Source organism: Fopius arisanus, unplaced genomic scaffold (genome assembly GCF_000806365.1).
Source record: "Fopius arisanus strain USDA-PBARC FA_bdor unplaced genomic scaffold, ASM80636v1 scaffold00180, whole genome shotgun sequence".
Classification (NCBI taxonomy): Eukaryota; Metazoa; Arthropoda; class Insecta; order Hymenoptera; family Braconidae; genus Fopius; species Fopius arisanus.
This window is the reverse complement of record NW_011887919.1, coordinates 14944-159122: the sequence shown is the minus strand read 5'-3', so window position 1 is coordinate 159122 and position 144179 is coordinate 14944. Positions and strand designations below refer to the sequence as shown.

The 144179-nt window shown below is 40.4% G+C and overlaps 4 protein-coding genes and 1 non-coding gene across 7 annotated transcripts; 2 read left to right on the top strand and 3 right to left on the bottom strand.

The window, feature by feature from the left end:
* Window positions 1-42004: 42004 nt before the first annotated feature.
* Syn1 (Syntrophin-like 1) lies at window positions 42005-84011 on the top strand. Its single transcript, XM_011314615.1, has 7 exons — window positions 42005-42008; window positions 43129-43317; window positions 67255-67463; window positions 73616-73827; window positions 79966-80174; window positions 80288-80499; window positions 81126-84011. The coding sequence occupies exons 1-7, from the start codon at window positions 42005-42007 to the stop codon at window positions 81216-81218; spliced, it is 1128 nt and encodes a 375-aa protein (XP_011312917.1). The 3' UTR covers window positions 81219-84011.
* A 5773-nt stretch (window positions 84012-89784) lies between these two features.
* dachs (unconventional myosin-IXb-like dachs) lies at window positions 89785-104537 on the bottom strand. 2 transcript variants are annotated; one of them, XM_011314612.1, is made up of 17 exons: window positions 103721-104537; window positions 97475-97834; window positions 96470-96744; window positions 94397-94568; window positions 94099-94271; window positions 93842-94001; window positions 93411-93527; window positions 93065-93300; window positions 92763-92952; window positions 92406-92683; window positions 92057-92246; window positions 91733-91919; window positions 91435-91646; window positions 91087-91349; window positions 90719-90976; window positions 90535-90634; window positions 89785-90434 (listed from the first exon to the last, which is right to left on the bottom strand). In XM_011314612.1, exons 1-17 carry the CDS (start codon window positions 103809-103811, stop codon window positions 90277-90279), a joined length of 3420 nt encoding a protein of 1139 aa, XP_011312914.1. In that variant the 5' UTR covers window positions 103812-104537; the 3' UTR covers window positions 89785-90276. The 2 variants fall into 2 exon arrangements, with proteins under 2 accessions (XP_011312914.1, XP_011312916.1); XM_011314614.1 differs by having other exon boundaries at window positions 91748-91919.
* Window positions 104538-112683: 8146 nt separating this feature from the next.
* Window positions 112684-112754, bottom strand: TRNAG-CCC (transfer RNA glycine (anticodon CCC)). The gene has a single exon. It is a non-coding gene; the product is annotated as a tRNA-Gly (tRNA).
* Window positions 112755-137365: 24611 nt separating this feature from the next.
* Window positions 137366-140201, top strand: LOC105272459 (17-beta-hydroxysteroid dehydrogenase 13). 2 transcript variants are annotated; one of them, XM_011314610.1, is made up of 7 exons: window positions 137366-137631; window positions 138093-138262; window positions 138341-138517; window positions 138864-139013; window positions 139111-139367; window positions 139724-139849; window positions 139921-140201. In XM_011314610.1, exons 2-7 carry the CDS (start codon window positions 138119-138121, stop codon window positions 139985-139987), a joined length of 921 nt encoding a protein of 306 aa, XP_011312912.1. In that variant the 5' UTR covers window positions 137366-137631; window positions 138093-138118; the 3' UTR covers window positions 139988-140201. The 2 variants fall into 2 exon arrangements, with proteins under 2 accessions (XP_011312912.1, XP_011312913.1); XM_011314611.1 differs by lacking the exon at window positions 137366-137631 and adding an exon at window positions 137658-137833.
* Window positions 140202-140220: 19 nt separating this feature from the next.
* On the bottom strand, window positions 140221-143948 carry Sym (symplekin). Its single transcript, XM_011314609.1, has 3 exons — window positions 143720-143948; window positions 140526-143645; window positions 140221-140408 (listed from the first exon to the last, which is right to left on the bottom strand). Exons 1-3 carry the CDS (start codon window positions 143798-143800, stop codon window positions 140244-140246), a joined length of 3366 nt encoding a protein of 1121 aa, XP_011312911.1. The 5' UTR covers window positions 143801-143948; the 3' UTR covers window positions 140221-140243.
* Window positions 143949-144179: the final 231 nt, after the last annotated feature.

The window sequence follows — 144179 nt, the reverse complement described above, 5'->3', positions numbered from 1 at the left end:
CTTCCTGCGCCGAGTTGTTACTCCACCAGAAAGGGGGAATGACAATTCCGTTGGTACTATTTACTGCAACAATCCGTCCCAGTGCAGCTGCCCTGCCTCCATTGTTTCACCACAGCGCTAATTTCCGTTTCCGATGGCCTGTGACTTCCTGCTACAGTGCGGAACTCAAGCCCGTACTGGCTTATCCACCTGATCCGTCGTGGAGATGCTCTCCAGGGAAATGGTTGGTCAGAAGAGGAATAGAGCATCTGCACCAAGACAGTTTATCCCCGCTTGACAAATTTTCCACACCACTTAAACAGCATTTTCTGCATTCAATCGAAACCCATAATAACTTGATACTTTTGAGAACATTGAGAGTCTGCATGCAGCTCTATCGACTTTCAAAGTGCATGCAGCACGGATTATAATTGAGGAAATGTCCGTTCGTTTCGAGATGTGCGCACGTTAGGATCAGGATAAATGACCGAGTTGCTATTCGATTAACGAACTAACGGTCTGTGACGAGGGTGACGTAATAGGGGTTTGGAGTACTGAATCGTTGCATGAATTCACCGATAATTACGTCGCCGATGGTGTGCCTTACCTGTGTCTTGTCACACGCAATTGACGCTATTGAAATGCACGAAAAGTTAAAAGCCCAAATGTGTGGATTTATTATTGATGTCAATAACAATTTGGCAGTTGAAGCATGGAAAGTTTTGCAGGCAAAGTACGTACATAGTTTAATGTAATGTCCATGAATTACACATCAGACGACCACTGGATGATACCCACAAGGTTTCGACGGTGCAAATTCCGTCACTTCGAAATGAACCCCTTTGAGTTATTATTCAAAGCAAATCATGGTCATGCCACCAGGATTAAACCGTCCACCCTTGTCCTCACTCCACCTCTCTCTTGAGCCTTTCATATCCGTATTTTCCCTCAATTCAACGCCTCGTGTCCAACAACGTCCGACTTTGTCACACGTTCATTATATTTCATCACCACCTCAATTCTCACCTCATTAATTCACCCAACACTAAGTCCACACTGGTAATTTCGGAGGGACAAGTTGGGAGAATTATTTTGACTGAAATTATTTATTCACGTGGGTATAAGTCGAGGAGTTGCGGTGATTGTGGTCTTTTTGGAAAAGGTCTTTGATCCTACCAAAGGCGAATCTTTGCCAGTCTTGTGTCTTTCTCTATCTCAGAGGTCTTACATTTTGTTGGAGATAAAATTCAGGTACTCGGAATGTTTATGAATGAGCGACGATGCGATTTCCAAGGAGCCCACCGGTGTCTTTCAATCGTTCCACTCGATTGACGAAATCTTTTCAGTCTTTCCTCCTCTTTCGAGGTGATGGGGGAAATTCTTTCGGTTCGTTCTATTCAGCTTTCCACTGCATTCTATACATATTAAAATCGACACGGAAATAAAGAGAAATATATTTAATCTGTGCTTTTCACCGCGTTTCTGGGAGAGCGCTGGCATGTATTCGGTAAAAATTCCTGGAACAAAAAAACCATCTCCATTCAATCCTTTTTTCTCGTTCTATTAATCCTCCAGTGGTGCTAGTGATGCAGATCGATATCTTATCAGACTGGTGATGATTAAATTGAATTAGAGGATTTTTCTGCTCCGGACGAATTCGACGACTGCGATTGGAAAGTATGTGCTTCCATCAACGTGACCCATATATATGTATATTTGCTCTGGGGATAAATACATGGGCACATGGTGACGGTATATAGGTTGGCACATGGAGGGCTTGGGATAGTAGTTCCTGTTCTCTGCAGAATCCGTACAACGAACACAGCGGCATTGTGCTGGCAACGCTATGAGTTATTACCCCTCTAGTCTTCGGAATAACCCCTTCTACCATTCCTCTTTACCACCTAGTTCTCTCTCTTTTACTCGTTTACTCTCTGCCTTTCTTCCTCTGCTTTCAACATAATTCAACACTCTTGTGCCTCGACCCGGGCCCATCGCTTTTTTATCGAACTGCCCGATAGCATTTCGTACGATCCACTCGGTTAATACCTACGGAGAATCTTTACACCCGCTGACCCCCATCTTCTCCGAGGGCTATCTCACTGGCATTGAAATTAATGTTTCTTTTTTTTTTTTTTTCGGGGACTCTTCTTCATTTTTTCCTGCCATGACAATTGGAAATTTATTGTTCATTTGGACTTGAGGAGATGATAGGGAATTTTTTCACTCAAACTCTCACTCGCTTTATTCCTTCAATTGAAAAATGAAGACGTGTTAAATTAATTCATCGAAAGGTCGTGAAAATTTATCGGAATAAAAGTGGAATAGGGGGAAGGGAGAAAGGGGTCATGGATGAAGGTAAGATCGAAGGTGGTTACTCGAAAATTGTTATAGGAATTATATGGTCCTAATCTAAATTCATCGTTATCTTTTTATAGCTGAGGCTGAGGGCTCGATGGATTTTCACCCATCCGAAGTTTTTTTTACGATGCGTTTATCGTTCAATGCGCCACACCATTTTCATGGTTCTCTTTGTTTTGCGACGAGGAGGTGGGGAGGGTGGAGAGGGAAGGGAAGTGGAAAGGGGAGTAGGAGTGGGAGGATTGATAAGACCAACAGTTGGGAAACGAGGGGAGGGGATTCCCAGGATTTGATTTGACCCGAGCTTTTCCCACGAAAATTCAGAGGGGGAGGTTTGTTTCGTTGGTATCAGGGGGTGGCAGCGGGTGGAAACGAGGGACAGTGACATCGGCAAGACGCGAAGATAAAGGTCTACAGAGTGTTGCAGAGGCCAATGCGCCCCATACTTTGCCCTACCTGGGGGTTTGGGTTGAGCTGACCGTACGTTAAAACTCCCGTGGGATGTTGGACACCTCTTTCTACCCTTTTCTTTTCTGACCCTCATTCCTCGCCACCAGCTCGCCCTCTACATCTTGGATGGCCGTTGCCATCCGCAAAAGTTGTACCGTTACCCTGTATAGATATACCAACAGTTTTTTTAATATCCTTTGTCCTCTTTTCAAGGACCTCCAGCCTCTGAAAATTTCTAATTTTATTTAAATTCCTCTGACGCCATCAGTCATAACTTACGGATAGAATTTTTCGGTAATTTATGAGAACATGGATGGGAACTGTCAATTTCTTTATAATTGTCCACTGTGAATTCCAAAAATTCTCTGGTGTCAAATGACCATTTTTTCGATGGTATTCAATCGATTCAGTTCTCGATTTTATCTGCTATTGGCTCTCTCTGAAGGCTCGAAAACTTTGTAAAGCATTTCTCCATGTCTGACCCCACACTGAGTATCACCACTTGCAGCTCACCTCAAAACAATGTATTCAAAGACGAGCGTGTAAAGTTTGAAATTTTATAAAGTGTATTTTCCGATTGAATTCGTTCAAGTAGGAATTGCAATGGGGGGAGCGATTGCATTGGCAGTGGTACGAAAATAGATGGGGGTCTCAGGGGGTTGGATGGGGAGAAAAGGAGGAGGCGGATGCGGCACGTATCCGATCGGTCGGCTGAAGTTTCCCGGTAACTACCAGAATTTGCGCCGCAGGACGCTTCCTCGTTATCCGACCGGAAACTATTTCCTGAATTCCCGTTTCTAACGGTAGGATAGACGATTGGGTAAAGACGGGGGTGGGTAGGGGGTGAGTGGTGATCCCTTAACCCAAACTTATAGGCGATTAATACAAGTTCTTCCGAGTTTGTGAGGCTACCTACGTCTTTGTACGATGTGAGGATAGCCCAGGATGGTTAGTTCTCCAAGATTTTGAGACAATGCCGTTTGCCTACGCGAAAATCCTGCCAGACTACCTATTTATGATGGTTGATCAATTGATTTTACCTTCAACTCGGCAAGAACTGTTGAATAAACTTTCCGATAAAAATTATTTCAATCGCGATGGTGATTTATTTTTATTAGCAAATTGACGTTCTTTCGTCGGCTTTGACTTTTTCAGTTTTGAGGGCTTCCTGTAAAAAGGATCGTATTCGGCAATTGTGAAATATTAAACGAGAGTTTTTCACAAGCCCCACGTTGAATACCACGGGGAGTATTCGAAAATGTCCCCAAAGATTCACAACCCACCCAGTTTACCTTCTCCCAGTGGTGGACAATAATACCAACCGGATTTTCTGATAAAATATGCAAATGTGTATGGAGATAATTATGGACTACCATAAATTTTCCACACCTAATCCCATTCTGGTTGTTAGGTTGTTGGCATTATCATTTAACGTACAACTGACAATTGATTGATGATTATTTCGGTATGAGTTTGACGACAGGCGCCCATTTTCCGAATGAAATCTTCAGGAGTAACGAAAATGGCGCTTCTTTTAATTCTTCCCGACTGCATCTTGCACTGTATCTCTTATTTTCATCTGACGAAGTAACGAGCGTGCATTAAGATTGAATCACTTGGCTGCCTCGTTAAGGCTCTCACGGCCTATTATAGCAATTCCACAGGCCCTTTAGAAAATTTAGCCCCAGCTCACCATCCCCTGCACCACTGAATTCTCATCTCTGGCACCCCTTCACATTCTCTTCGAACATCGCCAGCCATTGTGTACCGTAAACAATGATTAACCGTTTGGAGAAATCCTTCCGCGCTGGGCGCTCTTAATTACCCATTAATCCGAGTGAGGTCGTGATAAGGGCCGAGGGAGCCATAAGGAGTCAAGTAATATTGCACTGGGAAAATCTTCTTTTTTTTCTCCCCCTGCCGGCTGTTTATCAAGTGATCGCTGATCCGTTACTTGGTGATTCCAATTGATATGACTCTCCCTCGGCTCTAATATGGCCCTTGAGCCGATGTTGACGTGTACGGATTTGAGGGATCAATAGAGCATCCAGGAGCTCCAGTTGGAGTAGCGGCTCTGGGATGGCAGATTGAAAAGTTACGAGGCTTGGGTAAAATAATCGTTTTACCGAGGGTTAAAAAAAAAGGGGTGCAGTGGACGGATCGAGTGAGAGAGAAGAATTTCCAGGCGTTAGTCTCGTGGTATACGATTAGTCAGCGTTGACGTGCCTCGTAATGGCTACTGGTGTCGGGAGGTTGTTCATACTCGTATTTCATAGTGCCCCCCACTTCGTCCTCAGGATTTCCCTCACTTTTCTGTACCCACACCCGTTACCAATGTTGGTTGAGTTCGTTTCATGGTCGAGCACCGTGCGCCTCGTTAGAAACTTGAGTGTTCTTGGATGCCCGCGGTACTCTGAAAAGAGCCAAGAGCAAGACTAACCTCTGTCCAGGCCAGCGTGTCCAAACGTTTGAGTCTCATTGGGAGAGATGGCTAACTTTGGACCGCGGTGGTAACCTCCTGACAACCAGCCCTTTCACCCACCTCCATTTCTCATACCAGACACCACAACCCTTCACTCCTTGCCATTGGCGCTCTTTTCATTCCTGAACACTTGGAAACTCCATCAACCTCCCAGTCCTGTCAAGATCATATTCTTCACTGGACTCTCATCCCTACCCTCTATAACTCTTTTTTTTTCTCACTCGCTTGATCCTTCAGCCCTAATATTCCACCATTTGCTGTATTTTTCGCTTGGATCTTTCTCCTTTTACCTTCATAGTCCCTCATTCGGCACCTTTTTCCAACTTCTATACCGTTCTAGTTGACTGTATGCGCACAATGCGACAATCAAGACGTGCCCCGAATGATGAACTTGAGCGGATCTCTAGATTAACCCTGACTTTTTCATGGGACGTCCTCCTTCGACCAATTTTCTTCTGACATCCTTTGTTCATCTTCCAGGGCCATTTAATTTTTCACCTCTGGGTTAACGAGTTTCGACTATGAGGGAGTGGCTTTTTTCAGGATGATTGGATTAACTGGGAATGAATTAGACTCACGCAGTTGATTATCATTTCATTGAACGCGTGATTTTGATGGAAATTATGAGTCACACTGGATTTGAAGGTTGTGGAGCTGCAAATTATACAAATGAGATCGTTGGAGAAACAGGATAGATTAGATTATGCTGTTAATATTGCATCACTAGTTTGTTAGTCCCCAGAGCCCGATTATCCTCAGTTAATTTGTCAATCAATTCCTGGAAATTACGCCTACTGCTACGCAATAATCGTGTATGAGGAATCCTCTATAATGCGTGAGCAAAGCCCTAGTTTACCATGGAGGATTAACTGAATGGCATAAGTTCATTTCTATTTTTGCAAAGAAATCGATATCCACCAGAGTACTGGGTGTGACTCTCGATTCCCAGTGGGTATGGCCCAGCCATATTGACAGAATTATATCAAAAGCATCATCTCCATCATTCAGGTATATCGGTTTTTGCAGCTCTTGCGAATTATGTTCATCTGAAAAGATGGGATAACTTGGAAATAAATTAGGGTTTTTATCTGCCCAGTTAGAGATGATCTAGGCTTCCATGTTGCTCCGATAAATCGTCAAGATTTCGTGGAGTTTGGAGCCGAGACTGCAGCTGGTTATCAGGTACTTTTTCAATAATTGGGGTCAACTGAGCTCAGCGTCTTGCAGACGAGAGTCTTATATTTGTTCGTTTCTCTTCCATCTCAGACACATGGCACAGTTGATTCAATTACGTTGGCTGTGACGCGCATTTTCCGGGTCGTACCTGGAACCGACAGAGAGTCGAGATTGAATGGACGGGAATTTTCCTCATTAGCCAAATGCATCATCCTGGTTAAGCTGGGGAGGGTACTACATTTTTTTTACTGCAAGGTTAACCTTCCGCTTGCTCTCACTTTATTTTTCTCCTTTGAAATCTCTTGGAAATCAACTACACTTCTGATTGAATGGAGCTGAAGGCAATCCACTTCTCCAGATGACATTTGATCTCTTTGATTGTTACTGTTAATTAATGTTAATTAATGTTGCAATGTCTTTTAACTCGGATAGCTTTCTTTTGAGATGACGGGGGTGGTAATGGTGGAACCACAGGCGAGCTACTGCTATTCTGTTTTAATGCCTGAATGAGAATGGATCATGTTTCTAAAGCTGACTAAAGAGGGTTACCCTGAGCAGCTTTGCCGAGTGGTAAGAGCTCTTCGTCGGAAAATTCTCCGTAACTCCTGGAAATAGTTCTCTCTAGGTTGAGGATTGCCAACACAACTCTGATGTATTGATTACGTATAGGTTGAAAAGCTTTTTCATGTTTACCTGCGGGGAATGGAGTCGCTGATATTTGGTTGTCGAGCCAAGGAAGAGGGAATGAATTCGAGTCGTTTATGACGGTTTTTCAATGTCGGTGTGGATTCTTGAAGGTTCACTCAGGAAAAAAATTTCTCCATGTTAGAAAAAAATAATATTTCAACACTGACAACCAACTTTTAACATTCGAGAATACAGCTTTTTTCGATCTAAAAGCTTTCTATTTTTATTTCCATTCAAATGGATATTCAGGTATTTACAATTTATTACGTAACCGCGTGATAATTGAGTTGTTGAGTTATAAAATTGCTGTGGTAAATTGAAAAACAAAATATAGCGAAGTATACTGGGCTCGTGGTTTGAAAGTTAAAGTTTCTGAAATTTTAATAAATAAATGTAAATAGGATCGAACAATGAATACAGAAATGAAACATAGTGATGTTTGGAAAACTACTAATGCCCGTCCGTCGCACTGATGGCTGAAACATCAAAAAGTTATAGCAACTCAAATAGCGACATATTAAAGCGCCCAGAGATATGAAATTTTCAGATCCAATGGGAGCTATAATGCAAGCGACATGCACAATGTAATCTACATGAGATGACAGATTTACCTTGGAGCATAAAAGAGTATTCGTTCGTTGTTAAGTGGAGCCTAGAGATGGAGAAGAGATTAAAACGTTTCATATTATGCTTGAGGAAAGTGGAGCAGATGCCTTCCGGAATACATAACACATATTCGAGGGAATATGCATTCTCTCCGGTGCAATATTCGCTGAAAAAAAAACACCCCCTGATTTTATTGAATACAACTTGAGAGAGGTATCAGCTGAAGAATCTTTATAAATTATGTACTACATCTCCACTTGTCCGTCTCCTAATCCCACAAGTTTTCACATCAGTTGAGCTGCGTAAACACTGACAAATGGCCCTTTTTCTCCTGAAGTCGACACTCATTCGATGATAATCAAGAGAAAAATGTAACTTTATTATTTTCTTTTCCGCCCATCCATTCAATACTGCGGGCTTTGCAGAAATAATGATGTGGATTTATCAGGGAAACCTTATTCTGTCACCAGATGAATCCTCCTGTGTAAGGATTTTCCTGAAAACATCTTGATCATCTCGATTTTCACTGGCCGATGAATGGAACACTCTTTTTCTTTTTCCTTCATTAACGAGACTGGTGTGTCCCCTCATAATGACATCGTAATTGTCGGCGAATAAATCGGAGGGTACAGCATATCACGTTTTACCCTTGATTTATTGGTACAATGAGAATAGCGATCGTCAGCATTTGGAGATTGCGCATAGAACTATAAGGCGCCTGATACTTTCTTTATCTCGAAAGTTGTATGACGGAAAATTGCGGGTAAAACCGGGAAAACCGTAGGTGGTCATAAATTCCAAACAGTTAATATACCGTCGCAATGCGCAGAGTCTCCCGGGGGGTGGTTTTGTACTTTGCTACGTTGTTGAAGCTTCGGAGAGGGTGGATTACGAGGACGTTGCGTTATATTTCGAGACCGAATTAAATTTCCTCGGTAGTGAGAAGGGGAATTGTAACCACGCTGACCGAAATGTTTTGGTGTAGCAGTACTTACAAGAGCAAATAAACCCCCTGGCAAAATGCTTTCACAGGGTGTGAGAAAATAAAACAATTGGTACCGACATTACGGTCGAGAGGGGGGTGGTATTTCATGTTTATCGTTCGACTTTCCTTGGAGTTACATTTATTTTTTTTTCTGCCATATTTCATTTGGGCTTTGGAGATATTTCATTGTCGCAATTTTGCGCAATGCAAAAGGTCATTTCTGAACCATGAAATTTCAGTCAATAACAGTCAAGTAATCCTCAAGGGAGGAGAGAAGTGAATTGTTGGTTTTTTGTTGTAGCGTGAAGCTTATTAGCTCGTTCAGCAATTGGGTAATTAAAATTAATTTTCCGAGTTGATAAACGACACTCTCTTGGGGTGAGATGTTGGGAAAATGAGCGGTTGGGTCCTTGACAATTGAAAAGCGACGATTGTGACTGGAAATAAGACGCCACTGGGTGAGATTTAATAACAAAGTTTTGAGGATGAAGAAAACCAAGAAACGTAAAGCCTGTGCGAGCAACAGCTCGGTTCATTAGAGTGAACAAGGGGATGCGGTGACCGCGTTGGTTTTACACCGTTCCCTTCAAAGTCTGGTAATATCCTGCCAGTCGACCTCTCGTCCTAAATTCCAGAAAAGGGTATTCTTCTCGTAAATTCCGTAGCTGGCATTTAATATCATACTACCGTTGTTAATGACTTTGGCAACGAATAGAGCCCAAAAATTCCGAAATACAAATTTCCCGGATCTTGATACCCGCAGTAATTCGGAAAGGGAATTTCCATCGGTGAAGGAATCAGTGTGTATCTTCGTGATGAGGATTTCACCAGGAGGGAGTTAACCGGAAGAGAAAAAAAAAACGGAGAAAGTGAAAAAAAAAAAAAAACCAAGGGAATGCGGGTATTTCGCTGAAGGTAATCCGGCAAGGAGATATCCGTGCACTTGGAAAGAAAAACACAAGTCAAATGCCATTAGAGAGGAAGAGATGTACCTGCGGAGCTTTTCTACATATTTTATGACTCGGTATTCTGGCAGCCGTGGGATTTTCATTGGCAGAATTAAATGTACACGCGTGTTGAATGGATGAGTTCGTAAACACCAGGTGTTTGAAACATTGAAATCCTCTCGAAAGAAATCGAAATGGGGATAAAAGTTGTGTGTGAAGTACGATTTGTTGTCTAACGACAGGTAGAGGATGACGAGAATCTCCCATTTAGTCGGGGTCTCAATGACAAGACTCTGCAATTATGCCCCCAGCTGAACTAGATGAGTTTATAGAAGTTGGGAGTTGAGTGAGAAGTACCCACCAACAAGCGGACTCAACAATTGGATACATCTTAAACGAACAGCCCTATTTGCCTGGTGCTATTTAGCATAAAATGCACAATAAATCATTGCACTTGGTATGCACTTTTATCTTGACGGGATGAGGGAGAAGAATTCATCGGTACAGAGATGGGGAATGGTACTTGGGATATTTTCCGTTTGAGATATACTGATGGGACGGAAATGGCTGGATATACTTAGCCAAAGCTCGGACCCATTACCGTATCCCTTCCCCATATTCCCTCGCAGGTTCAATAATCCATTTGCTACTAGCAGATGTAGACAAAGACAAGGATAAGTTGAATGCACACTTTTCCCGGCGGTGGCCAGGTGATTACGAAATTATCCAACTAAAAGTTTTTGATGAATAGCGAAAAACCACAGGCCCGAATTAACGAATTTTTAATTGGATAGGGGAGAGAGCATCAGTAAATTCACGGGAATTGTTAATAATGGAAAATTTTTGTTGAATTTGAAATGTCGCAACGTGTCACCTTTATCACAGGGGAAAACCTCTCGATACACTAATGGTAAAATGTCCAACTTTTCTCTGAGAAATTGCTTCGAGTTTATGGTTTATCCTGGGGAGGGGGATGGGGCGGGTTAAGGGATGATGTTCAGGGGCAAATGTAGAGCTTCTTCCTTTTCTACGGTTCAAACATTTCAGACACATACTGCTCTGACGCTCCCAATTTTGTAAAGTAACCAATACTTTTTGCGACTGGATCCTTCCATTAGTCGGCGAATGCTTTGGTGATGTATCAGCAATATAGTCAATAATGTAGGAGACGAGGGGGCAAAATGGGCACTTGGAAGTTTTTCTTTTGAGTGTTCAAATCTCATTCAATGGATTCAATGGTTGGTGGATCGGAGCGACTATTTCTTTTACTTTAAAAATCGGAAAATCGATTTGGATTGTATCCCGGTTTTGATGGAAGTGATACGCTGTAATTGTTTGCAAGGTTTCAATGAAATTCTAATGAGACTGATTAATCGATTAGGAGTCCTCGGTTTTTCTTCAAGAAGTTGGGATACACCAACTCATCTGAGAAAAGTTATTATGCTCCCTGCGGTTCTCCGCTTCTCTTCGTCATTGGTTTTATCGAATTTCCAATTAAAAAGTTTCTCCACTAATTTCAATTGAACTATGCAGCTTGGTTTGGAAAATATTTTCATTCGGTGGGAATAATCTATAACCCGGTAACCTCCAAACTTTGCTTGAGAATATATTTCAATAAATTATTCAATTATAATTATTAGATTATAATGCGTCCATTAATAGCCACCGAATGGACTCATAAATACAATCATGTCTCACAGAGTTCTTGACACCAGGCAGCTCTTGATCATTTGGAATAATTCAATTGAGGAACTGGTGAACGGATAATTTTCCCGGTAATTAAACTTTTTGTCTTAAATTGACGTCACATTGAGCAGCCATACAATTTTCATCATTAACAACGGTGTAATTAAGCGATCCAAGTCTCAGTGCTGGATTTAGTGGATGAATTCGCACTGAATCACTCTTAGTCTTAATTACTAATGATCTTCCAGTGGATTATCGGTATCTTCTGTTGAATAAGAACGACAATTTAGGGTGCAATGCATTCGCCATTACTTATTCATTTGCACCAGCTGTCATTCATTGTGATGAGTTCCATGATTCAATGGGCCGTCAACTAATGATTATCTTCACAGTTGACGGTTCTTATTTGTCCGCAAATTCTAAATTTCATTTATCACAATTCGTTTATCAAATATGGGAAAACGAGAAATTTGAAGAGTGCCTCGAATTGAATTTACTCCCGCTCCAGCTAAACTGTCCGAGAAATTTCAATTTCTCTGAGCGCAGTAACGACATGCAGCAGACGCTGAGCATATGATCCTCGACAATTGCGGTTTTATAGGAACAATTGCTATAAATTTCAGTCATAAAAGCCACAGATAACGCATCATTACACCAACTCGAGAGATAGCACATACAGCTGAAAGTTGGGTAAATATCTCCGAATTTAATCTACTCGCAGCAACCGAATTCGGTTATCTTGGACCATCACCTGAGCTTTGATGAATTGCGGTACCGGATTCATTAGTCATCCTAAGATTCGGGAAGAGATAATGAAGGACTCATCCGCTGACTCACCGAGGGACGCAGAAGTACGCAGGGAGCACGAATTGCCCGGGATTTTCCGTGATTTTCTTCGATGAAGTAAAATGGATCCCCACGAGCTATGTAACTAGGGTGGAGCAATAAGTGAAGAGAACTAGCTTCACCCGGCAAAGTTTCAGGTCAAAGGCGTCTAGTTAGTTTGCAGCCAGGGGCAACGCTGTTAGACGCTATGAATTTTACTCCTGCCACCTTACGCTTAATGGTTTGCCACCCCTTCAAGTATGACGATTTCCTTTCTTATGTCTCAACCCTGTGCCATCCTTCCCCTTTGTGCTGCTCTCCTGTCCTCCTCCAGCATCTTCAGCCTCAACACTTCCAGTTTTGACCAGCAGAATGTATAGAGCTTTGAATTATTGTCAGCATCATACGTTGAAGGGTCACTCATAGGATGTTGAGACACCGAGGGTGGTGGTGCAATTTCAATGGAAATGTCCCTGGAATTTTCCTCTCAAAGGCCATCATCAACGCTCACAAGACGTCCAGTGTACGGTCGAGCTCTTGAAGCTGCCGTAGACGTGTTTTTTTTTGTCACGTCTTTATTTATTCCGTCGTGTCTCAGAGTATAGTGCGAAGAAACTGTACGAAATACAATTGGTTAGCCCACAGAAATTCAAGTATCCAATTCATTCAGACTCCTCATCAGGATGATGACAAAGGAAATGACTGAATTAAAACGAGTAAATCTACTCTATACCTTAATGAGAAAAAAAGGGAACAAAACCTGGAACTAAATGATCTTATTCACGCGGAAAATATTCGATCTTCTCACTTTGCAAAAAACCATTTTACTAAATTCAGCACTCCTTTTCTCAACGTATCCATAATAGGTCAGTAACGAGAATTTCACCGGCAAGCGTTTTTTTTTTTCAACTTTGATCGCCCATAATTAAGGGGTAGATAGTTATGGGGGAAACTCATGGGCATCCCTTAATCGACAATTCGCCTTAGGGTGGATAGTCGAAGAAGTGGGAAATCCTGCTGACTCGACGATCGGGATATTTCCCTTCTGGAGATTATGATCACGGATGGTAGTTACATTGTTGACCAAATTACAACCGAGTAGAGGAAGAATGAAAAATTTTGCTACTAAATAATTCACAATCTTTTTGTAATACTCTCGCTCAATGGTTCCACCGGTTGGTATTCAACCGAGAGTTAATTTTCCCTCGGTCTTTGTTCCATTTATATATCCCCTTTGACATATTCATATCAAGACTATAAATTCTCAACGGTTGAACCAATTCACCGCTTACGCCTTGTGTACAAAAAGTTCAAGTTTATAATTCAACATTTAGTTTCTCTCTCCTTTATGGCAACCACTAACCCCTTCAGTTCTTCCCAGGGGATTGGACTATATTTCCTCCGAGATTATAATCATGGAAAGAAAAGTGTAGGGCCCACCACATTTCTAGTTATTTTATTCATACTTCGTTTATTATAGAGACTCTTTAGAAAGTCGGATTTATTATTTACTTTGCACTCTTGGATTTCGAAAGTGTTGGAAGATTTCTGTTAATTATTCGTACCGATTCATGTCGCATGAGTTATTCAATAGCCATGTAAAACCTAGGTATTATACTTCATGTCAGACAAATTAGCCCAACGTCCAAGAAATTACGTCGTAAAGACTTAACTACTCTTCTCATGGTCTTCTATCTCACCACGACGTTCCCCTGGGTCGTCTCTTGGTTGGATATGCATCTCGAGTTAGGCAATTTTCCGCTGTCGCTCGCTTCGAAAACTAGTTGCTTTGTAAAAACTCTCAGCACATACTTTCACTGTATTTTTACGCCTTGTGATGAGTTATATACTCCAAAACCACTGAGAAATACCTTCGTTTATTTAGTCATCAAATCAATCGAACTCTCACGAATAAAATAATTTATCTCTATTGACTGTGTTGAACCAAATTTCAAATCAATAGATACTTGAACCTAAAAGTTTCTCACATCTAAAATTCAAGAGAAAAAAACGGTGGAATGTTTTTATCTTCTTGTTACTGATGTCGGATGAAATTCCATTTAACCAATATCTGATCGGATTTCAGATTTCGAGAACGGTGCAACATCTTCCACCGGAAATCCGCACCTGATCCACTATCCCCTTGACTCAACTTTCGAGATTATTATCCCTTGAATATTCTATTTCTTTGCAACGGGTAACTAGAGCAAAATTCTATCTAAACCAGAAGCTATGAAAAGGTAGATGATGATAATAGCTTGTAACTCTATTGATTTTCTATTTCCTCCATCAACCAACGCCATAACACGAACACCTTCAGAAATCATTAATGGCCACACAAGAGCGGTTGAATACTCCCCAGATACCCAGAATGTGATTCGGTATTAAGGTATTAAATACTTCTGAAGCATGCCCGATAATTTCCCGATTCATTACTACAATATTCAACTCCCCAAACTTTTGCAACCGACTCCACTCTCAAATGCCTCAACAATGAACTAATTATTATTCAATACCCAGTACATTTTCCGCTTATATGGTGCCATTTGGGCTTTAGAAGAACTCTGAAGAACCCATTCAAGAGTTCCAATTAAAAATTTATGTAGTGCTACTTCCGTTGAACGTTAAAAACGGCCCACGATACTCGAAACTTTGAAAAATTCAATTTTCGCTTTTCGCTTTCAGCAAATGAAATAGTGAAACTTCTTCAGTCGATTTTTTAGTACAAACTATTTTATTCCGGAAAGATTTCGATTAATTAGTCGGCGAAGGAAAGGGAAGGGATGATTATTGAGAAAACAGAAGCAGTGAACCCTGAAATAGCAGTCAATCACTTCCAGTTAATGAAGCCCAATAACCCTGAAGAGTCTTTTCGTCCTGCTATAAGATTCACAGAACTTTATGGGATAGATGTGCCGTGAAGCTCATGTGCTTCTCGAAACTACCTACTCCCAGGTGCCATCACATGAGTCTCAGTCGAGGTATTGTCCCTGCATTCATGTCCAGGGTACCTCTTGACTCGGTACATGAAGACCCCATTGTTACCAATCCTGATGTATGAATATGCTCACTTAGCAGAGCCCAATCATCTATCTGGAACATGAAGTAAAATAAAATCCGAATGGACTCATCCCTAAAGTTATTTCCTGATTGACGATTCTCGTTTCACTGAGAGTGATGTTTGAGTACAGATACATGTCCTCTCCTTAGTTCTAGGAGATCCAGAATGATCTCTATCTGATGGTAGAAATTGTCTCCTAGGTGATTCGTTCCTCTTGGAGGTACTTTGGACGTGCTACGTGGCACTCGGTGCGAGCAATCCGACCTTTCCAATTCTCGTTATTCCACCCTCTGTCTTGGAATTTTCCCTTTATTTTCATCTCCCACACCCTGAAACACCTGCCTCATTCTTCGGCTATCCGACATCCGCCCCCGTTCGATATCCGTTTGGAATATCGACCTCACCTGCTTGCCACTTTCTTTCCCATTGCTTCCTCTAACTCCTTTATGATAACGGTTTGACTACCATGTGAGGATTACGCCCGAGATATTCTCTTGATCTATTTCACGTATTCAATGATGTCCCGGATTCCATGATGATGTCTCTAAACTCTCACACATGAAATTAGCACGAATATTCACTCAACATCATGTACAGAATATTAGGATTTTATTTATAAAATTAGTAGATTCGTTATGCAAGTGATAACGACGTGATAAGCAATTTCGGTGAGGAATCATTTAGTCTCGATAATTCGGATCGAACACAAGTGCGCAGTTGTTGGATAGTTTCTGTGGGAATTGAGTTGATACATTGTTCATAACAGAATTGTCATAATTAAAAGTTTTGAGGGGCTTCAAGATCATTAGAGTAAACGCTGGGAATGATAATGTTTAATGGTAGCTTCATGAGATAAGACAATTTTCCCCAGCTAGATGCTTTTTCATTGTCTCCTCTTTCCTCTGGACTTTTTGTGACCCGACCCCAGGCCTCTTTTTTTTTTCCACCCTTCATTTCAACGATAGGGAACCTACCCCATGCATTTCTCGTGAATTCTTTCTATGTATATTACGCTTTTTTCTCGACGTAATCAGAGAATAGGTTGGAGTTTTGGAACGTAACGCGAAATGGACTTTTTAGGACATCCAACACATTAATTTTTATTACCCACTGTGCCGTTATCTAGTCCTGGTACCAGGATTCATCAGGATGGAAATTGATAATGGGATGAATGGAAAAGTTACAATTCGCTGTTATTATTTTTTCAACTCGATATTCGGGTTGTTTGTAAATTGGAAACTCTTGAGATTTTTATGTGTTCCTCTCAACTTTTAGAGGAAATTCAATATATCTCGGTGGACTGATTTTTTTTTCTGAGAGTGGAGTTGACCTGATAAATCTTAGACAGACCAAATGATTCAAGAGATAAATATCGAGGAGAGCTTCCTCTGTCCACACATAAAACAAAAGCCGGTAAAATAAATTTCTCACTCTCCACACTCTTTTTTTCTCTCCTCATCTTCGAAAAGCAGACATCTTAAATCGTAACTTATCTTCCTTCTTTTTCGTTCTGCGGCGAGAGAAGATGGAGGGTGCAAAACCCCGTTGAAGGCGTTCCGCGAAATGGGGTTGGCAGTGGTGGGGACAAAATGTACCACCCTGGGAAGCAATCATTCAGGATAACTAGGTAGCCGATAACTTTAAACAAGATATATGTCAGTCTTGGGAGAAGCTGAAAATAATGGACGTTCCGCCATGAATGATAGAGTCATTCGGAGTTGAGAATGACATTTGAAAAGCCCCAGAAGAAAAGTTCAAAAAACACGAATAAACACCAGCAGCAAAAATACCGGAATTTAATTTTACTTTGCTGTTTCATTCGCGAATGAAGTTATTTAGTGGTAGAGACTACCTGAAAAGCATTCACCGAGGTAGCCGAGACAGGAAGTGCGGTGGTAAAATATTTCGGCAACAAAAGCAACTTTCCTGCAAAACGCAAAGAATGTTGTCCCATTATTTTCGTAATCTCCGAGCTGGTTGACAAACAATTACAGTTGACATCTTTGGAGATGATGCTGCTGTAATAACACAGCAGCCATCACTCTAAATGAATATGGAACGGTTTTCGTGTAATTGAAAATCGATGCAATAGGGTCTCCATGTCTTTTCAACCAGCATCTCTTTTTATCCAATAATTCACGAAATATCGATATCTCATGAATCATCAGATTATCCGCTCGTCACGTTTTCACTGGCTGCAATAATTCCCCGATATCTCCATGTTAATGACCCTGAAGATCCATGAACTCCAATACACCGTTCAACTCAACAGAAATTCCGTACAAAGATCGGAAACTACTCGGTGGAACAGTGAGAAAACTGGAAGTTGAACAATTGCTCCAGGAGCGTTGATTTCTAGCTCTTGTTAATTAACTTGGAATGAACTTTCAAGGAAAACAAGTGAGTTTAATGGAGTCACATGCGCCATTGTGACTCGTACACTTTTGCCGGCAGCTCTCAGTCGTTGTGTTTTACCACCAAAAGCCGCCTCTAATTGGTTAATACAAATGTATACTAATGTATACGGTTTTTCAAGTGCTACAGGAGCAGCAAATACACAATAGTTAACTAGAGAGTAGGTCAGTGGTGAGGAAAAATTTTTTTTCTCTCCATTGTAATAATGCATAAGGTGAATTTCAATTTCAATTACCTCGATTTTGGTAATTCACTACATACAGCCGGAATTTTCCGTGCTTTTGTTTTCCATTCTCAATGTTTCAATGTTATTCATGATTAAAGAGGTACGAGAAGTTTGGAAATGTATATGTGGTGGCGAAGGGGGCGGCAATGGGGCGGCAATGGGGCGGCAATGGGTGGCAAGGTGAGGCAAGGGGTGAAAAGGGGTAGAAAAAGGTGGAAAGGGGGTGCATGTGCCGAGGCCAGTCGCGCAGTTCTAATTCCAGGAGGTAGGAAATGAGTGAAGAGTTCTAGCTCGGCTTTATAAATGGGAATGAATTATGTTGTGTATGGGGAGACTGAATTATTAGCGCTGCAGTCACCAGTACGTCGGTAGTAGCATGGATCAAAGCCGTAAGTTAGTTGGTTTATTTAGTACTCATACGAATTTTTTTCCACTCGTCAGTCAGAATGCCTAACAGGCCCCTTAATCATAACGTATTTCACCTCCGCGATTTGTTAATTGCTGTAACTAATGAACCTACCCGAGTGATGCAATTAAAATCAAAATTTCGATTTGCCAAGTAGATGCTTGAGACAGTGATGCTGGCAGCCGGACGCTCGAGCTGGAAATTCATCATGGCAAGTGTTTCTTCCACGGTTTCACGAACACGAGCATTTCAATGAGCAAGAGGACAGGGTACACACCCCTCTCTCTATTGTGAATTCACTCCCATTGTCTATTGTTTTAACGGGGTACTAAGGTGCGCCGCTGACTCTTGCGTGTCGACGCCTTGAAATTTAAGAAGTGTTTTTATCATGTACCTCCTCTAGCCCCGGCTTTTACAATGAAGTGAAATTTTTCTGTTGGGATGGAGAATCTCCGAATGGCACTTTCAGAACTTCCTCGTTGTCTTTATTATAATTTTTATCACTGCCGCGGAGTTTCGGGCTTTATTTTTACAGGGGCTGTAACTTTTTAAATCATGGTGTTATATGGAACTCTTTTTGTTGTCACGCGAATTTCAGGGAAATCGCTTTTCTCTATTCCGTGGACATCGTGCGAAAAAATTGACGTTTCGCTCGCAGATGCTAGTTATTTTCAGGAGATTGACGTGGAATGCCATTTAGGAAAAGAATAAAACGTGAAATTGTGAATTTCATTCAAAACTCTATTAAATTCAATTCTCCAGAACAGAGAACATAAGAATTTATTAATTCACTTTTATGTTGAATGAAAACATGATTATTCAGTACCGTATTACACGGAATTTTTAATGAACGCCAAATTTTCCGGACTCCTACTCATTTTCATACAAGATAATTCAACTACAATTCGTAATTTTTTTGTAATTTCCATTTTCTCGGTTTTTACTTTTTACTTTTTACATAAAAAGCCTCCCAAGGCAATTAAATACGTTTTCAAATCTCAATTCTCACATCCGGAATTTTCCTCCCTACGTGAGTCATGAAATAGAGGATAATCACGATTGTCCTTCGGCCTCTGCTATTTTCGTTCAATCTTTATTATCAATATTTCAACATTATGCTGCAGAATCCAATTTAAGAGTAAATGGGGTTGATATTGTTTCTTATTGGGTCCCAGGCGATCACCTAATCACACAGTGAACGACCAAACGATATCGACTATCAGCTCGAGGTCGAATTCCTCTCATGCCCTTAAACCGAGCACTCACCTTGTAATCCATCCCATTGATCTGCACATCCGCCTTCAAACATTGACCACTTTCTTCCCCATCCCGGGAGAATAAATAAGATAGTGACCCCGATATCCGAGATTTCGGCCAGATGTGAAAGCTGCGGGGAACTATTAGAGCTTAGCAATCGATTCCATTTAAATACACTGCATTCCGCACACGTAACATTTCAGTAGGGAGATTACACTATTGCTAAATCATTGCGATAGCGTAATGTCTCAATAGCCAGTGTTCCATTTGAGATGTTCACTATCGGATTATTACGATATTGTCAAGCGCGTAATGAAACTTTTTTTCCCTCGCTATTGACCTATTTCGGGGGTTTTCCACATTGGGAAAAAAAATAGAACGGTGAAATAGTGGTGGTGGTAGATTGATAGGGAAATAAAATGCGTGGAAGATAGGTTCTACAAAGCGTCATGGTGAGCAATGTGGTGGGAACGGTTGGTACTGTCGAGGGCTGAGTAGGACCGAGCATCGGTAAATTGCGTCCAGGGGTGATTCGGCTTTATTAAAACTGTCAGTGCAATTCCCAGAGTTGAAGGCTGGCAAAGCGAGCAGTTGTTGAAAATTCATTGGTGCACCTGATGCATAAATAAATTAATTAAGTTATTCCACTTCATTGGAAAATTCAAAACTGAACTACCAAGTTTTGAATAGCTTATCGGTGGTGGGAGGATATTCGATCTTTGGCTTTTAATTCAATTGAACATCTGGTGGTGATAAAAAATTGGTACTTCCAGTCGAGGGTGGATAGAGAGCATCAAATATCATTTGAGATTATCAAATTATGGACATAATTACGTCCTAGAAATTCAATTTTATGCGATGCGGGGAGAGAAATTCACTCGTAGGGGATCAGATGTACTTTATTTATGTCTACCCACTCATTATTCATTCTTCGTTATGTCATCTTCATCATTCTCATAATTTACCCTTGGTCAGGGTATTTTCTAGCTTATACTTAGTGGAGCATCGAGGACACCGTGTCCTGGACGACGTTAGTCTTGCATTAGGGCTGGTAATACCGCTTCAAAGTCTCACTATCTCGCCTCGCCACTCACTCCTACATATTTATTACATCATTACTGCTTGTCAGGCTTTGCGCAAACACGAATCATACCTATTTCTACGAAAATATATACTTTTTCATCATTCCTGAGGGGCTACCTATTTTTGAGATTCGCCGCGGCAAATATTTCACGGAAAAATCCATCATATAATCATTATAATCATATTTTTACACCTCGACGCATCATCTAACAACTGTAATTAAATATCGAAGATTGGGTAGAAAGAAGAACGAGTAATTGCATCGTTGGCCTTCAAGTGGAAGTTGCTCTCTTCCGCTGTTCATAAATATAATTATCTCTACGTGTTGGCAAACGCTATGAGAAAAAAATAAAAGTCGTTGTTCAGTAGTGAGTACCAATAACCGGTCAGGCGTGCCCATTGAACTCCCTCACTCTCCAAGACGAAGACATTATTCCTCTCAGGCGATTTAATTAAACCATCGATTAAACGGTCAATCACAGTTAACCCGCGGGGTTAAGCCCGTCACGTCGTCGTGGTAATTCCATTATCCACTGGCTTGATAACCCCATCCACCGGGTCCGACCTCTTTCAATTCTCTTCGCCAATGGCTGTTTTATCCCAAGAGGTGTTACTAAAATCGTTCAACCAGTGGTCTTTGTTGATCCACTGAATTCCACGTTTGGATGTTCCAATGGAATCAGAACAAAATGACGAATAAACACAGACTACTCAAGTTAATAGCATTATAAATCATGGATTATTTGCCGAAGGTATGCAGCGCAGGAAGTGCGCCTTTTGGTAATGGCTGCTGGTAGTTACAGCTCCCGAGTACATGATTAAATATTGAAGGATTGCACAGGCTGACTCAAGAGAGTCCTTAACCATCCGACCTATATCAGCTCATTTTGTCATGACCCGATTATACTCAACCGATCAATTATTAGTCATTAATAATAATCTATGTATGCTTTCATTCACATCTCATTGAAAATTGATCAATTCAGAACGATTTTCGTTGAATATTACATTTCAATTTTCAAAAACTTTTATCTACATAGGAATAATTCCGTGTACGATCATTAATATGCGATGGCCTTTTTCCTCAAATATTCAACTTCAAGTGTTTCCATCACATCCCATACCTCTACCAAATCGGATTCCATTGCAATCAGTCAGCCAATCGATCCATCATCTTCGAATATTCAATCAATCCTCATTAAACCTGTTGATAAATCTTTCGGAAAACGGAATTCATCACAACAATGTCACATTTATCTCTCACTTGATCTTCATTACCTTCATTTCATGCACACTTCTTACCATATTCGATCAAATCTCCAATTATATTAATTCGTTATGTAATTGAAAGTATGATTGAATGTGAGTAATTGGGGTGATATTCATTATTATGATTAAATATTTTTATGTCAATGAAAACTCGATCCCACTGAACTTGCCTGTAACACGATGTAACTTTTGCCAGTGATGTAGAACTTTGTAACTTATCCATCTGATCTTACTACAAAGGATGTGTATTTATGGTGAAAGAGGAACAGGTGCCGAGGGGTCTTTGATGTAGTTTACGCTTCTTATTCCCAGTGCTCCTCCTACTGTCTGCACCAACTAAGACATATCTCGTGACAAAACAATATGGACCAAAGAGGGATCTCCATTGACAAGTGATGAGACAGTTACTTGGGAAAATCATTGACGAAGGGCTGAATGACTTGAATGGAATTAACTTAATTTAATACTGGATACAACATTGTCAGCGTATCTCAGGCTTTCCTGCCCACAGAACTGTAAACAATGTGAGTTTTCGTTGGTGCACCAGTGTATCTACATTGCGGTCAGCAGTTCATTCAATGCCCAGTGATTAACAGGCAATTGAGACCTCATTGGAGGTCATCAAGTGTCAATGTCCCTTTAAGACGTTTATTCTTGAAATGAGCTTCAGCAACTCATCTCATATTCCCTATTGATGAATTCCATGTCCCTTCGAATCGACTTCTCATCCAAAAATTGATGAGGTTCACCCCTTATTAATGAGTCTAAATTTAGTTCAATCTTCTTCACCGAATCGTGAAGAAAACCGGCTTAATTGATGATGCATGACGTCCAATTTCGGATGGAATTCTGCACCGAGAGAAGAATATCCAGAAATCGATTGGAATAGTGCTGAATAAATAACAAAGGAAATTGTTCTCTAAGTTGCTATAATCGGCTAGCGGGAACAGTGACGTTTTCAGATGCTCATGCCGATGAATATGTATCAGTTACGGTCGCTGGGATGTCGTTTATTTGGTAAACGATTGAAAAAGGCAAGGCACATAAAAATAGAAAACCCACGTGATCACTTGACATTTATTCTGATGAAAAGAAAATAAAGGAAAAAAAATATATCTATAAGGTACACAAAGGATCAGGATATAGATATCGCGTTGGAGGCTATAAAACTTATCGTTACGTATACGTGACGGATTTACGAAAGCAGAGTGTCACCATTCGTCCTTTTTCTTACTCCAGTAGGTCGTGGGATGCACCCGAGCGCGGTCTCGTTAAAACTTGAATTACCCGATCCAAGCGTTATCAAGAATTCGAAACTGTTCCGACTTGCAATTAGTGATACTTCAAACTTTCAAAAGAACCAACTTGTAAAAATCCAAAGTTCCGAAGAAGCAGGAGAAATTCATGGAGAACGAAGGAAAACAGAAAAATAAATAGGAAATTGAGCTCGTCATCAGAAGTAGAATCCTCCGACTAATGAACAAATTGTCGTAGCTGATTGGTCGTAATTGATTGAAGAAATTTCATGTCACTTATACCACTGTATGTCATGGGAGTAATTATTGTGAGTTTATATAGTGCGTGGGTAGGAAATTCCACAAGGTCTCTGCGCAGATGCTCCCAGAAGGGGCTCTCGAGTGTCAGATTGTATTCACCATCTGGGACACACTCATACCGATGGTAATAATAATAGATTTGGTTATTCAGAGGAGTGCCAGAGGCAATGTCGGGTAAGAAGAATAGTTATATGTAAAGAATGAAAATGAAATAATGGAGAGTACGGGTGAGAGCCAGCTGCATAATGGTTTGTCCAGAGGTTTGCCAGGCTTTGGTCAACCCGTCTAATAGTCGGCGCAATGTGGGCCAGTAGAATGCACCGTTGGAAATAGCTGAGTGCCAATAAAGGCACCTGGCGCTTATGCCTTCCACAACTCATTAATATTACATGTCATTCATTCTTTACACAGCGCAACCCCGCGAAGCGCCACATTCATCAATCCATAACTTTTCCTTTTCAAATTCGCCGCCTCCCAATATGAACATGCGGCAAACATAATTTATGTATTGATCAAAGACCAAAGTTAAGGAATCGGCCGAACTTCATTGATGTTTTAATTTTCGTAAGGGGGACTCTCATTTACTGAGAATTGAGTAAATTTTGATAGATATTTCAACGTATGTAAAATGAATTTGCCGGATTAAAGGTTAATATCAGAGGATATTGAACTATCTAATTAATTGGATACCGTCAAACGTCAGGAATGATTAGGGCTCGTGTTGATAATGATACACCACTTGTATAATGACCACGTAGGAAGATGTTACCACTCCTATATGTGTAAGGCCAGCTGGCGCTTATGGGAGCGCTACGCATACTCTACTATTTATGCCTTCATGCATCTACGTGGTGCTTAGTAGCTTGGGGTAGCTCGGTGGGATACAGAGGAGGTAACATTCGCGTGTTACATTGGCCAGGGTAGAAAAAAAAAGTAGGCTCACCCTAACCTTTAACCACAAGCGCCACCGTTTCATTTATGTACGAGACACGTAAAGTGGAACACTTGAATTTTTTATGAATTTCAATTCTTATATACCTCGGACGTCGTACACCGTCGATTTACTAGCCTTTCCACACTGTGATTATTTTAACTTTACGAGGATAGCTGGAATATTTAAATTCATGACGGCCGTTTGTTGCATGCTCCTACTCCTAAACAATGCACCCTAAGTCACTAGGCAAAACCCTGGCAAATCAATATTTGCTGTGGATTTGAGAACACTAAATTAAATTATCCATGATTTTTTAATATTAAATATGATGGAATTATTCACACAGCTCCACATTTCATGGTGTAACTCTTTTCTGTTGCAGGTGAGCAATGAAAATTGTCGATGAAATATCAGAGAAGTGAAACGAGGTATTTGCCAAGTTGCATGCGTCGTAACAATTGACAGTTTAATTACCAGCCATTTCCTCCAATAGTAATTGGCGTATACCCATAACTCTCCATCAGGATTGCTCGATCGTGCCTTTGTCATCGCAACCCAACAACATTTTGAATTTGTTGGCGATGCTCAGGGCTTCCTTCACCCACCAGTGTAAAATAATTCATAACTTCCGTTAAATTGAACATTTGCCGTGAATATTCTCGGTAGTACCGAAAACTTGTGGATGAGATTTTAGTAGGAGGTTGGATAGTTGGTGGGATGGGCCCTCCCACTTAAAGTATATATCATCCTAATCTTAATTCAACGGGACTCAGATTTGTGCTTCCTCCCAGAGACGTGACAAATAGCTTTTAATTTCTCGAGGCTGTTTACTCAGGCGGCCAACACCACTGGAATTAATTGGCTTGCACCCGCCCATCCAGGTCTCCGCTATCTTATCGACGGCCACTTAAACCATTCACGCGGAGCTCAACCACTGCGATCACCATTACCATGGGCCTGTTGGTTGGTGTAGCCTTACAGCGGTGCGTCACACCACAAAGCTTTGGAGTTGCCCACCTCCATCCTCCCAAGGTACACAGGACGTCAGATCTGAAACGGTGATTATGAATGCAGACGGGCGTGTAAGCCTCTTCGGGCTCTGTTTGCTCAAACTCTCCCCGGTTGCAAGGCGGACACTAGCTGTTATCATCTATCCTCCTCCCCTCCCCTTTTCACCCCTTTGCACCCCTTCGCACCCCTTCGACCACCCCTTTCTATCCCCCGTACTATCGTGATACATTCGGGATTGCTTGTGTCAGCCCACTTCGTCTCTCTGCTCTCTGTCAATTTATCCATCCTTTCTACTCCGTCAGATTCGAGAGATGAACGGCTTGAAATGTGTCGATGGGCTTGAACCAAGCCAATTGGAATACAACTGCGGTGTACTCCACCATGGTGGTACCATTTTGACGTATCCCTCTGATCTTCCATCTCCTGTTTATATCTTGTCGAAGCGGTGTTGCCACAGGCCCAGTGAATCATACCTGGTGGAGAGCATTTCAACGGGTCATTCTCATGACAATTCAATTGAACATGCACATGCATTGAAATATCAAATATTTTTCTCGCAGATGAAAATATTTGTTGGTGTAAAGTTAACTCCAGTGGAAAATTCCACTCGGGTTGTGATAATGGCGATGGTCATTCTGTGAAAGCAACTCCTTACTCCAGAGTCATTTATTTAACGGATACGATAAATAACCCGACGTATCGAGTTTCTCCATCCGAGAGGTTAAAGGTCCATACACCGTCATAATGAAATCCAGAACAGGCCAGCATGTGGCTTTACGACTGTGCCCATTAAATTTGGTACTAACCACAAGTTAGTGATACCTCTCGGTGTTTTTTTTTTACGAGTGCTCGTCGTGATAAGGGCGAAAAGGTCGGGGCGACAATGCGAGGAATTAACCCCGTCGTCCTTTTACTCGAGGAATACGACATGACACGTCACGTAAAGCATTGGCTACGTGTAAACTCCAACTTCTTTCCTCCAGTTTTCTCATTGCCGTGCACTCTAAACTCCCACCTTCTGTTCTTCTCGCCCTCTCACCAAGAACCAAATTATAGAATGCTGTTGATTCCCCACTTTTACGATCCAAGTTTGACTTTTATTTCGTACCGTCGGATGTTGAACAAGTTTTCTCAGTACAAAAGTACAGCCATACGTGAATACTGAAGTAAGTAGCCGTTTGCTAACCCACCTCAAACACCAACTTCTCATTAGCACGTTGTTGAGTAGAAATTTCGTGCTTATCGCGATAGCAAAGACCATGAGAAAAAGTAAAGCAAGTGAGAATGTGCGGGAGATTTACTGTCAAAAAGTCACTGGCTCAGCTAAAAATGATACTGAGAAAGTGTCAGAGCCTCTCCTTGGTCGCTTATAAAAGTTGTTGAGTTAAGATTTTCCATACGCAGCACAACTCCGGTTGCCATTAAATTTCCATCTCTTTGTGAAATCCAAACGTATCTCTTCCATCTTTAATGTGAATTCCGTTGCTCTGTTATTCATTCTTGCTAGTGGGTGAATATCAACTTCTGCAAAGTGAGCTAGAGAAAACATTTAATAAGGGTAAAAATAACGAGAATGTCTCCAGTTATCAGAGAGATTGAAGCATCTCCAGAGAGTTTGAATTTTGTAACCATAACTTTTCAACTACTCGGGAATTCTGTGTAATGGCTTCTTCTCTCAGCCTTCAACATTCAATCTCAATTTGCACACTCATTTTTCTTTTTTTTTTCAACTCTCATCGAAATCGAGGGAACATACTCATCTGAAGGTACGAGGAGGTGGTAACAAGGCAAAATAAACAGCCGAATGTCAATTCCCGGTGGTATTGCAATATTTGCGATACAATAACGTCAAAACTTCAGCATTCGATTCGCACGATGCAGCGTGTATAATCCAAGAATGGATTGCTTTAATAACGTGGAACAAGTATTGACACAACTCCAAAAAAAAAAAAACGGCTAACCCCAAGGCTAATGCTGTGTTATTGCATACAACCTGACGATTCTGAAGCAATTCCATATTTCCTAGATTATCCATATACCCAGGTATTGCCGAAATACCTCTCTCATTTTCCTTCCTATAAAATTGGTTGCTCGTCTCTCGTTGTTTTTTTTCCGTTGCATCCAATACCTGTGTTCCACTTTGTTGCCTCATTTTTTTTTTACTCCACTTTTCGGTTCGTACCTATTTCAGTTTCCAGACGAATGACTCGGTCGAATATACCCACAAACACTCTTGTTATTTATATTCACCGTCCTTTTGTTTTATCTCTGTTTCGGATAAACTGTAAATTCCGGGATTTTATCGTCGGAAAAGTGCTTTAATTTCACTAGCAGTGCGGTTTGAATTTTTGAATTGAATCTGGAAAAGTATTAATACAGAAAGTTCTAATTTGGTTGGAGCCGGGTTCTGGCTCGGGGTAAAAATGGATTCTCTGGTCACATTCACCCGTCTAACAACCCCCTCACCCCATCGGGACGCCTGATAGAATTAACAGAGAAATTCTGCGCGTGGCATGAAAACTTTTTCTTTACCCTTCCAATTTTTTTTCATGACTCAAGAGTTTTTTCTACTACTATCATTAAGGGGGTTGACCTGCGAGAAGAACGTTGAGGTTAAAGAGTTAAGTGGTAACTCGTTGAACCTCGAGTAGTTTGAAGAGGTTAGGAAAGTAGGCAAAACAACAGACGCGACCCATGGAACGTTAAGGAGTTTTGTGGTCTACTCACCACCCGAAACCCCATGCCCTCACCGCTGAGCTTAATGAATTAAGTTAGTACTGTTAATTGCTCCGACTGTTCCGTCAGTTTGAAAGAGGTATCTCATACATAGCTCATACATCACCAGCTTTCCCCTTTGAGTCAATCCCGTCTGCCGGTCCCAATCTGGGTCGTACGTTCGATGACCGATGGTCAATCGATATCCACCCATTTTTTTTTCCTTTATTTTTTCTCTTTTTCCCGCATGTCCAAAACATTCGAGAAAATATCCTGCACATTGTCAATTATCATCATCCGTTATCAATGAGAGGGATGTCTGCATTGACTCAATGAATATTTCTTCATGATTATTTCTGGAATTCTCTGACATTCTGGTGCACGACGTCAACTTCTACACGACGACGTTCATGAATAGATGATCGGTCTCGTGAGTTATCCGTTCGCGGCCAGTTCGTTCGTGATTCATTTAAGCTGGATCCAAGCCAAATTCACCAACGGACGCCGTTGTTTCATTACCGCGGACCCGGAAGGGACGCCAGTCCTTACACCGTCCCACCCCCTCTCGTCCACCCTCTTCCGGATCCCACGTATTCTCTATCCATTTTTCACCCATTCAGTTGCTCTCCCACCCGTTCCTTTCTTCACCACGATATAACCTCGAGAAAAGGAACAAGACTCTTTGGCATTGTCGTTTATCCTATATCGTCAGCATTTGAATAACTCATACGTTGTGAGAAAAAATTGATTCAATTGTTCGGAGGGGCGAATACTTTTTGAGTAGAATATTTTGCGTCGAGTCTTTTTGGGACTGAAAGGACACATTTCATTTGAGAACGCCTCATATTGTTGGCAAATGTTGGTATTTTTGGAATAATTCAGGGAGTGTTATTGAATTGAGTTTCGGGGGAAGAAAATGGGATTTTAGGGATGTATATAAAATTTTTCCCACTTGGTGCGGCGGGTAGTTGATTCGGTAGTACCTGCTGACAAAAATGCACATTCAATGTTAATATTCAATCAGCGAATTTTTTCTGAGTGTAAAGGTTTTATTATCTATCAAAAGATTCATTCAGCGTATAGAAATAATCTCGGACAGTTAAAGTGGATATTTGTGTGGAGAAAATTCGATAGAGATGATTTTTCGGGTTTTCCATGTGAACGAATTGCCGGTGATATCGATGTCTTCATATGTAATTTCCTATGAAGTTGACCATACAAAATGGTGGTCACGGCTCATAGAGTTTTCAATAGCCAGATACTCTCGACAATGCATTCAATTTACTGGATTTAATGCCAGCAGTATAATGTTTCTTTTTCTCTTTTTCCATCCCTCTCCCTATTTATGAATCCAATATTTCCACTCCTGAAGAATGTTTCAACGTCCGCTCTCTCGGCAGCGAATGGTTAAGCGTCCCGTTGGTAAATCGATACTCCACGTCAAGTCTAATGTAATGCAAAAGAATTTTATCGATGCTCTCTCGCACTCCATTTCTTCTCTTTCCTCTTCACTTCTTCATATTTTTTTTTCTCCAGGAAACCCCGCAAGCGTACTTTATTGGTGTTTTATACATTTTCTCCGGCACCTTTAATGCTAATATAATATCACCACCCGTGAAATATCGTTACACGTTACTGAAAAATGTGGCTGCGTCAGTGAGAGAGGAGGTGGCAATGTGGGAAATTTGTTGGAAGGCAGTTTAGCTGCATAAATCATCGACGAGTGTATGCCGAATGGAAAAACTTCATTCGTCACTCTTTCAGCCATTTCGTTTCCACTCCGAGAAACAAATTGCCAGCTTGTACGATTTCTAAAGAAATTTCAAGGATTCGATTCAACCTGATGCAGATGATGCGGAAAAAAAAAATCACGCGCAGATATGAAAATTTTATTGAATTTCCCAGAGCTTTAATTTTTTGTGATAATAACCCAAGAGATTTATTGGGGAAATTTAATGAAAATTGAAAATATGAACTACGATTGTAGCAATCAGCCGTTGACGAGGTTCGACAGAGCTTGTTTGCTCGAGTAAACTCACCCCATCCTCGTTTTCCTTCGATTGATGATGCAATCGATGTCATGCGTCCAACACCTCCAATACCTCCAACACCTCCAACGCCTCCATGTCATACTGGAGGCGAAATAATTGGGCGGTTCGAAGCCCCACGCAAACGTAACCATAACGACAGCGAGAACCGAGTGAGAGAGTGAATAAATTTAAAAGAGACAGTGAGAGCAATTGTCAACTCGTCACTCAGTGCAGCCAGAAAAGTGGACATTGATGGAGGAAAGAAAAAGGGAGGGGTTGCCAGGGGGAAGTAATTAGTCGTCATTATGAAACCGTTGGTCGATATTTACCCCCTATCGTCGAATGCCCATTACTCTAATTAATATGAACGCTTTTCTGTCGCGTTATATCCCAAGGATTCTATAAAAAACGATCCAATGGTACAATCACCGACCCTATCTGTGTGTTATGTCGAAAATAATTAATTCGACAGAAAAAAACTTTTTCTGTCAGTTAGGCGGATTTTTTTTTCACCTCTCATCAATTTCGGAAACTGAATACATGCAGATTGTTTAATCAACAAAATGCTGGGGTTTCAGCCAATTTATTGGGTCATCATTATTTCGAAAACCGGTCACTTAGGGGTTTTTATGTAGACGAGATGAACAGTAATTGTCAGTGATGAAAAACGAATTTTTCAATTAATTAATATCTCAAAAACTGCAAACTGCAATCAATAGTGATGAGAATTTTCTAAATTCCCATAAAGCCCGAACCGAAAATTAATAATTCAGAATTTATCTCATCACGAAAATGAGTGAATATACTAAATATATGGCACGATAAACAACGGCTCCATATAATTTCTGACACCCAGCGAAATTATTTTCACGCTAGCCGGGAATAATAAATTTGCATTTGCTTGACACAACGTTACCGCCCATAAGAGTCGTGAAACCCTTTCATAACTACATTTATTCCCTCCTTTAGCCTCTCTTTTCTCATTTCCCACGAGAGTATACACATCATGAAAATCCGAGTTGTCTCCCCTAGACGCGGACCAAAGAATTCCAAAATGGAATCGGTGGTGAGAAGATAAGTGGTGAATTTCGTTTCTCCAGGACGACTTTAAACTTCTTTGCCATTTCTCCTGTACTTTCTTAGCTTTCACGTGTACATCTGACTCCTCAGTTACTTTCTCCTCACACCCCCTTTCAACCTAGAGCATTCTCTCATCTCCAACACACCCTCAAACCGGACTTTCTCCAGAAATCTGTCGGATAGAGGCATCTGAACTTATAGCGTTACAATCCATGAAACGAGTCTCGAGAAAACTTTGAAACGACCAATTTTATTTTACTTGCTGCATCTACTAGATACACTTTGCCATCTTTTTCATCTGCCACATTACCAGGAACAGTGATTTTTTTTTAGGAAGATTTTTTCAAAATTATCTTTTACCAGATTCTATCCAAAAAAGCCAAATCTAAAAATCTCTGTCCCTTATTGAAGACTCCTCCAATGATGTCGTTAATTTAAAACATCTCTTTTTGAAATTACTCGTTATATACGAACTAGGTTTTCCATTTCGATAATTACCCGCGTTCATCTCATATTCCACTATTTCTCGCTTTGTCATCATTGAATGTTATCCAAAACATGGTAATCACGTAATTAGCCATCAATTATGGAATACTGGAGGCGTGCGTGCTAATAATTACAGACCACTGACCCCTCATCCCAGCTTCTCATCATCTGATCAAGATTCAAGATTCTCAGATGGAAGAGGGAGAGAACATTGGCGAATTCTTTTCTATCACATGTTGAAATTCGATTCTCAAACTCTGTTCTCAATTTCATCGTTTGTTTTTTCATTTATTTATCCATCGTGAATTTTGCATTATTTATTATGATTGGAGTTTTTAAATAATCTTGGTAATTTATGGAGGAAAAGTTTTGTAGTACCTTATCATTTCGGTAGTGAGGCGAGGAAATCGGCTTTGCCAGTAATCATGCTTCGCTAAGTCGTCAGGCGAGAAAAGGTGTATGAACGAAAAATCCTGGTAATGTATTCGAATACATGATATCGCGTGTGAACCAGCGGTTAGGGAAGGCCAAATCTGCATAACTCTACTCTACTCTGGCAAACCCTCAACTTTCCCCTCTTCACCCTCAACCCGTCGGTTGTCTTAACCTTCGCTGTACGTATACAATTTTCCGAGTGGAGCAGCATTTCAGGATCATTAAAATTAAAAATTGCATGGGCACTGAATATTCAGAGGTAATCTTCTCTTTACGATTTACTAAATGAGGGACTAGTTACTCCCCAAATCCCGAGCTAACTGAAGACTTAAAAATGTTAATTTTCAAAATTTCAACACCTATTGGCTACCAGAATTATTTTGGAAAATTGTCCACCAATCAGCGATGGATATTTAATACCATGTTTAATTATTTGAAAATACCAAAATTTTCTTAGTCAATTAATTTTCATCCGTTGTCATGGGAATCAATTGAAATTGGGAAAAATTTCCAAATGTTTAAATTTTAAAGTCAAACTTGGAGGCATCGGGTTAAATAACAGTCTCTAGAAAATTCTAATTCGTCCATGAAGTTCGGGATTACCAAATCACTTTTTATTATGAGAACATAAAAATCACACCATCAGGGAAAATGAACTCAACATTCAATATTCATCACTAACTTCTCTCTCGCTATTAAAAGCATTACTGCAGTTTCAACTCGAGTGGAAGGTGAGGGGAATGTTTAACTGATTCTTAACTACATGATAGAACTGAGTCTCTCTGAGCATCTGGTCGAGCAGATGATGCACTTGGATGCGTAACAATGTCACGTAGGTAACCATCGGCTTCAGAGTGGTCAGAACGTGACCCCTGGAACATGACCATGTTGAGACTTTCCATCGAATCTTCGAGTGAACGCAAAAAGGATAAACCCAGTGGAAAGATTTCAGATAAGTCCAAGTGAAGAATAATGTATTTTTCGTGCCAGTTTCTCAACTTCTCACGTTTCGTTTTCAATTCACGATTTCCTGATCTTCAGTTTTCCATTTTTAATGCATGAAAAATTCTGCCATTTCATCAGTTTCAGAGGGATCTCTATCTGTAAAAAATATTTTCATCCGAGTAAAGTTATCCCGTGAAAGAATGAAAACGCGAATTGATACAGAAATTTTGAATTATTTGGGGAATTTCGAACTGAGAACTTAGAACTCATGAATGATTCATGATTGATCTCGGATATTTTTGAGGAGTTAAATTTGTGGTGTAGGTTTGGCTCGTTCAATCTTCACAGACATATGGGCAAATGCATTTGTGGCTCTTGTACATATGAAAACAGCCGATTGGAGTGGGCGAAGAGGGTGGATATGCCTTTGAAGCACGAACGGAAATCGGTGAAGCATATGTCCCGACTCATTTTGCATGTGGAGGAGGATGCTCTTTGCCATTTTTCCGTTTTATATTTCAATTCATCCATCCGACTGATTTTACCATCGTCTCGACGTTCCCCCAGCCTATTCCATCCCTCGTCGTAGGCCTGTCACTCAACCAACCTGTTTTTTTTTTCATCTGCAGATATGGAATTTTAGATTGAGTTGTTATAACGCTCCTTCCAACCTTTTTTCTCCACATGCTGAGCAATTCCGACTGAATTGAAAAAAAAAAAACACGCGAATTAATTTTACTACGAAAACAATAAATTCCGTCTAATTCACATATTCGCATATAAATCAATAATAGATCAATTTGAAAGAGGAATTATCGTAATTTTATAGAATATTTTCGTAGATTCTAAATTTGAGAGTTGTGGAAGAAAAAAAATGTCTTCTCGTCAAAAATAATTTCCCAGCAAAAAGGTAATTTTGTTGATTGAAAAATGATTTTTCCACTATCCCAGGCTTCTTGAAGTTTCCAAGTGTTTTTCATCGAGTTTCAATAACGGATATGAAGGCAGGCTGACGCATGTCAGTATGATTTTTTGTCAGTGCGATGGCCGCTGGGAGTTTTGTCCCGACGCCCCCGGTTATTCCGCAAAAAACTTACCTCTCTTTGGTAGCGAAGAGGCAATATAAAAAATTGAAGAATGAAGAAAAAAAAAAAAGTAAATAAAGGCGAGCGAGAAAGGGTAGAAGCAACTTGAGAGGTAGAGGAGAAAAAGCCCATGGTGAAAACGTTAATTCCTCCGTGAGCACCAGGACACGGAAATTACGTTGATGCACAGGGAAAACTTTTTCACCGCAGAAAACTTTCACCGAGATTGAGACAAATGCCTTCAATGTTTCCTGCTAATTTCTTTATAAGAGAAAATGCTGAATAGAATAATATCATCAATTTGCATGAAAATAGACAGTGCATTCTGTATGAAATGTAAATCTAACCACTTTTGTTGGTAGTTTTTTTTTTTCAACACTTGAATCTCACTATTTCATTGAATGAATATCATAACATTCACTGAATTTGTGTTAAAGCCCTGTTATTCCAATAAAACATTGGATTAGCACTAGATAACGAGAGGATGCGGATTTAAAGAGTCAATGGGCGCATTTGGTGGGGGCAGAAAATCGGTGGAATGCACGAGTGATTAATTATGAATAATAAATTATCAATGACAGGCCTCTGGTGCCTTCACGTATAACCCGAGAGAATCCAGTGTTCGACTGGATTGCGATATAAATTACTCGATAATTATTCCAATGCGCCAATTCCATCCGTAATACGTACATCCTTCTCGTCCCATCTCTCTCTCTCTCTCTTCCGATAATTCAGGGAATATAGGCTGTTAGGATTTTATGTATGGAGACTCCATCTATTTGCGACGCTCTTTAACCTCGAAATTTATTCATTGAAAATGTTTTCCATTTGGTCCCGGGCATCGCTGAAATATCATGCATTGTATCTGATATATACCGAACTCATGTGCGCCAACTTGGCCGCATTCTCCCTGACAAACAATCGACAGGTTAAAAAAAAAGTAGAATAAACAAAAATATTCTGTCAACTCAGGGAAATTCAGCTTCACCCTTTCAATAGATTCCCGAAGACAGGGTGCATCACAAAGCCCTTCATCATCGACAAGAATATGGATGAAAAATTTACATGAGACTCGAATCAAAAAGGTATAGCCCATCGGAATACAGCTGACGAGGGAAAATATTTTTGTTACTAGATGCCTTTACCCCGGGGGTGGAAACGACGTTTGGTCATCGAATTTACGATCCGGTGTTCGACTAGTCGAAAAGAAATCACCGAGGCGTCTTCGACGGTCCAACGGTTATTCCATAAAGGGGCAAGAGAGATTTTTACGGCGCGTGCAGGAAATGGCTCGAATTTCTTCGGGTGTAAAATTCTTTCTCAATTCAGGGTGTGGGGTGCGGCGAGTTGAAAGGAACAAGTACGATTTTGCGGAGAATGAAGGGTGCAAAAGGGGATGTGGATGAGAGCTGTGGAAAGATGTCGTGGTGTATCTGAAATATTCAATATTACATAACAGAAATCCCGCAAATACGTATATGCATCTTATCTCATCTCCTTTATTTTGGATATATTCACGGTGTTCCGATGCATCCAATGCTCTCTCACTTTTATCTCTTATTTCTGACACACCTTTCTTCATCTTTACCCCGAATCTCCCCCATTCTACTGCTGGGGATGAGACTGGAGTAGTCTGCAGTGTCGTAAGTGCTACGTGATTTATTTACCAACGTGTTCCTGGCCATTTTCCTTTCCTTTTTATTCTCTCTGCATTCACTCCATGCCATTTTTCCCACAAATCTTCCAGTATACCTCCCAGTCATCAATTATTGATACCCCAGAATTACATAATTCTCAGAGTTAGTCTTCCACCGTAATTCCGCTCGCTCCATTTCTCTCATTGCTCCAATACCACAGGAGAAAATTAATTTGCCAACAAAGTCGACTTTTAATCTGTTCCTATGAAAATGATCTCCACTTATCTGCTCATTTCCCCTGATTTTCCCAATATTGGATTGATTGAGGCATAATACAACACTTTTATTAATTTCTCTTTTTATTTTTCTTTACATTGATCGGCTAGACGTAAATTTCATCTGCCTCGTTCTCGCAACCTATAAATATGCACAGCCGCAGTGGGAAACGAGACGCAGAGCTGATTGTATCGTATCCAACCATAATAATCCAATATGTCTACCATAACGTCCTCCATACTATATCAGAAGGTATTACGTGCTCGCTTTTAGCTTTTACCCTGCTTTTGCCTTCTTCTCGTCCTTCACAATCTCCAGCGTCTCCACTTTCCAGCCTGCCTCCCCATTCCATACTCCCCTGTTTTATTTTTTTTTACCTCATTCACTCTCTTTGATGTCATCTTAATTAAGAGAATTGAAGGAGGATTAAAAATATGAAGCACCAGTGTCCAACACTCTTTTAAATACTTAAACTTGAAAGGAGTGGATGAAAAATCATTCTCGCCAGCTTGTTTTATAGTTCAAAAGATCTCATCCCACTTCCCAGCTCATCTGTGAGTTGAAGAAAATAATCATTACAATCAGAAGATGATGGATTGAATATTTAGGGGTGACTGGGGTTGAAATTTCAAATTTTCAATGTGATCTTCAAAATGATTTACAAAATAGAACTTGAATGAATCGGATTCTTCATGATCACATGATACTTCGACATTACCCCGTCTTCTGATTTACATCATGTTATAATCCCACGTACGCTGATTGCACGTTCATCCGACGGGGGTAACCGCATCAGCCCCCTAGAACGGGCGCATGCCAGAGAGGATATCGGATAGAATGGGATAGTGTGAGAGGTTGGGGAAAGTGGAGGTTTACTCACTGGTCACGTATGCCTGCATCATTTGCTATGGATTTCATACTGGACCATAACTCTACGGATTCCCTCACACTCTCATCCTCTGCCCCCCTCCCCCGCACTTTCCATCACCCCCTTCGCCCATTTCCACCCACTTTCCTCCCACGGTAGAACCCTAACCCAGTGCGGGTAAGCTCTTCGGAAACTTTATGGTTTCATGCTTGAGCGAGATACACACCAGGAAATCTTCAGTGAATTCGAGACGCCGACATTGTGATTCTCCTTGCGATCAATTGAATGCATTAAAACGTAGTGATTTCGGAAATAAACCACCGGGAGAGGCAATCGCGTGTGAAATTACTACAATTTTATGACATCCAGCAGTCATGATGCTATTCCAGCACTTTCGGCTATTTTTTCCCCTTCATTTCAATTCCAGTAATTGCCATCTGCTATATTGGGAGGATCGATTATTATTCAATAGTTAATTAAAAATTAAACTGTTCAATAATTCGGAATGATATATTTTTTACAAAATCGAATAATCATTCTTCTTGAAACAAATCCAATCATTAGTTCCGTTGAATTATCGAGTGATTCATGAATCCGAGTGAAATTGCTGGCATTCTGGCATCGTGATGTGCCACGTTCTTCAAGTTTCTGTTTCCCCCGTGGCGGAATGAATTAACTGTTGAAAACATTATTAGCAACAATTCATGCGTGCTGAATACTAATGATATCCCAATGGTATTCAATATTAGGGGCTCTAGTCAATTACTACTGCTTGGGTAAAGGATATTGCTGGAGGCTGTCCATGAGATGGTGTACTGAAGAGGGTATTACGCCTCAATCTCACGATTAATTCAGTCACAAGTCCATTCGTCAATCCTTAACACTCCCTTCAGGCTAGTGAGAAGGGAAATCGGTTATATCCAAGATAGATGAGAACAAGGGTACAAATTGCACCGAGTATTTACCCACAACTCCTTACATACATCCTCACCCAATTACACCACTTCTAATCATCACTTTTTAATTATCAGAAAAAAAAATCCCCAGATTTCCGCTCAGATGCATCAAATTATCGCAAATGTGGAAACTTAATTCCCAGGATACTGACACTTTCATGAAAATCCCACTGGGAGAATTTACCGCCAATGGCACTCGCCACAAATTCCGTGGAAAAACTCGAAAAAAAAAAATCGCCCACTTTTGGAAAACTGCCGAATTGCCCATTTTAACGGGTTCCCTCAAAAATGTCTGGCCACGAAGTCCCCCCTGTATTTCAAAACCCCCAATAACAGCTATCAAAGGGCAAAAAATCCAATTAAAAAAATACTCCCATTAATTCCATCCGCATATGAAACCGTAACAGTTTGCCTAAGATTAAAATATCGATTAAATCCTCTTTGAGCTGCCCGAGAATCGAAACAAAAACCAATATTCATTTCCATGTTAGAAATTAATCGAGCATAGCTCGCCGGGTAAATTGATACTAAACCCTTTTATTTTTCGGGCTGTCTCTGAACTCTCCCCAAAAGTTCTGCCATCATTTATTTTTGTGCTCCTGTCACTCCTAGAGAGCAAAGCGAGATCTCCCCAAATTTTCAATATTCATTCTAATTTTCGGTGTCCTACGCATTCACGTACGCAAAGTACATAACAAATATATAAAACCGCGTGTGTCGGCTGGGTTGAACTCAAAATGTGGTATGCATGATACCGACGATACCGTCGACGTATAAAACAGTCATGTACAAAATATAAAAAAATGAAAAAAAAAGGAGCCGCAACGGCAAAACGTTACGCTCGTCGAATATCAACGTCCACTCTCTCGTCATATACCTTTAAAACGCGTAACACGTCGCACGTAATAGATATTCTCTATCTAGAATGGGTAAATGGCCTTCTCACTTGGAGTTTTGAATCGCCTCACCATATTCCACCCTCAGCAACGATCCGCGAAAAGGGATTATCTACTTCATGCGTATTCTCATGCTGTATTGGGGGACAGTTTGTTAGATCCTCGAAAGGGATCCATTGATCCAACCACAATTCTCCATGCTATGAAGAGCAATACGTGAAACCATTCGAGGTACGTTAACAACCTCTCATCTCGACCACTCCAACGGGGGCTGGAGTGCCCTTTTCATGGACAACTGATGGAGGCTGTAAATGTCTTTGGTATTAATAGGCATCTGGGTTACACCGATGAAGGGCTGATCGTGGAGGGTGTGGGTTGTCCAGGGATTTTCACCGAGAAATCGCTGGCGAGTGCTTGAATCGATATTGGTCCCAAGGCAGCCGACGAAGGTCTTCTTGGAGTATCATTCTCTGTTATCTAAACTACTCTGTGTCGACGGCAAAAGCTACACTGGGGATTACCCGGTTGGCAAATGTGGCTTTCGAATTTTTGGAGGCACTATTTTTGTCGCTTCTTCATGTGATTTCGATGGTTCAGGGTTTTTCAGAAATGGAGGATCATTCTCACTGGGGTTTTTCGTTCACACGCGGAAGTATTTCACCTGTCAGTGGATTATACAGTGGAAATAATCCCTTTTTTTATTCTGCTTATTACATCGAATGAAAAAAAAGTGCATGAAGAATACATTTTTCAGTAAAATCAAAAGACGGTAATGGGAATTTTCTCTTCTACATTTCCATAACTCACTGTTCATTGACGTTTCAATTTTTATTTCCAATTAAAATAATTAATTCAATCGTATTTTACTCCTGACAGACTCTTGAGACTGTCAAAATGATTGAAATATTACAGCTGACGGCATCCGAACGAGCAGAGTCAGGGACGAGGACATGCACATTACCTTGTATAACGTAAATTCCATGAATTTATGGGTGGTATCATTTCTACAATTTTCTGGAGAATTTCTCTTTATTTCAAGTTTACGAATGCTTCATTCCAAAACTTTCCGAAATTTTCCGAAATTTCCCGCAATTTCCTCTCTTATTTTCCTTCAGAATTCGTTCTGCACATTGAAATCCCAAGCACCTATTGAATCGCAATTCCCCTCGGTATCCACCGTAAGTCCCCTCTCCCCCCTCCCCCCCTCATTACAAAAATTGATGCTCCACGTCGATATTAACGTCATAACGCTCGATGCGGGTAATGGCGACATAAAAAACTAATAATGCATAAGTGTTGGAAATAAAAAAGTAATTTTAATCGATTGGGTCCGCGCTATTAGTTGTATTATTCTGTCACGTTGGGGTGGGAGGAGGTGGGAGATTGCTCCGTCGGGACCACAAGGTTGGATTCGAAAGCTTTTGAAATCCAATTGTGGATGGAATCGCGGCGGTAATCGCCGGTAATTTCTCTCGAGAACTGGGGAAACGAGAGGCAGAGTGGAAGGAACAACGGGGTACGACTCAACGGGAGGAGTGAAGAGGGATGGTTGAGCGAGGGGCTGAGGGGTAGAAGTGGGGTAGAAAGGCCTCGTCCTCTTTTACCGAAAGTAAAGAGGAACGAGACTGTAAAAGAGGGAGAAAAAGGGAGGAAGGGGGAAAAAGGGGAGAGAGACTGGGTAAAGCTTGGTGGAAGGATTTTCGATTGCCTTTTAATTTTCTTTTTCCTCCTCAATTTTTTTTTCTTCTCTCCTTTTGCCTGGACTACTGGCGTCGACCTCTCGGGCACAGCGATAAGAAGGTTTCCCTTAACCGATTAAACGTTCCAACCTTTCTCCATTGGATGCGGTTCACTGGAAATGCGCACAGCAACTGCACCCGGAGAAAGAATTTTCTCGAGGGTCGTCGACGGATACCCGGATCACCTTCACCTATACGAGGAGTCGTATCATCATCGTAATTCTTCTGGTAATCCTGGAACATCTTCTGTGGCACTGTTGCTCACAATCATGAAATTCCAGCGGATCTAAGTCCTTGAAATATCGCGGGGGACTTGATGGGTCGCGGAAAGGGAGCGTCTAATTAATGGGGAGGGAGCTCTTCCCGGGGGAATCGACTTTTTCCTTCAGTCCATTGATTAAAACTCTCTTGATTATTTTTTTTTTTTTTTGGACTTCAAGTGTATTGCGTTTCACCGGATGCAAACTCTCGCCGCGGGGGACTTTAATGAATTCCTCGCGCCCTGAGAATCATTCGCGCAAGTTCTTACGGCGGATATTAAGAAAATTTGGTTACTAGAAGGAAGATTTCTGTTTGGAGGATCAATTCTTCTGAATCAATATTATTTCATGATATTTCGCCGAATTTTTATTTGTAATTTTGAATTGAATCCATCAGTCAAAAATCCGAGAGGAAATTGTAATTTTGAGTGAATTTTACAAACAACATTTCCGAATTGGCGAGAAATTACCAAGCTGATATGATCCCTCCCCCAATAATCCCCCGAATCACTGAAAAATTGAATATATAATCTGTTACTTCCACCGATACCAATCTACCGTGTCACCATTAAATCGAAAACACTTATAGCGGAATATTGCCTCCTGGCATTTTTCCAGGCTCGTTGTTATCACTCCCTCAAATCAACGAATTATCTATCCCCTCCATGCTGAACCACATTACCAATTCAACTCTATCCCACACGTACATCACCAATACTCTACCCATTACGATAGAAACCCGACACAGACGCTGAAATATACCGATCGTACATCGAATTCATTTCGCGTGTTCACTCGGATTATTCGACATTGGAAATTTCGTTATCACCAGCGTCGATCGAATCGACAAATTGTCGATGAAGGGAGTGGAAAGAGGGAGGGATAGTGCCTCGGAGGGTTCGATCGCAAAATTATCGAAATTTGCAGTGTGCTCGCGTTTTCCGCTGGTATATACTTTACGTGCCGATTGAATTTTCACTGGTAAAGTCTACCACGCACACTGTACCCCCTAAACCCCCACAACCTCCCCCTTCACCCCCAAATGCATTCAATACCTGACGGAGATTTTTCACTCCCCCTTGCATCCCCTCTCTAGCGAACTCTTTGCAGCGATCAACACACCTGAAAATTAATCGATTAGTTGAATTGAAACGATAATAACAAGAAAATAAATGATAATTACAGGGCGTAACTATGGGTAGGCAGCAAACAATGTGAAATACAATGCGAATATGTAACATGATATATCACTTGTGTGAATATTACACTGGCTACTGCGGCCAATTCAATCCCCAATGGCAAATCACAACGACAAATAGTGTCTCCTCATTTGCGCGTAATACTAGTCTAGGTATGCAAAATATTAATATGAGGACATTGGTGGATGAATAGCTGTTTGCGGGGGATAATTGAATCAGGGATAATTACTCATTACGTAATTTGATGGAGGATTGTAATGCGTCGGTGACCACTCGGTCGGATTCTATTGTCGGGGACGAATCATTTGTCATGTAATCTTTAAAACAGAATTGATGAAGGGTGTAATGCTGTAATGCAATTTTCCTTTTTGTCAAAAAAAATTGACGATTGCGGGGAATTCGGAAAAAAATTCACCTTCATTCTCAACCATTCGTTTTTTTTTTTTTTCAAACGAAAATATGCATAATAAAATGGTCCTGGAATGCCAGATCAAAGCAACGAATTGACTACTGAAGATTTTATTGTGACCATTAACGCATATATAAGCCCCATAGTGAGACTGTAATAAAAGCGCTACTGAAATGACTCGTGGAAGTCATGCATCCATTGCCCTCTCTCACCGGTTTTCTTGGAGGATCACGCGTTTACTGGAAATGGATTTCCAATCGTAAAAGCAAATCATAAAATCGTGATGGTCTCAGAAGTGAGAGCTAATATCGGCTGATCGTAAATATTGATTGATCGTTCCGGTATATCGATTTTGACAATCCCCACGTTCTGCCTGTTTTATTATTCAGAAGAATTCCATTGTTAATCATGCGTATGAATTTCATCAATTGCAAATAACTCCATTGTCGTTTTATCTCTTGCAATAGAGACATATCGCGTCCTCCATTTCACCGATGAATACTTGAATTTCTCGATTAAAAATCGAAGAATATTTCAATTATTTGAATGATGCAAAATTTGAAGAAATAAAATAGAATAAAATAGGATAATAAAAAATGAATAAATTGATGTATATATAGAAGTTTCTGACTCTTGGGATAGGCAACAAATAATCAAGTGAAATAATTGATTGTGAACTATTTGATATGAGAATGAATTTTTTTTTCCAGTGAAATACCTGAGGGAAGTGACACCGTACTTCAGGAAGGCGTCAATCATCCAAGAGGTCGGGTGGGAGTTGCAGAGAGGTTTTTTAAGTGCCACACCACCCCCTCCAAAGTCACCCCCAAGAGCGGACACTCGTTATCTACCCCTTCAGCTATGTAGACTCACGAGAGCTCACCCTTCCTCAGATCCGGGTGAGTAATAGTTATCATTTACATTCACCAGGCACAATTAAATCCCCGAATGCCTCCACCTCCACAATTTCCCGTGAAAAATCCGAGAACTCATTCCAGAAAAATCTGGACAAACTCGTTAATGACGAAAGAAACGTGAAGATTCAATTCGCTGAATCGCCGAGTCAATTTGGTGAAGTTTAGCTCAGTAAATGAGTCAGTTTTCATTGAATTTTTTTAAATTCACCTAGGGCTCTTAATTCCCCACAGTTTTCTCTCCCGTCGCGCTTGAACAAAGGGGGGAAAAAAACGCGAGTCAAGAGAAGTGTGTACTCTACGTAGACTCAAGAAATGAGAAGTAAGAGGGAGTGGAAGCTATGGGGTAAGAAAAGCAATCAGAAACGTGCTGTATCTACTACTTGTATCTACGGTCCTCTAAAAAGTCCTCGCGGGCAACTCAGTTCCACGTTCATCGTCCCCATAAGATGTCTGCATGTGCGTTTGCATAGTAAAATTCTTAAAACGGATATTCTATCGTCAAAGTCCCTCATTTTTATCATTTTATGAAATAGAATCCTTCCATTATCTCCCATTTTTCCCTTCAAATCATGAAGAATCATGTGGGATTGATTAATCTCAATAATCTCAACTGGACAATCAGTGAATGAGGGAATACGTTATGAAGGAACTGGTTTCATTCTAGGACCCATTAATTTCGTCAAGTTTATGTACAAATTGGTGAGCCCCTCCCGCGGTTGTATCACCGCTGAGGGGGGAAATTCCCGCACTAATATAGTGTCACAATGAGCGTGTATCACCCAGCGTAAACATATGAATTTCGTTATCGTTGCAATCACATGGGTAATCGTATAGTACCAGTAATATAAGGCTAACTAGGTTGTTATCGTTCCAACATCGCTGCGGTCATGATTAACGAACAAAGATAATTGCATTTGCCCGATGCTCGAGCATTGGCATATGGTATTTCTGTAACAAATCAATTGTACTCATCATCATACGGTATTTCTGTTAATCCTACATGAAATTCTTCAGCTACACTATCAATCTCGGTTCAATTAATTCTCTCATTGAATTTTCAACTTAATTTATCATTGAAGTAGAGAATTTAAAAACTATTGATTTAATTATTCATCTGTGATGAATTTTCGAAATTCCAAAATCTCATTTTCTAATCTCGTCTAAGGGGAGCCCTTGATGAAAAAATGACTGAACACTGGGAAAAACCCTCTCTCGCGTCATGAATCTTTCATTCGAAAGATGAAGTTCACTATTATTGAACAGGCAACTCTTGAAAAAATGTCCTCCATATTTATAAATAATTTCTAATACAGTTCCATCGAGATTTTCCCCTGCGGCTCCCTGTGGAGGAATTCTACCACAAAGAGCAAGACGCCATCCAATTGATTATTAACAGAGTCTGAAACTTTCGCGTTTCACCAGAAGGAAGAAATCGACATTTCAATGCCTCTCAAGTCTCAACATCTTGTGGCGCACCTATAAATCTGTAATTCCTTGTATCACCATTGAAACGACTATTTATGCATCGCGAAATGCCGCCAAGCCCCAGGTGTAATTGAATTTCGTTAATGAGAGTCGTTGGAACTTTAGTCCTTGCGACTGAGGCTGATTCCCACTGGTAAATGTTGGCACTAGGGTATTCTCGCGCTGTCTCCGCTAGAATTTCTCTACGAGTCACTGGGGATGCAAGTCACCATTTGACATTTCACATTCAAAGCCTGTCAGCACCATGACACATCTTGCTCTATCGATTACCCCTACCTTTATCTTCAATTCATATCTATTTCAATTGTATTCAAATACTTGAAGACTAATCGAATATAATCCTCAAAGCACCTAGAGAATTGTCATTATTTTCGTAAATGGTCAATAATTTTTCGCTATACGAGAAGTTCTGATTATTTTCCATGAAATGTTCCTGGAATTGTTGCAAATGAATTCTCGGGATCACCGAGTTGATGATTAATTCATTCGGAACTCTAGATTGACATTAAACTTCGTTGAACAGTTGAGGATGACAGGGGGTGCATCGGTAGTCAGCCTGAATTGACACTCATTCTGTTGCCCTAGGACTCACTAATGCTGGTAAACTCAGTTGACTGGTCATTCGATCGTTCGACCGTAACGATCGCAACTCTCCCCCATCCCTTCACTATATATCCACTGTACCATCTGAAATGTAATCTAAAGTCGAATGACTATTCAGAAGTTACTGTTAATTAAACGTTAAGTGGAAAACTAAAGTAAAGGCCGAGTACCCAACTTTTTTCTCTTTACAAAACTTGTCACTCCGGCGCTCGAATACGAGGTAAACTATTAAATCTTCCCTCATTTTCCCCACTCAATTCATTATGGCTGAGTATTGTATCTCATTAATTTACATTTGCATTACTTTTTCAAAAATAATTCTGGATTTGATAGATTCAGAACTGAAAGCAATCCCAATCTCTCACTTTTTATAATTCAACTTTGAAATTGAAGATAATGGAATAAATTACAGAACACAGTGAATCATAAATTTCGACATTGACTCCCAATTCTGCCCTTGCTTCACTGATTATACCGTTCATGTAAACAGTTTTACGACTCAATTTGTAACGAACCCCGAGCATGTGGGTTCACAGACAGACGAGGAGGTTGCATTACATTCCAGACTTTATGATCTAGAATTCAATTCGTAATCGGGTATATGTCCATGATCACTCAGTATCCAGCATCTCACCAATATTTCATAAGTCTGAAAATCAGGAAATGCCCTGTGAATCGGGCATACTCTAATCGCTTTGAAAATCTAGCACGTGAAAAATGAGGAAGCAGATGTAGTTTTTTTTAATATAGGGGAAGTTGAAGTGAATTTTTACATGAGTTGAAGACTCCAAAAAAATAAATCGAAAAAATTGTTGGGAAATTTTCGGCCCTTGTAATCCGTATACACAGGATCCTCACAAACTCCCGCCCAGTTAGACCTAACACTAACTAGTTAGTAGTTAGCCAGACAATTCGAAATTTGAAACTGGCGGAGGCGATGGGCAGAGAATGCCGAGTGCGAGGAGGGTCTGAGAAGGGCAGCAGTAACTCCTGATTCACTGAAAATTTCACCAGCGCTTCTGTTCCATTATCCGGGGCCATCTCATCCCCATCTTCCCCATCTTCCCCATCTTCCCCATCTTCCCCGTCGGTCTGCCTATCGACGTTTCCTCTTGGCAAACCCAATTATTGTTTCAACGTTAAAATCTTCATGATACAATGCTCACCAAGCTGGACTACACCGGAGTCCAACAGAACCGAGGAGAACACCAGTGAGAAAACAAAATAAGAGAGCGAACCAACGGGGAGAGGAAACGGGGAGGGAGAAAGTGAGAAAAGTGGCAGAACAACAAAGTTCCCACGAATTCATTCTCGCTCTGGTGCCTGGTGAAATTCATGAAAACTTTTCGAACGTTTCTCGTTGTCGCCTAACGTCCTGTCGTTTCACTGAACTTGGACACTTGCTGGTTGGACTGGTGTGAGAATAAAAAAGATAAAAAATAGAGCCAGAACTACGAGATACAGTAATAGATTCAATTGTTTCATCCAGGGGGTTTCTATCACCTGGAAAATGGGATTTAACTGTCACAGTTGGGAAAATGTGGATAATATTCACGAATGTGTGTCCCAGAGTTTTGAAAAATTTTACCTCTTTTGGTTATTCTACTGAGTCACCACTTGGTCCAGCTCTATGCATCATCTTGAGTGTGTGGTGCATGTATCTCAAATTCATGGGCTGTTGCTAACACCTTTTGCACCAGGACAATGTGGAGGACAGGCGGGTACCAACGGTTAACAAAAGGACTACTCGGCGGGCGTAAAGCGGAAACTTCAATGGTTATTAAACGCGATACATGGAGCGGTTGGGTGGATGGAACCAGAACCAACGTGAGTGGAACGGTGGTTGAGGGGAACCAAAAGAATATCTTTACCGTCGCTCGCTTCAACAATACATCTCTCTCCCTTGTACCCATGAGATCGACCGTCCGTGCTTTTAGCCCTCGTAACGGTGTAAGTGGTGTCTAGCCACTATTGTTCGGGAATTCATTATCCCTGCCAGTCCAGTGTTTTGTACCGTTAAGTGTTGGAAAACATGAATTCGGTGGGGGAATTGATATTCGGGGAATTCCACTGAAATTCCACTGGATTTTACCAATCTACGGAATTAACTCTCGCTTAATATGCCTCCAGCATTTGGAGGATTCCTCAATCATTCATTGAATTCCAATACAATTTACTAATAATATTGATTTTCAGTTGCGCTCTGTATTTTTCGTATATCTGAAAACTCATTATCTCATGACATTTGCAAGTTCCAAATATGTTTAAAAATGCTCTCTTTAGGATTATATCTTTTCACCAGAAAGTGCCTTAGAAATACTGGTACATACCGAAGGCCCTCTGTCCCTTTGATGATTTTTCACTCTAGATACGATTTTAAAGGTTTTCAAACGCCAAGTATACAGATGAAATCTACCCAATTTGCAAGATAATTCCATGTGTGTAAGGACCAGGGGGATGCGGGTGTGACACACTCCCCCAGATATTTTTTCCCTGGAAAAAAAAATGCCAAGGGCCAAGAATAATGAGGAATGGAGGCCAGCCAGGGAAAGTGGGTTGTCCCTGAGTATCCGTAACTTCTACGCAGTTTCTTGCTGCCCTATCGCATTCAGTAATTGTATTTTCCGGGGTTAAAACTCGGAAACCCACAGAGGGCCTACCAACTGACAAGATAAAACGTTTAGAGTCACTGGAAAACCTCTTGTTTTCGCTGAGTCCGGAGCTTCACTCTTTTCCATTTAACCACCTCACAACACTCGCAATTCTTTTACTTTTATTCCCCTATTTCCTTGAGTTTTCTTCTATTTTCATAGCAGCGAGTTCTTCTACTCCACTATTACCTGTTTGTCGCTCTCTTCAGTAGTTTGCCTCCGGTTAACTTTTCCTCGGCCTCACGAACTCAAAAACTTTCCATTATCCCTCAAACTAATCATCGAGACTTTGTTATTGGACCATTCAGTTTGATTATTGCCATGTGCTATTGGTACCTGAGTAATCTCTTCCCTGTAATACGAGAGGTCCCTCGGCTCATAATAATTTTCCATTTTATTCATCTCGTACCGATTTTAGGGGCCGTATAATTTTTAATGATCGAAATAATTCTTCCGTCTCCATTGTTATGACGATTCTCGAATGGTGACAAGAGGAGGAAAAACCGCGGGATGCATAATGCCGGTCTCGAAGGAATTTCCAAGAAACTGAGAGACTGCACTCACCAACGAGACTCTGTTTTACGATTCTTATCGTCCGCAGGGCTTGATACCTCTCAGGAGCGATGTAAAGTCCATCCCCAGGTGAATTGCAAGCAAGTCCTCCAAGAAATAACTCCGTATTTGTCCGGTGCGTCTCATGTTGTGTCAATTAAATATGAATAATCGCTGGCGGGGGTTGAGCGAAGAGATCAGGATGAAGTGTCGAGTCACTGGGGGTTGTTTCGACGAGGAAATGATTTTTCCTCGAGTTGTGTACGTTTCTACCCCCGTGAGATCGTTTGTAAATGTCCAAGTTGGAGCGATCTTCACGAAATGGTGGCTGACAGATAGAACAACTCGGTATGAAACAAAAATAGAGAATTGTTCATAGAAAAGAGGAGAGAGAATGCCACACGTGGATGTGCCACGGTATATGGTATCTAATGTACGTGGAGTGAAAGAAGAATGCGTACCCCATATTCTCAAAGAAATGGCACGGGTTGTTGTTGAAATAGTTTGTTTGTGAACATTTGGTGAATGTACACGTTGTACGAGGAAAGAATGACAGTGACGAGGTGTGGCGTTGAAATGTACACAATTGGCAATTCCACGGGCTCGACGCAAGGGTGAGAGAAAACTCGGATGAAGGTGGCGTTGATTTCTTTGATATCACGGCTGATTGTTAGATGTTATTGCTCGGCTTCACTATCGATCTATTCCAAGATGAGAAATGATGCCACGTAATTGAACGATTGTTGCCCCCTCGTAACGCCTCAATAGATCGTCTCTCTTTTCTCTCGATACCGGGCAAACTCTTCCATTCCAAATAGACCTTTACCTTCTCATGATGTAGAAACAAATTATTTCCGCGCAAAGTTCATTATTGATTTTAGCCTCAGTGCAATCAATAAAACTATTAATTTTTCAATTGATTTGTTCGTTTACGCGAACTATAAAAAAAAAAACAAAAATTCCGGGATTTTCATATGATTTCGATCCTGAAAAATGGGTGAAATTCAGCAATATCCTGATACAAATGATTTCTCCCGCAGAAGTGCCCCTACCCGGCGAAACCTCCCCAATTTTCCTCCCATTGTCTCCCGCACGAGCAAAATCGAGGCAGGAAGATTACTATAACGCTCGACTAATATTTATACACCCGCGATGTTCAATTTGCGCCACAAAGTATTCCACAAATGGAGGGGAGGAAATACTGCGAGCGACACGATTGTTGTACGCTCCAATGACTCGCACTCGTCCGCTCGGATTCCATTGGTTTTGCGTGTTCCGTGGAAAATTCACTCGGACCACTGCATTGCCTCCATATTCCCCCCCCTCGCCCCTCACATGTCCTCTTTTTCCTTCCGCCCCCCTGGTTCACGACAACCACTGGCTTTTCACTGCATTTTATCACTCCAACCTCATCCCACCCACTATTGTTGTTATCTCGCATTCTCTGACTCCTCATTCTCTCCGTCTCTCATCCTCGACTTTGCCCCAACATTCGTACGCACTCCGGATTCACTAGCATTTATGCGACGCTTGCGAGCGTAAATATACAATTGCCAAGGGAATACACACGATGGAAAAGAGGGAGGGAAGGGTATATAGACCATGGGAAGTATGGTTGGTCGATGGAATGGCGGTGGAGATAGAGAAGTTGCAGGGTATATACCACATTCACCAGCAGAATCATCCAGTAGAACTGGTCAGTGGATTTTCGAGTATGGTTTGGTTATATACAGCCTTCACCCCACAGCCACCGCCCCTCCCCCTCAATCACCCCCTCAATCACCCCCTCGTCACATGTGCCGAGAGTCAATTCAATCAATTGACCCGGTACCTGTACCGTATCTATTTGCATTTACTGGCCGATTCAACGAGATCCAATACTCGATATAAAGCGGAAATTAATGTGTTAGTTTCGTAATTGCTAATTAAAAACTCCACTCGACTGACAAAACTTTACGTACCGGTTGCACGCCTGATGGAAAGAGAGGGGCATATCCGGTGTTACTGACATTTCAACACTCAACTTGTATACCGATATTTTTTTGCCGGATCCGCCCACTGCCATTCACTACCTGTATAAATGTTCTGATGCTCGATAATTTCATTTTATTTGCATCGAGTTGCTGCAACAAATGAAGCTTAAAATTCATGGATTCAGTTATTAAGTCAGATAAAGAACCGACGACATTGAATCCAGAGGGTGGAGCAACCCCTACTCCGTTTCCCCTTTAACCCCCTGACTTTCCCTTTCTCCCGTCTGCCCCCACCCCTGAGAAGTGCTTGTTAAAAATTCATTGGCAAGACGATTCGACTATCTTCGGAGAAGTTGGAATGCAATCGACTTTGTGATCGCTCTCCTACTCTCCCCTTTCTTTCCACCCATCAACCGCCCACTTCCACCCCCTCCCTTGATCGTCGTTACGAAAGTTATTGGCTCTGCAACTGCTTCAAACCACTTTCCGATCCGATTACGCGGTCTTCCTCATCGTTCCGATTCTCGAAATACCGGAAGTAAATCGTGGAGGAGAATTTCCGCACCGGTCGCAGTTTCGGTTCGTCCTTGGGCATTGCCTTCCTCCCTCTCCATCCCACCAGGATGGCGGCTTATCCTCTCGGAAAAAAAAACAACCGGGGAAAGTAGAAGAATGGCCTTGGGCCAATGGTGGATCCACCAATCTTACGTTACAAGAAAAATAACCCATTCGATGGAATCACAAAACGGAAATTGTCGTGGCGAACAAACAATAACGGGATGTAATAACGATTATAAATATGGATAATAGATAGGGTTATGGATTTATTGGAAATGTGTCCGCGTGTGAGGAATGTCTGGGATTACAGCGTGTTACACACCCCGAAAAAATATCTTTGTAAAAATCGGTATGTGAACATATTACCGGAGGACTATATACTCGTCATTCATTCATTTTTGCAATGTCACGTAATGCCAGAAAAATGGAGAGGGAATGAGGGAAGGGTGAATGCAGTGAATCATAATTCTCAGATGGTTAAATATAAAATCCGCCATTTTTTTTTGTACTGTACATACCGAAATTTAACTGAGGGAAATTATGCAATTAGTCAACAAAAATACTTTTCCGTGCAGAGAATTGACGTGTACAGAGCATTCGAAAGGTGTGACCATAACTTTTTTTAGGGCTATCAACTAAGTAGTAATTAGGGAATTGATTAATTTGGAATGACCCTATTCTTCATCACTTTGAATCCACGGATCCCAGAATAACAGACAAACCACACGATTCCCCGTAATTTTGAGTTAAAAATCACCAGCGTAATTAACTGGCCATCATTCAAATTAATGATGGTGCATTACAGTAATGAAATGCCGCTTCATTGATTACAATATGATAAACGAACGAGACTCATTCTATCATGATTATCCCCACGTCATGACTTCCCAGCAGAGAGCGTTGATTTCCATGAAATTTTGAAATCAGGTCTTTTAGCCTGTGGTTCTGTTGCTGAGCTAGATTAAAATCATTGAGGCATGGGTATCCCAAAACCACGTGGTACACGCACGTATTCGTTCTCTAGTGGGCAATCCCTTCCTGTACCAGGACAGATTCATCGTGTTCAGAGATGGTTGGATAGAGAATGAGGTTCGGGGGTTTGGAATTGGTGGTGCGAATGAAAATATGAAGTGAAGCGGCAGGGCCGTGGCCCAGAGAAAATTGCGCTTGTACGCCCGGTACCTTTCGAAATCGCTCGAAAATGCAAAATACCGAAGAGGGTGAGGAGGAATTGACGGGAAAAATAGACAGAGGGAGAGAGAAAACAGCCGCACAGACTCACCCAACAAAACGTATACAACTAACCTCCAATATAATGCAGATGGACCCTCATTGTTATCCTGATTCCATTGAATGGATGGAGGGAGTAAAAAAAGAAAGAGGAAGAACCAGAGGGAAAAATCAATTTGATCGGCTCTACAAAACATGGAGACAGAGCTTCCCAAATATTCCGTGGATATTATCAATTTGCATAAAGACAATAATGAAAATCTGGAATTCAATGGAATGCCGGGAATTTTTGCACTTCGGCAAAATAACTTGTTGGAAAAAAACCGGCGAGGGGAGGCTCTACCATTCATCAGCAAGTACTGGAATCAACTCATAAACAATCTAGTACGGTAAATGAAGTACGAATGAGTGAGTAAAAGTTGATTGCGTTAAACAGTTTCGGGGGTGACATGATGGATGTGGAGAAAGGCATTGGGAAGAAATAAGATGATGGCTGAAGGTGGTTCTACTTTATTTCCGTATGTTCTTACCCAACGTGATCGATCGCACAGGAATCCCTGTTGGTCTGCCAGGTCACGTGTTACACTCGTTGAGCCCTCGACCGAGTTAATTTGTCGGCGGGTGAAAGGGTTGGTCTCGACGTTTTTTCTTTGTACGGATGCCAAAAGTTCTCGCTCGATCACCCCGGCTGGCTTTCGACTCCACCTCTCAGCAGCATCACCTTCCAAACTCATTCCATCTCTCCAACCTAACTCTCGTCCTCCTCCATCTCCTGTAACGGAACTTTTAATCTTTTGCGAGGTGCCACCTCTGTGTACGCCATCTGCTCGAGTCGTGGACATCTGATGAATCTGATGAAATTTCACATCCATCTGACCAGTATTTCCACAGTCTCGTTGACCCATTGACTTCATTGGCCCATCAAGGTTTTCAATAAATTATTTATAAATATATGTAGTACAGTAAAATCCACGAATAATCACACGCGAAAATCCAAGAATACAAAATTTTCGCGGAAATCGCGGATCAATCGATAATTCATCACAAAAACTTTCGTGACAGATAAAAACTCAGAATTGCAGACATACCACCCTAGGGACCCGATGCGGTGTATTTTCTGAAAATTTCCCCACCACTTTTTCTTCACCGTCCCCGTTTCATCTTTTCATTGCTCCCCTGCACAAAGGAATACGGGTCTCACGTACTCGTTATGGGACTTTTATCCTTCCACGCCACTCGTTACGCTTCGAAAAAAAAAGGAAAAGAGAAATGAAAGAAAAATGAAAAAAATCCGGAGAAAACCCTTTTGAGGTCTCCGGTGAGTTGACGTCTGTCATTCGTGAAATCTCCCTCGTCGCCTGAAAGATACGTTACGCAAACATCGAACTGCATTTCCATTCATTCATCCACCCATTAATTCCCCATTTCTCATCCTCACACTTGTATCTCAATACAATAATCAACACCTGGCATTGTCCAGTGAATTCTAAAGCCTGAAAATTTCAGGGGAATTGAAAAGTTTATAATGTGACTCGGGTTATATTGCAGCCGTTGAATGGATGAGCAATTACCCGACGATTGGAGCTAGATGTGGTGGGCATCATTGACACACACATTCATTCATCCCTTCCACCTCTTTCCACCCCTTTTATCCCTTCCTTTTCCCTTCAACCACCCCTATATCATCACCACTCATCCGGTGGTTCATACCCCCTTCTCTCGATTAGCTGCACCGTAAATGGCGCCATCGACCGGATCCCCGTAAACTATTTATATCGTGCATAAATTTTCCCCCAATTTTCACTCACCTCTGTATCACCCGCTTCGCCACCCCCTCATATGTGCCAGTAAATTTGCAAATTCAGGGAACGTTTTGTAGTTGTTGAAACTTTTAAACGATTCTAACATTTACCCGGTGTCAGGCATTCACGTTAAATTACATTTTAATTATCAACATTAATTATTTGATTCCATGTCCGTTGTACCTGCGTTTACCAGTTATGATCGTTCATCGCTCAGGTTTTTCGTTAAATTTTAAAAAACGTTTGGGTTACAACGGGTGTCACGCGTGACACTTTAGAGATAAAAACAATATCGGCAGAGACAGTGAAATTAATTGGAGGAACTCAAAAAAATATCTGAAAAAGTACTAACAGCTGTAGCTGGTAAATAACGATAAACGAATACGTTAAAGTGGATAGATGAACACTAATACTAGCACTAACACATCAATAATAGTCTCGGAGTCAAACCCTTCAGCTGCCGAAATGACGTGATCCACCTTTTACCACCAGGTGATTGGTGTTACGTAAGACTCCACCGCGGCTCGAAAATTCAACCAAATGATTCACCATCGATCAATTATCGGCTTTAACCAATCGAATAAAACATTCAAATGGAAATTATTAGTAGGCGTTGACAGCAACGCTTGGTCCCGAGTGCCCTGGGGGCGACAACACCTAAAAGCGTTGAACGGTAGCACTAGGATACCAGCATAAATAACAAAATTACAAATGAAATTACAGATAGAGAAGGAAGCCCGAGGGGTATAATGTAAATGAACCAAGTTACGGAATGTAATTGTCCAACGGCCCTTGCCACTGATGAAATCGTTAGCCATTTTGGAGTGTCGCCCAGTTGTTGATCCCAACGGAGTTACAACAGTGGTCGTGGTAATTAGGTACTGATCAGCCATGGAGGAGAGTTACCCTCCCTTCTATTGGCGGCAAAACAATAGCTGGAAATGCTTGTATCGTTGTGTTTATGGAAATCTCCGTTGAAAGAGGGTGAGGATGGAGGTGGATGGGGTTATGGGCCCCGGAGGCCGCGTTAGTACTGTGATAACGCTTGCAAATCGCATTACACTTGTGTCCATGGGGGACTGCCTGCCAACATAACAGCAATGAGGCTGTGCTGTATGCACTGCCAACACCTGAAATTTAACCAAACGTGACACTGAGACCCAGTCACGACTCCTTCCCAGATCCCAGATCCCCACGTCTCTCGGTTATCCCGCTACCCCAAAACCTCTCTCAACCCCTCTCCCCGGTGATCCGTGAATCTGGCAAGATCCAGTCCTTTACGTCAGACTGTGTCTAACGATAATCACCAACGATGCCATCCGTTGACGTGATGAGTTGAAGCCCAGGGTGGGCTACATGACGAGATACCCAGTGAGTTTACGGTGTAAACAAGCTCACCGTGTCGACATGATGCATCATTAGAATGTTCAAGGTGTATATAAACGTGCTAGACTTTCAGTTACACGAGACGTGGACCACGTATATGCGGTTTTTACATTATCGGGTTGAGAGAGCCTGAGGGAAATACTTTCATGGGATACGCCCCGATAGGTTTAGGGTGATGATGAATGGTCTGGATGAACATACCGGGATATCTTTTCCCGGGTGTAACCTGGGGAAAAAATTATTCTGATAACTTGAAAATTACGTGGAACGGAATTAGTTGAAATGATTTTTTACCCTTCAAATTCACAAAGGCGATCTGCCCGTGGAAATAATATTTTGGCAGAAAAATACGTCTCGGAGGGATGATATAGTATGTAATTTCCCAGCGGCTCTCTTCACATCAAACATCCGCTGTATTTTTCACAAAAAAAAAAAATATTCCACCATTTTTCTTTGTGTTTACAGTGACCTCTCGAATTTTCTCCAGCTCCTCAACTGAATTACATGACGCGTATTCCGCAAATTCCAAACACACACGAGCATTTTCTCTGCAAGTGTAATATAACCCCTCTTGCGCTAACGAGAAAGCCATTGAATACATGAGGAAGGGTTGACTCGGGCCATGATTCCCTCATCTGATTCAGACAGTGGAGAGCTGCGGTGCAGACAGTATAGAACAGGTTAAAGGGTGAGAGAAGATGGCACATACCACGAGGGTTTGGTGAAACCCGAGGCTCCATTAGCGATTCATACATGACGTCGCAATGCCCCCGCAATTTGACTCACCATAATTTCATTACAATCATTAGAACCCATCCCCGACAAAAAAAAAAAAAAACCACCAGCCAAACTCCTCAAAAAGTCATTACAATGAGTGCATCGTTGAAACCCCCACCGACACGTGGTGCAAATGAACGCTACGAGAAATTTCAGTCGATAGTCGTTCATGTGAAAATTTAAACCCATTCCCCATGGGCGCAATCTGCTCGTGATAAACCCCAGGTTTCAGTATCACTATGCGCACGACCGAAGACGATTACAGGTTCGCCAAAACGACGTTTGCATCGATACATACCGTTATCGGAGCCACACCAGTTACATAGTGACGACGATACTTGAACCTAGTACCAGAAATCACTTTCAGTTACACGTCCATACAGTCTAACACGTCAATTGATCTCTATGATGCGCATCACATTCGCGCAATGCACCTGACAAATGTAAATATCTGTACAATGGTCGTGGAATACATGAATTTACAGATTTACCGTGGTGCACAAAATGTAGAGTTTTTGGGAAAACGCACGTGTGCAGCAGGTATTAAACCTTCAGCAATGCAAATAGTCGGCAAAATTTGTGACACTCGCTATTTTTTATTCCCCCTCCCCCTCCCCTTTTACTTCTGAATTTTCGTTATTATTAAGCCGCCCCTGCTCTCGCTCATTATTTGTTATTATTATTTTTTTTTAATGTTGTGAACACGTAACGGTGGAATTTCAGAGGAGTATAATTTACTAGACCTTGAAACAATATTCTGAATTGATTGAAAATTGAATTAAATTGAATTTTTTATATTTTTATTAATGATCGGTCGCCATGAAACACCAGTTTATCCAATTTCAAACATGACCTACTCCTAAAAAACAATTCTCAACAAACAATGCAATGCGTGAAACCACAAAATCACACATTACCGCACGCATTCTCCACCCCCTTTTACCCGGTTCTCGTTTTATTTTCAAACCTTTATTTATTCATTCCAACGCCTACCTCACACCCACCCACACCCACTGGAATTCCGAGAAACGGGTAACGCAGCGATTCGAAACCTTTTTGCCCACAGTAGCCATTTCCCTCGTGTAAACAGGAAGTACTCTATATATATATACAGATATACCCACTTATTTGAATTTTTCCCCCTCTGGCTCTTCTTTTTTTCCCCTTCCTTTCGGTTACACCACTGTGCTTTACTATTCCTACGTACCTACATACTCTGGGAATGCAAACCCCCCCCCTGTATCTGCATGTCTACCCGCGTTTCCGGTACACCCCCTCCTCCCCCACCCCATCTTCTCACTCCATCTGCATTTGCATCTGCATCTGTACCCATCCACCCCTTCTTGATACTCCCCTTCCCTTTAGCGCTTCTCGCGTAATTATTTCTATCCGCGATTGTAATGCAAATTTTTGGAGTTTTGCAAGGCCCCCCTCCCCCCATTCCCCCCCACTTCATTGTCCCGTTTGGTGTACCTCTTCTTCCTCACGCTCTTTCCGCGATTCATTCGCATTTTATTGTTGCGACACCCGGTCCATTTTTCCTCCTCGCCACTCATTTCAGCCGCATTTCCCTCTGTCTCCTCATTTATCGTTTCACTTTTTTGTCCTCCTTCGTTGATACACAGCCCTCCGGGGGGGTTTACAGGGGATCTGAGTCAAAAAATCCAGGACGCATTTCACAGAGCCGACATTTCACCGACACTAGGTACAGAAATGCCTCCTCCATCCTTTCACGCTTCATTTCATGATGTCCTCGACCCCTCGTTATTTTTTATAATTGTACATTTGCATGTCCTCTACAGGTGCACAACTTGTATAGAATAATTTCCATTGTTCCCTTACATTCACGGATTACAGGGGATATAAAAACATTAATTACCCTGGGGTGGGGGAATTGGGGTAATTTATTCCATTAAAGGAGGTGATGGGATTCTGGCAGGCATCAATATAACCGAATCGTGTTTTTCTCCTGATCTTTCGTTTCTTTATTTTCCTCTCTCTTTTTGGAAAGCAATTTCCCAATGCAGCTTCCTGGAAAGGCATCTCTATACTTGATCCTGCATACGAATAGAGGGTTAAACTCGGGGTAAAATGTTCAGAGGGGCTACAGTTTACCCGGTGAGCCTTACCGCTTTTCCTATATTCAGAAATGGAGGTTTTTTCGGTTGGGGCCGATCGTCTTTTACGTACTTTATGGGCGTTTATAAAGGCTTAGTGATTTTTCGGGAGAATTTGTGGGGGCACTTCGATTTTCAATAACATGTACGTGACACGCAGGCCTCGACCACTCGAGAGAGCCCAATATACCGAATATTGTCATTATATTTCACTGAGTGTGCATCCAAAAGTGGAGCAATCGAATACAATTATCGGAAAATCCAGAATACATGACTCCTGACCCACACGATCTTTATTATTTAAAGTAATAATTGCGATAATTTGGAGTTGATTGAGAAAATTGATCGACTAAAATTATAGAAATATTGGGGTAATCAAATAAACTCTTCCTCCAGTCAATCGTTTACGAACTCCAAACAATTTTCGTATTAATTTTCAACTACAATAGGACAAGATATCTCGAATAAACCAGATTTAATAATAAAGCACTTGTCGTTAAGAGGAAAACGAGGCCAAAGAGACATTTGCTCAATAGGATGAGCCTTGATGCAATGGGGAAACAGCGACGAAAGCTATTCGGAATCACCGAGCGAACAAGATTGTCGTTATTCGAAGGGACTATATGCCTTCAAGCACCGTCTCTCGCCCAGATTGTTTATTCCCTCCTTTACCTCTTATCCCCCAGCTCACTCTCGACTCAATACAAACATTGCCAAGATAGAAGTGTACAGAGTTAGAGTATTGTAACTGTTGGAGCTTTCGTTTCCGGCTAGCAAGGATGAGAGCTAGTACACCCTTGTCACACCACCCACTTCCACCTACTTCCACCCACTTCCACCCACTTCCACCCCAGGATTCGCGTTGCAGTTGTCGTGGTGTTACACGCCAGTGCGCAAAATGCCGGAGCGTCTTATTGTATGCGACGACCCATTTCGTGTACCATACCGACAGTGCACTATTGCCCATCTCAATTTTCATGGGATTCAGGGAAGGTTCGAGTTAGATTTTAACTGATGGAGAAATACTGTGTTTTATCGAGTCTCCAAGAAAATATTCCAATATTCTGTGTTTATCAAATTAATGGGAAAAAATATATTTTTAAGATTTTCTTGACCATTCAGCTCTTTATTTTTAAATAAATTGAATAATTATTGTCATTGTTAATATTATTAACAATATTATTATACTTAAATTGGTTATCACACGAGATATTCAAATATCTACTAGAAAGATTTACAGAAAAAAAAATGAGAAATCTAGAAAAAAAGTATCGATAAATAAAAAATGGATGAACTGCTATGAAATTTCCGGGAAAAGTCGAGTGAAACTATCTGAGCAAATATTTTCTTTCAATTCTTAGAAAGGCTTTGGAGTCGTCATAAGAATTAATAGCGGACAACTTCCGGGTGAAACGAGGGGTTTGAGGGTGGAATGGATTAGAGAAGAATTGTATAAACGGTTATTCTTCATACACCTGAATAAGCCAAATGACTCCAGACTCGAACTGTTTGGTTTTGATTTCAAATGGATGTTTTACCTCTTTTCTACTTTTACAACTCGATAGAGAAAAGTCTGTGAGCCGTATGTTTGTCAGCCTTACGGCTTTCTCTTTAGTTTTCCCAGTGCACAATGACTCTTTTCAGTACGACAAACGGCGTCTCCAGTCAGTGAACATTTTTTTCCCTCCTCCCCCTGTTCTATTTCGTTGTTTTCTCTCGCGCTTTATTTTCCCTTTTTACCTCGGAGATTGAGCTTTTTCGTTCCACTTATTTCAACTCCTGAAGAATCAACTTTAAGCTGGCACTTTAACTCCAAATTGTTCTGGACTCATTGATCGTATTTTCCCATCACCCATAGTTTATTCATTTTTTGTTCTCGTTGTTGTTTATTTTTTTACTTTTTCGGCTTTGTTTTTCACGCTTTCCGGACATCTCATATTCCGTGACCTACTGCTGATCGGTTCACACGATAGACTAGTCGCATTGAAAAATATGCCAGGCTCGCAACCTCCGGCGTTGCTGTGGTGTTGAAACGCTTTTTTTTTCAGTTTATTTATTTAGTCCATTTTTTTTTCTCATTCGCCCTCTTTTTCCGAACTCCAAGCACTGCATAATGCATAAGACTAACGGTAGACTGACTCTCGACAATGATTTATCACAGTATGAAATTTCCTCTTCTCGAATGGTGGGGAAAAATGGAGATATTGAGTCCACATATGGAAAGAAATATCAAAGAAAAATTACCGAACAAGTCACGTAATCCACCAGCGAGAGTCTTTTCCAGTTAATTTTTATGGGAATGTACAATGGGCTGGCACGTAATTTCGCTCGAGTGATGACAAGTTGTAATATTTAATACAAATCAAATGATTTAATAACTTCCGGATCGAACCGGAAGTCGGAAATTTTTTACGAAACGTTGCGTAAATTCGAAACAGGGAGATTGTGGAAGGTAAAATAATAGGTCTTGTTAAATAACTTTTGTCTCGTGATCCATTTACTAATTTTCTGCCAACAGCAATTTTTGCTTCCGAATGGAGCACAGCGATTGTGTAAATTCAAGTTCTCGTCTTTCTGTGTTATATCAATCCATTATGATCCAAAAGGTTGAAAAATTTAATCGTAATTTTAATGGGACTTTTCTCGTAATATTTATGGAATCTTTCTCTCCATTCAGAATTATAACAAAAGAAATCAGCAATGGTTCCATGGGGTTTCTCTGACGGGGCAATAAATACCTGTCTGACGTGATGGCTTTGAACAAGTCCTGTTTCGGTATTAATTGTACTGTCTTTATTGTCATAGAAAATTCGAGTCTTGAAATTGTCATGGAATTGCAAAACCTCAACGTCGCGTAGAGTGAAGCCTCAAGTTAAATCCCGCCAGACACACGCTTGGTTAAATCCCCCTTTCCCCTCCATACAGTACAGAGAACACGCGAGTGAGATTTCCAACTAGTTTCACCCAGCTACAACGGAAATTGTCGTTTCGTTGAGCAGTGGCATTCACAAAGCGAATAGTAAAATGAAAAACGAATCAAAATAACTGCATCCCACTGGTGGAATAATGCAAAAGGCACCTGATGCGATTTCTCCATCGGTTGTGTTTAACTCAAATCCTCTCATGTGCGATATTTTTATTCTTTTATTCTTTATTTATGAGTCTTTAGAATCAATGCAAATGGCTTGTAAGATGAAACCCGAGGAATACAGCCTTACAGTGGGTCACACGCAATGTCGGCATTAGTTGTGCCACTGCTCCTAATGAAACTCATTACTCTTCAACCTTTGACATTGTAAATCTTATTTATCTTTTTTCAAGAATCTGACGGTCTCGTGTGATTAAAAGAGCTGGTTGATGAAGATCGTCACCAGTTGTGAGGATTTTGTGGAATTGTCGTGACAAATTTTCGCTCTTTCCAATGGCTAATGCTGCAGAAGGTGTCATCTCCAGGAGCTTTTCGAGTGCTTACACGCTGGGGGTATCTCTCTGAAATTTGGCACTTTCTGTCCAGGAATGGTCGAGGAAAATATCCGATTAATTCTGAAACACGAGTGGTATTTATCGGAGTTATTTCCCGCTCGGAATTCGCCTGAACAGAATGCACCGAAAAACATTCCGATACAGTTCCAATCGAATTACACAACCGAAGTGGATCTGTAAGACAAAATTAAAATTATCTGCGATTGATTTATGAATTCATCCAAGTACCGAAAATCGATAGTCCATGTCCTTATTTTTCTCGCGAACCCGGCAGTTGTTATTCCTCTCAATGCGAGACAATAATTCAAATATTTTCGCTTCGAAATGCGCGGGTGCATCTTGAACTCCACAATTTGATGCACTTCCCATGCAACAGTGGCATTAAGAACCCAGTCTGCATTACAGTCTCGATTTACAACCCTCTTGCACGCAGATGAGGGCGAACCCCAGTGCCTGGCACGCTCCAAAAACCCCAATGCACAAGGATTTCCCGGCGTCAAAAACACGACACTCTTTTCCGTTTGGAGAAAATAATAAATCTTGAGAGCAACTTATCTCCGCGGTAAATTCAATTGACTAAATTTAACGTCAAATTTTTATTCTCCAAAGAGGGGAGGATACACGCGTCTCATAAACTCCGAAACTGGGTAAGTAGAAAGGAGACACCTCATCTTATTGTCGTACGACAAATCCGACACGTGTTTGTAGGAGGCTCTATCGGTCTTCGGGTACCTCCTCACATAGTTTCCTCCTCCCTCCTCCTTCATAGCACGTACTCTAACCTAATACAAAGTTTCCATCCTGGGAAAGGGGTTTTGCTCCTGAGGACACACAATGTTCATCCTACAGGGAAAAGGTGGTTGGGTACATCCTTTTCGACAAGGCGCTTGGATTGTTCGCGGGGGAGACCAACTCTCGTTATCCCTCGATAAACACGGGGTCCGCTGCTCTTGGAGGAAAACCGAGTGGAAGATATAAGATATAAGATGTTCCCTCTAGGTTCGCATGTGCTCAGTATTCAATCCCTTATGCTTGATTTTTATTCATTGGGTTGAATGAATCCTGCTGCATCTTGCAATTGATCGACAGAATCGGGATTGGAATTTTATTTAAAAAATTTTGTTACGACAATGTAATTGAAAGACTTCTCTGATACTGTTGAAAGTCAGTGGAGTTTCGAGATGATAAGACGAGATGAAAATAGAAAATTTCATTGACAGAATCCCTTGAGACTTTAGTAACTATTTTTACTCCCTGATTTTAACCGATTACAGCGCAGTATTCGAGGAATCGTGGTTTATTTGCCACAGATTCAGCCACAATGCCAACTCACTCTACTTCCGCAATTCCGAGTCGGAGTTTCTTCATTGGAATCCCATGTACACTGGGACCCACACCGAACTTCGAAACTCGGGGAATTCCCTGCGACTCTAGTTAACCGAATTCATCGATAAATAAATCATCATTTCTAATTGAATGGAGTCGACGGAATAAATCCAGAGAAGTTCCAAAATCATTAATGAAACAATAGTTAATGAGAATCCCTTCAGAAAATTGAAGTTCGTTGATAAAATGTTACTCTCACCCTTTTTTTAAAACAAAATTAGCGAATAAAAAATTCTTTAGAACGTTAAATGATTGCTAAACGCTAGGATAAATATCACCGCTTGGAAGGTTTCCTGAAAGAAATGTCCACGAATTAAATTGGTCGTGCCAGGAGGAAGGGATTGACATACGCGGTGAAATGAGCTTACATACGATATGTTGATACATCAAGTGTTTGCCCAGATATATGGATACATAGAGCGTAGGTACTGGCGTTACATCAATGGTAATTCGAATCACCACCGGGTGCATCGTGGGTCTGACCTCCATCAACCAATACCACTAGAGGCAATGGTGTACGAAGTAGAAATCTTGTTTGAATTGGAGATGTAGGGTTTACCTCTTCAGTAGACTGGCAATAAATGGCATAGAGGAGACGTAAGCGAATAAGTAGCTTGCTCATGGCATCAGCACAAGCTGTCCTCTCCAATATCCTCCACCTACCTTCAGTTTTCTTCCTGGAAACGAAAAACTCGAGCTGAAAACGCTCATTTCAGGGTGAAGGGTGTGAGTGGATGGGATCAAACATATTGATTCTTCGCTATCACATGCATTCAATTTGACTGCGAGGGATATTCATAAGGAAAGGATAGCTCTGTCAACAACCTGTAGATCCACCGGATAAATTGTTCAAAATATCACCCCAACATCGTCTCGAATGGCATAACGTGGGTAAAATCTATCCAGTCTATCCAATCTATCCAATTACATCAACGTGAATTTTGGTGCGAGTGGAGGGAAAATAATCTGCAAACACAATTGGGATCTCGGGATTTATTGCTGGAATTTGATCCCTCTGAATCATGTCTTTGCATGTTGTTTGGTATCAGTGAGCCATCTCGGCCAGCCGGTAAGTTCCCATGAATACCTTTTTACCGTAATCCTTCATCCATGGAATGTGGATGATGAAATTTTCAGACAGATTTACCAATTTTCTGCGGAAGAAATTGGCGAATTGCTGAGCATTCAAGCTTTACTACATCTGCACCTGAGATATGTATTTCACTGTAATATTTCAGCTTCTGGGGATGATCCGGTGCATACATATACCGACCGCATTACAATTTTGTTGAATTTCAGGGGCTTAAAGCGGTGCTAGCATTTTCCGACGAGGGTGAAAGAAGCCCTCGATTATCTCTTGGAGCTCGAACCTCCGTAATGGATGCGCTAAAAACTAAATGCACATTTATGCTCACCTAAATACCTCAGCTCTATCTGATATCTTGACTCTTTTTCCGCGATCAAAGGGAATGCCTTCCGCCTCTTATAAAACTCTGAGCTTTGAATATGGACCAAAGGAAAGATAAACCGGCCACTTTTATATAACGACGACAAAAGCGCGCAAATGACCGCTGGATTCGCGCACTACTGACAGCGGAGTTGAGGCTCGTTAACGGATTTTTTTTTTTTTAATTACCATGTCAAGAGAAAATCACTCGATAAGCAAAGTCAAAGCAAGTCACTGCGTTGATTAAATCAAGTTCTCCTTGCTGATTTCACAATTAAATGTGAACTTTTCAACACTTTTCTTCGTGGCAATACTCCACTAAAAATGTTTACATTGAAATAATCGTTGTAAATCAAATGAATTCATGTACTCCTGTGGTTTGGAGTTTTAATTTTTTAGTTATTTAAATTGCATTTCTTCGCACGTATTTCACGTGTCTTAATTACGAGAAAGAGACCAAGTAAGAACTCTCAACAGTACTTTCTCACTTCTGGATAACAACACGAGTGCGCACTTGCTTTGGACAAGTATCATCCAGGTTGTACATTCATATGAGCACCGAGAATCCTCGGAAAACTCTTGCTCGTACAATAACACTTGGAGTGTATGTACATCAGGGCTCCTTCATGTACGAGCAATGAACTGTGAAACGTTACCTCATACCGGTACCTCTCTTTCGCCAACACCTTCGAAAACTCTGTACCCCTCTCCTTCCAATAACTGTACAAGTTTGAAGTGCACGCGAACACGTCAGTCCAAACTTGAAATTGAGTTGTCATCCACTCGTAGAAAGTTGCCCTCATAATGTAGAGCTGTGGAGTATTATCGGAAAACTATTACGAATCGCAAGTATAATGGATGATATTATTAGTCGACAGTGATTGACTGTCGATATCCTTTGGTATGATTTGAATTTTCCTCTTATTTTAATCCAATTTACATTTTCTTTACTTAATGCGCTGTACTATTTTATCGTCTTCAGCAAGTGTTGGAATATTGAAATGATAAATTACTCCCAGAAAAAGGACTAGTTTACAATCCTTTGTTTTTCACTTTTTACAATGGTTTGACTTTTAAACCTTATTTTTTATTCTTAGTTTTTCCAGTTAGAATTTTTCCTTTTGTGGTCATAGCCAGCCCTTCGAGAACTCTTCTCTCGTAAAGACGTGTCTGTCTCGGTCAATGAAGAATACCTTATCAAGTGTTATACTACTTCTTAAAAATGATTTATTCACATGCACATGCACCCATATTTGAAAATATTGAAGCATTAATGTTAAATTCCATGGATACCTGAATTAATTAATGCAAACACAACAAAGGGAGCGAACAACAAAGAAATCGCCATAATATCTGTGACAACTAAAACATTCTTTTTGCAGAAAGACTCAGCCACTATCAGATTAAATTGTCACTTCTCATTTAAACAAATATGAACTCCGACTGTAAGTAGAGCCTGTAACAGGAATTTATTTCCAATAAAAAAAAGAATGATGAAACATTAAGTGGATCAGTGGAAGCGGGCTTGCCAGTATCGTTTACGTAGAATGTCGGTGTAATATTCTTTTGATCGGAAATCCAATATTTTTCCCTGTTTCCCAGTCATTAGCTTCCCATCTCGACAGGGCATTACAGTTATCCATCCCTTTCCCTGAGCTCACGGTATCGCACACCAGACGAATTGCCGAGTCTACCCTGTATATTCGTTTATTCATCCGTATAGATATATTTATTCATCCGTACATGAGATATATAAACCTATACATCATACCGTCTGTCGAGGCTCAGCTCCATACTCACTGAAAGTTTCACGTCATCCGCGATTCAAGAAGAGCGAGATACGCAGCGATGGTTTTACGATATCCAGACTGACACCCTGAGGTTCCGTGCCTTCGTGACTAATCGCGTTCAATTTCTGTCGGAAGCATTAAACTTTTCACGTTAAAACGTACACCACTAGCTCAATGTGCAGCAACTCTCAGTGGTAAGGGGTGTTATGTACCATGTCGAGAATCTATGGGTCGCGCTTCATTTAAAAACTTTACACTCGATAACTCTCTTATCCAATTTTGCCCACCTGCAAAGAGCCCGGGTCTATCATTCATATCTCAGTGACGTATTCATTGAGGAGGGAAGACTAACACCAGCATAATTCGATTACCAATAGGGGGTTAGTCTTTACAATATCCAACCTGGGCTTTTACCCTCATCCACATCCCGAGGTAAATTTGAGAATTATTCCCAGGCAAAAGGGCAGATTCACTAAAACCCTTTAGATTTGTTCAGCTGAAATGTCCCAACTGGTTTACCAAAATTTTTATTTCAAAATGTGAAATAAAATGTCAAGTGCATGTTGTACGTTTCGTAGTTGAAATAATGAGAGAAAAATGAGAAAATATCGTCAGCACTAATTGATGGCAGTATCAATAAATTACTGTCCTCTCATGATGAATGTTTTTGTCATTCCAGAGGGAAGAATTTTAGAGCTTCATTCACCCGATGGCGTTCACGAGTGCTGGCTAAGAGCATCTGACAATGCTGAAGCGAATGTGTGGTTCAATGCACTTCACTCAGCACTAGCAGCTCTCACACTCAAAGCCCTGAGGCTTGCATCTGCACTACCAGATCCTCCACAGCTTCAACACATTGGATGGCTCGCCAGGCGACACTGTGTTCAGGTAAAATTCCCTCCTTTATTTTAAATCATCCCAAGTGCATGGAAACCATCCGAAGCACTCACACTACTTACCAATAATGACGGCGAAAATTCTTCCCGAGATTTGTAATAACGAGTCCAATCGAATAAAAAAGCATCATAATTTTTTATGGATTCATCTCAAAGTAATGATATAATGATAATAACTGAATTAATTAGGTAACATAATTCTATCAGTGCAGTTCGGTGGTAAGTCATTTGACAATTAAGTGGTGGTAACGAGATTTCTAGGTAATATCGAATGCCCTGCAATTGTGTGGCTTGATTGACGAATAGACTTGGTGATTGTCATGGCTATGGTGTCCTGTAGCCTCTCACATAATCCCTAGCCTGCTGTGAATATTAGCAGGTCGTCAACTCACTATGGTATGGGACCGGCGGAGAAATGTGGTATTTACGGTCTAATCCGTGGGAACAATTCCATGATGAAACCCTCTTGATGACATCCTGACGTTCGTTTGGTTTACATTATTCTAATTGGTTTTGTGGCATTGAGTATTACAGGCGATGAATGTAATTGGAATTACGATCATGCAAATATTCGAGTAGCTTCTTTTTTCGTAAACCTTTCTGCATTTATTTCTGCCAAATTGACTTTTCTCGTTTCATCTGGAAATTTAATCAAACTGGGAGAATAATGGATTATCTAAAATTGTGATTCAGACTGATTAGAAATTTGAGTGTCTCGCTCAAAATGTAATTGAATCTGGACATATCACATTCGGAAAATCGTCTTCCGAATAATGGTATTAATGATGTAAAATTATATTTTATCAGCGGAGTGCAATAAGATTTCATGACCCAGTTATAGAAATGCTCTCCCTTTAGAGCAGGGAGCAACGGATTGTGGAAAGGGATTGGGGTGTGTCAGGTGCAAGGGTTCATGAATGTGGTTGACCGTACAAGGTGAGAATCGATAACTGATATATCAAGTGGGACCCCCTGGTTATCATCGTATTGATAAAGGACTCGTCTCTCCATCCCCCATCCCTACCACATGGGTGAAGAGGCTGAGGGTGACTGTACCATTCGCACATAATTGATTGGCATTTGCCCACCTGATTGCTGGTACCCATGGACACGATCCTAATTCGAGCGGCATCCTTTATGATGTGCATTTAGTATCACAGTTTCTCTGATAATTGGACGTATACACGGTGTGAGTATCATTATTATCTTCAATAGTGTTGTGATTCCTAATGAGAGGGTTCTAATTTCCGTTCAATGTGCCATCACCCATTGCTGGTAATTACAAATATTGAGCTCATTCATTCGACTCAGGCTTTTACTTCTATTTTTTATTTTTTTTTTGTCACCTGATCAATCCATCTGGATTATGTTTACGATTCATCAAAAATTGCTCTTCTGTTTCTGAAATTCTGACGAGAGTCATTTCAACTTGTCTAGTTTAGTTCGAGCTTCAATCATCCTTGTCATGTCGTATTTCCTGGTCTGTTCTGAACAGAATCAAATTGAGTTTCGCTCACATATACGAAATATCATGACTACCGATGGATTTTGATGATATCAAATCATGGTCCTGACTGTACAATTTTGAAATGATTATTTGCTTTGATTTTTGTCGTGCATAGTTGAGGTAAATGTATTAATTAGTGATGAAATTGTTTGTCTGATAATTTCCATAGAGGGATAACACATTTTTGAGAACGTGAGAAAATTGTGAAATTTTAATTTCTTCAGGATGTTGTGTCCCCTATTTTCCGGATGCTTGGGTAAAAAGACGAAATGATTTAAGCTATGATTTGAATAAAACATTTACCACGTATGTAATTTTCATATTTTTCTCTCGTAAGCCCACGAAGAACTCAGCACTCGTTGGAATATACTACATTATGTATCAGCAAGTAAAATCGTAACTTCCGAAACGACCTTGTTCCTCCCAGAAAACTTTAAACTTCCTCCCCCAGGAATACATGGAATTAAAGGTTTCAGTTGTATGCAGTTCCACTGGGAATTGTCTCACACACTCGAGTGTCCATGTTTTCCATTTTTCTTGCTTGATCATCCTGAGAATAACTGATCCACAATCCCTCGCTTCCGGCGGATAATACTTGCAATTAGGCTAATCAATAATCCTCACGTGTTCCACACCAGTGGAAATTTTCCGAAATTGGTAATGAATTGATGTCGATTGATCCCTCTGACACGAGAAGAATGTTACAAATGCCACATGTTGCGCCGATGAATCCCGAGAGCCGGCATAATCGAAATGTTAATCGATCACGCCAGAAGGCTCATCCTGCCCCGAAACTGATGGACCATCGTGTGGTAATTGAACGAGGGTAAAATCAGACAGCAGGATATACACCACCGACCAGCCAACGACATTAAGGTCCTGAGGCAACATCCGTTACCCTATACATGTAAACCTCGTGGAGGGGTTCACTCGATACCCGAGAATTTGGTACTTTCCTTGGGACAGGACCATCTCAATATCCCAAGCCCTCGGGTGCCTCATCCCTGTGACCTCATCCTCGACCTTAGGCACCACCATCACCATTAAGTTCAACTATTATTGTAATTGAATGCAATGCAGACTCAAATATCCAACGCTAGGAGAAACGAGAGGGGTTTAGGATACGGAAAGGGTTTGAGGCTGGAGAGAACGAGAGATAGAGAGAGGAAAAGCCGCAGGGTAGATACCTGGTGTCCATTAATCATGCACCGTTATCGGGACAGGGACGAACTGTTCCGTCGTGTGTGAAATTGAATGGATAGAAGTGTTCGTACCATATACGTAATATGGTGCATGTCTCACGCGGAAACAACAGTTCAGTTTTGCACCAGTGCCACTGCCATCACCATTCCCTTCGTTCTCTTGTCCATCCTTTTGCCAAATCCATTTCACCATCGGCACAACGATTTTCATGGGATTACTCCGTGGTAACAAAGGCGTAATAGAGGATGGGCCTTCAAAATTTCGTAGCTATTTGTTCTGTACTGAGAGAACCAGAGTGATTATTTGGGCTTATCGCCGCCATCGGCATTAATGTTCTGCATTAGGATTGATGGAATGATTTTTAGAATGAAGCGTAATGGACGCTGAGTGAGATTTAGCAGACGGAAATGCCTTCATCTACCAGCGAATAACCGAGTAATTACAGGGGTGGCGTGGGAATTGATAATTTACTGGCAAATATTAGTGTGGACACGGCGCCTTCATCATCTTGGTTAAAGGCTGTATGAATGTATGGGGGCAGTGATAACCATCACTGGTTAGCTGTCCTGTTGGTGTTGGTGGTGGTATCTAAAGTGGGGATAGTGCATCAGCAATGCTAAGTAAACTATGGGGTGAATCCCTTTTCCATTCCCGGCCCCTCGACCTTACTGATGGATTGACGAGGTTATCTGGAGTAGAATGTATGCAGAAGTTTGATAGAAGTAGCTGAGAGAGAGGCTTTTGTAAGTAGCTCACGTTGGCATCCATATACCACTGTACACACTGGCTATATACCTTCATATATTTGTGTACATGGGCTCATACATGGGATCTAGTCAACTGTGTAACCAGACAAGGAATTGGGGGGAGAGAGGGGGGCGATGTGCGTCTCGCAGCCGGATAAATACGAACGATGCTCAAGCATATTGATTTTGGGATGGGTTTTCAAGGAAATAGCCGGAGGTCTTTTATTACCCTTTGGGCTCGACCTATCAGCGATCAATTGGCCTATGTTTGATCAGTGTTTTCCACCACTGGCTTTGAGATTCACCCCCGGCCGATTTGCGGTTTTCTTATTAACCGCAAATATTTTCTCTCTCTATATGCGTTTTAACGGGTTTTCAACAGCTGATAAAGGGACGCCTTGATTACGTCAGTTGCTGACGGGCCATAGTCCATGCTGATGATCATGTGGATTCAATGAATAATTTTATTTACATCCTGCAAAATCAACTTTTTCTCGTTCTGGTTGATAAAATTGAATTAGCAATGAGTTGGGTTGTTTCTTGTTTGGAAATTTTTATGTGGCTTGAATGACTCATTGTTTATTTGTTATTAACTCGGGAACATTATTTCGACAATTGGTCTGAGTGTAGTGTGGAATATAGCTCTGTTTTAACGCGTTGCAAGGCGCGTTGAAATGTCTGACGAAATTCACAAAGTGAATTGCAAATACAGTCTGTATTTTCGACGAAGATTTATAAAATCATCAAGAATTCCTATTATTCAACATTGCACAGAGAAAACTCATTTACTAGGGGCACAAAGTCCTTGGAACTCGTATTAATCACAAAGTAGATTTTTTTTCCTGATAAAAAACAATCAGATCATTATCTTTTTCGATCAATAGAGAAATATTTTTTAAATATCATTTTTTCTCTCAAGGTAGTTATAATTTTTTAATACCTAAACTCATGACCAATCGATTCCATCATGAAAGAGCCCCGTCACTGGAGATTTCAACAATTCCTATCGTGCATCCATAAAAAAAAAACATAAAAAAGAAGTAAACTGCTGAAAATGAAAAATTCGATTGGAAATCTGCGAATCTCTTCAGTAAAGTGACCCTTCTTTACGTTTTAGTACGAAAAATACGGACAAGCTTTTGATTTCGAGGATTTGCTCACCGATTTGTGCCCAACTAGTGATTGCTAAAATTTAATTCATAAATCGTTGTTATACCCCATCGCATTACGAGTTTTTCCAAGCTGACGCTCATTTGCGGGGGGAATGAAGAGTCCAAAAACGTTGGTTGGACGATAATATTCCACCGAGGGCAGGGAAAGTGGAGAAATGTGATTGAGGCCATCGTGTCGTTTACTGTCCTCTTGGCTTTTACGGTCATCCACAAAAATTCAACCTCTTTGGATATTTTTTTTACAACCCTTCCGCTCGGCGCGCTTTATATCATCATCCACCTAGAGCTTTGTGCATATCCAGATAACCGTAAAAATTGTAATTATGCACTGCCTGTTGGTATTTTGTTTCTCGCCATTGTCAAAACAATTTATTCCTCGGCTGATAACAATTCACGAAGAAAAAATCTCGTTTTACACTTCTTTTAACTCCGGAAACAGATTGAAAGAGCGAATACAAGTTGGAGATAAAGTTGAAGAGAATATTGCATGAAGAAATTTCTCAAGTCCTTTATCAAGCCAATGGAAAAATATTATTAACTGTTATTAAGATGTACAGCCACCATTGGCGGAAGTTTTGTATGGAGGGGTTGGGGATTGGAGAAAAATGTATCGTTTGGTGCAGGAGCTCTGTGGTGGCTCGGTGTGGATCGATGTTAACGATTTCTCTCTGATGCTTTAAATTTTCCGCACCCCACTTTCATTCAACCCTCTGCGGGGTGAATTCTGAATTTCCCGCTCATGTGCAAAAGATAAAACAGCGTGAGGGGCACACCAATCCCTCTCTCTCTCTCATGGATATAAACCTGAAATGCGTACTTCATCTTGGCTTTTTTATTCCATCATACCTCTTCCTTTTTTATTATTATTATTCCAGGCTGGTGGCTGACGTCAAAATTTATATTTACGTAATTAAACCGAACGAAAGCCCGTCAACATGCCCCTCACTCACGGCTTTACTGCACATGAAAAAAAAGAAAAAACTCATGAAAAATAGCATACGGATCGTAATAAACAGATAATTAACTCCTTCTTTTTCTGATGTATTTTTTAATTTATCAGTTTGTCCCTCAAATTCCATTATTTCACCAAATTCATATATCGCCCGAAATACGGACATCCGACAATCGTTTCGAACTAGTCGGCAATAAATGTTCCATCTACTGTTAGAATCGGTATTTCGCCAATCTGTACCGAATGCATCAGCGTTACGCGACAATAGATCTCGTAAACTACACGCAGGGTACTTCGGAAAAATATGATTTGTCGATTTCATACGTCTATGTATACTCTGGGAAGCGCAAAAAAAAAATCGTGGAAAAATCGAATTGAGTCTAGGCGAAATTGAGGAGCGAGTGGCTGGATTCGACGAAATATATTTTTTTTTCAATGATAAAAACAAACAATCCATAAAGCTCCGACAGCAGGCTCAAATATTTTGAATATCTATATTTTCCAGAAAACAATATAAAGTATTTTTAGTAGTGCGATTTAACAGAATTGTTAATTTATTTTTAGAATGGTCGGGCTAGCAGTGAAAGCAGTGAAGATGGTGCAGGGAGTAGTGCGAGCATGTCAAGAGGAGCTGGAAGCAGTTATGGATGTGCTGGTGGATGGCGAAGTGTCTTTGGTGCTGTTTCTGGACGTGAATTGAGGCTGTATGAATGTGCACCCTGGAGCCCAGAGGCATGGGCGTCACCAAGTATCACGTGTCCACTCATCGCGACCAGGTGAGAAACTTTCTTTTTATCCATTTTTTGTCTCATCTTCATTCTACTCCTCCTTTCACTCTTCGCCTTTAATTAAAAAAACAATAGTCCAGCGCTCGAGGCGAGAGACCGTTCCTTTGACCGTACCCTCTCATATTGTTTGCCACCCTCTAAAGTCAACCTTTCCCGGACTCGGGTGACTATAATCTCTTCTAATAGAATGGAAAGATTCCGAGAATCTCACAATAATTGTTCATCAACTGCTAATCAATCTCACCACTAAACATCCATCCTCATTTATTTCACTTGTCAAAATTTTCATTCAATACCAGTAAATAACCATATAAATGGAATAATAAATTCACCGGAAACATGAAAATAATTTACGCTAAAAGTCAGATAGGCACATGTCACCGTAGACATTTCCGAGCACAATTCAATAAAATTCCAATCCGTCAGCATAAAAAGGTGCATTAAACGAATAAATAAATGAATAAACAACGGAATTGCATTAAAAGTCACGTGGAGAGTGAATTGAATTGCAAAAAAATGCAAAGGATATTCATAAAAAAAAAATATATATTAACAATGCACAAAAATCGAGGGAATATGGGAATTTATCCAGATATCAAACAATGGCAATCCCCTGGCTCACCCTTGGCATTATCCACGGCAGGCATAAAACGTGTTTCGCACGCGTCCAACAGATTTCCACATTGGACACCCTCTGCGTTGGCACTGGTATGTGGGGTAGGAGTTGTACATCGGATTACCAATGAGGCGGCAGAAGCCCGGGCTGCCGACGGTACGCAGTGGCCTCTCTCAGCTGTCCACTCCCTCCCTCACAGCCCGTTGGATTACGGCAGTTAGCGATGTTCGTTAGACCGCCATTTTAATTAAGACTATTACATCCACGTAGACATTAGTAAACGCGGTGCGGATACCAACAGCGATTACGTGCACAGACATCCTAATCTCCCGGTGGATGTACCGCTCTCATTTGTTGTCGTTATACACCCCGTCCTAAAATATTGCATGTGAATGTTTCATTTTACATCCCTTTCCCCCGCCCCCAACCGGAAACGTAAAGCGTAATGAACAGCCGTCGGTTTTTTTTTTTGCTCGTTTATTCGTTTATTCTTTTTACGTTCAACATGTTAAAAAGGGAGAGTAATAATCAAGTTACGTGGAACATTCATGACATCTGCTGTGTAAGCAGCCAGGGACAATGATTTATGTAACAATACGACTTTTATCGGAAAGTGTAATTGAAGTTATAGTGGATCGAAATGTTTCAAGAATCTTCAAGAGATCGAAGAAGAAAAAACCCAGACGCTGGGCATTTCCACGACAGTTGCCCTGAGAAAGCCAGATAAATACTGAAAATCGCAATAAAGACTCGGTTGAATTTCCCCGATTTTTTCACTCAATCGTATGGAGACGAAATCAATAAAGTCTTCCCCGACGGCAGTATCGACAAAGGAATGAATGAAACGGCTGTTGCATTTATTCCTCTGTGAGAAGCCGTAAATCCATCGCTTCAACGTCCACCCGTTGTCCGCAATTTTCACTCCTCCCTCTTTCGTCATTACCATCGTAACAATGACCCCGTAGCAATTGTAATAGTGACACTTAACGCATTGAATTCCTTAATTGCCGGCTGAAATAATGCAATATGCGACGTGTACAAGAGTAGCGTGACTCGCCTCAACGGCATGCAACGATTCAAGTCCTCCCCGTTATACATATGTATACAGTTATACGTCAGGTACATCGGAGTGATGGGGGTCGGGTGACGATTAATCGGTTCGTCTGATGTTAATTAACGAGGTACTGCTCGTAAAAGTTAAGGACCGTGACCAGACGACCTTCTCAGCCCTTAGTGAGATGCGCGTATAGTCTTGATATGCAGGGGTTAGCCACTGATAGACCAACACTGGTTGGGGGTTGACCAAGTGGGTGGAAAGGGATGAAGGGTTATTTCTCCACTATTGCAGGTGTAATGTGTGTAAGTTGGTGCAGGTGAGGTGCAGCGGATTTCAAGGGACTTGCGTACAGCAATGGAGTGGCCCAAGGAAAGGGGATGGAGAGGAGTGAAAGGGGAGGTCATACTGTTCTTCGCTCAGCAAGAGCCACAGCTTATAACCTGGCCCAGGCAAGGCTGCGGGGAACACTCCAACCGAGCAAGTGGGAAGGGCGATTCTCGGTTAATTAATAGCAAGTGATTAATCGTCAGATCCGGTCTACCCTCGTCAAACAAACCTCCGAGCACTGCTCCGAGCTTGTACGTGATCTGCAAATACGAGCGACTAGTACACCTCTTGGTTTTAGCCCAGGTGTACTGTGGATGGTTTACCCTGTCTTCGTCTTTGGCGGGTTCTTCCTTCCAGCGCTGTATCCACACACGTCGGTGGCTACGAGCTTCCACTAATTTGTGAAACTCCTCTCTCATCATTCCACTTGCAGCAATCTTTGGTGATGGGGATTTCTTGTTTGTCGAGGTTTGACATTTTCGAGGCCAAGCTGTTTGACATCCTCTGAATATTTTTCTTTCTTTCAGCATCGAGTGGTTCTTGTAATCTAAGATATTTATTACACTTCCTTCTTATTTTCCTTTTTGAGGGGATGATTGCATTGAACGGATGTTTCGCTTTGCACTTGTCCCAGCCTCTGCTGGGGTTCAAGAACACTCGAAAGAATTTCCCTTTCGAATTTTTCGGGTTGCCACGTACGCTATATGCCATTACCTGTCGATTTCCCTAGTGTACGAGTGCGCCCTAATAAACTTTGAGAATTCTGAGTGTCCGAGATACGATCCCGAGGGGCCGTCGCACTGCACTGCCCAAGACAATTCAGATGAGCCAACGATCTCCGATTAATTTACATGCGGATGATGTCACGTATCTAACGCCTTCAACTCCATTCCTTCTGTCCCAGAAGGAATGGAATGAATACAAAAAATACCCCTTTTCTGTTGTTCGAAGAAACTTATTGTGACTTTTACACGTTCCGGCTAAAAAAAAATAAAAATTGCAAGGATAACAATTAATTGCTTTGGAGAATAACTATTATGAATAATTTTTATGTTAAATCTTCATTGAGTCTCTTAAATCGCCTTGAGATGCATTCAAATAGCGGATTAGCTGCTGGAGATCATTTTGCTGTTCGAGTTTGAGAAAAAAATCATTGCAATTTGTCACTGTTGCGAGGAAGTGGAGGAGCACTTCGTTATTCATAAATACAGAAGCGAGCGTGGGTTCAACTGACGTCTGTCTCTGACAAAGAAGAATTTAAATGAGCCACGGTACTGATAACAGGATATTTATAGGGTTTTGAGTCCTGGGGGGAGCTTTCCGTAATGAAGAAAAGATGCCAAGTGTTATCATCGGGCATGGGGAGATGCGTATCGAGTCACATGAAATGTTCATTGCATTCTCTCATTCTCAAGTTATTTTGCCCAGAGGGAATTGGAGAAGAATCTTTATTTGATGACTTTCTGTGTCTTGAAGAAGAATACGGAAGAATAAAGAAGACTCTGCATAACAAAATGAAATTGCATGAGAAATTTGGAGAATTCCTCTGTTAGAAAAAAATTAAATTTCATCGATAGTTGACTTTTAGGTATGAGGAAATTAAAGTCATGAAATTTCATATTTCAGTACAAAATTCAGTGAAATTGGAGAATTTTTAAGGACATGGGGATGAGAATCCTTTAATCTATTTGAATTGACAATTCAATAAGACCATTCGGTATTAAATTACATCGCGATTTTCCACTTCAATCTTAATCAGTACCACTGTTGGTAAAATTTAAATCAGTATTGATTAGAATTTTCTGGTTCTCTGTTAATTTCCGGAGGCAAGTAGAACGAAAATCTACTGTTTTATTTAATTTATCCACGAAATCCTGAATTTTCAATGCCAACATGTTCCCAAGCTTCAGTAAAATTGCACCTCGGAAAATGCAGACGAATTTTTTTAACCGTGTACCTCAGCGGAGAATGAATTAGGAAGAGAATCATTTCAATTCTGATATTTAGGAATTTTAATTCAAGAGCTTACCTTCAATTGCAAGATTAAACTCTCCATTTTATCCCAACTTAATTTTATCTACCTCTTCCTCAATAAATTACATTTCCGGGGCATTTATCTTCATGAGTTACTCTGCAATTCGGAAATTATTTATGATACCCTGAGACCATAAACCAAGTGCTCCTTTATTTTTCAAGGAAAAACTTGGGGATTAATTGAAATTCGTTTAATTACTCTGTTGGAATCATGCATGAGGATCGAGATAATGATGCTCGATGGAGACTTTAGAATATGGAGGTAGTTGTTGACTGGTGGATTGCGTGGAATCTCTAGGCCCTTCCATTAAACCAAATGACTGTTTCGTTCATTACTGAGGGATAACCCAGTGATAAATAAAAATCGTTCAACTGTGAAATTCCCTTCAACTCAGGGGTCATTCCCTTCAACCACCTCAGACGTTTCATTCTCACATAGGGGTGCACTGACAATCCCAAATTATAATATCCCACTCGAAATTCCAATTTATCCTAAAAAAAAAAACCTGTGCTCGCCATTTTCCGAATTCACAATTCACGAATTTTCGATATCACCAAAAAAATTATCATTGAATCGTAAATTTCTCCAGAGAATTGCCAACATTTTTACCTTTTTTTCTCTACGTTTTTGATTTTTTATGGAGTAGTTGAGCTTGCGATGAATTACAAAATTCCGCGAATGGTAATAAAAAAAAAATGACAAAGTTCGATTAGAATTTGAAAGTTGATTGGATTTAGGGACAGACCTATTCTGGAATACTCGACAAATTTTTTCGACACAGTGAAAAAAATATTTTCCCTTTATTTGTTTTATCTGCAACCGATGTTTCCGCGGCCTCTGCTTCAGTATCGAAATCAGCAACCTGTGGACACAAACTCCACCACTTTGTGTCTATATGGTGGAATCCCTCGTTGCTCTCACCCCCTGGTACATTGCACAACGGTCGTTAAATACTGCCTGGGATCTGCTTCACGATTATTAAAAAATTTTCACACTCATTCGCGTTATTGCGCCGTTAGCCGTCGCAACGTAAATTTATTTTCATTTCGCTTTCAATCTCCATTAGATATTACGACACCAAAAACGAGTTGCACAGCCATTTTTTTTTTGTTTTCTCCGATGGTTTTTTACTTTTTCAAATGTCGGCTGAGAGAATTATTAGCAACGAAGTATTATCGCACCTGAAATTATTGGATCAATGAAAAATTCCTCCAAACTACTCCCGGGAAAACCAAATCAATTCAGAAAATAATTTTCTGCTAGAAATCGTGCACTACATGGTGCAATACATCGCATCCATCGTTATTGATTTACGTTTTTAACTTTTTTTGTTCTAAAAATCTATAAATAATAAAAAATCAGATTCAGGAAACCTCCGATAATCATTTCGAATTTATCAGTGCACTCGTAAGCGTAATTGAGGAATTCCGACAGAGTTACAGAATTCATACCAGTTATGCAACCTTTACATGACTTAGATAATTGAAAATCCATGTCTCTCTCCATTCGTGACTATTCATAGCAGCTCGGCGTCGCAACTTTTACTATCATTAATTCGACGACTCGAGTACAAGTTGAATGCCTCCTTCCACCGTATCTCTCAATAAATCAAAGAGCAGTGAATAATTGTTACACTCAAAATGTTAAAATTACCACCTTCTGGCCCCCCGAACCACTAACTCGATTACGATAGCCGATTGAGCTCGAGGAATAGAAAGCACACGAGATGAGATCTTTCTTGTGAATACGGTTTCATTGGGAATGCATACTGCCGTTATCTCCATGTACATGAGGGCTCATACAAATACCAGGAGGAATAACAAGTTTATTGGCCGAGCTCCAGAGGGACTACTCAAGCTCAATCGCTCTCCACGGGCCTCGTACATTACCCTTCACACTCGCACAACCGGTGATTTTACCAACTAAATTCCGTGCACAACGGATCCAAATCTTTTTCCATTTATCTCACTCTTTTTTTTTCACATGTGTGTCTTTTTTTTATTTCAATACTTGATGGAGTGGTGAAAGCCCATGGGGCGGTTTTAATAGTCGAATAACGCTTTTTTTTCTTTTTACCCTTGTCTCTTCCAGACTGGTTTCATCACCAACGAGGAACAGCGAAGCGTCGAGCAGCAATTCAACGCTGCACGGTGCGACATTTGCTGTTCGTGTTGGCACTATAGACGGTGTTATTACGCATCACCTCAGGGCAGAGACGCGCAGAGATTTAGCTGCCTGGGCGAGGGCAATAGTTCAGGGATGTCACACAGCTGCTCAATCGATGCGTGAATACACAGTTCGTGAGTATTTTTTTTTTCCTTTTTTTCAATTCATTCTTCGCGCTTTTTACTGGGGCTTTTTAGCCAGTTGAAATGCATATTCTCGGGTACAAATGGGGTAATTGATGTTGCAGGATGCCTGTGGCAGAGTCGGCCCTGTCAGCTCATCGTCAATCATGAGGAGGGCTTCATGCTTTATGCAGCCAACACCAGAGGCGTTAATGGGGTCAGTCCTGGATCACCACCGGCACCACTTTGGAAGAGGTCGTTCGATAAACTCAGAATGTCCGCTGATGACGGCGCACGGCTCCTGTGGCTAGACTTTGGTGGTGATGATGGCGAGATGGTGAGTTTTCTTTTTCAAAATCACGACAATTTTGGTCATTTCATTCAATGTGCAAAACATAAACTGTGCAATTTATTAAAGTTATCTCGATAACTAACTCGATAGGCATGTGGTATCGGGAATTTATATAAACCTTTTCATGATTCTCTAGTTTCCATGCACGGAAACTCTGTTAATACAAGATAATATTTTCATTTTAGAATAAAAAAATACTCAGTTAATTCACACTTGAAATTCGTTCATTATTCGGTCGAGTGCCGCTACACTCATGTTTATTTACTGTCCCCTGGTCCGGAATTTTCCTCCGTCAAGTAAATATCCTCAACATTTCCTGAAATTCATTTTCAACACCCAGTATATGAGCACTAGGAAGCCTCGTCATCCGGGGGAAAAGTAAATATTTGTTGTCCAGGCGCTCGCAGGAGTCTTAGATAAAAATGTTCGAATGCACTCGACGAAAAGTTTATCCTCCCACCTTTTTGTAGATCCACTCTGGTAAACTAGCATTGAAATCGATTTATTTTTACCTCTGTTCGTCGTGACTGGAGAGGATGCCAGAGAGCAATAAGAAAAAGAAGCGAAAGGGGGGGGGGGATATAAAATCATTTGTATTTTTCTTGTTGTAGGAACTCGATCTTGAGAGCTGTCCAAAGCCAATTGTCTTTGTGCTTCACAATTTTCTCTCAGCGAAGATTCACCGATTGGGCTTGACCGCATAGGGGTACGAGGGGGCTTCGACGGAGGCCCCCGATCTACCACCCCACACCACTCGTTCCGTAACCAGTGTCTTTCTCCACTAGGAACACTTTACCTTCAGTTGAATGAGTGGGTGGCCTCTTCAATCATCCTCAGTTTATTCGATTGAGGATCAAGAGGATTGCATCTACAACGGGAAACGGGTAGGTCTGTCACATTCCAGAGGATCACACAATAAACATCAAACGATTTTTTAAAAAATTCCTCAACCTTTACCCAGAGCCAAGCCCAGTAACAAAAAAACAAAAACCAACGACATTAACTTAAGAAAGTAAATGGACTATCTGTAGACTTCACCAAGTGAATCCAACCAGATAAATGAAAATATGTAATGATTTATCGACTCGAAGCCATCCATGATTTCTACACTGAATTCTCCTGCATAACACTTCATTCCCATCACGAATCTACTCTTCCTAAGACAGTCATCAGGTCCACACGAGTGGAAATCGCTGACGACTTTGAGTGATTTGTCAGAGTGACTGAATAAATATCATAATAAAACTAAAGAGTTAAGGATAACTGAGATAAAGTGGGAAGATATGCAAGTTGTCTACTGTCTAATAATATAACGAGTTATTAACGAAATTAATGAAAAATATTGCCCATTTGCATATATACTATAAATAAATATATGAAGCAAGCGAGAATGAGAGGGAAATAACGAACGCGTTGAAATTGAACGAAATGAGGTAGAGATTATCAGGAGAATGGTGGTACTCAATTACACATTAATGGCTAATTTATAAATGTTAAAAATGTGCTGTAGCTCGCTGGTAACTAATCGCTCGGCTACTTGATTATTCAGCTACCCCCCCTTAACCTACCCCATCAATTTGGCCCCTCCTGGATGTTTCGAAGAATTGAGAGTGGAATTTTTCGGATAAATTAACTATCTAGAACCTCTAAATTACGAAAGACCTATTAGATATTCTTATGGAGTAGTAACAAGTAGTGATGTGAATAATTGAGCAAGCCGAGTTCAGGGCCAATTAGCCGAGTATAATTGAAACATTGACAGAAACAAAGGCTGATTAAAAACGCGCCCGACGTTTTCTCCGTTAATTGATTATGATTTTTTAAAGCGGTTTTTTGAATGAGGAATGGCACCTCGCGCTTATGACGATAAAAAAAGAAATTCCTCGAGGCACCAGCGATGCCAAAGCGCTCTAGTTGTTTTATACGGTTCGTATCCTTAACGTAATTAAATTTACGGAGGCGAGAAAATGTTTTCTGAATGCAAATACATAAACGTACACGTACACGTACACATACACGTACACGTACACGCACAATAGAGTCAAGGAGACACGTACATATCCTGATACAATTGTAATGGAGCAGGATGGCTGGGTGTGTTATCATGAAATTTTACGGTGGTATAACTGATGTAATTTAAATTGTACCCCGAGAACGAGCACACAGCGATTTCAAATTGATGACTCTTCCTTCTATCCATATCCAGGACACCCTTCCAGGGCACCCTTTTCTTGGGATAATCCGTGTAAATTAAGTTAGGTAACGTTGCACGCAGAGCTCTCATCCTCGGGATGAGCTTTGTATGCGTTTAGTCGCACGTCTCCGACTGCAACTGCAACTTTCAAAGTTAACGGATGATGAATTGTAGTTTATGGTGAGAGAGTGAAGTCAAAATCAAATATATGGGAGGGATGAGGGATTATTGCTGAGCTTTTACATTCCATTGGGAACTTTCAACGAGGGAGTAATCACTCTGGATAAGGTGGTCTGATTTTACCGGAAGATTATGAAATTTCAAGGATCAAATTCATGCAGATTACTGTATCATTCCGCCAATTTATTAAAATTCTCATTCCAATTGTACATCGGATTTTAAGGGTGATTACCTCCAACTCGAACAGAATTTAACATCGATCCAATTCCGTTTTTTACAAATGAGTGACGAATCAAAAGTTATTTTTACAAAACAATTTGTAAGTAATTCAAGAGTATTTGTGATTAGTCAATTGTAGGCATATCATTTGTGATCGATCATTTGCCATTGTCTATCACAGTTGAGTGGAGACTTGAGTTTTGTGTGTCACCGTTTGGCAGAGGAATATGGGAAGGCATTATTAACCGAAGGAGAGAGTAATTCTATTGAAGGAAGAAATTCAATTAAACCCCAACGCTTTTACTTGAATACCTGACACGTCGGACATTAAAATTGCATTATTCTATACTGCAGTGTCCGACGCGTTGTACCCAATAAATGTAATAATTTTCCTCTTCATAAACATGAAACAAAAATGAACAAAAACGGGTTGTGAGCTATTGTTTTAGCTCGTTCACGCGGTACGATAAATGGTCGACGAGCTCTTAACCAATTATCGGAATAATAGCTTGGAGGAGGGCTGCTCTTCACCTCTGAATGGGCCACCAACGAAACCTCCACGAAAACCCCATGAGTACTAGTTAACAATGTAATAAATAAGCGGATATGAGTGAAATTTGATGTATAAAATTTTTGTGAATGGCAAGTACAAGTGAAGATTAAATTTCAATACATGTTGTAAATGATACGGCCAAAAATGTTTCGAACAGGATATAAATGAGTTGGTGAAAGCATGAAAGATGGAGAGGTAATAGGAGTGGAAAAAAAAATTGGTTGTTACAAAATCGAGAGCGGAAGGCCATTAATTGAGGCTCTCGAATGACAACTGGAGGCGAACAATAAATCAATTTTTTTTGCAATTTAATTAGACATATCAACGAATAACACGTAAATCTGTTCTTCATTTCATGGTTTTCAATTTATTTCTCTCTGTTATCATATTTCACTCTTCCATTCTGACTCATGCGACAATAAGAGCTGATTTTCCACGATATTTTATCATTCCATTGTCGATTTCACTAGACTGAACATAAAGCAAATAGCCTCACCCACCACCTCGCCCCAACCCAATCCCCTCTGATTGTTCTGTAAATAGAGAGTATGAAAATATATATATAAATATAGCCCTGGGTACAAGTAAAAATAAAAAAATGAGTGACATATGTATGTAAAGGATAAAATCAATTTCCCAGCTGTCGCAGGTCATAATTTTCCGTGTAATAATGAAATGAATCAAATGTGTTTTGAAAAAACGTTGAGACTATTATTTATTCGAGGATGGGGTGAACAAAAACCCTCGTGAATTGTGTATTTTTATAATGATTTTAATCCAGCACTTGTTCATTAAAAAGAGTCCTCGGGCTCAATTATTATTGTGAATTTATTCCAATTTTATTTTCCATTGTAGATTACGCAACAGTTATTGTACGATATGCGTTATTAATTAAATAAACAAAAAAACAACCTGGTTAGAAAAAAAACATTGACTTTATTTATTTCGAGTAAAAAAAAAACTGCCTATTCATCTCATCCTGCTGTCACCTATTCTTCTGACAATGCCATCCAACATATAATTCCAGAATGGACGCAAAAAAAAAGCAGCTTCCAAGTGAAATATTGAATTCCTTGTAATGCATCATCTTAAATTCAGAGAACTTGAATTGGGTTATTGGCGTTGAGTGAAACGACGGAGAAAATCGGTAGGAATAAAATGGTAATACTGAAATGAGAGAAAACAGAGAGAATGGAGAGAAGAGACAGAAATTGGGAAGAGGAATTCAAAGTAGATTTCAGACTGGGCAGCAATGGCAAAAGATGTAAGTAAAGTGGGAGGAATTGGAACGTGGGGGAGGGAAAAAGGGGATACGAAAACTTTGGGACTTTGTCATTTTTATCGGCAGCCCGATATCCCAGGGTCTCGTGATTGGTCTCGTGAAAACTTTTCTGATCCGTCTTCCGTTACCCACGAAACTCGAAGATCTCACCTCGAGGTCTGCCCCCGAGTCTCCCTATACGTAAATCACTCCCCTTTTTTTCCATCTATAGGTACACAGCCTTATTCCCTCTTTTCCTCCCTCTCTCAAACCCCCTGCATTTATTCTTCTCGGTGTTACAGCAACCCGCGAGACATTCCCTCTCTTCTAGCCAACCCAATCGCTTTTCCAACTTTTATTCTTTCCAAATCAGACCGGAAGTTGGTTTCCCCAGGGAGATAACGCTGAAACGTAAAATCCTCGAGGTGTTTCGATACTTTCGCGAGATACACGCGTCATACGTATATGCAATTTACTTTGAGTGGTAGAGGTTTTGAAGGGGGGGGGTTAAAGTAACATTGCGGTTTGTATCGTCTGTGTGGATCTTATAATGTTTGCGCAAACTTTTACCATTCCATGTGTGTTTTTTCCCACGAGCAATAACGAAATTGTAAATCCCACGAATGGATCAAAATTGGGATTAATAACAATCATTTTTGTACGGCTTGCCGTAAAATTGTACGGATGAGAGAAATTCGTTGATTCGAAAATTGATTCATTGAGAAGGTATCTCGCACATGTAAAATTATTTTTTCCGGTTGGATTAACAATTTCAAAATTGCAACTGCTAATGGTACTCAATGCGTTTTATGATTTTTAAAAAATTACATCTCTGGCTTGAAATAATTTTTACTCAATTTTTAATGTCAATAAGTTTGTTTTATGGCCAATTATATGAGTTCTTGACGTGTCAATTGGCTTCTCTGAAGTGAAGTATATATTTTTGCAATGGAGAGCTCAATTACCATGGAGTACGTAGTTATTTCAAGAGCAAATTGAATTTTCATTGTATGTTTGGTTTTTTAGCGAATGCAAAAAGTGCATGTGAAATATTTTTCATCAAAATAATTGATTCTTCATTATTTGTCGATATTTTTCATATCTCGTGTGTAAAATAATATTCCATCACACAATTACTTGATCAGAGAAGAGAATGTGAAAATAATTAATGAAATAATTGATAATGTTTTCTCAAACTTACTGCCATAACTATTGGTTTTCTCATACAACATGAGGGGGAACTTCAGGAGTAATCAAAAACCGTGAACTTTTGGTATCAGCGGAGCAGTGGACACGCACCGCGCCTCATCCACTTGTTGCAAAACTTTGATAATAACGTTGGAGAATTAAACTAAACGCGTATCCAGGTAAAAGGCGGTGAAAGCGTTAATTATGCACCGAGCAACCCTTTCCATCCACGTACAGGAGGGCTTGTTTTTTTCATATTGCGTGGCCATTGTGCAACGAGGACTTTTCATGCCTGAAAAGTTCTCCACCTGTAAAATACATTATGTTATATTTTTATGTTTCCATTTTGTTTCCAACCTGGTGAAGCCAGGTAAAATGAGTGGAGATTTCATTCCACGGATAAAAGGGCCCTATATACACCGGCACAGTGGTCTTTCTTGTTCACATTACTGTCGAATACTTCTTGGATTTGAATTCGATCGACTAAACTCCAGACCGGAGTACCCAGGGGTACGCAAATATTGCTTCAGTTAGACACCCCTTGGTACCCTCCCACCGTCCTTTTTCTGAGGCTCTCAATCCTGTTGGCTGATCGTACACTGGGAAAGGCGTCTGCGACTTTCACATTTTCTACTTGCTATACCCCAGGATAAGCTCGTGTTTTCAATTGCATTAAAGCTGCGGGGTGGAGCAAGCTCGAGGAAAAGGATGAAGGGGAGGACCGCACCTCTGATTCTTCTTCGAGTCCGCTAGTTTCTAGAATAAATTCTCCCTCCGGGAATTAAACCGAGGGGGAATTCGGGCGAAATTATTATTGAGAAATAAAATAGTGCCTTGACATTTATTAGCCAATGTAGCATAACCAATGGAGCGGCTGGATGAGCGCCTTTTATTTTTCAAACTCTTATAAAATGGTAATCGCATTGGGGAGGATCGATGAGCATTCTTCAGTGTTTTTTTTTTTATCAAGAAGGTGGGTGATAGTGAAGTTACTTACTCCTTGTCCAAATCCCGGGGATAAATTCCCTCAAAGAGGAGATTGAAAATTTCCTGGACTGTTTCTTTCTGGATTGTGCGACGGCAAAATCTCGGGATGCAATCACTTAGTATTCCGAATTATTGCGACGTTATTTCGATATGAGTCGATAAACCGGGGTTGGAGGATTTGGAGAGAAATTGGGAATGGTGGAGTTCATTATTTGTATGGAAAATAAAATAAGTAAACACCTCGATAAATAGGTAACGGGCATGTAATACGAAATGAGGTGCATCGTCATTGCCTGTCATTCGCACAAGAGACTTCTGGAACGTGCTGGAAGGCCTGCCGATATACAAGAACTATTTTAGCCTGGGTGAGGTAAGTACTACTACGAGACTCGTTTGAGTTAACGGCCAACACGTGCTGTGTATAGAACCGACGCCAGGGGATAGCCCGCTTCGACGAGTTTAATGGTGCAGCCTGCACTAGTAGTAAAAATATGAAGCTCTACGGTGATGCTGTAAAACTGTTTTAAAGCTATACCCACCTCAGTCGCTTTTTGAGGAATCGATTTGTCTTCGTTTTCATTCTCCGATCTAACTCTGGACACTCGTTTACCTGGAGTCAGGGATTTGTCTTCGGGGAGAAAATTTAATGTCATGCTCTTTTCGTCAATTGAGTTCAATGGATTCATCAAATTTTTGTACGTGCTCGGTAAACATGCGCATGACTGGAGCATTTACATGGAGTGTGCACGTCAAGTGGAAATTTCACGTTTGGTCAGACATGCCGTAATAAAAGAAATTGGTTTGGAGAACTCGGGCTTTTCGGAGAGCTCGTAGCTCTCCTTTGAGAATTCTATTTCGTGGTTGACAATTGGTACACTTTGGTGGCGGGAATTTTAATTTTATTGCCAATTTAGGAGGCATTTTTATGTGATTTTACAGGGAAAAAAGCACGTAAAGTCTGAAGTTTTATAGGTTGAAACCGCAGTTGAATATTGATATGAGGTTGAGCGAGAGAATTTTTTTCTGAAATTAAGTAATTAGGGGAAAATCCAAAGCTGTGAAAATTTAATGGAAGAATTAACGATGAAAGCGATAGAATTTAAAGATGTTAAAATTATGAAAATTTCGAGTCTTAATACTATTGTCATTCTGCAAAAATTTATCGACGACTTTCTCGGGAAACTTTTCTCCCAACTCTTTTGCTTTCTAATATTCTCCATAAAAGTTACGAGAGATCATTACGGGTACGTATCATAACCCCCGTGATATTCAATGAACAAATTAACCATTAAATCCTGTATGACCTCCGCACGTGAGACGCGAAATGAGTCTGGCAATATAACCAGACACAAAATTTATTGATTCTGAACATAATAATCCGGCATTGGAATGGAGTAGAAACGTATTGCCTCGTTTTCAGCTAGTATCTCAAGGGGAAAAGGGGCTTTTCCACGTTGGGGTAATAAAACTCCACTTGTCGCATTGGAACAATTTTGCGATTGACTCAGGGGAGTCCAATATCCTCCTGCTTGACTGACTCAAATGTCGTCTTGATGTTGAAGCTCTAGGTTGTAGCTCTTGTTTCTTTTACTACGAAGAATTCAAAGTGTCGCAACAGCTATTTGACATTTTCTCCGAGGGTGGGATATTTCAAATTGTTCCTCTCGCGCACTTCCATCGCCATTTTTTCACCATTTCCTTTTTCCCGGCTCTGTGCGCGCTCGCAAAAACGAACTCGAAAATTTCTTCTGTATTTGGATTTATCCGTACATAAGGGTAATGTCAACTGTCGTTTTGCGATGGCATCAAAGTCGAGGAAAGGATGAGAGGGCAGTAGGCAAAAGCCAGTAGCTGAAGCTCAAGTTTACGGTGGAATGCCACCGGGGGTTTGGTCTATCTCCCTCAGCTCGTAATCCAACGGGTAAAGAATCTAAATGTATGTTGAGGCTACTGCCAACATGTTCAAGTGAAATGGTTAAAAAAAATGAGAGAGGGAAAATGTGAGGAAAAAAATGATGCACTTGTGCGGAAATCTCCGGTACTCGGGGGTGGGTTGAAAGAGTCCTGGGCTCATAATTTGTTATGCGCACATACGAACCTTTCTAATTTCATCATTTCCGTTTTACGGTTGACGTGATCGAGATGTGGAAGGGATTGAGAGACGCGCGCGACTTCTTTACCCCCCAGTAGGCCTTTGACGTCAAACGCCGTCTGAAATGTTTCACAGACTGTGAAACAACTTAAGTAAGATGACGTGCCGAGAGGCGCGACCCTCGATGCATGGTATATATTGAAAGAAATATTGGGGGAGGGTATGTACACTGTCAGAGTTGCTCAAAAGGGAGAGTCATTCATGTGGACTTCCTCGGGCTTTTTTCACATCACCATTCTATTCTACACTTTACTCGCGGATGGTGTCTGAAAATTCCTTCAATTTCTCCCCTAAACTCACATTAATTCGCAAACATCTCTCAAATATCACATTTCTATTAAAAATTTATATTTGTAAAAATTCATTTCTCATTCATATACAATTCATCAATTTTTGATAAATTTATTTGAATGAATAATTCGAATAGAAAGTGTAACTCAAATGAAGATTGAGGTCAGTTGAAAATTGTGGAGGGAAAAATGCAGTTTTTTTTTTATGAAAGATAAAATATTCACCACCCAGTGATAAATTCCGCTTTTATTTGAAACATTTTAGTGATTCCAATGGAAAAAAAAATACAAAAAATGAATGTGTGACCATAAATGACAAATTTACAACAACGATGGCCGCTCGGAGTTTTAAAATTAAACTGTGAATACTGATAATTGATACCTTCGAGGCTTGAGTATTGCGAATCGTAGTGTCTCGACGTTTCACCGGGTAAATAAAATATGTTCTTTATGATATGTATAATATAGACTCTATATCTACTCTTGTCCAACGTAAAATATAGTTCTTAGATTCATTTTAAAATAAAAAAAAAACCTTAAATTGATATGGAAGACGATAATACCAGGTTGAATAATCCTTAAGGCCTAGGGGATATCAATTTCTCTATGAGATAACGATTCTATGGCAATTTATTGGCAGTTGTGTGAATTCATCAATTCGATGAAACTCGCTAGTCTTTTGGCCCCCCTAGAGAAGAATTGAGAAGGTTGTAACTTAATGGCATTAAATAAATATCTCTAGACGTTAATGTTACAGGGTTTCAATTCCATAAATTGATACGGCACATGTAGTGTTGTGTTGTTGTGTTCTACGAGCAGATGGCCACGCCTCGGTGATGCCCCCACGACCAGAACGGTTTCTCCTTTAAGAAGAACCACTTCACCCTCACCCTCCTCTATAAATATAAAAATAAAAATAACAATGAAACCACCCAAGCCACCGAGTTACGAGACTTATTATAATCCGTAAATTTTATGCGTAGAAATTTGTCGAACCTGGAAAAGGCATTTTCATAACACGTGTCTGAGGATATCCCAATTTAGTGTTTCCAGTCACTGTGTAGGATCTGCTGGGAGGCACTGGTGGTGGTCTCTCCTGATAAATTATTTCCAGTTAATTTCTTATTGATCAAAGCTATAGGCTCTCGCTGGATGGAGGGGAAAAAATACGAGAACTTACCAAGTCCAATCCAAAGAGGGTGCAGGTCTGTTGTATCATTTTCTGATCTGCACATTTTTCAGTGGGATCTGGTGGGGGAGTGCCAGCTATTGGTTGTGGCCTGGGTCGAGTTCCGGTACCAGTTCCTCCATTTACACTTCTGGGACGAGTACCAGTGAGATTGGCTTGCTGTGGCTGTTTGGAACTGAGGGTTGAAGTCACTGGTAAAGCCCGTCGTATCGGCCATCTTTTACGCACCCTCCAGCCTCTCCAAGTGCACTGAATAATTGATAAATTGAATTGATAAAGTGAAATCAAGTACAGAAATCATATAAATTCATTGATAACGTCATAATTTTTTAGTGTGACTAATTAATAATACCAAGTACCTGAATTGCCGTGGCAGCTTTTCTTCGGGTTTCCGATCTGAGATTTTCCAACTGCTGTCGTATCCCTTCACTAAGGAAGATGTGTCGTTTACCAAGAGCCCAGCTGGTGCTAGCACCAAACTTACTCTTCACTTGTTGTGCATTTTGGAGAATAAGTTTTGTATCCTCAACAGCCTGCTCCTCAGCTCGCCTCAGCTGCTTAAACGGTGCGATTAGTCTGTATCGTGCGTTGAATGCCTTAAAACGCATCCTGTGAGGATAGCCTGTTGGAATTTTTCATTCGTTCAACTTTATCACCGAAAATGTACCAAAATGTGAATATCACTACTGAGAAGAAAAATTTCTTACCGCCCGCCATGAGATTCACCGTCTCGAGAACCTGCAGCGATCTTATTTGTCGCATTGCAACTCCTCTGTCTAGATGAAGTGGAGTTTCAGTTGCATTACTACGGATACACCTGACGAAATGTGGTCTCGCATGGACCAGAGTTCTCAATAAATTATCAAGGCGCGTGTGAAAATCCTGAGTGAGAGTGGAAATCGGTTCATCCCCATTCAAACTAAAACAAGTAATGAAAAGCAAAAAAAAAAAGTGGAGATTGAACCAACAAAAACATCAAACAAAATCCATCCAAATATGAATTACCACATGTTTACTAACAGATCTGTATGAGATGTCGGTGATATCCTGAAACTCACGCCCCTCGGCACTGTATCACTGGCATAAAGTGCTTTCAATTCACTCCCAAAGAGATGAGTGGCAAATCCAAAATTACACGTGTGCTTGTAAAACACAGCAACAAGATCGTCTGGCACTACATCCTTATTCGTGTCTGAGTAAAAGAGAAGAAAAAAGGCACCACGAAACGTGTAAAATAAATTGGTAAGAATATTTCTCTACCCCGGGTTGGAGAGAAAAAAGCCCTAAAACATCAGCTGTATACCTGTCAGTAAAGTTTCAAGTACTCACCAAGGAAATCAGAGGCATCATACGTGACTCTACCAGCAAAGTGTTGAATTCCAAAAGACCGACAGTCAAGACTTCTCGGATCAAATAATCGTGGATTCTGCTTGTGTTGCACTTTAACCTTGGCAACGTAACTCTCCGCTGTACCTCGCATTGAAGATTCAACATCAAGCATGCTCAGTAAACCCGTACGCTAATCGTTGAAAGCCAATACATTAACACTTATAGGGTCGTATTTTTTCACTCAATACTAATACATATTGACGTGTCAGTATTTCATAGCAAAGTTCATAGGCATGCAATTTAATATGTTGCCTCATTAATAACAGACTCGGCCTTTGATAAAACTCACCAAAGATGATATGAGATCGATACAGGGTACGTTGTCAACATAATCCACCTCAACATCACACCGTATACCCTCATCACGGCAGCTCTCTATGGAGCTCTTAAATATGTGGGTATTGTAAAAGTGCTGCATAGTCTCGGCACACAGATTTATGCATAAATGTTCAAGCTGACTCGGCTTTGGATCCTCAAAGCCAAACATATCGAGTATACCAATGAAGCCGTCTGTTGCGTGCCTCACGGCGTTGTTCAACGCTGTCATGCTCCTAGAGCCCGTACCACCTTTTCAAATTACGACAAATTCATATTCACTAATTCATCGCATAAATCTCCGGTATAATGTCCAGAGAGAAAAACATACCAGCTGAACTGCCAATAGTCGATGCATGCTGGCTTGTAACCTCCGCCTGATTGTGCACAGATTCGTTGGAATCAGAGGACAGTGTACCGAGTGTCGATCCAAGTCTCTTCAAACTATTGGCACGTCTCACAATGGTAGCAACTGTGCGACAATAAAGCGCCTTAGCGAGTGAATCTCTCGTCATGTTGGACTGCACACCAAAACATTGACCAGAATAATTCATCAGTCGGCGTGTAACTTACCCAGGTATATGTACCCCATACCCCATTTTTATCCTCATAAATAATGATTAATGAGCTTACCATGTTTGCATCGCAAACAGATTTCACCAGTTGTCCTCTTGCATTGTGTGTCCTTGATGTTAGACCCCTCAATAATGCAGGTGGTGGTACACCCAAAAGCGCAGCAACAGATGCCAACTCGTTCTCACCGATTACACTGACCTCCACACCGGGACCATCGGTGAAACCAACATTACCAAGAATGAGAACAGCCGCTAGAACTCGAACAACATCCAAGAAAGGTATTCCCAAGACACCTGCATTGAAAATTCAATGGGATTTCTGAATTATTCTGAGACACTTTGTGCGGGGGGGAGGGAGGGGGAGGGGGTGCTGTGGCATTGAGTGATTTAATTTTCTTCGATACCTAGGCACGCTTTCCACGATTGAAATCTCACAGCGTCCTCTGCCTCATCCTGACGGCTATCGCCCTGCTGCAGGTACCGTAAATTTTTCACATTGTATCCCTCCAGGTTGAGTTTCACTGCGCAATCACAATATATCATATTTGCATATCATCGGTAGGAATTAATGTTCGGTTTCGAGGGGGAATATTCATTTGTATCGAGGTAGGTAATTTATGGTAACGAATCTCATGAATTTTTCAAAATTAATAAGGCACATGGTTGTCCCTATACTCGTTCAGATATCACGGGCTATCGTGTTTCAATCACACATGCGACAGTTTCGTAGATCTGTCACGAGGCCAATATCATTTGATTAATTATTTTAGGCAATGAGGAAAATTGTCGACACCAATGAGGACTGATTTATGGTGAAAAGACAATGAATCAATACCTCTCTCGTCGTGCGATAGACCCGCGAGCATCTGATAGAAGATATGATAATTCTTCTCGTCCGGGAGTGGTCTGATGACCCTCGTCTGATCCAAAAAATAGCAGTGGATTTTCGTTCTGTACAAAGCACCATCGGTCACTTGGACCTCTATAAAGTGACCCTAATAAATCGAAATGACAGAGAAAAGAAAAAAATGAAACATAAGTGCGACGTGAGAGGATGAATCCAGTCAGAACCATAAAAAATAATGGGCTCACGATTCTCGAACTCTCTGAATTGGTAGCTGTCTTGGCTGATCCCAATGACCGAAGAACAGTGAAGGCAGCAGCGAGATGCTTAAATGCATCAGTCTCAGGACCACCTCCAGCGACGTCAAAGAGTTGTCTCAGCAGTAGCATCGAGGCATAAGTCTTGCCAGAGCCACTTGTACCTGCGAATCATATCACCACGAAAATCCATGATTCTTTATCTGAAGCGTTCTATCTGGTTTGAGAATGCCCACACGTGTGGAATAAGACAGGCTGTCTAGATAGTAAATGCTTCAAGGTGGCTCACCCGAGAGGATGATGGCCTGTGGGTAACCAGTCTCTGACTGTTGTCTCACGGCTTCTTGCACGACCTTGTTGAGCTGCGGTGCCAGGGGCACTGATCGTGTACTCGTCAGTGTCAATGGATTTCCAACGTCCGTATAAGGGTTGATGCTCACAAGGATTGGGCCAACATTCGTCTGAAAGCATTACCACATTACCGCATTACCCACATTACCCACATATCCACACAATTGATTGATTGATTGATTGGAGAAATTTATTCGTGTCTCATCGCATAATCAATACTCGACTATTGTTTGACTTAATAGAATTAATTTTGTGGGATTTGTGATGATGTCATCTCTTGTGAGTAGCATTTGATATAGGTGGAGGAAAGAAAGGTCAGAGATGTGATTTGATAATAAAAAAGTATTTCAATGCAGAGGCTGTGTCGAGTGCCTCGAGCGAATTCTCGGTGCCCCCAAAAACCCAATCATTCCCCTATCTTTTCATCAATGTTTTAGAGCCAAGTGTTGAGAATAAATAATACCCTCTCTTGTGCTTTGGGGAATAAAAATAAAATATTTTCGGCAGTGGAGAGATAAAAAAAAAAGTAGGAGGACGTAAATACATATCGATACAAGTGGGCGGAGAAGAAATGATCAGTGGAACGGACCAACGGCAAAGGAGAAAAAGGGGCAGGGTTGAGAAGGGCGACAGAGATGAAAACCGGTCTCTCATACACTCACCAGGTTCTTCTTTCTGGAATGGAAAAGAAATGCCTGGTAGATACACAGGGTCTTGTGAGAAAGAGTTTTGCCTCGTAAACCGATTACACACCTGCGGGCACGTACGTGGGTTACAGTATTGGAGGCTCAGAAGAGGGCGGAAAAGACTCGCCATTTCTCCAGAATCATCTGATATACCTGAAGATGATATCCCTGTATCTAGTCGACTGCGTATTGTAATTCTATTATGAGGAATCACGACAGCAACCGACAGTGGGAAGAACTATCAGAATGCTCTGGAAATTCCGTGGTTGCCCATAATTCGAGAGATACCTGACATTCGCCATGGGATCGCCAATAATTCCAGGAGAATTTCAGGTATTGGGGGGGTCCAGAGAATTAATTGTGGATGCCCAAAATTTTTGGAAATTTCAGCTCAATGGAGACGAATTTGGGTGTGAATGGAAAAAATGTAAAGTGAGGGAAATTTTTCTTCATTATTGAAATGGAGATTTTCGCGGTGAATAATGGGGCAGTCTCTCACTTGTGCATAAATATCGGCACAACGGGGTTCAATACTCGAATGTGTTGGTGCACAAGCCGAGGCTGTGGCAACGTGCAGCAACCTCGAGGCATTTCGCGTTGCTCCGTTTGCATTCTTCAGAGTCCCCAGAGTGAATACGAGCCCGGGGCACCACTATCTCTCTTGCTTCAACCTGAACCTTCCACCGAGTCTCTTTATGCACTGTTTGGCCCAATGGAAGATCACGCAAGTAGTACGCGCTTCAAACTATTCAGGTACTGTTAAACGTGTGCCAATCATAAATTATTTCAGTCCAGTGCACACAATTAGTCGTCGCCATATCTCGTCAATGGTTTTTATCCTTTTACATTATCCCGTACAAATCTTCCTTTCCTTCATTATCATTATCATTTAAGTTGCATTTTTAAAAGTTGAATGAATTCCAGACGTTAATGTCCGAAGTGAAAATTCTCCTGCATTATTATTTCCTGAATTGCACTGATATATTTCATATCAATATTTATGAAACACTTGAATAACTAATTAAATTTTTTTGCGGAATGCAATTCGAGTTACATGTTCATTCACGAACGCCCGCATCGACGGAAACGCTTTTCATTTTCAAAGAGAATTTTATTAATGTGCCTGGATTTTATTCTCATTACCTCTAATTTGGGAATGCAGAATTTCCATCAATCCGTGCATTATCCATCCATGCACAATGGAATGCAGCAAGTCATTATGGTAAATACACAATGATGAGAATATTCCATATGATGTTTGTAATTCAATTGGGTATTAAAATGAAGTGAGGTAAAAACATCGGGAAAACAGTATTTGAACTTACGTGATATTGCTTTGCGCAGAAACGTGCCTGCAGACATTTGAGGACAGCGTCCTCGGTTAGAGGTCCTGGTAAGTGAATAAGGTCCTCTAAAGTAGTTGAGTTTGTGGCAACGGTTGCCTGACTCGATGTCTTTGAAATGCATCGTTGCTGTACCTGTGAACCTTTTCCACTTTTAACATCTGCGATGATCCTGGATATGGGCGGTGACCGTAGGGCACCAAGAGCCGTTACACAGGATACTAGACCATCGTCCGAACGCTTCGGTGCATCCAGATCTATTTACAAAACCATATTGCAGACATCCAGCAAATGATCCATTGAAAAATAACGGAATTTATTCAAAAGAGGTCATGTCGACTCATTAAAATGCTCCGGCAATATTTGCACCAAATCCTTTTTATAAATGCACTCCGTAAAACTATTTTTTTTTATCAACTGGTTTTTTTCTTTGGAAACAGGAAAGAATCAATTAATCGTTCTATCACCGGGAATCAAAGAGTTTGTCTTATTTATTTAAAAAAACCTCTTCAATTTTCGTTTAGATGGTAATTAACATCGGAGTAAATACACGATTTAAATTTGACTCCTTTGAAGTTCTTTCCTTGGGCAATTTATTGAATTTTTTTGTGCCAAATTGCCATCGAATCCTCGGTTAAATAATTTCATATTTTCAATTCGGTACTACGGGGTGTTAAATATTTACGAGCGCAGTAGAATTCATGAATAATTCGAGTAAAAGGTTTGAAATTGGGTATGCGAATCAGGATTTTAACCATCGTATGTGGCAATGAGGATTAAAGAATATTGGTAGAATATGTGGATGAATATGAGGCGGAGTTCGGGGGGGAGGTGATATGCAAAGAGATAAAGGCGTTGACACACTGAAAATCGGTTGACCCCACGGATTGGTGGAATTAATCGAGGTTGAAGGTTTAATGAGACCACTAAGAGCCTTCAGGAAAATGGAGATATGGGTGTCCCATTTGGAATGTGAATCCTACCAACCAGATATTAAATTATTTGCGGTAGAATTGTGACCGAGATCATTGGTGGTGGAGTGATTGGCATGTGGATGTATAATAGCGGATGCTGTGATGCTGTGACCGGATGAGTGTCCAATTCCATGGGGCACAGTACCATTGTACCCATGTGCTGTACGTGGTGGTACTGCTGGTGCTACTGATGCGTTAGCACCCTTATCACATGCTGGTGTCAAGGTACTGTTTGCACCACTTCCACCACCACCACTCGTTGAATTATTGCCGGGTTGGCTCACGTGCAGACGATTTCTCAAGGTAACAAGCTCGGTGCTCAGACTCCGGAGACGCTGCTGCAGGTGGACAGCTTCGTTGGATGACGACGCGTCTGGAAATTGAGGAAATTAAATGGTTAGAAGTGCATTCAAGCCCTTCTGATGGTGTCATTATAAATAATATAACTCGGAAAAATTTCGCAAAATTTTTTATCATAACAGCCTCACTCTAAATTATGTACTTTTACAATTAAATATTGGATCGAATTATTGGTTAGCACACGATCGGTGGTGGTCGGTGAATGAATGAGTGAAATTTAATAGGAATGGAAATAATTAATATCAGGATAACATCGCATTTATTTTTCATTTATTTTCATCCTTTGTCACATTAATTTCTGTTCATCATTAGTTCCGGCCTGATTAGTGATAATATCTTAGCTATTCATAGAATCTAGTTTCCAACTTGTGATAGACATAGACATAGACCCCCCCTGGTTGTGCATTTCCCTTTTCAATCGATTTCAGGTACTCGTCACAGCTTTCTTCACCCAGAACTTTGGAAAATTCAATTCGGAATGAATAATTCCATGAAAATTATTGAATCATATTGATGTTCGATTGAACTTCAATCAAGTAGAGTAGAAAAATAAAATTCAATTCACTTTCGTGGGCTGTGAACAATATTCTCAATTTGAGACTCATTTTTCCTGTCGCTCGGAGATGATTCCCACTGATATCAATGGAGCAATCATGTAACCACATGTTGAATGCGTTGGAGCTTGAATCAAAAGTGGTGAACGATGTATCTGTCATCGAAATCAATATTCTCACGGTGCCCCAAGGCCTTCTAGCCCGGAGGTAAACATTGAATGATGAATCATGACGAGGTCCTCTGACAAGAGTCAGAAGTGATAAAAGCACGTAACATCTGGTTCTGAATGGATAATTCCATTCCAGACGTCTCACCTTCATCTGATTCTCTCCTTTTTCAAAACTATTTCCAGGCATTGTATGTATCCATTTAACGGTAGATACTCGAGTTGAAAAGGGGCGCTCTTGTGTTGGGCTTTTAGCATGAGGTAAAAAGAATTCCTTCAGCTACTCGTATTGCTTCAGATGTACCGAGTGTAATCACTGGGTTTCTGGCTCGATCGAGAGAATCTCGAGATCCTCTGTATCAGATATTCAGGAGGTGGGGGACATCTTTAATTACAGATGCTGCAACTGGCAATGGCGTTCGACGACTTCTGAATGTACATCCTCATCAGCGTCCATTATTATCCTACGTAATATCTTGAATAATAATAAGAGAGAAAATAAGAGAGAAAAGGGAAAAATCGCGGAATGCAGACATGAAAACAGTAAGAGCTGATAAAAGTACACGGTGTTGGGGGAATTAATGATGGGAGATGTACAGAGATACAGTGTACCACGTCCTACCGCACTCAGATAATTAAATCAGTTACAAAAATAATTTTCTCTATTTGCATGATTATTTTTGAATATTCAGCCTCTATATTTAAATTATCAAATTATTCGATTCAATTTTATTATACGCAGAGAATTTTCTTGTCCGGCAAATTCACTGGAAAGTAAATTTTCAATGGCGCTAGAATTCCTATAAAAATTGCAATATTTGTTAATAATAATTTTTTCACTGCAGCGATCGTTTTTCAAATTATTCCAGTAGTTGTGAGAGAGTTAGGAGAAAAACTGGTTTTTTTCTCTCTCTCTCTCTTCAGCCGTGGTAAAACTCCATTCGGGTTGAGACTTCAAAGTGAAGACTATCCTCAATGCATGCACATACGAATTTATGAATCAAATTGGTACTGAGTGTAATACCCAGGACGGGGGGATGTGTCTGGTACTCGTGTCGGGGGTTATTATCAGTGAGGAGAAATGCGTGAGACACGCGAGTTGTGGATAAGCAGGAGTAAATGAAGGAACATTCAGATAACAAAAACACCGGTTCATTCACGCTTTTTTGGTGATGGATCGATAACGATGGATTTCTCGGAGGCCTGAGAAGTTCTCGAAATAATTCCCGACATTCTCAAGTAGAGAAGAATTTTTCTGGTGAACAGGTGCACATTTCGATTTATATTCAGCAGAGTGAGATGTTTTTTTTTTTTGTATTTTCATCGATTCTTTCCGTTTTCCCGGATTATTTTATATTCATGACGTGAATTTTAAGCAGTGAACTTTATTTCACTGACTCTCATTCCTCTCCACTATTCGAAATTTCCTACTGAAGTTTCACGTTTTCATTGAATATTCATGTTGTATTCTTGAAGGAAACCGAAGTTGCGGTGTAGATCACAGTAAAAATATCATGTGGCTTCACATCTCATGAAGCCACTGAGGAATTCTATATTTCTTGAGTGGTTCGGAATTTCTCTAGAAAAAAATCAAGTGGCTGTGAACAGATGAAATTATTGGACTGAATTCAGTTGTATCTCTTCAACTGATGCGAGAGTTGCAATCAAATTTTCTTGCGGGATTAATTGAATTTGAGATAAAATCTATGGGAACCAATCAAATAGTCATGACATTGCGCACCTTTCATTGATAAATGTCGACGCAATTCTCAGAGACGCAGTGTCAAGGGGAGACTTTATATCGTTGCAATTCCCACCGGTGTAGTAAATGAACACCAAACAGAGATTTGGTTTGTTTGAACGATTTGTCCGTTGAGTCAGAGGGAAATAGTATGCGAACACCGAGCACTTCACGCTTCACAAGGTTTACGGGATATTTAGTGGTCCTGGGTTACTGTACCCTTACACAGACTCAAACTCGTTTGTGTTTCATAGCAATTCGCTTCACCCATAAACCGTGTGGTATAACACACGCTTGTACCCCAACGAATAATCCAAGGAGTTGTATATATGTTGCATAAAGAACGACTTGTGGACAAATGCCTCCATCGAGGTGTAAAAACTCGATATAAAAAAAGAAAACAGAAGGAAAATGGAAGAAATCGGTCATGACAATTCATGATCATTCGCCCATCCCGAGAAAAAATGTCAAATGATTCCGGTAAAGTCTCAATAATTTCGGCATCTGAGATAACAATACCGAAATGTGTCTTTCAGCAGTGAACTTCGTTGGCATATAGTGAAATTTTCCTCGGAATGCAGAGATGGAAAGCCGAAGAAATTCAACGAGACTGGTAACTATTCCCATATCGATATATATATATACATGCTGGAGGGAAGTAGAAGAGGCAAAAGCAGTACGTGCCCAAGCTCCACTGGGTTTTCTCTCGGTTTTCCCTCGCCACCCTTGGTTGCGACTGTGGAGAGGCATTTGTACCTATAAACATATGCATTAATGTGTACGTGGCAACAACTCGGTGAATATATCTCTAATCTCAGTAAAGCTACGAAGTATATGCGAGATACGGCAGATGCATCTGTAAACTCAAACGCAGAGAGGACCACTGCACGCTGCACGAATTTATCCAGCGAGACAAGATCCAGAGGCTGCATGTCCCTCAGATACTCATGTATTCTACGAATTTATGTAATCCCCCCTTTCCTCGCAATAAGTGGAATTTTCGACTAATTCGAGATTTGTTAATATAACGAAATGCCTCGGAAAATATACGAGCTCTTGGGATTAAGCCGGCCTTTGTGCTTCTGCTCGAATGTCCGGGTAAATGTACTACCGTGGCTACTGCCATTTCAATACCACGTTTGGAGATCCTTGCTCGGTATGATACTCGTAAAGAGGATATTTTGGGGGAGTGGGCTTTAGTGTGATAAGTAATATGCCACGGTTTTACTCGAGATAGAACACGTTTTTGAATGAATTTTCCATAGACACTGGCTCTTCCCGCTCTTTCAGGGGTTATTGGCGGTGATAAAGTTGCTTGGTCTCTCGTTTGAAATTAAATAGACTAATTCAGAGGACAATGCATGTAAACTTCGTGATGGGGGTGTGGGTGACTCAACGATGAAACGAAAAGTTAGGACAACAGATGTTATGAAACCTAATAAAGCTGCTGGTGCAGTCAACAATTCAATAACATGCTGAAGGGAGTCATTATTGTTGTAATGCTTGTCATGTGGATTTGTGGGAGATGAAGACCTGGAGAGTTTATGGGGTATGATGGAATATAAATGTTGCCTCTAGCCGAATTTTCAATGTTGGTTAACTACGGGCTATTTCAGACTCGAGGCATCTCCGAGTTCTATCGTTTTTGTTGATGATTCTACTCGTGAAAATTCGATTCTCATTTTTTCGCAATTATCATCGATTATTGTGATTTATATCACATGATGTTTAAACAGGGGATATACGGATTCTATTATGTTTGGGAAATATTCTGGTCGGATTTGTACAGAATATGAAATACTCGACAGCGGATATTAGGTAAGAGTTCCGATTTCGATTAATTCGTGATTTACCGGAAATGCTTGTGCCTCGTCTAAGGGATTATCGATCAACGCAGGACTAAGTTGAAAACTCAATTTTCAGGTCTGAATAATGTTCGTGGTTGTATATTCCAGGGCGACATTACCAGTAACATGATGAAGGGATTTCCAGTCTGTGTCGTATGCAAATTGAAGAATTATGGTATCAACGGTATTGCCATCGGTGTTCGCGTGTGCTTATCATTGAAAATTGGGGGAGAGATAGTCAGATCATCTATCAAAGTTTACCGGAAAATTGTTCCATAAATGTACGGTACGAAGATATTTCGGTATTATTATCATTTGAACGGGCGGTTCATGCGATTTAATTTTCACAATCGATGGTATTTTCCACTCGTTGTTACAATAACTAGCTGTCCAAACAATAATATTTAAAACGGCACACGCGACAGATCTCACTAATTGGAACCATCCAGTTCCAACTCTGTTTTATTTTAGATAAAAGAGCTATCAATCCAACCATTTGAATTTATGTATGGAAAAGTCAATCGAGTTCCGAGATGACAGGTCAGATTGATATAATTTATAATGAAAAACTACGGCGCACTGTTAGAATAAAATTAGAATTTCGTGGAGAGGTTAAGAGTAATTAGAAGGAGAGGCATGTTGAATTGAATCCGGCAAGAAAAAAAATTCAAGTTTCATTAAAATTTAAAAGCACTTGAACATTTTCAAATGGCGGACAGAGTTAAACTCGAACAGACTAGGAGTCCGCCATTTTTAAAAAAAATTTTCCACTGCTTTTTATTTCGGTGTACGGAACTGTAATTTTTATTGAATATTTCTCTCTATCTGGGAACTATCCAGCAAAAAATATCGATAAATGGAGCAGTGATTTTCGAATAAGACGCTTCGTTCCATAATAATTTGGCAAATGGCTCAACGATGAGGTACTTGACAACAGTTCCAGCCAGACAGATATAAACGCCCTAAATATTTGTCTATCTCACCGGATTGTTTGATCCTGGTGAAGTGAAGGACCCGTTGGTTGAGTCTATGGTAACCAAGATGGAAGAGGCATCCGGTCAAGAGGAGGGATAAGAATTAAGAGTGGTTGAACGATAGAGAAGGATAGATTCGGTCTCAGGTAGTCAAACCGAAGAGGATCCGCGCAAGAGACGGGATGAGGAAGGGATAGTGGGAGAATAAAACAAAAATAAAAAATGAAACTTGTCTGGTGGCTGGAGAGAGGTCCAGAGGATATCTCTCGTGTCTGCTTAGAACCTATTGCAATAGCGTAGGAAGTTGGCATCGTAACGGTTACACTGTACTTTTACGATTCCCTGGTGAGTGTATGACTTGAGGTACTGATAGATCATTTGCCTCAGTCATTACTTTGCTCCCAGTATTTTAAAGGTACGCTCCCCATAAAAATCAACATCTTCAAAGTCTTCACCAAATCCAAAACCAGAAATTTATTCAAGTATTTGCCAACTGATAAAAACAAAAAGAAATTGATTCCATCAAATTGTTAATTAGAATTTTCTTTTTTTTTTTATTTTTAATTAGAGAATTCTGATAAATTTTTTTATACTTAAGTTTTTAGGTTGATAATACCTTGAAGTTTTTTCTCAGTCTCCCAGAACTTCTGGAGCTCTGTGAAGTACTTGTCCAATATAAAAACCTTGGAGAGGCCTAGGGTGGCCATCTCAGGCAATCGGCTCTCCAATTCCCCCAGAATTATCACTATTCCCTGGTCCCCACTGTTCCTCCCTGAATCATTGAATTTTTCCCACCCCCCGAATCATCAAGCCCGCCCCTTCAACCGTACAATCATCACCGCACTCGCACATTTTTACCCCCGCGACAAAGATCTTTCTCTAATTATCGCAACAATAACGACAAATGATCTCACAAAAACGCGTTATTTGAGTTAAAAATGACACAACTTGTGGAATATCTCTTGATAAAAATGTAATCGTTTTACTCAGAACAAATGACCACAAGGCACGATATCAAGTACTTTCTCGAGCCAACCACGGTACCCAAAACCCTTGCGAAATCCTTCTCCTCCAGGCTCACAGCTCTCGGGCTCGCGTTACAATCCTTCACCATAAAACACTCTGTTTTCACCCAAAGTCCATTAAATTCGCCTGTATAAATCCCAAAACTTCTCTCAAACACCACCAAACAGTTTTCAATACTCCTGTTAAATCTCTATAAAGAACATTGAACGCTATTTCCTCCGCACATTTTCTTTTTTCCACCACAAATAAATAAATAAAAATAAGAAAAGGATTTATGGAGTTCTCTGGAACACCGCCACTGAAACTTCGTCGTCCAGTTTCAAAAAGCCCGATTAAATGGTGTGCAATCACTCAGAAAAAATACAAACAGGATAAAAAGTTAAAAAAAAAAACTATAACCATGTAAATAAAACCCTCACAACCGCGGTGAGTGCGAGAGCAGTCGCGTTCAACTGGGCGTCATTGTTGGCCGTAACCCACCGGTTAAACTGAGGGCCCGATCTCTTCTACACTTCGTTAATGCTAACTCAGAGGAAATCATAGCGTCAGGTGCCCCATGAAACACGTGGAGTGAGAGAGATATGAGTTAGCAGGAATGGACTGTACGGGCCCCGGGGCCCACGGACCCCTCGAGAGTTTTCGGAGGACGGGAGAGGGGAGTCGGGCAAGGCACGAGTGTTTCTCGGTGGCTTCAGATACTCTGGGTGAAAAATTCTGGTACCCATAGACTATATTGAGGCATCTTGTAAATATGCGGTGGAGATGATCCGCTGTGCATACTAAATTCCAGTCTTTTAATTCCTCAAAATTCCTGGCTCGCTCGAATAGGGATTTTTTTTCCTTTAGAAAATCAAAATATTGTACAAAAGTTCCGACAACTGTACGTTCATTATTCTCGACTCTTTGACATTGCACAATAAAATATCCTCAATAATAATATATTATATTGTATGACGATGTCACAGCTGATGACGTCGCCATCTTGAAGACCATTCGTGTCTCGGAAGCACCCCAGCAAAATGGCAGCGGACGTATCTGTCTTCCATCTCCCATTTTTGGACATTCATTAAAATTGTTCAATCTCTTCAAATGACTCCGTACTGCCTCCATCCTGTTTCTATGAAGTGAACGAATTTCTCAAGCGATTTTTTCAAAAATTCTATCACTTTTTGGCTGAAAATTGGCGAAGCAGAGTTTCCTCCGCATTCCTACGTTTTTCCACTCTCGAGACGGCTTGAGATGCACCATATCCTGGACTCAAATTCTCCAGCACGAAACCGCCAATATGGCTGTGTGGTGCGCGGTAAACAATACCCATAGCTTCATCTCTCTCAGCTGCAGCTTCCCATTAGCCCGCGGTCTTGAGTGCCCCTTTTCCCCTCATCACCAGGGGGCCCTTGGGACCCCTTTTCTCACTGGAGGACTAAACGACACCAGGGAACATGTACGAGTCCTGTTCGCGTGTGCGGAGGTGGAAAAGAGATTGCTCTTCAAGAGGAAGAAGAGGGTTGGAGAAGTGAGGAGACTACCCCCACACTTTTACGAGGCCGACGACCACTCTAGCCTCTTCCACTGTTGTTTTCCCTCCTCCTAAGTCCCCTCCCCTCTCTTCGTCCGTCCACCGCTGTCTGTACTTGACTGTACAGATCAACTTTATATTTACCTTGAGTATTACTCTTTCGGATAAAAATGGACTTTTTAAATTCAAGATTGACTCGAGTCAACAAAATCTCCAATGATCTTCTCCAAGCAAATGCAATTCTCCATGATTCCTTAACGATTTTAAAATTGTATGAAGGCCAGGTGATAGAACTGGATAATTGATGGATTTTTGGGGGAGAGGGTGCGTTAAAATCCTTCAGTAAATTTTAAATCATTTAATCGCTCTCGATGAGAATGAGAAAGAGATGAATGGAAAACCTGGAGAAGAGTTAACCTGCGTGATTTCGAGGCACTCGGAAAACCGGTTTCTATTGAGAATCAGGATGCTAGCGAGACATTGGCGTGGGGCATCACCAACGTGCCCTGGGCCTGAATCGCAACTTGAGGGCCTGAATCGGTAAAACAGAAAATTGAGATAAAGAAGCGGCCGAGGGAGCGATCCCTCGAACATTGGTATCTTATCGATCATCGGATTTTAACCCGAGGGTGAGCGATCGATCAATCCGATCGCCGATCAATTCGCGGAATATAATCGAGAGGGAGTTCCGGGAAATTTAATTGCGAGAGGATCTATTATTGGAAGAGTGAATTTTTTTTTCACGAGGGGTCGTCAAATTGTCAATTACGAGGGGTGCAATGAAAAAGAATGCATGGGGTGTTAATGAAATTGTTCAGTTGGTTAAAAAATTTGAATTTCAACGACGAGCTGAAGCTTTTTTACGATCCACTCGAAATTTAGTGACACAACCCTTCGAAATTCTGCAGTGTACATGGAGAATTGAATGAAAAACATTGTTTTGTAATCGGTGCGTGCGAGAGAATATTCCATCTGCCTTTTTTTTTTAATCAATTTTTTTTGTTTCATGCAAAATGGCATTTGCGATTCGAGTCGCGCTTGGACAAACGGGGAAATCAGAAAAATTGGACGGAGGCGAAAACCGGTGGGGGATACAAAAACGAATCGGGTCCTGAATGTCGGGGAAGTGAGTGATGGCCATGGCAAGCTGTCCCAAGGACCCAGGTTCACTCAGCGAAATTCATGTGGACCTTTATCTTGTCCAATCCCGCTGAGAGAATTGGAGCCGTGTCGGTGATTTCAAACGGAAATACAAGGTAATGCAGGTATCGCTTGAAAATCGGCATGATGAATGAATTTCGTATGAGTAAAAAAAAAAATTAGGAGAAAAACACTTTTCAAACAGCAACTAACAATTCTGTCAATTTATCAACGCGTAATGCATACATATCTTGACATTTCAACCAGTGTTGAAAGCGCCATAAAGCCCCCGACAGGCTCGTAAAATTTCCTGTCGTTGCCTCCGCACAGGCACAACTTCCGCACTATAAAAATGATCACGGGTATAACAAAAAACAAGTGGAAGGGAGAAGAAAAAGTAAATGTGCAGAGAAATACATTTTCATCCTCGCTTTTCAATTTTCCTAAAAGCGCCCAGTGCCCCATGTACAGACATTTTACCCTAACCCTCCCTTCGCCCCCTCGTCTTTACATTTTTTCACACTGGTGTATGCTGCACCCCATCGTAAACAATAATTCATTCAATCGTAAGTAGACGACGCATAAACCGAGTTATTACAGCGAATAAATCATTCCGAATATTCCATAAATACAGGAGAGAACTCCATACAAAAATCATGAATAGAAAAAAAAAAGACGTTTACCTATGAATAATATTACTCGGTGATTGGGAATTCAGGATATGTGCACCTGTGAGCAAAAATCCCAGTGGACATGGAGAATGTGGGGCGATTCGGTGGGATTCTATCCAGTGGATTCTTCTCGATATTTTGAGTCTCGAGTTATTCGGTAACTTCGCTTGAAACTCACGACTGCACCCCAAACTTCCCCTCACCCCCTCGATTTCGATGTGGACACTTTTTTCTTGTCGTCAGGATGTGGAGATGCTTGTGTACAGGACAGAGAATCGAATCCCCCAACACAACACATCCTCAATGTGATGAATTCCTTCATTTCTCGTATCTCGTCGAGCTCTTCTTGCCTTTCTTCTTCGCCCGACACAATGAAAAGATGAGATGTATGAAATTTTTTTCATACCTTTTTTCTCCTTTTTCATCGCTTCATGGCTCTTTTATCGCTCTATTTTCATCGGCAATCGTTACTAAGGGATTCAGCATAATCGAAAATTATTATAAAAATAGTGTTGGAAGTGAAATGTCTGTCGATATTCCGGTTATTTCAGGGAAGATCTAAAATTCTATATTTATCCGGAATATGCACGTAATTCCAAAATTATCGTATTCCCATAAATTATTCAATTTTTACATTAATCTGATCAGTTCGACAAGTTCTTCAATCGATTATCTCTAATCTTCGGATTAAAATTTAATAATCATACGAGCGCCGAGGAAATTCAATTATTTTATTAATATGAGAAATTCTCAGATTTTAATAGATTGTACGCTATGATATCTGCAACAGATAAAAAATTATTTCTCCCTCAAGAATCACATGCTGAAAAATCTCCAAAAAATTTCGGTTGAAACTTGAAAAAAGAAAAAAATAAAATTTCATTGCTACCTGACTTCAGAGAGAATCCTTGAAGAAATCCTTTTTATTCACCAACTCCACCAATAATATTACATAAAAACCAAAAAAAGTATTTTTCATGATAAATCTATTCTCAAGCTATTATCTTAATTTTATATAAAATTGAATAATTAAATGAATGAACCAGCCTGCGCGTGCTATCAACGGAAATAAAAAGAATGGAGAAAAATAAAAATTGAAGATAAAGAGAAATAAAAAGTTGGTTTTCTGAACTCTTGTATTTGTACCAGGAGTAACACCGAATGATCGATATCCGTGATAAGAGACGTCGGATCTCGTTACACTTCCCATCAGTTTTATATACCACTGGATGCGCATCGATTCGTGTATCCATCTGACTCCCAATATATCTACATTGCCCCCCCATCTACCAGAAGGACACTAATGCGGAATCATTTTGCTCGTCGTGGTCTAATCGAGCGTTCAAATTATATCGGCACGTTTCGCTTTAACCGGATTTTCCGGCTTCCACCATAACGAATGACGAATCGATTTTCATACCCATCCAATATTCATTTCAAATATCATTTAATCTGCTATCCGATTTATCTAATTTTGCATGTATTTACTTAGGGTAATTACCAATTTTCATGATTTCCATTAAGATAGTTGGATTATCCCCTGAAATTGAAGAATTAGTCAAGTCTCTGTAAAACCGTCAGGGATCTAGTCAAATTCAAATTTTAAATCATTATTGATCTTTAGATAAAAATATTCAATAAAAAAATGAACTAGGTCTATTTTTCAGTAATTGTTACTGAATATCTCTGTTAGTTGGTACTTCGAGTATCAATTTGGGTTGAAATACCGAATTATTAAAAACCAACTGTGAAGATGATTATATAATACAGACTAATAATGAACGAATCCGACACTCCCGATTTCTGTAATTGTCAAAGCAATTGGAACCAGTCGGAATGTGATCTAATAATTAATACTCGTCTGAAATTCAATGTTTAACCATCTATACCTAAAAAATTCGCTTTGATACTATTTAAATCATCATACATATGTACATTTTTTATTTAATTCAAGCATTTCCGAAATATTGATGTTTTTTGTATTGAATCTGCAAATTTTAGACATGGCAAGCCCCACCAGATGAATACAACCTAATCAAAGATGTTGATTAAAGCCTAATTAAACAAGTAATTAAAGATATTCGAACTTGAATATATCGTTGTGCCCTAGACTTGGTCGATTCCATTATTCATGAATATTTGGGTGTACAGGACATGTCAGCGTAACTCGATTATGCTGACCAAGTGATGAGATAAACAATTATGTATTTAAAAGGTCGTTTGGGTCTGAATTCCATTCATTATCTCCAATCAACAAAAATGACTCTTGAATGTAGAAACTTATTTTCTAACATTCCCACATTTTTTCCTATCATTGCGAACGCCTACTCATCAATTTCCCCAAATCTCCGAAAAAAAAGGAAAAAAAAAGAGCTCCCTCCCCTCGATTAACCGCGAAATTACGTTCATGAAGATCGACTGATCACTGTCGTACGAAGATTTAAGCACCTGAGAACCGAATGCTTGCGTGTTTGGTGATTCTTTAAAGGGCCCCCTGTTAGTCCAAGCAACTGCACGTCTGATATACCTAAACGATCATTTGAAAATCAATTAAAAAAATTGTCGAACGCCGAGGTGTGGGTATAACAAGGTGGGATCGATCTGATAGCATCGCGGGAGTTAAAAAAAGGAAAAAGAGGGGAGGGACAGGGGAATGAAGGGGGAAGATGGGGAGGGGGAGGGTGAGCTGAGATAAAAAAGTGCAAAAAAAAGGGGGAGAAGCTGGTGGGAGATGGGCAGGAAAAGAGAAAAGAGACGAGTACAAACAAGTGAGAAGGAAAAAGGATGAAAAGAGATTGGCAGAGTGGGAAGGAAAAGGGAGAAGAATGGCCAATGGGTCCTTTGTAACTGATAGAGACAGAAGGGGCTCCGGAGTACAGTATGTACCCATCCTTCTTTTCATTGTATGTGCATGTGTATGTGTATGTATGAAGGTTGGAGAAACCTCTGATCGTGATTTATACCTATCGTTGCTGGCAACCCTTTCTTTTCGCGGTCCGGTGTCACACGGCAGACGAGCAACGCTCAGTTTCCGCACACCCTTTTCTCCTCACTCCCTCCTTTTTGTTGCCTCCGTTCATTTTTATTTCTTTTTTTTTTCTTCATTTCGTTTCAACATTTTGCTCCTCTTTTCTCCAACTGACCCAACGCTTTTCCCGCACTCCCACGGGTTTTCCTTGCGTTCAACTGGCTTTTTCCGCCGTCTAAACAATTTTAATTGCTAATATAATTCATAACGGGATATACCCGTTCGTGATATGACGGGGGTGAATTATCAGTTTTCGTTTATTTTTCCATTCTCATTTTTATTTTGAGATCCTCGGGGTGGACGAGAATGGGATACGCAAGGTGCACTCGTGATTCTCTTTGAGCCAAAGAATTTGGTAATTTATCAGTATTCAGGCGGATAATTCAGGAAATTAAGGAACAGTCTACGATTTGCGATTTTGAAAATTTTTCTTATCATTATTAGCTGCGGGAACTTGCTACTGTGTGAATAAAATATTTTTATATTTTTCCACCCATCAGGGACTACCGCACAAATGAAAATAAAACTTTTTAAATAATGAATGATTTATTCAATTAATAATTTATCGTTTATTGAAAGAATCCGCGAATTTTCCGGGCTAATTTACAAATATATCTCCTTAATTGTCGTCAGTTTCAATCGATTACGGAGGAAAAAACGGATAATTTGTTTCCCCATTGGTATCTACATTGAAGTATATACAGAATTTTTGAACAATTGCTTTGAAATTCGCGTACGTATCGGTGGCACAAGTGAGAGGAGAAGTTCTCTCCACTCATTGACGAATTAATTAACGTGCAAATGATCGGTTGAGTACTTTCCGCTCGTGCAATCATTCCATTTAACTCGTTAAAAAACAAAGTACAAAAAAATATTCGCCTCCACCATACCCCCACCCCCCCCCATCCCCGCCCCGCTCAGGAATTTACGACTCAAACAACTTGACGCAATTATAAATATTGACTCGACCAGAAATTTTCAAACCGAACGCGCATTCATCTCCACTTTATCCGGAAATATTCCGGCAATTTGTATTTTTTTAAATCGCTGATGAAGAATAAACAAAACCCGCGGCCGAATGGCGATTGGCAGTAAATTTTTATCACTCGCGGTAGTCCATATTTCACCAATCATATGTACCAATCTCATTTAAAACACCGGGGAAATGGGCATTCGACGAGGTATAAAATTAAACGCAGTAATTCGTAAACACAGGCTCCACTATTAAATCCCTCCCCCATTAAATTCCACTGGCCCTCGTGGGGACTAGAGCGGAGGAGTGTGAAATTTAAACGTTGTAAAATTGAAAAATAATGTTGCCATAAGCCCCCAATTGGCTTATCGCTCAAACAAACGGTTATCAAATCAAAACCGTGGAAGCCCGTAGGTTTCCAAGTACCCGGGGGACATAAATAGCGCACGGCTGAGTATTAAAAAGTGCATTTTATTCTTCCCTTTTCCATTAATTTCTCCCAACATTTTTTCATCAAGAGGCGAAGGGTTTGCATAAAAAATGCACTCGGCAGGATGCAAATTTATGTAAACCGCAGTGGCAGATATCGTCCGTTGTATTTACTGCTCAGTACAGTGTGGCTACTGGGGGTAACGGAATGCAAAAGCAGATCCGTCGGTACGTGCTATGCGTAAATAGGTGGAGTATATGGGGATATGGGGATGGTGTTGTCGACTGAACAGGAAAACTCCCTTGGACTCACTTTGAGAGAGAGAGGGTGCGTAAACGCATAAATCCAGAGGATGTGCCTTATATGCGACTCCAGTGTGTCCAACCGCGCATAAACGTGCGCTCCATTCTGGATAAACACACAAACTAGGCACCAGTCCCTCCATTTCTACCTGATTCGTCTACCTGGCCAACATGTGCACACATGTTCTCTAGATATTTATTCCAGGTTTCGCGGTACTCGCGATACCTCATTCCGTTCAACTATAATTATCAGACTGGCCAATTCTCGATTATTCCGCTGTCATTAGCGCATTAGAGTAATTAACTTGAGCAGATCGATTGGCGGTTCGTCACACGGACAGACTCCTCATTCTATTTTTCACTTCAATCTGTGAGAAAATCGATAACATTGGCAATTAGTCAGTTCTATTGTAAAAATCAGGGAAAATCAGGGAATAATGGAGAGTTCATGTTGTAATCCTACAATTTCCAGGAAAAAAAATATTGATGTTGCACCGCCCGGGAATCGAACCCGAGTCGCAAGAATGGGAATCTTGCATGATACCACTACACCAGCGGTGCTCCACCAAAGTCAATCCCAAAATTGACATAAACCCACGATTTCCCAGTAAAAAAGCTGTCCTGTTTCACAGACCAGTAGATAAACTCGTTTAAATGCATCTCGCTGAAAATTTTCCACGAAAAATTAAATGGATTCAATAATATGTCATGCCTTCTGATGCACGATTTACCCTGAAATTTCTGTAAAATGCAGAACTCAACGAAAATACGCTTGAACGTTTCTCCTCGGAGAATAAAATCAAGTATTTGTGTGTGCGGGTAAAAGAGGAAAAAAGAAAATGCTTGTATGATGTCCAGTGCACAGAAGGACAGCAGAAAGGAAGAACTCCGACGAACGTTTTCAGAATAAATAGGAAAACTTAAAACTTCTACGAGAGATCCACTGCATTTCAATTTCTCTTTTTTCACCAATGAAAGGCCACAAAGAACGGCAATGCTTATTTCCCATTAAATTATTTCCCTAATAAGTGAAATGGAAATTGGAAACATTAATTGAAGCGAAAAAAATTCAATATCGGTGAATTTACTCGAGTAAAAACAGCAGATGATATTGATTCTGCTGCTCTATGAACAGCTACATATGTTTCCCATGGAATTTGAGGTCTTCGAATTTCACGCACTACTTCTTCACCCACTCCATTCATACTCCACTGAATGACCCTTAAATTATTTCAAAAGGAAAAATCCCCTTTTATTTTCCGATAAATAACATTTTCTCTCTGACAAGCGAAGATGAATGTCGAATTATAGAATTCCAAACTTTTCCCTTTTTCTTATTTCTCGGTCCTACTGCAATAAAATCTAGAAAAACTAGAAGAGAAGGAATGAATTCTGTAGTTGAGGAAATATTTACGAGGAAATTCAGAGGAGAGTAGAACTGGAAATTTTAAATAATTATCACGTGAATATTCACTGTTTTTAATAATGTTCGGTGGGATATGGACGTGGGAAATGATTGTCGCTGAATATTCTAGAAATCAAGCGATTCATCAGTAATAATAACCATTTGAAAATTCCATTCAATTCCATGCAAATTAATCATCAAAAATTTCCAAATTTTCCTTGGCATTTGCCTTATGGAATACAGAAATTTGAGAGTAGATTCAATCAGAAGTCTATTGGATGAAGTCTATTGGAATGCGTTGACTTCAAGATGAACTCATTCATTCCCCCTCTCGAATTTTTCTTTGAAGTTTCCACCTAATTTTCTCATGCTGATTTAACACCAAACGAAATCATGAAAAATAAACCTATTTTCTCGGCATTTTTTCAGCGCTCCACACAGAGAGAAAAAATGCATTGCGAGGATCAAATTCATTTTTGTCATAATATTCAGCTCGGTGGGGTGCTAGAAAGGCTCAAAAGATTGTGGCAAATCTGGTCATTTTTGTGACAAGAATGGATAGGAACAATGAAGATAAAAATAGGACACCCCATACCAATTCTTCTAGTCACCCTCGTCCTCTCGAAAATCAACAATATCTCCTGATTTTCTCTAATTGCTTCAGTAATAAACTGCACCAATATAACTTTCTCGTTGTCTTTCCGGTTTTCTAGTCTACTTCCTTTATTATCAGATGATTTTAATAACTGAAAAATAAAAAGAAGAAATCAACTGAAAATAATAGAACAAACTCAAAATCTCCATTTAAGACATCTTGATTCTGGAAATGTGTTTTTTTTTTTTTTGAGAATACACCAGAAGGCGTTCTGTTATGTTTTATTTATCAATTTGGTGTTTGAAATAACGGCGTGAGAGAGTTGGGGTTCCCCTTCTGAATCCATATACCGCACGCGCTGACTCGCGACATGCGGAAGATCATGAAAGGAATGGTGATTTATGGTGGCAACACCTGACTCTGTTTTGTACGTTTTACCCAACCATTTGAGCATAAACTTCTCGACAAACTTCCCACCCCTTTTCCACCTTTCTCATTTCACACTATTTATATTCAGCCATTAGTTGTCTTTTTTCCCCCTCCGCGTCGGGTAATGATTTGGTTATTACGACCTGTCGACTCTATTTTTTCAACTAATAATGATCCGTGAAATTCGCCCCTGGAATGGAGTGGCAAGCATGCGCAAGTTCAATCGCACAAGAGCCAAGATGTATTCATAAATTATCAGGGGGAATAACTTCCGCCGCCTCATGAGTCTGGGGAGCATCTGCTGCAGCAATTGAGTACTTATTTTACGGCAATTCAACGTCTGATTCTACCCTCACACATCAGACTATCTTATTTTATCTCTTCAACTTCATTTTCCCAATGAAAAGAAAAAAAAAACCACTGACCTTGATCGTCCAATTAACCCCCGCAAAGATATTCAACATTCTCTCGAGAACATGATGACATGAGAGATTGCAACTGCTGTCATTGGAGTTCTCTTAATTTTCATCTCGATAATTACGACTTCTTGTTATCTTCCATAATTTTCCAGCAATTCGTGCTGGAGAACACCAAAAATGTAAGGAAATAAAGTCCAGAAAATTAATTATTCGAATTACAGAAGGTTCAACAGCCCAGAAAGCGCCGCATTGTTCACAAAATTCCCCTGTGCGCCAACCGCCCTTAATTAATGCTGAATACAATAACAACCGCAACCATAAACCTACAACACCGTTAATAAAGAACCTTATCAAGATGAATCATGAAGTTTGCCGACGCATAATGAAGTACATAATATACTCGCTGCCTATAATACATCTGTAATCAATTGTCCAACGTTATGACCAGCCGATAATTAAACCTTTATTATAGTGTCAAGCCTCCACTAATAATCCCCAAACATGATTTATCATTTCATCCCCATCCCTCCAAACTAGGTGCTCCATGCCTACCCCTCAATTCTCTGTCAAATCTCTCCCCAGAGAATCATCTCCTCATCAAAAAAACAAAGACTCAAAAACAAAAAGCACATTGTTGTACAAATTACAATTTGTTTCGTAAAAATTACAAGACTATTCCATAAATACATTTTTTCCTGCGCTTGAACTCGTGTGAAAAATATCGATTCCAGCGATAACTCGATCATTCCCTGCGGCCTCTCACCGAGGACTACACTCTGCACTCACCATGATTACTAGAATTGATACTAACATCCGGTATCAACCCACGATTCTCACCTCACGTTACCTTTTATTCCATCTCCCCGTGTCTTTTGTTTAATGCTATGAACTACCGAGTTCCCCCCGAACCTAGAACCCAGAAAAACCATTTCGTTTGATGTTTGGGGCGCAAGAAAATGCACCAGCAGTAAGGAAAGCCAATCGTGCATGTCAGTGAAAAGTAAAGGAAAAAAATCATGGAAATAAAAAGGGGAGTAGTACATAGTGGAAACGGAAGAAGAGGGAGGGCAGCGTAAAAAAGCCCAGAAACTCTTGACGCGCTTGATACTTTGGTAAAAGCATAGTTCCGTCCTTTTTCCCATTTACCCATATATGGATCTCAAACGGAAAAAAGTCCTTGACAGCTGAAGATTAAAGCTGTACAAAAACATCGGAGAGCAGGATAGTTGAGCAAAAAAATCAGCTCGTCTGGAAAATGGGGATTAGAAAAGAACTTCCAACAGTTGGGAGTAGCCACTGAAGTATATATATACTTCTCCGATATTTACTGAGGCCGGCTTATATTTCAGGTGTAACTTCCACCCACACACCCCCATTCTCCTATTGCTGTAAAATACTCCAGTCGACTTTCATTGACAACAGAAAAAAAAGTCGCACATGGAAATTGAAAAATAAAAAATCCCAGGAAAACGTTAAACTTTATTTTAGAATTTATGAGCATTGGGTCTTCAACGCTGGAATTTTTCAGGGGATTTTCAAGAGTTTCGAGTTGGGGGAAAAATAATTAATTGTCTTTGAATGATAAAGGAAAAGTGAAAAATCCTCACCAAAATCAAACTTGGAGGATCTGGTCAGCAGCCAGGTTTGGAGAGCGAGACGTTCCTTATGTCGACAGAAAAATTCGGGCCTGATGTTGTACCTCTGGAGAAAATCATCGCATTTACGAAAAGCAGCAAGTGCCCTGGCAGCGGCTGTCTCGTTAATACCATCAAAAACAAGTTGACTGGTGCAGGAAGTTGTCATAGAGGATGAGGAGCGCTCCTCGTAAGTTTCATCAGGCAGTAGCATACCCATTTTTCCAATGATCAACGAAAACTTGTTCAACACATTGGACCCAGCACTCAGCCGTCTGTTGAACTCACGACCTCCAGTGGACTCAGGCAGTCGTCCAAAACACATATTAATCCCCCAGATAAACTGCTCACCCGTGTGACGTGTCTGCAGAATTCTTCAGGTTCAATTGCAATCTTTTTTTTTTTTCTCCTCTCGAAATCCCTTCGGCTAGCCGAGTTCCATGAAAAGTTTCATATTCAACGCGGGGAAAAAGAGTGGATGCTGGGGAAAGTCGCAGACGAGAAGAATAAACTTATAACTGCACGTAGAATTTAACGAGATGCATATGAATGAAGAAGCGGTCGAATGTTTCCGGCGTCGTTGGTTCGTGCATTTGAAATGAATCCTCTTGATCGAACCCGATGGCATGAGCACCAGTGCCACTTGGATCTCCTCGACTCGAGCCTCGACTTCGCTCTGTGGCCCTTTGTGCTCGACATATTTAAATCAAACAGTCGGTGGAATAAACCCCAGTGCACACCAAGAACGCGTGCACGTCTTCTCCTTGGTTATATAAAAATTTTTTTTCCAGTCTATATGGCAACAAAACTCGGGAATATTCTGCGTTGGTTCAAACTCCACCGGCTTCTTCCTCTCCCTTCGTTTGTCCTCTTGATTTTTTTTAAAAGTTCTTTTTAACTCGAGGTCACAGTTGTCGGAAGGTACTTTACCTTTGCTCCCTCTCATTCCATCGATTCTGGATTTATCACATGTTTGGTACTTTTATGGAGTAACTCTTTTTACCTGTCGTGGATCAATTTTGCTGATCAATGGGGCGAATTAAGGAAATTACTGAAAATCCACAGAATCCTGACTTTTTCCCGCGGGGTGACAACGACTTTTTCTACTGCAACTCTGATGTTCCAGTGGTGTTTCCTTCGGGCTCCTGTATCGATTACGCCTTCAGTTACCCAACCCAGTCCTCTAGAAATACAGAAAAATACAGGAGAATCCATTAGTACAATGTGAGGTGAAGGAATAAATTTTATGGCAAATTGTGGAAGCGAATTATTCTAGCATTTACAAATCATTTATTTATATTTTCTATAGCTTCTAGATTAGAAGGAAAATGATCGCGTGGCCGACGGTGTTTTCGAGGGTGAGAAATAAATAAATATGACTTGAAAAATACATAAAATGTAAACGTGTTTGTATGGTTATATAGTATATACGGTGTTGCAGCGTTGGTCCAGACTCTTGTTCTGAAATAAACGAAAATGCAGAGAAACGCGGGTTTTTCACTCTTTTATTTTCTTTTACCGGTGGTCTGTTTGCGTTACTTTAACGGGAGATAGCGTAAGGCTCATTCCTGTGTAAGTTCAGGAAATTGATCTTGAAAAAAGGACAGTGTGTACACTCTTTGCGCATCAATCTATATGAGCACACAAACGACTACGGCCCTTTATCTGTAATGCACAGTCTCTTTTTTGAGTAATATTATGCAGGGACAATCCAAACTGTAGTGTTTCATCTCGAATGGTGTGAGCATAGGATGATGCATTAGTAATATCGATCATATTTATCATTCTGTTTGAACTGTTAAGGAATTACTTATGATATTTCAAGTGAATTCAAGTGAATTTCATTTTTGTCTACCGAAAAATTGACAAAAATTCGTAATCACATCTCCATTTTTTAATTCAACAACTAGATTATTTCTTTGAACACTTAATGAACTTCTGATGTACAGACATCATTGCAAGTATAATCACATTTTTATACGGATTCTGAACTGAACGCAGCGACGAAGACATTCCGCAAAAGATAATAAATGCTCCATTGGGATATTTAATGCGGTGTAATTTTTTTATTCAACTCCCCGGTTGCACACTGGTATCGCATGATATAAGATGAGTTTAGCGCATTAATTAACAAGAACATGTAAGCGGCTCGATTTGACTCCAACAAAAATGGCCGAACGAGAGTTTTGACCTACGGTATATATACAGCACGCAATATTCCTGGACTAATTAATTGAATGAGCATCGAAGAAATACTGCGTATTTGTTGTAAAATGATGATGCCAACAAGGGATTTTTTTTTACCCCATATTTACCATTTTCTGGTTTTTTATTTTTTTTCATTCAAGACAATTTCACCCTGTAATTTTGAATTTATTAACAAGAAGTCATAAATTGTCATAAATTTTCATGAATTCATGTAGAAATATTAAACTGTTGTTACAATTTGGGGAATGTGATAAATTTCAATGGGTAAGTGGGACCGTTGTCATAATTTTCGTCACACTAGGGGGTGAAATCCTTTTTTTATCCGCGTAAAGTGTTATTGAAGTCAATTTTTCTTCTCATGTCCTCTTCTAATGTTGAAACCCACTCTTTCCAGCGATTTTTCCATCTCGCACACTCGATCCCCAATGAAAAAAGCAAGAAAGAGCTATCGCATTATGAGTTACATCAGGCAAGAGAATCTTCATCACCCTATGGGGTTTTTTAACCGAATAAAAACCATTGGTCCGTGAAAGTGCGACTTGCCGGTTCAATGCCAATGAATTATTCACCCCCACATCCCCCGATTTATCAAACTATCACATGCGCCGATACAACAGACATGCAGATCCGGTTGTATTAAAATTATGTTACAACAAAATATTTGGAGAGCTGATGGAAGTGAAGTAATGAGCAAGATCTTAAGATCATTGCCTTGGAATTTCATGACTTTTAACTCAATGCGATCGGTTGGAGGTGCGATAAAATGCGGATACGAATGACAAATGAATTATTTTCGAATTGAAATGTAAACTGGAGACCACCCGGGAATAATTCATAAATATTCATCAATTCCAGGCGTGCAACTATCTTGATGGAGATGGCAGACGTCGTCTTGATTGGTCTCTGGATGACTAACAGTCATTGGATCAAACGTCCTGACCCTGATGCTATCAGGAATGTGATTCCAAACGGACGAGTTGAGTTACACTCGAGGGGATGATGAATCGTCCCTGGCAATCAGAACATTCAAATTGTCCAACAGCCGAAATAATGAGAATAATTGAACGTCACTGATTGAAAACCTGTAATGGCAGCGGAAAATTAATTACATCGTTCATATGGTGCGTAAATCATTATCTAAGTTTAATTCCAATCAATTATCCTTGCATCATTGAACTTTTTAATGTAATTTTTCGCGAGAATTGCCAATTCATTTATTCCATGAAATTAATAAATCGAGTGATTAAATATGAAATTAATTATTAATTAAGTGGGAGAGCATGGGATATTGCAATTTCTCAGGTGAACGTCACAGTAAACCATTAACTGGATTTGCTCTACCAAAAAAAGAGCTCAATTGTCTGGCAAAAACAAGAGAACTTGTACAGAGGAGGTAAGGATGGTGATTAGGGGGTCCGGAGTTGGTGGAGCCCGAGGGGGCACCTCATAACCGCCCACTATTCCAGAGCTGGTTGTGCCCTTTCCTCCCTCACTCCCTTTGGAGGGTCCAGGGCATCTCGTGAACGTATGGAGATGCACGCGCCCGCGCGTGGGAACGTATTGGATCGTTCATCATATAGCCTTTCCTTATGGTGCTTTTCCCGTGTACCTCTGGGGCACTCCGACGCCGAGAGAGACGACTGTCTCACTGGTGCATCCAACAAATAAAAAATCCTGAAAAATCCAGTTAAAGTTTCACCGTATCCAATACAAATGGATCGACCACTCGAAAAATTGTATGCCCTCGAAAATTCTTAGTGATTACCCATCGAATTATATAATATACTTCATTATTATATTCAATGAGTGATTATATTTTTATAATAAATTTGATAATAATTATTGCTTTATATAATACTTATATTATATAGCGAATGATAGAGGATTATCGATTGTGTTGTTTAAGGAGGACGGTTTTTTTTTTTATTTTATGATTTTTAGTGCGAGGAATGAGAGAATTTTCGTATTTGTTTGAATTGCCAGTAAATCCAAAATTCTGGCTAATTTGATACTGAATATTCATGCTGTCATTTGAATTTTCTATTAAAACATAAATATTCAGTGTGAAATTACACGGAATTTTCAATTCACCGAAATTTAAGTGGACATTCGCCCGAGTTTTCCTGATTTTTATCAATTATTGTGCAGCAGTCAAACCAATTTATAATATTACCAATTTTGACTAATGAAAAAATTCCCCCAAACTCTCGATTTTCGATTCTCGATTTTCAATCTCTTTCTCAGTGTATCCAAGAAATGACTCTTCAATATCGAATAATTCCAGAATAATTTCTACAATTGAAGTGTTGTCCTCACCGCCACGAACGAATCCGAACGAATGAGAATTTTCCATTGATCACCAGAGGAAGAAAAAAACCTAGAATTCTTGAAAAACCAATCGACTGGAAGGACTTGGATATCCTGAAGTGGTTCGGCGACTCGAATTTCCATTTCACTAAAACGTTAAAACGAATAAAGAGGAGAAGGATCGAAGTAAACGCTTAGGCATTAGCGATAATGAAAAATTGTGTTATGATGGGCTGATTAAAAAGAAACAGTCCATTTATAGGAGCGATAGAGGCTGCCGTTATAGACATTCTCCGGTGCACACACCGCAGAATAACGTGGCTATACGCGAGTGTATAATAAACTGACAATACGTGTGCAAGCGGTAAAGTGCTAGGGCGTTTCTATACAGCCATTTCCCCTCCCCTTTTTCACCCCCTGTTAGCCCCCTTTTCACCCCCTTGGGCGAACCTGTACACATCGTACAGTGTACGATACCGATGATGACGTGGCAATGTTACGAGGCTATTACTTATCATCCCTACAGAGCGGATGTGTATGATGAAAACTGAGGGGATAAAAGCAAAAGAGGTTTGGCAAGGTCGTCACATTCACTCTGTACAACTCTTTCACCCCCACCATCAACCGGATGAAAAAACCAAATTGCCGCACTCTTTTCATCCAACCGAAGAGATACCAATTATAACTCTCAAAATGTTACAACAAGAGCCTTAACAGCAAGAGTTGTTATTTTAAAGGAAAAACTGTCAACTGTCAACTAAAGGAATTACCACTACTCAATCAGAATGTTATAAATTCAACAAAGAAAGAGCAAACCTAACGTTATCCTGATCCTCTAAAGGAGAGTAGAAAAATTCACAAACATCATAATCCAAGGAATATAATAACAAAAGTCCTTGAGTCCACGGAAGTACAATAAACCCGACATTACACAAACGAGAAAGGAAATCCTTTTAACTGAAAATTATGCCTTTATGATCTCCACACAGCATATGTAAAATAGGAAAAAAAAAAAAATACTTGTCACCTGTTAATAAAACCCCGAAAGTGGAATGGGTAGGAAAAGATGAAAAAGAAAAAATGAGAAAACGAGAGGGTTTTCCTCCTCTTTTGGTTCTCGTGGTTTGTCCCGGGCGTTTGCTGGGTGTACCAGCGTAAAGAGATTCAGACATTCAGTGGGTGGTATGTGCAAGGAGGAAAAAAAAAAAAGCTTAATTAAAATTCCCAAGTTAACCGACTCTCGTTTCTGGAAAAACGACCCCCACTCACCCTTCCTCTCTCACTTGTGAACGGCCCGGCGCCCCTTTTTCTCTATATACTCGACAAAAGGGGTAGGAATAAACCTGGGCGATGGAAAATATTTAAAATGTCGAAGAACCCCGCTCTGCCAACCCAAGACCAGGGTAACACCAGCGGGACCTTTAAACTAGGAGGATTTTCACTGCACCAACCACACTTGCCTCCTACTTCCTTCCTTCCTTCCTTTTTACCTCTTTAACAAGCAGTTCTTCCTCCTATTCCCATACCTCCCCCTTTCCTCCCCGCTTCCTCCCCCCTTTCTCCCCCCGTTATCACAAATTACAGCTATTTACAGTTGCGAATTGTCCTCGGGCGGTTTTTTTTTCCTTTCGTTAACCTCCACACTCAATTCTCAACCTTCTTCCGGTTACGTATAGCATAATGAGTCTTCAGCAACAACAGGAGATATGACTTGAAGAATAAAAATAATTATAAAATAATAATAAGAGGGGGTCATAATTACTATGATTATCTTGTTGGGTTCGGGCGAATTCAAGATTTTTTGAAATAGTAAATAATATAGAATCCGACCTCACAGCCAGTAAATAATATTTTTAATTAGTTGTTGCTTAAAATTTACAGCGCTAGGCACATCTGCAGTAATTTTTCAGTCGTCGGGATCGCGTTATTTTTTAAATAAAGAGAATTTGGGTAAGCAACAGTGGTTTTAATGCTCGCTAATTCCGGGAGGAGAGACAAAGGGCAAAATAGAGATAATTACATAGCAATTTACACACACATACCATCCGTACATTCGTTTACAGATTTGATCAAATTTTGGGGATCACGTTGTGTCGCGGAATTCGAAATCAATGCGAAGGCAAAAAAAAAATATTTTCATAACTCAAAAATAATTTTCTACAGTAATTTCAGGCGCGCGTTTTGAAAACTTATTTAAAGTAGGACTTACGGAGTGCGGATGAGTCGTTGAGTGTAGCCATGAAAAATAAGTTCAAAATGCCAAAATGTTTATTCGTGAATAAATTTTCCTATAGGTTCGCAGAAAATTTTTGCAACAATCCACAAAGCTGTATGCAAAAAAGACAGATAGACGAGTGACTATAAAATAATAATAAATTGTGAGTCATCGAATAATAATGAAATTAAAAATGTTATTTTTTGAGGTGAATCTGGTCCGCGGTTTCTATAGAAATTGACAAAAAAAAAAAAAATAGGAAAAATGAGAAGATATGGGGAATATAATAACTCTTCAATAAACAGTTCTCGTAATAAAAAATGGAAGGTGGAGATGGAGTTGTTGCATCAATTTGTCGAATTACTGTATTGGCATTCAGGCATTTTCGTGGAGAACCCGCCGAGTCTCATTTTCACGTTCTGGCCGCACACATGGCATAATGGAAGTCTCGCCATGGTGGCAAGAGGGTGACATTCCCGGGTTAATCCTGTTGCGAGTTTCCCCGACGTGCGATTCAACCGCATTTGTACACACACGAGATCACACATCCAAGTGCATCGGGAAGAGGTAGAATACGTCTGGACGCAGCAAACGAGGAAGCACTTGCTGTCACGTTCACTCGCTCGCGGCTTTTCCTTCCCTCATGCAAGGGATGCACACGCTCCAGCGTACATCATAAACCCTGGAGAACGAATAATTCTTGAATCGAGTATAGTACACCATCGGTATAGAAATACTCACCCCTTCCAATTCCTTCCAACTCCTTCCACGTCCTTCCACCGCCTTCCAACCCCTTCCAACCCCTTCACACCCCTCGTCATACACCAGCCAAATCTCACCGCAATTTATACAAATATTTTCTAATCCCAGAATCATCAACAAACACAAGTGCCAAAATTATTTTTACACATGGAAATTCCTTGGAACCCCAAAATTTCTCGCATTTTCTCTCTTCATGTTCCTCTCCGTCGCACCTCCTATACACTTGGTAAACCGAGAGAAGGGTAAGCCACACGATATTGCATCGACCAATTAGTTTCACTGAGAATACGAAATTCGATTCCACCAAATTTCCGTGCGGGGTGTATAAATGAATGGATTTATACACAAGCTTCAATAGTGAATCAAACTTCATAGAGCAACGAGAGCAATTTCATCCAGCGGTTTGCCTACACATGTGTGCACGTGCGTTTTAACGGTTCAATAAACATCTCGAGTATCTTCATTTGGATTATCCCGGGGTTTATACTGTATACGATCGATGAAAAATCTTTTCAGTTTCAGTTCAAAGGAAAATTGTTTAATCAGCTAAACCCACTCAGTGAACGCACTGCGAGCCGATGAGATTGCATTGAATTTTAGTTATACAATTCACATGTATAAATATGCATTCATGTGGTCTCACATATCTTGATGGCGTGTGTATAACCAAAACCCGACAACCCTGACCCCCGACCCCACCCCCTCTCCCTCCTTGCCCACCCCCATTGGCTTTGCGCCCGTTGCACCGTATAATTAGGGGGTCAAACCCAACGAACCGGCCCCCCAGGCCCTCCTCCCACCATCCGTGATCATACGGTCAGTCTTCCCACAAGACGATGAGAAAAACACCATCATCTTTGCAAATCCCCAATGAAATTCTCGCTTAAGCGATACTGTATTATAGTCTGTATATACGTTACGGCTATTTTTCCCCCTCCGGTTTAAACGACTCGATCTTTCCTGCCGCCGAGCTATTAAAACAGGGCGAAGCGTCGGGAATGAAGAAGTTTTAGGATTCTACCCGGAAAGTCAACCTGCTCACCCAGACAAAAAATTAATTCCCCCAGAAAATATTTCACCATCTTAGAAAACAATCTTTGAATTTTCCACCGGAAACTTTCTCTGCAGAGCAGATAAACTAATTTTTTGCATTGTTTAAATATTTTTCATCGCGTTGCAAACGCATTTTTTTTATGAAAAAGATTCTGCTAAAATTATGGTCACGTATCAAAATAACACAACTCAAAATATCACAGCTAAAAATATTTCAATAAAAAGCACATTATTTTTAAACATTACAAGAGCGTGGGGAAATAATAAATTTTGATATTCGGTATATAATTGTCAATTATACCCGAACTTTTACTCGCTACAACTTTCCCTCCATATTCCAATATTTTTTTAATATTTCAAATCACAAGAAAACATTATGACTGACGAATTTGAAGCGGTCACCAAAATTATGGAGCAATTCACGGAAAATTTTCAACGGGGAATTTTTCAGGAATTTTTGGCAGTAATTATGGGGTTGGTAAAAAAAAAAGGTTCCAGTTTTTCCTATAGGAGCGTTGGACAGAGATATTTCCAAGACTAGTGAATATTTCGTATTAAAGTGTTTGGGAGGATGAAATTTCTGTGCTATTTTATGACGGCATGCGACTATTTGGTGAACAAAATTGGATATTGATCAACTCGATGGGTGAAGTTCTCAGTTTTATAGCAAAGTCGACGTTACGCTAGAATATCAAGTCTTTTCTCATTTTCAGGTAATTCGATGGAATAATTTACTGACGCATTAAAATCATCAGCGAGAAAAGCGGACAATCCATGAGTGTTTTATAAAATTAAATTTTCCCCATCAAGATCGCATGCTAATTATCATTTTTTTGTATCGACTTACTAACTATTGTCATCTAATTATCTTAAGATTAGTTGAATCCTAATCTCAATGACGTACAAAGCCTCTCCCGTGCCAAATGCTCGATATATATCCCCTTGAATCACGCTGTGATCCGATTGAGAGCCTAACTTGCGGTACCAGTGCGCAGAGAGTACTAAACGTTTACATTCAATTAAACAGAGCTTAATGACACGGCATCTCAGAGGTGGATAGCACCGTATAACGACATTGAACGATGAAGAAGCTGCTCCAAATTCTGCCTTCAGCTTTGACGAATGCATCAGTAATGCTGGATGAACTACCCGTGAGATTTACGATAGTGTCTCCATTCATTCTCCAATATACAATATTCTACTATCAGAGAAATATCAATCGATGATAATAAAATTAGGTCTACACAAACCAGTGATTAATCAAACCCTAGACTATCCCCTTCAGAGTTCATTACTCGAGAGAATATCAAATAATTTCCGAACGAGAAAGGAAAAAAAAACTAGCTCACCATTCCCAATCGCTTTATTTCCCCTATTACCCTGGAACAGACAGAATGATCCCGACCCATCGGTCCGATAACTGGACGAGTCCTCGAGATTAAAGTCTGCCTCAAGTCACTTAGTCCCTCGGTTTTCCCGAAGACGATCGTCAAGGGCGGAGAGAAGCATTGAAAAAGAACGAGATGAAACTAAACCCTGAAAAATTGTTTGCCCAACTCAAATAAAGATCTGTATATTTGATAATTATATTATATTATATTATATTATAAAAATTGGATAGAGGTAGGAGAAATAATCTAGGTAATCACGGATATTGATGCTGTGTTATCCTCAGACAAAGAACCGCCAGCTGGAGTTTGGGTAAGAATCATTGGATCTTGCAAGGAGATGGAGAAAGTAATAATTGGATATCTCTCATCTCAATTAGTCCTTTTAAAATATTTTAACGGGGAAATTTGCGCGATGTAGATTTACTATGTACAGAAGTGATGCTAAGGATATGGAGGGTCTTAAGATTGTTATGGCTGAGTGCAATGCGTTTGTGCACATGCGAGGGAGCCCTCACGGGGCTCTTCTTACCAGCTAATCTCTCATCTTAGATAATCCCTGGGTTATGTACATGTAAATACATATATACAATGGGCACCTCCCCACTGGATTTGCATTCGTGCTCGTGGCCTCGCGGTCACGATGCCGACGATTAACCAGAGAAAGGCAAGGTTAACGGATGAACTTGAAGAGACGTGAAGAGAGCTCGCTAAATTCTAAATGGAGAATTGCAAATTAATTCAACCGGGTCAAAGGGGAGGGCGTAACTCGGTGAGGAATAAGGGATCGAGGAATGAGAGGTGATAAAAAGGATCGTCTAATCAGCCAGAGTTATACGGATGCTCGGGGATTTCGATTTGATGAGATTTTCCCTCTCAATTCGGCCCCCCAAATTTGCATGTTTTAGGGGTTTATCGGGTGCCAGGGGAGGAGGGAGGAGTCACCCATTATTTATTTTTCAAGATTTTTTTAGGGCATTCAAAAGACCCGGGAACTGGAAAAAATTACAAATTAAGTTTTACGAGTCAGGCAACAGCAATCAACTGCTGTGTCACTTATTATTGTGTCTCTTGAATTTCTGTTTATAATAATATGATAATAATACGAAATTATACGAGGCAACAATTAAATCTGATATTTTCACACGTGAAATTTCCAATAGCATCAATTATTGTCGGTATTTTTTGATGGAGAAAGAGTTATTGCTGAGGTAATTCACTTTGAAATAGTACATTAGGATGAATCCCCGATGTAGACAAATCCTTCCGTAGTTTTGATAAATTGAAACGTATGGATTAAAGGCCGTGACTATCACAGCATTCCCTGAGTCTTCTCCGGAGGAAATCATACACCGAGGGCCACATGCATCATCCGATCATGAATTATATCCGTTAGAAATGAGTATGAATGCAAATACTCATGATTCAAGAACCTGCTGGAGTCTGGGTACACCGCAGGTTGCTCCTTAACAACCGGGGAATGGCGGTATTTTTTAAAATCCAAGACGCGAGGTTAACGTTACACAAAGGATCCACACGCGCCATTGTATTGTAATAATGCACCGAGCAAGGAGCAGTAATGGGAAGTCCTCACATCTATTTAGAGTTTAAATTTGTGTACCCCATCGAAATGAAAAGCCATCGAGTTGTTTGATAATTATCGAACTATGTTGTCAACTCGGGGCTTAAATGAAAGGAGAATGGGACGAGTGGATAAATTCCAAATTCTCGTCTCGTACCTATTAAATATCACCATCCAGATAAATATTTTCATCCATCGCAGGTCATAATCATCTCAATTACTCCCTACCCCCTCTCGAATTTCGTTTAATTTTCATCCGCTTGGATATCCCGTTTTCCCCCAACTCATTTATCAAACATCTTAATCCAAAGTTTCAGGAACTCGTCAGTATACGGTATATACTGTACATACATTTATAAGATGAGACGGAAAGACCGGAACTTTTAGTTACTTCACTCTAAGTCGAGTCTTCAACTTATTTACAAGACATATCTCATTTACCGAAGATGGAGAGGGACAAAGTGTCTGTCTCGTAAGAGGAGGAGAGGCAACTTCCTGCTGCTGCACTCTAGGAGAGGAGCTACGGGCTGACAGTCTTCATGTGATCCCCTGGACAAACTTTATCCGGCTCTTTAATCTCCTCCAGTATGTCAGGGGAGGTGTCAGACTATTGAAAGGAGTTATTGATTAATCAGGGGCTTATGACCACGTGAAACTTATTATTGTCCCTCATTTACAAAAAATACTTGTGCAAAATGAAAAGATCAATTTATTTATCACATTTTTCAGATTCCTCACTTTGCTTCTAAAATGAGAACAATCTCTAAATATTTTCTCTCGTATCTGTAGCTTGCCGGGAAAATGGAAAATTTCAATCGTAGAGGCTATCAATATTCAATTCTCCTCGCAAAATCGTCGCGCCATGCCGGGAAATGACAGAGAGATTTCCTATTTCCGAAACAATTCCACCTGAAAATTCAGTACACCGTGAAAAATACAGCACCACTCGTTGCTATAATTTTATAATTGTCCATTAGACAAGCAATAGTCTTTCCTGAAACTAATTACAATAACAGCTGTCCCACTATGTTCTCCAGAAAATCAACCAGATCCAGTAATTATTCCAGCCATTTTCTTTTTCCCGTCATTATTTAACTTTGAGTAATTGCAAACACGCAATATGGCATGCATACAGCATCTAAAAAGTGTCCACGGAGGGAATAATCAGAGAACGACTTCATATATCCGTGAGGTTTTGTTTCGTCGAGGTGAATTTAACCGGTGCACCGGAAATAAAGGGACCGAGACCAGTCGTGAAGGAATTAATGGTGAAAAACCAGTGGCAAAAAAAAAACAAATGTCAACAAAAACTTAAGGATAAAAAAACATTACAACAGGGGCACTGCAAGTATTTCGACAGATAAGGCCGCAGGGGGGGGGGATGAGAATGTATGTAAGAGAGGTGGTGGAAAAAAAAACCATGGGACATATTCTCTCTGGCACTTGTAGAACTGACTGCTCTCCCGAGAACAACTCTCACTGCAGAAACACACAGAAGAGCGAATAGCTAACACAAGTTTTTGCCTCGAGACTCGGAACATAAGCACTCGGGCTTTTTCTTCTGATCAAGATCGGTGCATTACACGATATTTGTGTGAACAATTAGATACCTCATCATTCTCAAATTTCAAAGTCATCACGACGTACGTGACAGATTTGCGTTATAAATAAAAAGAACAATCAATATTTCGAGATAAATAAATTTATCTCGATGTAATTTAGCTCGCATTATTTTATATTTCAGAAAATGAAACATTCAGTTTATTTGGGAAAATGCTATCGGATTTTTAAATAAATTTATTCATTATTATTCAATTTTATGCACTTTTTATTTTCCTTCTGGTGAAAATCGGATCATCACAGAAGATTTGTGTGAATAATTGTCTGAATATTCTCTAATTTCAATTTTCATCAACAAGACAGACATTTAATATTTGATATTAAAATCGATTTATTAAAATGTCATCCAGCGTTGATTATCTATTTATTTAATTTATTTATAAACTTTTTCCTAAAGAAATTGTTAGCAATTGCTCTTTGAGGTGAGGGTAAACTTTTCTATTTGATTTTATTTGCCCACTTTATGGTGAAATTAAGTGAAAACATGATTAACCATGACAAATGATCATACCTAATGATCGTTAAGCCGAATAGCGGAGAAAGAGGCAAGTGAATCCTTCAGCAAGATGGAAAGCGACGTGTAAACTCTCTCACGTTACCCACCAACCAATTGCTAATTATTGCTGGAGTGCATGGTGCGTTGTAGTGCTCTGCAGAGTAGGTGAAAAAAAATTATGGACAAAGAGGACAAAAACAAGCGATGGAGAAGAAGAGGGTGCAGTACGAGTGCAATAAATTAATTGAGGGTACCTCGCTCTCGTCGAAGGTGCTCGATGCCGGCTAATTGAGCGCGACCCTCGCTTTGATTAATCGCTCAATCGATCTGCCTTCTGCAAGTCGAGTACAACATACTCGCTGAAATTATTTTTTTTTTTTTCAGAGGAATTCCCGAAATTTTTTACGTGTCACGGACTCTCATTACATCACGCAAATCGCCTGACATGCAATAAATCAATTTTCACAGGCAAGAAAAATTCTTATCGAATTGAGAACATCAAGTCTCAGTTCCTAGATCATTTCCTCTCGATTCCCCAATTAATTAGGAGATTAGAAGAGGTGATTCAGAACGTAAAAATTGATGACAGATATTAATGAACATTAAGAAAGTAGATTAATCAAGAATTTATTGAATTTATTATCTATCATTGGAATATCAAAAGAGCGATTACTTGAATGTTAATCTGAATGCTCGGGGGTGAGACTAATCATGTAGGAATTTATTGAATTACCTGTTCAATTATTTCTAATCGGAGAAAAGGAATAGCGATATCTGAATATAAATCCGTCAGATGACAGAGAACGCCAAAATGAGATTAGGAAAATGATCTTAAGGAAATGAAAAGCTCGGAAATAGTGGCCCTCGGTGAATTTCACCTCGGAATTAAAATAAGGTCTCTCCACTGGTGGTAAGAGAGTTTCGCAAATGATATGACGTTGATTGTGATATGCAAATGAGAGGTTCAGTAGTACCAACGAAGAGGACACAACCAGAGAGTAGGAGGGCAAAAGGAGGGCAAAAGGAGGAAAAAGGAGGAAGCGCTTAATGAATATTTACTCGTCCCGCAAATGACGAAGAAAGGGTATCGATGGAGAGGCGTCGATTAAACGTATAATTCTCAAATTAAATCCCCCCCCTCCGATCAAATCATTAAATAGTCGGTGAATGCAAATTCCATGGAGGATATGCTGTAGCCAGTGGTACAAAGAGAAGCCCAAAGTGAAATCGACTTCTATCATCTACTTATATTGCCTCCGTAAAGTGCGCAGCAAGTACTGAAAGCAGCTTATCTCGATGAGAGATTGTTGGAAATTAACTCAAATTATCTTTGAATAAATTTCGGCTTATTTATGGATCACTTGATTATAATTGGCGATTATTGAAGTTACTGGGCTCGATAGGGTCTCTGGTCTTGTGAAAAATTCAGTTGAACTCCAGTTGATTTGAATTATTTTATTATAGAACTGCTAATTGGAGATGGAATTCGGTTATATAGTAAACTGGTAGAAAAAAAAGAGCAGAGAAAAAAAAAGGAATAGGGAGAATGCTGAAAGACTGGAACCAACAGTTACATTAGATTTAGCCAAATGATCAATGAAAACACGAGTAAAATAATGGTGTACCTGAGAACAATCAAGGCAAAGTCAGACTCACCGTTACTCCAGCAATTCTGTGATTCGTCAAGTGTAACGGAAGGAAGGAGGCAGCAAATGCGGAATGAGGATACAGAAGCAGCCCAATAAGAGAAGTTTGAAACACCCCTGGAAAAGGAACCCAATGAAGGAGGTGAGGAGCAAGTTGTAGAATTCTGTTGACGTGTAAGAGTCTTCAGAGTAAACGTTCTGTCTTCGTTGGTCGCGTTATCGCATCGTCACACAGCGAACAGCGAAAATCCACGAGTCCGCAACTACCGTCAATCCTCAATCTTCTCTACTTCGGCATTTGCGTCCTGCAAAATCCACCGGGATTGGCCTTCCCGGGTAGGAAACCATTTGATAGCAACTCGGGAGGGATAAAAATGAGGGGAATGAGGGTGGAACAAAAGCCAGAGAGATCTTATAAGAGAAACGAGCATATGAAATAGATAAAGGAATACCAATGGTGCGTACAACTCTGGGAATCCATTCAATTTTCATCATTCTTTTTCAACGAACATTATTCATCTCATGCCTCATTCATACCACGAATTTTACCCCCTGCAATGCCACCAAAAATTCCAGTGGTCACGATTTTAAACGAAAAAATTCACTGGAAATTCATCTAAATTTTTCACTTTTCTTTTTTTTCCCCCTTTTTTGTCTCCTTCGGAGAGAATGGGCGCAAATGGATAGTCCAATTTAACTGAAACATACGTAAAACTTTCCCAAAACTTATTTCATTAGTTTTTTCTTGTCCTTTTTGTATCGTCGACAGGTTCATTAGTTAACGATAAAATAAAGAAAAAGGAGGGGAAAAAAAACACGTGGAAAACTATTTCAGCACGTGCGAGTTTTGAACCACTCGCCCAGCGGGGGGTAAAAAAAATGCAATGGGGGTAAAAAAAAGGAGACCCAAGGAAAAAAGTAGGGAGGAAGGGGTGTACTATAGAGAAACCCACCTGAAAAGCCGATAGTACAGGAGGCTACGAATTAAGCTCCTGGAAAATACCATTGGAGTAGCACATGTACGTAAGTCTCACACGTATACACATGGCCACTGCACACGACTCTGATCATTTCCCGCAGAAGTTTTAAAAGTCCGCAGCCAGCACGAATTCGCATCACGTAGGATGATGAAAAAACAAGTAACGAAACAACACTATACACAGTCTCGATTAGCAATTTTCTGCAATGGAAAATTCATTAAATTAAATTGAACCAAAAAGATAGTGAAAAAAATATAGCGGATGGCACTTGACTCGAAAAAATTCTCCTTCGTAAATTTTCCACAATCATCTCTTGCCGCGGAATGAAAAAAAAAAAATTTCGCCAATTGTTTTACTCCACTTGAACACGTGCGTAAATGAGAGAAATACTCGAGTACTTCGGAGTACAGTTTCCGGCGGAACTTCTGCCGGCGTTCTTCGCCTTCCGCGGAGTGGAAGAATGATTTTGTACGGGGGGCACACCAGGAGGTTCGGTTAAACGAGAGAAAAGAGAAGGAAGGGAAGGGTTAAGGTAGGAGATACTCGCCGACGAATGGTATTTAGCGGAGCGCGCTAAAACTTCTTGAGTAACTAAACCCGGAAGGATGTGGCCACCGCGAAAAGTCAATCGGACGAGAATTATCATTTTTTTTTTTAATCAAGGACACCTAGATAAATACCCGTAGACGAAGATAAAGTTTATTTTACCCGTCCTGGAGACAGTGGTGGTGGGTGAAATCAACCGGTGGATGATGGAAAACGTCGATTTTACAGAAAAGTTATTTCACTCCCCCAAAAATTCTAGATGTAAATCTAGACTCTTGGGGCTATGGCCCTTTTTTTTATTCCTTCTCATATTTGTTCAGTTTGTTACGATTTTATCATCATCTACGGGACTAATATATTGTAAAACTATGGTTGGCTAATAAAAAATAGGATTGTAAATAAATAAATCGAGGACGACTCATCATACCTGAGTAAATCGAAAGATATCGGTGGGAGAGGTTCAACCCCGTCTGTGAACGTCGATTCTCCAGTTTTCTCCACTGGACACTCGTATTATGGTAAACGAGACATCCATGGAGACTTCCAGTCAAGACTCACTACCCCACCATTCCCTCATTCTACCAATTCTTCGGCTCTCCCTCAGCCATTCTCGATTCCCTCACTTTTATCTTCCTCTCTGGCATCGTACCACAACCACTCGATTTAACTCATTTATTTTTTTACTCTCCTTTTATTTATTCTGAATTGCAATCGCGCACACGTCCACTCTTCTCTCACTAGAAAATAACAGCCGAGCATTGAGTTGAAACACTGATCCATCGACCATCACTAAAACTCCATCTAATGAATCCCCATTTACTCATACTGCCAATTAATCCTGGCATGGACGTAGTACACCCCGTTGAAACAATCATAAATAAGACGAGAGTCTCGTCAATTATCATTCAGCAGCTCTCAATCCGCAGTTTTGTAATGTTCGCGGTGATTCTTTTTTTTTGTAATAAATTGAAGTTACGAAGCAGATGGGGGGCAAGAAATTTATTCTGGTTTTTATCAGCTCTCCTTCCGACTACTGCTGGAATCTTGGGGGATTTGTCGGAGGTACTGTTCACACGCCACCGAGAATTTACTAAAAATTCCGAAAAATCCAAAATATAGAGCCAAATATTTTTTCACGTATATGTCAGGTAAAGAATATCATGAAGTCATATTCTTTTCGCCTCATTTTATCCCTTGATTCTTATATTTTTTGCGCAATCAAGTTCTCAGTAAATCCTGAATCGAACAAGTTGATAACAATTTCTTTGATAATTATTTTTTAAGGAAATAAGGAGAAGAATAGTACCAATTACTACGAGTAATTAATGGAGGATTGATCATTTTGATTGTATGCAATTTTTTCCCTTTTTGTTGATGAATTTTTATGGGAGTTTTTTCAGCGGCAGACGTGCTGATAATTTATCCACAGCTCCTTTCCTCCGGATACATCCATACAGCCAAATGAAAACGTGAGAAAAATCCCTTGACCTCTGAACCCTGCCGTAATTCCCTCAGTCTCAACTTTAGCATATCTACCGCTCGTTCCCTAGTGAATAATTGCCAGGGTCGGCGAGGTTGGGCGTAACACTCCCTGAATGAGTATTGGTGTACATATGATGTAGTGGGTAACAGTTGGGGCTTCTGATGAAATTGGTAACAACGTATTTATCGCTGGATTTAATGGAGAAACCCACCATTGTGTTATATTCAGCTTAATACAAGTTTCGAAACTCAGACCAGCCATTGAGCCTCCTCCTGCCTCATTTTGCATGGAGATCAAAGGCTGAATATCGCATGCATATTGTGACAATGAGAGGAGGGAGAGGCCAACTATTTTCAGAATCGGTGGATACGCTCTGTACTCATCTTGCCAATTATCCTCTTCCTCCACGAGGATAAGCGAATAGTTAACATCAGTCGCTAGGATTATAGCGGCGGGTCGTTATGATCATTTGTGTTGAAAGTCTCTTTGAATTTTCATGCAAATTAAAGCGATAATAATGAGAAATGTACAGGGTGGAATGCTGGATGGGGAGGTACTCATCTCGATTAAGCCATGAGAATTTCAACTCCAGTTCAAGAGTGGAAAATAAAACAGGACATCTAAATGAGCATTTCTCGATTACTTCAGTTTGTCATAATTTAATTTAAATCAGTCCATTCAGCTCAATTCTTTACATGCATTTTATATGCATTAGTTAACCGTCGGTATTGGTAAAAGCTGGAATTGGTCTCTGTATCGTTCAATCGACCCCAGTTAATTGGAAATTATTACAGAAAGTTGGCATTTGTATTTCATCTGTTGTAGAATGAAAACGTTTGACTCGTCTATCCATTCTAGCTTTATTTCGTTTTTCATCATATCATATAATGAAACAATAGCAATGATTTTTTTTTTTTTCGTAATTACGTGGTGGTATTTTTTATCCATCGAAAAAATGAGGGTAGCAAGGAAAAGAAGGCATTAAGGGGGAAATAATGTCGTCATTTTATGCATACCGAGACTGTCGCAGCATTAGCGATAATCTCTTGGTTCCGTACATTGAAATGTATCAAGAGGGTAAGATGCCACTGGAATGAGACTTGAGTAAAAGTTTTACGCGATGCCAACAGGCATTCCACTTACATTCTGCTAATTGTGGCTGGAATAATGCGAACATACGGTAGTGGTCACACAACCCGAGGGCACAACTGCCGCTTTACCTCGAGCTTTATAGCTAATATCAAAGGAATGGAATTCATTATTTTTTTTATCTCGAAGTGTTTTAAAAGTTGGATTTTTTTTCCATTGCATCCCAAACCGGAACGCCAGCTGTAATTTCAGTGATTAATAGTTCTGTTCCGAAGTGATAAACTGGGATGAGTACATTTTTTTCGTGACCAGTTTTAGCCGATTTCTCGAAATCAAAGAAAGATGGTGATATTTCCATTAAGACCTTTCTTCAAGCTCTCATATTTTTCTATAAAAAATGTTGATGCAAAAAATTCGCTATTTTCCTTCTATGCTGGGATATTGGCTGAAAATTGGTCTGGAAAAAAATACACTTGTATGCACACCCTACGAATTGTACACCAGTTCCTCAAAAAATGTCAAATTATACGATTGTAAATAATTTTCTTTTAATTTTAAACATTTCTAGTTTACAATGTCGATAGTGATTTGATGACGAATAAAAGATAAAATGATCAAAATAAAAAATAGAATTGAAATGAACTATTGTTAGTTCATCTGAGTGGAATTGGAATAGATTTGGTTTAGTTCCCTGGCAGGAACCGACGTAATTCCCCATCAATCCGAATACTCACGGTGGACCATTCCTCCATATTAGCCGAAAGCACAACTGAATGATCATTGATGATGATGTACCGGAAGATATTAATGTAGGATATTACTATTGACACGCACACTCGCCATCTCTATCCCCTAGAAAAGATAATATCTGCATATGCACCATCCATTTCATCCATTATAGCTATTACATCATAATTACGATTAATATATGATAACAGTGTTACAGTAGCCTTTACTAGTCCCTTGGTTTGAAACGGAGAGCATTATTAATGGGAGGAAATTCGATGTCCCGACCAAATGGAATACGAGACGCCTATGAATCTGCATAACACCTGTTCACGTTGATATTTTGTGGAATTATGTACGTGAATTGCTGTTTCACGGATTCTCGATTATTCATGTGCACTAATGTCCATCATACGACTAAAAAATCATAACATTATGGAAAATTAAAAATTCTCTTTCTGCGAGAAATCTGCAGTATCGGCTTTTTTCGCGATTGCAAACTGTATGATCGACATTGAACATTTTCCAACATTCAAATATGAATATTCAAACGAGTTTAAACCATTCTGTTCAATTTGCTCCCTCGTTCTGCAGCATAATTCATAAGATGACAGATTGTTCCATGCAGCTAATGACTTTTTGTTGAAGCTGAAGCATTTTTGGTGACTGTTGATAAATACGATATCGGGTCAATCAATCGACGAAAAACCCATTGAGTGCCTGTGGAATTGATAGGCTTATCGTACAATAATCACACGGTTGTTATTGCAAGAGATATTCTGCTAAGACGCAAAGGTTACGAACTGGAGTGATATAATTTATCACCACGATATCGCAGTAATGTTTTAATAAAAGGTGAGATTACAATCTGAACTCATTCATTTTGAAATATCGTCAGTTTCTATTTTCGGTTGTCTAGAACTTCGTGGAGTTTTGGGGATTAATTAATCTAATTTTCATGGACGAAGTGAAGATTTTATCGAGTAGATTTATTTAGAGTTTTTCGGTTATATCGCCACGTGTTAGTTCCTGTCAAGAGAAAGAAACTTTAATTTCGGTATTTTTATTCAATTCGATCATGTATCGATTAAAAATTTTCATCTTCATTCTCAAGACTCAATCAATTTTTAATTAATTTTTTTTCGTGACAATTCAGCGCAAATAGAGGAATTATCTTTTTGACCTGATTATTCATTTTTTCCATAGAGTTTCAAAAAAATTAATTCAGCAGTACTAAAATTTCTTCGATAACATTTTTCTTATCATTGTGTATTCACGACAGAAAGAGTCATTAAAGTTATATTTTTGGCTTTTAGATCTAATCCGTTCAGAATCCCGCGAAATGTTGTTACAGCTATATTCCCTAGTGGTTCTGACTCTCGATTTAATAACATTGTTGTGTGGCATCTGGCTATCGATAATTGTGGCCCTGTACCGCACCCTGAGACCTCCACCTCTTAAACAAGTTAATGGAGAAATTGCAATGGTCTGTAAACTCGTGGAAATTATAATTTGATAATTGAGGAAAATGGTCACTGGAGTTAATTGAAAATGTTTATTGAAGGTGGTGGGAGTGGGACGTGGAGTTGGTCGAGAAATTGCTATTCAGCTGTGTCAGCTAGGTGTTACTGTCGCCTGTGTTGATAAGGATGGCGATATGTGCGAATCTGCTGCTAGACAGGCAGCCAAGAATACTGGTCGTGCCAGGGCGTATGTCTGTGATGTTACTGATAAGGAGCAAGTGAGTTCATTTGGATTATTGCAACACGAGACATGAAATTGCATTTAGAACTTTTAAATGGACGTTGCAATCGTCTGCAAAACTCATGAGGTCAGGAAAAAGCATTAAGCCATCTCTCTCTAAACCTGTCGGCTTCAGCAATAATAACAAAATATTCTGTTGGGTCGATCCCCCAGTTGCTCACGACATAAATAAAACTTCGTAACTTTTTATGGGGTAGAAGAAACATTATTCACCGTTTGTCTATTAATTGTCGTAAATGAAGTGTATGAAGTAATAATCAGAGAAAGAAAAACAGGTAAATTTAAAATTTATGTTCCATAATCTTGAATTTTCGTTAATGCAGGTTCAAACAACTGTAGAATCAATTACTGAGGATTTGGGATTCATTACAATGGTTTTCCACTGTTGTGCAGTACCCAGTCCCCGAGTGTTGCTGGAGGAAACACCAGAAATTCGAAAAGCCATGGAGCTATCAGTAATAAGTCATTTTTGGGTAAGCAACTCTTGAAATATCTCACCCAAATGAATTGCCTCCACCAACTGCATCCAAAGTTTAATTCTGAATTCCACTCACCGAAACTCTCATCCAGCTGTTGGAGTCTGTTCTGCCAGGCATGGAGCGAGCTGGTCGTGGCCACATAGTTGCACTGTCCTCAGTAGCTGGATTCTCTGGTGGTTCAAGTAGAAGTGGTAGAGTACAACTTTCAACAGCTCAATTTGCTGTACAGGGCTTCGCTGAGTCCCTTCACGCTGAATTTAGACAATCAAATAGTAATATTGTCATAACACTCGTGCATGTTTATCCATTTATCGTGGGAGCAGAGATGGCCAAGGACATAAGGTTCAGGTGAAGTGTATTTCATCCTTTTCACCCATGCGAAACGTTTCTACTCATTCAACTAAAGTCCACATTAATTTAAAATGATAAAATTGAAATTCCACGTAAATTACAAGTTTTTAAACTCCCAAGAATTTTCATTTGAAATTCCAGATGAAAAGTTATGCGCGTTGTTATCTCTTGTTTGATATTGATTTGCTGAGCGTACGCAGACTTGTCTGAAGCATAAAAGAATATTTAGTCGGTTATACTCAGAGGTGTGTGAATAGTCTCTATTTAGAATTTTTAATCTGATTCAATTGTCCTCAACTTTAAACTTTATTCCACTCCTAGTTATAACAGCAGAAAATGGGGGTCTGTTACAGATTACCCAGTTATTTTGGAACAATGCCAGCCACTGAAGCAGCGAAAAAAATTTTGGACGGTGTACGCAGAAATTATGCGGAATTCAGTGTGCCAGGCTATCTATTGTATCTCGGACACTTACTCAGGTAAACGGTAAACAGGAAGAATGCAGTAATTTTCCGAGGGATTAACTAATACAAAATTTTCTCTGCAAAAGAATTCTTCCCAAGAAGGCATCTTTCATGCTGCGAGACCTACTGGATACTGGAGTAGATTTCGGATGATCCCAGAACGATAATCTCCCCACATCATTCAAACTCCCTATGAAGTAAGACTGAAAGTCCACCTCCAGTGTTGTACACAGCTTTACTACTATCACTTACATGTCAGTCCTTAAATTAACGAAATACCTGCAGTCTCACCAAATTAGACCAATATTTTGTTACATATTTTATCAATAGAAAAATATAGAAAGCGACGTTCATTATGTACAAATAATTCTTAAAATCCACTGCTTTTATTGATCATTTACCAATCCAATTAATCTAACCCTGGCGGGGCTGGTTCGGATAAATCAACATCCATGGTTTCTATTCTTTGCTCTGGTGGATATTCTCCTGGTGGTGCAATATCAAAGTCGTCGTGCATATCCACTGTTTGTTTTCCTTGGATGACGTCCATTATCGATTGTGGAACGTGAGCTTTCTGAAAAATCAATGACCAAATAGTTGAATCAACTAGAATTCTAAATTCCCGATAAGAAATGGAAGAGGAGGTAGAGAATAACGGATAACGTAATTGAAGTACGGAAAAAATGAATACTTGATTCTCAGCAAATGCCTCAACATGGGCGAGCAATGGTCCTTTCAGCCCCGGTGCCATATTGAGTGCCTCCCCCAATTGCTGAGGTGGTAATTGCAGGATCACAGCGAAACTCTGTGGCTGAGTGCGTTCACAACATTTAACAAAGCCCTCCCATACCTTGGGTTGCTTCCACACTTGCTTGAGAATTAATCTCTGCAGAATATTCATGACAAATCCACTGAGCCTCGGATACAACGACAAACTCTGTATAACTGTTCTCATCAATAGTGTAGGCAGGGGATTGAGCTCCATAAGATGCTGCATCACCACAGCCAGTGTCTCCTGAGTGTAAACTTGTTTTTCAGCGAAGCATAAAGACGTAGCTTTAATAACAGTCTTCAACTCGGCTTTGCTCGGATCAATTGTATGCAGTGCAATGAGCAACTCAGCTGGAGTCACTGGTGACGTATGAGGAACTCCACTCTCATTGTTGTGAGTTCCAAGGAGTCGATTAAACACTTCTTTCACAACAATGGGATTGAGTTTAATAAGTTTCGGTAGTGCTGCTACTACCTCTTTCTTCGAGAGCCCATTCAGCACAGGAATGAGAAATCGCACGTCAGACACGCGTGTCTGATACAAATCCCTGACTTTAGCAACGAGCTCAACACTGGGTGGTGCTTTTTCGGTTAAAATATGGATTATCCTGGTGACGAGGGTCTCAGCCCCCTTGGGACACATCTCTACGAGCTTCAGCAACTGAGGACTGGCCATTCCTAGGGATCTCACTGGACCCTCAACCAGTCTCAGGACTATCCTCTTTACATCCGCCCCCATCGACGAGTAAACTTTCGCTAACTCATGGATCAAATCCTGATGTTTACCGAGAACAGCTAAATAGAGCTCCAAACAGGCTCTGGTTGTCGACTCTGACCACTGCTCCTCCACCTGCTCCCTCCCCCGATCCTTTCCAAAAACGATTTCCGGTGGATTCTGCAATCTCAAGAATCCCAGGTAAAGAACCGTGTACTCCTCAATGAATTTTGTTAATTCTGGTCTCTCGTACAATTCAACAACCAGACTAATAGCTGAATCCCGAATCATTTTCTTTTCGTGCCCCGTATGGCAGAGAAGAACATTCAAAAAAGTCAATTGTTTCGTAGGCCTCATGATAACGAGATCCTTGAGGAGAACTAAAGGAGCTAAGCCCCTTTTTTCCTCGGAAGAGACGCTCTTTAGGGCTTCGACAGCATCCTCCGTTATGAGAGGAGCTTCCAGGTATAATCGTGCCAGTAGAGGATCTCGATCTTTCCCCTGGATCTCATCAATAGCTGAAATTAAGGTACACAAGAGGAAATTATAGGCTTGATGAGGTGCCTCGTGGGGTTTTGTCCCCAGAGTTGTTCTCCTCTGGAATCCCTGCAGCAGGGCATACTCCTCGTACAGCCAACCCAGTGCTAGATCCAATCGTGTTCTCATTTCTTCAGTTATGTAACGAAGAATAGCTTCCTTGATGTAAGGATTGAATGTTGCAGCTAATGTGGTAAGAATTTTAGATCTGACTCCAGCAACTCCACCAAATACAGCACTCATCTCAGCCTTGAGAATTCTATTCACTGCCATCAGCAGCATCTTCTCTTTGGTGTCCTTTGACAAAGGTTTTGCCACCTCATTCAATTTCAAAACCCTCATTCTGTTCCTAGTTTTGGCCAGATTCTTTTCAGCTTCTAGAGTGGCTTTAGCTTCTTTCTCCTTCTCCCTGTCTTTCTCTCGTTTCCTCTCGCGTTTGGCCTCAGCTACTGTAATTGTTGGATTCTTTATTAAATCCTCCATCACAGCGTCCTCTTCTTTGAGATCCTTTTTCGTTTTTTTAGCTTTAGCCTGTTTTATCTGAGCTGCCAGAAGCTTGGAGATCGTCTGACGCTGAATGCTGGTGTCAGTGGTGGCATTGGGGACATATTCACGTTGGAATATTGAAGTCATGGTATCTGGCACCCAGGCCATGCTGTCCATGACAAGCTCTGTGGCTATTTCAACGCTCAACCTATCAGCGATGAAGGATTCTGAAAGTTCTATTAGCTCTGGTAGCTTCACTGGTAGGGCAGTAGCTGGGAGAGATTCTGAGTCCTCGGAAGGGGGAATTATCGAGTCGAGTTTGACTCTTTTTGAGGCATTACTGAGGGAGGACTCTTGCTGCCGCTTTTTCATCCTTCGAATGTCCTCAGCCTTGGGATAGGCCTTCATGATCTCCTGCTCTTTGGCTCCCAGTTGTGTTAGCTGTTTGGCAATAGTGGGGGCAAATTCGATGCTGGCTGGGTGCTTCATCAGGTTCAATAACGTCAACTTCAAGTGCTTCTGGACACTCGTCACCTGGGAGTCGGACAATGTGGGGGGCAGGTCATTCTGAAGACGTTGGAGGGCTGCGATGACGTTGGACATGAACTGGGGACGTGTCTTGGCGATGAGAGCGAGACTGCCCATGCAGGTCATCAAATTCAAGCTGCTGACGTGGGGGGAACCGTGGAATTTTATCAATAATTCCATTACGTGGTTTGCTTCCTCTTCTAATTTTCTCCTTCTCGCTATTTTTAAAGTAAGGGGAATATCCTCCAGGGAAAAATCATCCGGCTTTCGTGGGGAGTCTGGGTCAGGGTATGTCTGAAGGAGCACCACTCCCTCCAGAAATTTAACTGCCTGAGTTCGGATTCCATCGTTGTCGCTGTCTATCATATTGATTATCTGGCTCTTCAGGTCACTCAACTGTCCCCAAGCTGTCTCCATCTCCAGGGTGACAACAGCAGCACTCGATACCCATTTCAGGGCTGCTCGAAGAATCTTTCCACAGGTTCGGAGTGCACGTTTGGTCACCACTGGGGCATCGTCTGACACTAATCTCAAGAGGGTTTGGAGCATTCGAGGAATTGCCTCTGGACGTTTGTCTCCTGCTTCCTCGATAAAGCTGCAAATGGTTTTCCTGACTTCTGAGTTCTTGTCCAGAGAGAACTGCAGGACTTCCTCCAGGTAGGAATCCAACAGATCGATGTCCTTATTTATGAGGATTTCCTGGAGTTTCGACAGGTTTGCAATCTTGATCGTGTCGTTGTTCGTCATTGACGCCTCGTTCAGCCAATCCACAACCTGGAAATTTGATAATTTTTTGGGTGATGGGGTGATGAGGGTGGAGCGAGGGGTTTGTAGGTTATTTATGTTACCATGTCGTTAGAGCCTCTCTCCGGCTCAATCTTCTTCTTCAGACGGGGATCCATGGATATTTTATGGTGGCTATTAGGCATTCATATGGAATTCTCTCCCCTTTGGATAATTATGGTGATGGGGATGAGGAGTAATGCGAGAGAAAAGTCAAATTTGTCGTTTACCGGTACTTTATTTATAGGAGGGAGGGGTAACACCACAGCAGAGAGGATTGACTGAAGTAGAGGCTCAGTTCTGGACGTTTGAATAACCCCAACAGCATCGTAGTATCTCAACCCAAGGGAGAGAGGGCGGTACACGCAATGCTGGGGTGTAAGGTATGATACAGGGAGGTATTGCCAAGCTTTGATGTCGCCGACACCAAAACAGGGGACAAGTACCTTCAGACGTCGTACGTAGCGCTGTATAACGCCTTCTCCTCATGCGCATTTCGTCCCCACAATTCAGCGATTTCTGGCG

What these genes read in the sequence shown, in the direction of transcription:
- Syn1 (XM_011314615.1), top strand. An exon ending in TCACCCTTCCTCAGATCCGG is followed by an intron (nt 43,318 to 67,254) that starts GTGAGTAATAGT and finishes TTGTCATTCCAG; the next exon opens with AGGGAAGAATTTTAGAGCTT. An exon ending in TGTCCACTCATCGCGACCAG is followed by an intron (nt 73,828 to 79,965) that starts GTGAGAAACTTT and finishes TGTCTCTTCCAG; the next exon opens with ACTGGTTTCATCACCAACGA.
- LOC105272459 (XM_011314610.1), top strand. Translation starts at nt 138,119, where the DNA reads ATGTTGTTACAGCTATATTCCCTAGTGGTTCTGACTCTCGATTTAATA. An exon ending in ATGTTACTGATAAGGAGCAA is followed by an intron (nt 138,518 to 138,863) that starts GTGAGTTCATTT and finishes TCGTTAATGCAG; the next exon opens with GTTCAAACAACTGTAGAATC. An exon ending in TATCTCGGACACTTACTCAG is followed by an intron (nt 139,850 to 139,920) that starts GTAAACGGTAAA and finishes TCTCTGCAAAAG; the next exon opens with AATTCTTCCCAAGAAGGCAT.
- Sym (XM_011314609.1), bottom strand. Translation starts at nt 143,800, where the DNA reads ATGCCTAATAGCCACCATAAAATATCCATGGATCCCCGTCTGAAGAAG. An exon ending in AGAGAGGCTCTAACGACATG is followed by an intron (nt 143,646 to 143,719) that starts GTAACATAAATA and finishes TCAAATTTCCAG; the next exon opens with GTTGTGGATTGGCTGAACGA. An exon ending in AGGCATTTGCTGAGAATCAA is followed by an intron (nt 140,409 to 140,525) that starts GTATTCATTTTT and finishes TTGATTTTTCAG; the next exon opens with AAAGCTCACGTTCCACAATC.
- dachs (XM_011314612.1), bottom strand. Translation starts at nt 103,811, where the DNA reads ATGGCCACCCTAGGCCTCTCCAAGGTTTTTATATTGGACAAGTACTTC. An exon ending in TCTATCGCACGACGAGAGAG is followed by an intron (nt 93,528 to 93,841) that starts GTATTGATTCAT and finishes GTGATTGCGCAG; the next exon opens with TGAAACTCAACCTGGAGGGA. An exon ending in AAGCTGCCACGGCAATTCAG is followed by an intron (nt 90,977 to 91,086) that starts GTACTTGGTATT and finishes TCAATTATTCAG; the next exon opens with TGCACTTGGAGAGGCTGGAG.